Source organism: Camellia sinensis, chromosome 13, assembly GCF_055761805.1.
Source record: "Camellia sinensis isolate YWXY chromosome 13, ASM5576180v1, whole genome shotgun sequence".
NCBI lineage: Eukaryota > Viridiplantae > Streptophyta > Magnoliopsida > Ericales > Theaceae > Camellia > Camellia sinensis.
Window position 1 is genome coordinate 141,106,211 of NC_138973.1, and position 115,708 is coordinate 141,221,918.

General features: G+C 43.2%; 2 protein-coding genes across 8 annotated transcripts; one reads left to right on the forward strand and one right to left on the reverse strand.

Annotated features, from left to right (window-relative positions):
- Positions 1-3,483: 3,483 nt before the first annotated feature.
- On the reverse strand, positions 3,484-89,419 carry LOC114306957 (MOB kinase activator-like 1A). Of its 7 annotated transcripts, none has more exons than XM_082903688.1 (11): positions 88,887-89,357; positions 86,951-87,029; positions 86,116-86,281; positions 81,346-81,493; positions 81,045-81,151; positions 7,988-8,036; positions 7,707-7,815; positions 6,569-6,662; positions 5,696-5,829; positions 5,436-5,599; positions 3,484-3,756 (listed from the first exon to the last, which is right to left on the reverse strand). In XM_082903688.1, the coding sequence occupies exons 8-11, from the start codon at positions 6,583-6,585 to the stop codon at positions 3,616-3,618; spliced, it is 456 nt and encodes a 151-aa protein (XP_082759814.1). In that variant the 5' UTR covers positions 6,586-6,662; positions 7,707-7,815; positions 7,988-8,036; positions 81,045-81,151; positions 81,346-81,493; positions 86,116-86,281; positions 86,951-87,029; positions 88,887-89,357; the 3' UTR covers positions 3,484-3,615. The 7 variants fall into 7 exon arrangements, with proteins under 7 accessions (XP_082759814.1, XP_082759811.1, XP_082759816.1 ...); XM_082903685.1 differs by lacking the exon at positions 81,045-81,151 and adding an exon at positions 82,043-82,146 and having other exon boundaries at positions 88,887-89,316; XM_082903690.1 differs by lacking the exon at positions 86,951-87,029 and having other exon boundaries at positions 88,887-89,419.
- Positions 89,420-108,241: 18,822 nt separating this feature from the next.
- Positions 108,242-109,686, forward strand: LOC114306953 (uncharacterized). Its single transcript, XM_082900936.1, has 4 exons — positions 108,242-108,710; positions 108,925-109,154; positions 109,271-109,459; positions 109,540-109,686. The coding sequence occupies exons 1-4, from the start codon at positions 108,242-108,244 to the stop codon at positions 109,684-109,686; spliced, it is 1,035 nt and encodes a 344-aa protein (XP_082757062.1).
- Positions 109,687-115,708: the final 6,022 nt, after the last annotated feature.

Sequence of the window (115,708 nt, forward strand, 5' to 3'; positions counted from 1 at the left end):
TACACCTTGTGCATACAATCCTACCATCTGATATACAAAACCCTAATGTTATTTATTTATTTATTTTAATTATTTAGCATAATTTTAGTTTTATAATTGTTGTTGCCAAGACAAAATGCTTGTTTGATGGGAGTTTTATGTTTGCGACATGTTAAACAATATGTTTATTTACTAAATATTATGTTTGTTTAAGTTATGTTTCAAAAAATCATGGGCAGATTAATGTTAAACAATTTATGATAGGTTTAATTTTTTTGAATACGTTATATGATTTTTTTTGTGTGGATATGTTATGTAAAAACCGTTGTTCCAAACCAAGTCGAACTGTCTTTAAATGATTTGATTGGAATTGGTTCCATGATTTAAATACATTGGTTTGGTTCTAATTTTTATGGAATTGTAAATAACAGATTAGTCCTAGTTTTATCTCCCACCAAACTAATCCGAATTATGCTCACCCAAAAAAAAAAAAAAAAGGCCAATTACTTGTACTATGAGAGAAAATGAGGGTGATTAATGAAACTGCATTTCCATTCAAACCGAGCAAAAACAAAGAAAACATTTGGTTTACTTTTTAAAATTAATATTTGGATAAAAAAAAATCAAAAAACATGTTTGGTTAATAAGATTTTAAAATTCTTTTCTCTCTCCTTTCTCTTCTTTCTTTATTTATTTATTAATAAATCGATCAATCATTTTATCTCTTCTATCTCATTCTCTCACATTTTACATTAAGGATGGAAGAAAAATTTAAAAAAAAAACGACCAAACCGGTTATACTTAATTTATTTTTTAACAAGAATTAGTTTGTGTGATTTTTAAATTTGATTTTTTTCAATTTTCGATTTGGTATCGGTTCAAGTATCTTGTACACCAAATTAGACCGAAATCAACTGCTTCAACATATATTATATTTATATAATATATATATATATAATCTAATAATATAATAATATTAATAAGTATAATAAATTAATAACCTTAATTAATTAACTTTATCATTTTTATAACCTAAAATTGTTGTTATATACAATCTAAAACAAATATTCTTGACACCTTAGTATTTTTAATTTTATTTATTTATTTATTTTTTAATGTAGGAATTGAAAAGTATTTATTAAATGGATGAATTAGATATGTTTGAAATGGTGGACAAAAACTAATGGGGAACTTACCAATAAGTTCCATATACAAAGTTCACAGAATCCGGATCCTCGGCCGCCCTACCTGGCAGCCCCCCAAAACGACGTCGTTTTGGGTTTTTTTTTTTTTTTTTTTTTTTTTTCTTCGTTCTTTTCTTCTTCTTCGTTTTTTGCAACGAGCTGCCATAACCAGAGGGGAGGGGCCGGAGGCGGAGGCGACAGCGGTGCAGCTGCTGCGGCAGCTGTCCGATCGTCGCCCGATCCAGCTCGTCGCAGCAGCTGCACCGCCGTCGCCTCCGCCTCCGGCCCCGCCTCCTTTCCTCCTCCTCCTCCCCCACTGGTTAGGGCCCCCTCCAGTCCGGCCCTTCCCTTCCTCATCCTCCTCCTTCCTTTCTCCCTCTTCCTCTCCTTCCTCCCTCTCTTCCTCTGCGTTTTTTTTTTTTTGAAAATTTGCCCCCAAAACGGCGTCGTTTTGGGGGCTGCCGAGTAGGGCGGCCGAGAATCCGGACTCAAGTTCAAAACCCATCTAACCCCAAAACAAAACATTTGCACTAATTAGTCCTATATATTTTTAATTATTACCAAAAAATCTTATTATTTTTTTATTTTTTAATTTACAGACGCTGTTCCATCCCACTACCGTCGAATTTTTGTCAGACGGTCATCGGAGACTCGTCGGAATGTTCAACATCACCGGAAAGTCGCCGAAGTATTGCTGGAAGTTCACCGGAGTGTTTTGAACGTCAATGAAAGTCGCCGGAATGTCCAGAACGTTCGCTGGACGTTAAGAATATCATTGGAGACTCACTGGAATGTCCAAAATATTGCTGAAAAAGAAAAATGAATAAATGAAGAAATTAGAGCGAAAAAACGTAACAAAATGTGCTAAATATTGATAAACCAAAAAGGGAAAAAAAATGTAACAACAAAAAATAGCAACAATAGGAAAAAAAAAACATATGTTATTTTTCAATTTTTGTAACGATTAAGCAAATAATCTTCAATATTAATCAAATGGAAAAGCAAACTTTGAAACTATAAAATGTTCCAATTTCAAAGTAAAAATTTATTAGGCATTTATCCTTATTAACCAAATTGAAAAATATATTATGAAACTGCAAAATTTTGCAGTTTTAAACCATGATTCATTCCAGCACCAAAACAAATTGAAACTGTAAAATTTTATAATTTTCACCACCTGTAATTAAAACTCAAAAACAACTTGTTCAAAACTTGAATTTTTTTTCCATTAAAATAGAAAAATAGAAGTGTATAACAGATAAAATGTAGAAAAATTAAGAGATCGAATGAGAGTATAGAGAGGATTGTATTCCGACAACTATTTATTTATTTAGATCTACTCAAATCTGATGTAGATCTACATCAGATCTAAGTAAATCTACTTATCTTCTTCGTCAAAAACATATCTTCTTCACTATCGGTGAGGGTGAAGTAAAGAGTTGGTAGTCAATGGTTGTCGGTGAACCCCAATCGATGGTAATTGTCGGTGACTATATATCAGAAAGAGAAAGAGTAGAAGAAGATGTGGTTGCCCGTCAACGATTGCTAGAAATCACAAAGAGCAAAAGAGGTAGAAAAGAAGAAAGGCAGAGAAAAAGAAAAACGTTACAGGACTTTTGAATATAAACAAAAGATTATGGGACTAAATAGGCTACATGTTTTTCAAAGAAGACTTCTTGGTAATTTGCCAGAACTAATTTAATGTTTTTATATAGATCAGTAATTATATTTAAAAATGACTCAAGTTTAAAAGATCTTAGATCGATTAAACCACACTAAATCAAACTGAATCGCTTTAATCGGTTCAACTTAGTACGATTTGATGAAAGAAGTGATCTGTATTGGTGTTCAAAATAATAAAATCGACATTATTAGTTCGATAATTTTTTTTACATAAATACCAACTGTACTAAACCGATTATATCTCTATTCTATATATCAATCAATCAAATTGTCTCACACCCATCTATTCAACTACTAAAAAAAAAAAATTAATAATAATAAAAATAAAAATATCCCAAAATCATTTTCAAAACTCTTTTTATCAACTTATCTTTCAAAATATAATTCAAAACTCAAAAATCGGTTCAATTCAGTACGGTTTGATAAAAGAAGTGATTTGTATTGGTGTTCAAATAAAATCGAAATTATCAGTTTGGTGAATTTTTTTACCTAAATACCAGCTGTACCGAATCGATTACATCCCTATTCTACCTATCAATCAATCAAATTGTCTCACACCCATATATTCAATTACAAAATAGAATAATAATAATAATAATAATAATAATAATAATAATAATAATAATAAAATCCCAAATTTATTTTCAAAACTCTTTACTGACTTATCTTTCAAAATATAATTCAAAACTCAAAACTCTTTATACAAACTAAACCAAACGGAAGCTCAGGAGACTGCATCCATTACAAAAATATAAAAATAGAGAAGAATTCAAAAGGCTGCATGAGATGTGAAACAAAAGCTCACAATGCGTTTCCCCAATACAAAATAAATTTTAAAAAAGAACTGTAAGATAGACTCAACAAGCTCGTACAGGGGTGCAAGCTCCCCCTTATCAATCAACTGGAATTCCTGCACCACCCATCACACAGTCAATAAGACATAACTGGAGCAACAATGTAATAGAATAGGAACAAATCACACCCAAAGAAATAAAATAAACTCTAATTCTCAATATTAAAGAACTCTCAATTCAATTCATATTCCAAGCAAAATAACCCTTAATACATAGAAAACCTTGATTTAAAAGTTTCCAAAATAAAACAAGACATAGTTAAATCCTATAATAAAATCCTAAATAATATTCTAATATTGCAATAATTCCTATACTTCTAAATTAAAAATAAAATAAAATAAAAGCAACCCTTCAAATCTTCCTCAACCAATACTTTTTATGTCCTTGTCAATGTGTGTTGTTTGTGTTTAATAGAGATAAGAGTGCTAACAACAAACCTTGTCATTCAGCCAAGCCACTCTTTTAAGTTCACAATCTATTTTGTATCCAATTTTGTTAAATATTTTTCTTTCACTTTTTATGCATTGTGTAGATTGCAAAGTGTTGTATTATAAAACTCTTCTTCGTCACCTTCTTTTTTGATGAAATGCAAAACTTTTCCCTATCGAGTTTTCTATTGTATACTATTAGATTTACACTTTACATAATATTATATTTTTCACAATATCTACACTTCCTTTTAGTATAATTTAGGCTTATTTTGTGTAGACTTTTTAAGAAATGTTTATTTAAATTAAATTAATACGTAATTTTTCTTTTACGGTAGGATCTTACGATCTTCAATCTGGGTTTAGGATCCAATCATGTGAACTCCTCCAACAATCTAATGTAGGATCCCGATGTTAACAACCTTCCGGTAGGTATGGTGGTAGAGGTGAGGAAGGTTGGGTAGGGAGGTGAAGAGGGGTGGCAGGGGAGGTTGGGAAGTAAGGACGCTCTGCAAGGTCCAAAAAGAGGAAGGCGGTGGTGGGGAGGTTGCGGGTTCAAAGGTAGAAAATGAAGATAAGAGTAATTTGGTCTTAACAAATTAAAAATTGACTTCAACTAATATTTTTTTCTTCTTTTTTTCTTTTTTTCTTTTTTTCTCACTCTAAATAGGTGCATGCCACAATTTTCATCCATTTGACGGGAAATGTAATAGCAACATTGTAGTTCAAAACCATGAAGAAGGTATGTGGCTAATTTTAAAAGATAGGAGGTTAAATACTATTAGCCCATACCACAAGGGTATAAAAAAAAAACAAAAAAGATTTGATTTTGCCATTGCAATCAACATCCTAGTAAAATATACCAAAAACAAGTGTGGGTAAAAGAGGATATAGGCCTCGTTTGGAAACTTGGCTATTTTAGTTGGCTTTTAGCTATTTTATAAGATGAAAAAAAGTTGTGTTTGGGATGATTTTTTTTTATAGTTGAATAGATGGTTGTGAGAAAAAAAGTGAATGATCGATGTGTAGGATGTGACATTTTGTCTTATTGACTATTTTAGCCTTTTTTTTATTTATTTTAGCCAAAATCCTTCATGCCAAACTCTCCCTTCCCACTATCTAACAATTTTTACCAAATCTAGAAATTAAATTACTCGATAGACAAACCAATTGTGGTACAAAATTATGTAAGCATATAAATGGAAGACAATGTAATGAATTTCGGCCATTTTACAATTATAATTGAATGTGGAAAAGGAACTGTGAGATTGAACAATCTAAAACTTGGATGAAGTTGGATAACTTACCCATGTAAAAAGAACAAAATGCTTGAAACAAGTATTAAGATGAGCTTCTTCCTTTAGACTCACAATCTTCTCAAAATGTGTGTGATAGATGTGCGCATACACATGGAACAATCGCTTGAATATTGTCTTAACAACATCCTGAAAATTCGGTGGAAATGATGCCCCTGCAGGATATACAGAAGATTAAAAAAAAGTACGGCCTTTTTTGATTAAAACAAGAACAAACCATATGTTTACTGTATTAAGCAAACAACACGTACCCAACTTTTGAGGAAAAATTGATTTATCATCGAGCTGAGCCTCAATCCAGTCCATCAAATACTCTACATATTTAGAAGCAGACACCTCTATGGGTTTCTTTATACTAACTCCATCAGCCCATCTATACTCGTATCTATGAGGAGGCAAAATTGAAGATTTGCAATTTGAATGCATCATAATTCAGATAAACAAATGTACATGCTTAAAGCAGATCTGAAATTGTATCATCCTGACAATCAACTTAACTAGCATGTTTCAATAAGTAACAATTAACTAAACTTTGTTGATTAGTTCCACATAATGATCTCTGACTACTTTCTTGGCCTTTTCCTTGCCCTTTCTTGGCCCTTTCTTTTCCCTATCATGATATCTGATTCATTAGACATGTTGGCATGGTTTTAAACCTCATTAATTAAATTTGATTTGCACCGGCAGATACCTTCATATAAACTTGTACCAACTAATTCCATACCATCTTTGGTTACAATATCCTATATATTCCCATCCCTTAATACAAGTGACTTTCCAAAACATTTTTACCATTTAGACTTAATATCCCTCTAGTGGTAAATGCAGAATATTATATGCAATTCCAAATACAATAAAATATGTAATGTTACAATCAGAGAGCACTTGGAACTTTCAAAGAAACCAAAATTTCTATCCCAACAGTTTTAAAGTTATTTTCCATGTCTTTGTAGTCCAAGAGAGAGAGAGAGTCGCACTAATTAACGAAAAGAGTGTCGCAAGAACATTTCTTTTTTTTCCCCACAAGTATATCACCTGTAGAGCTTAACATCAAGCAAAGCTACACCAAACATTCCGTCAATAAAACAAGAAAGACAATTCTTAGGAGGACTGAAGAAAGATACTTTGGTCCTGCTGTCATTAATGGACAGCTTGATGCAGTGCAGAATTCTGTAAGAGTGCCATACAGAATGTTCACTTGATTGAAGAAGTCAACAGCTGCAGCCACAAAAAATCAAATTAAAAATATGCTAACAATAATTGCAATTGATAAAAAAATGTATGACCATGGATATGAACGCACACCAATGTACAAAAATATGCATATATTGTATAAAAAAATTGTATTCCTGAAACAAATGGTTTACTTTCAAGAGAGTTAAAAAAGTTGAGGCAAATTAGGTATTAGATTCTTCATTCAATTAAATTCTAGGCAGTTTAGGCCTTTTTTTTTTTTCTGAGGGATAATAAACTAGGAGAATTTAACAATGAATGCAAGGGGGGAATACAAGCAAGAAGGATTGAGCTATCCTTCTGAAGACAAACAAGAAAAAGAAAAAAGAATCTCAACAACGCAACTAGAGATAGAATCCAAAAGAATAAACAAACCATTCCCAACACTGACCAAGCATAATCGGAGGTCAGTATCAAACATAATTCTAAACCTTTAAGTCATCCTGAATTTTACTCAGAATCAATTAGACAACAATGGCTTTAAGTTGCAGTATGAAGTATCAAGCATGTTACAGAGTCCAAAAAAATATGCATAATGTAACAGGAAATGGGACTTTTTGAGTCATGATTTGTTGTTTAAATGTGTAAACCTAAATGACACCTACTAACGTTTGAAACAACTCTTTAGAGAAATTTATACGACTTATTATTAATAATGGTTCGTGAGTTTATGTTTTTTAAAGCTGTTTTGTGGAACTTCTAGTTAAGATTTAGCAAATGATGAACACAAAATAATATGTACACACAAGCACCAAATCAAGTTGTACTAGCTATTACCCCATCAGTTCACCAACATCATATTATATTATTTTTTCTTTTAAGAAAATTTAATAAAAGCCAGAAGCATTAGTAATTGATATTTAGTTAACAGTAATATGCAATGGAGACTTACATGCTGAAGTTCCAAAAAATATAACAGCAGATAGATGAGAAATCAGAACAAATTTAAAGACAGGACAGAATCTTAGACATGGCACTGCAGAAAATCATATAGTTATGGAAGTCATAGGTTTAAGTTAATTTTCTTACTATTTACAGCCAACCACTCATTAGGATGTTCACCAGGAGGCAGTCGAACAGCTTCCCTTAAGTTTCCACTACCTAAGGTAGCATCAATATGATTTTGAAGCTGTGCAGCCTGTGTGAGAATAAAACACAAATGGAGAAAAAGCATCAACAACAAAACGGCTAGCTCCAAAGAGCTGGGATTCATACTTTCTTGAGTTGAATCTCAGTAGCACAAAAATAAATAAATAGAAGGGCAAAGGAGACAACTTGAAAACCCATTGCCTTTAAGTTAGAACACCAACCTTACTTCCTGATGGAGCACTCTTCTTAGGCTGAAATGTCTTCTGGTTTCTGCACATTTCAAGGGTAGGAGATATAATTAGCAATGGAAAAATAACCAAGGAAAACAATAACCCATCTTCTAGGCTTGTATTTAATAGAAAAAATGAGCAATCAAAACCACTTTATATACCAAAAGAAAAAAGAAATCCTTTTTCCCGATTCCCAAGAAGACACTGATATCTTAATCCATAATTTTCATGTACTTCAATGTAAAAATAGAATAAAACATACTCTTAAGTCAAATTTAGGATTCTCGAGGATGCAGTAAGATGAACGAAACTATGAATTAATAATGGCATTAGAATAGAAAGAAAATACACACTTAAATTTTTTTGAATACACTGTCTATACAGTTAAAGAAGAAAACAAAAACAAAAAAACCACCTTTCATTTCCATAACAACTTACAAAATCCATATTTGACCAAAAAGTCATCCCAGATGACCGCAAAATAAAGCTATCGCACTCAATCTTCACAAAAAGTACAACTAAAGGCGGCTCACGCTTATTCGAGGCCCAAAGAAAAAAATGTAAATGGGGCCTCTTATAATTTCTTACACTGTAATTTTATTTTTTATATTATAATTTTTATTTAAAATTCATATCAATATCCCTAAACTTCACAATCAAAATAATTTTTTTAAAAAGACCTTAATTTTCTATCTTGACTAAAAGAATGAAAGACGTGTCATGTAAATGTAATGATGAGGCCCTTTTGTTATCTAATGTGTGACACCCTAGATTTTCAAAGGTTCATCAAGCGAAAACTAATTAATCTAAGCGTGAGGTTTTAGAAAGAAATCTCGTTCTTGTTCATTTAATTGTTGAAAATCCTCTTTTCTTAACAATATTCTTTACTTTTTCAAAATATAATATAATTGAAAGTGAAAGTGACAATACCAATGGGAACCACAAACCCACTCTCTGTATTTTACCTTCCTTACATGCTTTCCATAATATACATTATATAACACAAAAAAATTAAATACATGCCGCTTTTCAAATACAATGCCCCACGGACTTGCAACCATGAAATGGATATTGCCCATTTTTAAAGAAAAAGGCACTCAGCCAAATCAAAAAATACGGTTCAAAACTGAATAAAAGGAAATAAGAGCACTACAGGCTACAGCTCATCATCACATAATCCCTACATCTTGATACAACCAGTTGCTAATCCTCAAGTCTGAAAACATTTCCTGTACACATTTATAGGCAGGGGGTGAGCAAACAACTAGCTCACCAAGCAATCTCATATAATTACTTTACAATACATGCGGATACGGTGATACAACATATATCCACAAAAATGACATGAAATGCCCAACTTTTAGATTTACTTGTTCAATCACTTTAAGACCCATTTATTTAACTAAGTCCCGCAAGTTAACTTAAATAATTAATAATTTATCCAAAAGATAATAACCACATATACATCTTTTATCAATGGGATCACAAGTCCGATTATTTAAATTAGTCACTCTAGTTAACTTAAATAAATGAATAGATTCCAACACTTTAAATCAAAATAATTTAAGTAACTCACTGTTGTTAACTTAAATAAATAATCAACTTTAACACTTGCTAACCTAGTGTTAGAATTTCCCATCTTTACCTTCACCTACTCCACTACACACTCCACTTCACCTACCTCCACTTCACCACACACTCCACTTCACCTAACCCACTATCACCTCCACTACACCTACTACCACATTTTCTTCTATATATAGATTGTATAGGAATTGTAATATATCAATCAGAAACCAATCAATCAATAATACTTGAATTTTAACATGGTATCAGAGCAAGGTTAAAGATCTTGGTGTTCTCGGTGTTCTCCGCCTTCCGGCGGGCGGCAACCTTGCCTTGACCGTCCGCCGGATCTCAACCATTTGAGACCTCCATCAACTCGCAAGACCTCTCTCACACCAATTTGATGTTAGCTTCAACCACCTCCAGTTTTTCGCTATACAACCCCCGTATTCCTTCCTCGTGTGAAATCCTTCTTAACGCAGAAAAAATGCCTTTGTAAGGAACCACACCTGGTCTCATTCCCTGTGTTTGGAGTCTGGTCTTAACAACCCACAGTGGATTTGGTGCCAATATGATAGCTGCTTCAGGCGCTGGGATCTGCTTCACCGCCGCAAGATCGCCCCGCTGCGCCGCCAAATGCAGCTCGGTGTCGTTGTGCAGACCAGTCACTTGCTTCACGTACTTCTTCTTCTTCTTCCCAGCTCGCGCTTCCACTTCCGCTTCCGCTACCGCTTCCACTTCCGGTGCCGCTGCTGCTCTCTCCTCCGCCACTCCGATTCGACGATGAAGCAGAGGAAGAAGACGCCGCAGAAGATGAGGACGAAGCTGAAGAAGATCGGTGTTGTTCTTCCTCTTCGTTGTTATTGGCCTCGTCCCTGACTTGATGTTGTTCTTGTTGATCGTCGTCGTCGTTGTCTTCATCGTCTCCGAACAAGTCTATGTCATGCTCTGAGAAGTCCATTCCAATCTCTCTCTCTTCGATTGATTTCGATCCTTTCTTTTATTTTTTATTTCCACCACCTCCTTTTCTTTTTTTAAAACCCATCTTCTCCACTGCCTATATATATATATATATATTTTTTTTTATTATTATTATAATATATTACTCACATGGACGTGTTCCCTCTCCTAAAAAAAAAAAAAAAATTGGGCACTTAAACATATAAAATCTACACACCCAGCTGCGATTTTTTTCTTTAAAAAATTGGGCACTTGATGGACTACACACCTCACCCTGTTCTTTTCTTTAAACATATAAAATCTACACACCCAGCTGCGATTCTCCACCCCATAACCCACTCCTGTTCCCCACTCACCATTCTTTTCCTTTTATTATTATTATTATTATTATTTTTCGGACCACATTCAGAACCCATTTTACTTTTCTTCTTTTATTTCTTTATTTTTTTTTTCTTTTCATCCCTTTTATATATATTACTATTATTGTTATTATTCAAAACACAAAAAAAAAAAAAACAAAAAAACAAAAAAAAAAAAAAAAAAAAAAAAAAAACAAAAAAAAAAAAAAACAAAAAGGAGGAAGAAGACGAACTGCACACCAACTTATTTTATTCATGACGGGGCTCCCCCCATTCACCATTTTACATCAAAAAAAAAAAAAAAAAAAAAAAAACCAAACAAACAGAACAACCACACCCACAGTGGGATTTTTCTTCTCTACTCTGCCGCCAGTCTCTTCTTCTTACCTCCGTCCTGGACGGCCCTTGCCGGTGTTACCTCCGTGTTTCCCACTCCACTGGGCATGATCACTACTCCTTGCTCCTCCACTGCAGCATATGGTGGCCCTCCAAATCGGAACATCACGGTGGCCTTCCGCTTCAGCTCCTTGTTTTCTGCCCTTAGCACGCTTATCTCTGCTCGCGCATCCTTATACATGCGTTGGAGCAGAGCCAGCTGGGAGTTTAAATGCTGCACCTCATTTGTCCTACTCTGCAGCCGGTTCGACAAATTTGTGACCGCCGTCATGCTTTCCACACATACCTTCAAAGTATACTGATTGGCCTCCACATCCGACAGCACTGCCATTCTTTGCTCCACAGACCGCATCGGAAAGTTCAACGGAGTATACTCCGGGGCGCTTGGTTGAGTTTCCAGTGCCACCGCACCAGTTCTCTCTCTTGTTGACTCGTTGAGGTCGGGAAAGAGGGTGAGCAGCCCGCGGGAAGACGATGAAGCCATTTTCTAGGCAACAGAGTGTTACAGACTCTCTCTCTCAGAGTGTTACAGACTCTCTCTCTCAGCACAACGAAGAGTTTTTCAGACTCTCTCTCTCAGCACAACGAAGTTTTTTTCAGAGGGTTTTCGCAGCTTTTCTCTGCCTCAGCCTCAGCATCAACCTTGGTTAAATAGCCAAGGCAGCCACGCGCATCGCGCGCCTCTTGCCACCAGCCGACAAACGGGCACGCAAGCCAAGACGCCCACGTGCCTCGCCATCATGTCCGGCACACCTTTTTATGGATTGGGCACGCCTTTTGATGGCACGCCTTTTGAAAAATTAAGCGCACCTTTTGAGGATGCGATTTTTTAAGGGTCCGACAAGACTCTGTAAACTGTCCCGACATTGATTCCGGTTAGTTTCTACAAGGGTCCGACAAGACTCTGTAAACTGTCCCGACATTGATTCCGGTTAGTTTCTACAAGGGTCCAGCAAGACTCCGTAAACTGTCACAACATTGTCTTCTACAACGGTCCGACATGACCCCATAAACTGTCTTCTACAACGGTCCGACATGACCCCATAAACTGTCTTCTACAAACGGTCCGACATGACCCCATAAACTGTCTTCTACAACGGTCCGACATGACCCCATAAACTGTCTTCTACAACGGTCCGACATGACCCCATAAACTGTCTTCTACATCGGTCTGACACCACCATACAGTGTCCTCTACAACGTTATGACACCCGATACAGTGTCTTCACCAACGGTCTGACACGACCATACAGTGTCTCCTATCCTTTTTTTTTTATTTTTATGTATTTTCTTGTTTTGTTACTCTCTCCAAACTCAAGTTGGTTAGTTTCTCTCCTCCTTGAGTTTGCGGGGGGCTGTTAGAATTTCCCATCTTTACCTTCACCTACTCCACTACACACTCCACTTCACCTACCTCCACTTCACCACACACTCCACTTCACCTAACCCACTATCACCTCCACTACACCTACTACCACATTTTCTTCTATATATAGATTGTATAGGAATTGTAATATATCAATCAGAAACCAATCAATCAATAATACTTGAATTTTAACACCTAGCCTCAATTCCACTTTATTTAATTAACTCTATCTAACCTGGCCTCAATTCCACTTTATTTAATTAACTCTATCTAGTTAAATAAATAAATAGCTTTAAAATATAATAACCACCAACAAGGCGTACAATACTTGTCTTCAAGGCTATGACCCACCTCATCACAAATACCGTGTCCGAGCGGAAAATTAATAATAGGTCCTACCTACCCACACTTAGGGCTCACCCTTAGGGCTCGGCGGGCCGAAATCGTGTAACAATCACTAGAAGGCCCGGGAAACACCTCGAACATCTCAGGAGGGACCAATTTGAGTTGTGAAAACTTAAAGAACAGGTGCGGGACGATCGGTTTGAAAACTAGGTCAGAAAATACACTTTTCTAACGCTTAAGCTTGGAAGTAGGCCATCGGGGGGCCAAAATCATGTAACAGTCGCAAGCAGGGCCGGGAACACCTCAAACACCTCGGGTGTGACCAACGCGAGCTGTGAAAACTTAAGGAACTAGCACGGGACTCCCGGTTTGAAAACTAAGTTGGAAAGAGACACATTTTCCAAACTTAAGATTGGAAATAGGACACCGGGGCGGCTAAAACCGTGTAACAGTCACGAGAAGGACCGGGAAATGCCCCAAACATCTCGGGAGGGTCCGAGATAAGTTGCGGAGACTTACGGGACTAGCACGGGACTCTCGGTCTGAGAACTAAATCAAAAAATGCACTTTTTTCAAACTTAAGCTCGAAAATAAGCCGTCGGGGGCCAAAATCGTGTAACAGTCACGACAAGGCCCGGAGAACATGTCAAACACCCCGAGAGGGACCAATGTAAGTTGTGAAAACTTACGGAACTAGCACGGGACTCCCGGTTTGAAAACTAAGTCCGAAACGGCACTTTTCTCGTACATAAGCTTGAAAATAGTCCATCGGGAGGCAAAAATCGTGTGACAGTCAAGAGAAGGTCCGGGGAACACCTCGATCACCTAGGGAATGACCAACGTGACCTGTGGAAACTTACGGAACTCGCATGGCACTCCCGGTCTGAAAACTAAGTCAAGAGATGCACTTCCTAAACACTTAAGTTTGAAAACAGGCCACCGAGGGCCCCCCAAAATACTGTAACAGTCCCGAAAAGGCCCGTGGAACACCTCCAACACCTCGGGAGACACCAATGCAAGTTGTGGAAACTTACGGAACTAGCGTGGGACTTCCGGTTTGAAAACTAGGTCGGAAAATACACTTTTCTAACGCTTAAGCTTGGAAGTAGGCCATCGGGGGGCCCAAATCATGTAACAGTCGCAAGGAGGGCCGGGAACACCTCAAACACCTCGGGTGTGACCAACGCGAGCTGTGAAAACTTAAGGAACAAGCACGGGACTCCCGGTTTGAAAACTAAGTTGGAAAGAGACACTTTTTCCAAAACTTAAGCTTGGAAATTGGACATCGGGGCGGCTAAAATCGTGTAACAGTCACGAGAAGGACCGGGAAATGCCCCAAACACCTCGGGGAGGGTCCGAGGTAAGTTGCGGAGACTTACGGAACTAGCACGGGACTCTCGGTCTGAGAACTAAATCAAAAAATGCACTTCTTTCACACATAAGCTCGAAAATAAGCCGTCGGGGGCTAAAATCGGGTAATAGTCACGAGAAGGCCCGGGGAACACCTCAAACAACCCGGGAGGGACCAATGTAAGTTGTGAAAACTTACGGAACTAGCACGGGACTCCCGGTTTGAAAACTAAGTCCGAAACGGCACTTTTCTCGCACCTAAACTTGAAAATAGTCCATCGGGAGGCAAAAATCGTGTGACAGTCAAGAGAAGGTCCGGGGAACACCTCGAACACCTAGGGAATGACCAACGTGACCTGTGGAAACATACGGAACTCGCATGGGACTCCCGGTCTGAAAACTAAGTCAAGAGATGCACTTCCTAAACACTTAAGTTTGAAAACAGGCCATCGGAGGCCCCCCAAAATCCTGTAACAGTGCCGAGAAGGCCCGTGGAACACCTCCAACACCTCGGGAGACACCAATGCAAGTTGTGGAAACTTACGGAACTAGCGCGGGACTTCCGGTTTGAAAACTAGGTCGGAAAAGATACTTTTTTCACACTTAAGCTTGAGAATAGGGCTCGGCGGGCCGAAATCGTGTAACAATCACGAGAAGGCCCGGGAAACACCTCGAACATCTCAGGAGGGACCAATTTGAGTTGTGAAAACTTAAAGAATAGGTACGGGACTCTCGATTTGAAAACTAGGTCAGAAAATACACTTTTCTAATGCTTAAGCTTCGAAGTAGGTCATCGGGGGGCCAAAATCATGTAACAGTCGCAAGGAGGGCCAGGAACACCTCAAACACCTCGGGTGTGACCAACGCGAGCTGTGAAAACTTAAGGAACTAGCACGGGACTCCTGGTTTGAAAACTAAGTTGGAAAGAGACACTTTTTCCAAACTTAAGCTTGGAAATAGGACACCGGCGCGGCTAAAACCGTGTAATAGTCATGAGAAGGACCGGGAAATGCCCCAAACATCTCGGGAGGTCCGAGATACGTTGCAGAGACTTACGGGACTAGCACGGGACTCTCGGTCTGAGAACTAATTCAAAAAATGCACTTTTTTCAAACTTAAGCTCAAAAATAAGCCGTCGGGTGCCAAAATCGTATAACAGTCACGAGAAGGCCCGGGGAACACGTCAAACACCCCGGGAGGGACCAATGTAAGTTGTGAAAACTTACGGAATTAGCACGGGACTCCCGGTTTGAAAACTAAGTCCGAAACGGCACTTTTCTCGTACATAAGCTTGAAAATAGTCCATCGGGAGGCAAAAATCGTGTGACAGTCAAGAGAAGGTCCGGGGAACACTTCGAACACCTAGGGAATGACCAACGTGAGCTGTGGAAACTTACGGAACTCGCATGGGACTCCCGGTCTGAAAACTAAGTCAAGAGATGCACTTCCTAAACACTTAAATTTGAAAACAGGCCATCGGGGGCCCCTCAAAATCCGGTAAAAGTCCCGAGAAGGCCCGTGGAACACCTCCAACACCTTGGGAGACACCAATGCAAGTTGTGGAAACTTACGGAACTAGCGTGGGACTTCCGGTTTGAAAATTAGGTCGGAAAAGGTACTTTTTTCACACTTAAGCTTGAGAATAGGGCTCGGCGGGCCGAAATCGTGTAACAGTCACTAGAAGGCCCGGGAAACACCTCGAACATCTCAGGAGGGACCAATTTGAGTTGTGAAAACTTAAAGAACAGGCGCGGGACTCTCGATTTGAAAACTAGGTCAGAAAATACGCTTTTCTAACGTTTAAGCTTGGAAGTAGGCCACCGGGGGGCCAAATTCATGTAACAGTCGCAAGGAGGGCCGCAAGGAGGGCCGGGAACACCTCAAACACCTCAGAAGTGACCAACGCGAGCTTTGAAAACTTACGGAACTAGCACGGGACTCCCAGTTTGAAAATAAGTTGGAAAGAGACACTTTTTCCAAACTTAAGCTTGGAAATAGGACACCGGGGCGGCTAAAACCGTGTAACAGTCACAAGAAGGACCGGGAAATGCCCCAAACACCTCGGGGAGGGTCCGAGGTAAGTTGCGGAGACTTACGGAACTAGCACGGGACTCTCGGTCTGAGAACTAAATCAAAAAATGCACTTTTTTCAAACTTAAGCTCGAAAATAAGCCGTCGGGGGCCAAAATCGTGTAACAGTAACGAGAAGGCCCGCGGAACACGTCAAACACCCCGGGAGAGACCAATGTAAGTTGTGAAAACTTACGGAACTAGCACGGGACTCCCGGTTTGAAAACTAAGTCCGAAACGGAGCTTTTCTCGTACCTAAGCTTGAAAATAGTCCGTCGGGGGGAAAAAATCGTGTGACAGTCAAGAGAAGGTCCGGGGAACACCACGAACACCTAGGGAATGACCAACGTGAGCTGTGGAAACTTACGGAACTCGCATGGGACTCCCGGTCTGAAAACTAAGTCAAGAGATGCACTTCCTAAACACTTAAGTTTGAAAACAGGCCATCGAGGGCACCCAAAATCCTGTAACAGTCCCGAGAGGGCCCGTGAAACACCTCCAACCCCTCGGGAGACACCAATGCAAGTTATGGAAACTTACGACACTAGCGCGGGACTTCTGGTTTGAAAACTAGGTCGGAAAAGGAACTTTTTTCACACTTAAGCTTGAGAATAGGGCTCAGCGGGCCGAAATCGTGTAACAATCACAAGAAGGCCCGGGAAAAACCTCGAACATATTAGGAGGGACCAATTTGAGTTGTGAAAACTTAAAGAACAGGTGCGGGACTCTCGATTTGAAAACTAGGTCAGAAAATACACTTTTCTAACGCTTAAGCTTGGAAGTAAGCCATCGGGGGGCCAAAATCATGTAACAGTCGCAAGGAGTGCCGGGAACACCTCAAACACCTCAGGTGTGACCAACGCAAGCTGTGAAAACTTAAGGAACTAGCACGGGACTCCCGGTTTGAAAACTAAGTTGGAAAGAGACAGTTTTTCCAAACTTAAGCTTGGAAATAGGACACCGGGGCGGCTAAAACCGTGTAACAGTCACGACAAGGACCGGGAAATGCCCCAAACACCTCGGGGAGGGTCTGAGGTAAGTTGCGCAGACTTACGGAACTAGCACGGGACTCTCGGTCTGAGAACTAAATCAAAAAATGCACTTTTTTCAAACTTAAGTTCGAAAATAAGCCGTCGGGTGCCAAAATTGTGTAAAAGTCACGAGAAGGTCCGGGGAACACGTCAAACACCCCGGGAGGGGCCAATGTAAGTTGTGAAAACTTACGGAACTAGCACGGGACTCCCGGTTTGAAAACTAGGTCCGAAACGGCACTTTTCTCGTACCTAAACTTGAAAATAGTCCATCGGGAGGCAAAAATCATATGACAGTCAAGAGATGGTCCGGTGAACACCTCAACCACCTAGGAAATGACCAACATGAGTTGTGAAATCTTACGGAACTCGCATGGGACTCTCGGTCTGAAAACTAAGTCAAGAGATGCACTTCCTAAACACTTAAGTTTGAAAACAGGCCACCGGGGGCCCCCCAAAATCCTGTAACATTGCCGAGAAGGCCCGTGGAAAACCTCCAACACCTCGGGAGACACCAATGCAAGTTGTGGAAACTTACGGAACTAGAGCGGGACTTCCGGTTTGAAAATTAGGTCGGAAAAGGTACTTTTTTCACACTTAAGCTTGAGAATAGGGCTCGGCGGGTCCAAATCATGTAACAATCACGAGAAGGCCCGGGAAACACCTCGAACATCTCAGGAGGGACCAATTTGAGTTGTGAAAACGTAAAGAACAGGTGCGGGACTCTCGATTTGAAAACTAGGTCAGAAAATACACTTTTCTAACGCTTAAGCTTGGAAGTAGGCCATCGGGTGGCCAAAATCATGTAACAGTCGCAAGGAGGGCCGAGAACACCTCAAACACCTCAGAAGTGACCAACGCGAGCTGTGAAAACTTACGAAACTAGCACGGGACTCCCGGTTTGAAAACTAAGTTGGAAAGAGACACTTTTTCCAAACTTAAGCTTGAAAATAGGACACCGGTGCGGCTAAAACCTTGTAACAGTCACGAGAAGGACCGGGAAATGCCCCAAACACCTCGGCGAGGGTCCGAGGTAAGTTGCGGAGACTTACGGAACTAGCACGGGACTCTCGATCTGAGAACTAAATCAAAAAATGCACTTTTTTCAAACTTAAGCTCGAAAATAAGCCGTCGGGGGCCAAAATCATGTAACAGTCACGAGAAGGCTCGGGGAACACCTCAAACACCCCGGGAGGGACCAATGTAAGTTGTGAAAACTTACGGAACTAGCACGGGACTCCCGGTTTGAAAACTAAGTCCGAAACGGCACTTTTCTCGTACCTAAACTTGAAAATAGTCCATCGGGAGGCAAAAATCGTGTGACAGTCAAGAGAAGGTCCGGGGAACACCTCAAACACCTAGGGAATGACCAACGTGAGTTGTGAAAACATACGGAACTCGCATGGGACTCCCGATCTGAAAACTAAGTCAAGAGATGCACTTCCTAAATACTTAAGTTTGAAAACAGGCCATCGGGGGCCCGCCAAAATCCTGTAACAGTCCCGAGAAGGCCCGTGGAACACCTCCAACACCTCGGGAGACACCAATGCAAGTTGTGGAAACTTACGGAACTAGCGCGGGACTTCCGGTTTGAAAACTAGGTCGGAAAAGGTACTTTTTTCACACTTAAGCTTGAGAATAGGGCTCGGCGGGCTGAAATCGTGTAACAATCACGAGAAGGCCCGGAAAACACCTTGAACATCTTAGGTGGGACCAATTTGAGTTGTGAAAACATGAAGAACAGGCGTGGGACTCTCGATTTGAAAACTAGGTCAGAAAATACACTTTTCTAACGCTTAAGCTTGGAAATAGGCCATCGGGGGGCCAAAATCATGTAACAGTCGCAAGGAGGGCCAGGAACACCTCAAACACCGTTGGTGTGACCAACACGAGCTGTGAAAACTTACGGAACTAGCACGGGACTCCCGGTTTGAAAACTAAGTTAGAAAGAGACAGTTTTTCCAAACTTAAGCTTGGAAATAGGACATCGGGGCGGCTAAAACCGTGTAACAGTCACGAGAAGGACCGGGAAATGCCCCAAACCCCTCGGGGAGGGTCCGAGGTAAGTTGCGCAGACTTACGGGACTAGCACGGGACTCTCGGTCTGAGAACTAAATCAAAAAATGCACTTTTGTCAAACTTAAGCTCGAAAATAAGCCGTCGGGGGCCAAAATCGTGTAACAGTCACGAGAAGGCCCGCGGAACACGTCAAACACCCCGGGAGGGACCAATGTAAGTTGTGAAAACTTACGGAACTAGCACGGGACTCCCGGTTTGAAAACTAAGTCCGAAACGGCACTTTTCTCGTACCTAAGCTTGAAAATAGTCCATCGGGAGGCAAAAATCGTGTGACAGTCAAGAGAAGGTCCAGGGAACACCACGAACACCTAGGGAATGACCAACGTGAGCCGTGAAAACTTACGGAACTCGCATGGGACTCCCGGTCTGAAAACTAAGTCAAAATATTCACTTCCTAAACACTTAACTTTGAAAATAAGCCATCGGGGGCCCCCCAAAATCCTGTAACAGTCCCCCGAGAAGGCCCGTGGAACAATTCCAACACCTCGGGAGACACCAATGCAAGCTGTGGGAACTTACGAAACTAGAGCGGGACTTCCGGTTTGAAAACTAGGTCGGAAAAGGTACTTTTTTTCACACTTAAGCCTGAGAATAGTCCTCGGCGGGCCGAAATCGTGTAACAATCACGAGAAGGCCCGGGGAACACGTCAAACACCCCGGGAGGGACCAATGTAAGTTGTGAAGACTAACGGAACGAGCACGGGACTCCCAGTTTGAAAACTAAGTCCGAAACGACACTTTTCTCGCACCTTAGCTTGAAAATAGTCCATCGGGGGGCCAAAATCGTGTGATAGTCAAGAGAAGGTCCGGGGAACACCTCAAACACCTAGGGAATGACCAACGTAAGCTGTGGAAGCTTACGGAACTCGCATAGGACTCCCGGTTCGAAAGCTAAGTCAAAATATTCACTTCCTAAACACTTAAGTTTGAAAATAGGCCATCGGGGGCCCTCCAAAATCCTGTAACAGTCCCCCGAGAAGGCCCGTGGAACAATTCCAACACCTCGGGAGACACCAATGCAAGCTGTGGGAACTTACGGAACTAGCGCGGGACTTCCGGTTTGAAAACTAGGTCGGAGAATGTACTTTTTTTCACACTTAAGCCTGAGAATAGTCCTCGGCGGGCCGAAATCGTGTAACAATCACGAGAAGGCCCGGGGAACACCTCGAACATCTCAGGAGAGACCAAATTGAGCTGTGAAAAGTTAACGAACAGGCGCGGGACTCCCAATTTGAAAACGAGGTCGGAAAATACACTGTTCTAACACTTAAGCTTGGAAGTAGGCCATCGGGGGGCCAATATCATGTAACAGTCGCAAGAAGGGCCGGGAACACCTCAAACACCTCAAGAGTGACCAACGCGAGCTGTGAAAACTTACGGAACTAGCACGGGACTCTCGGTTTCAAAACTAAGTTGGAAAGAGACACTTTTTCCACACTTAAGCTTGGAAATAGGACACCGGGGGGGCCGAAATCGTGTAACAGTCATGAGAAGGACCGGGAAATGTCCCAAATACCTCAGGGAGGAACCAAGGTAAGTTGCGGAGACTTACGGAACAAGCACGGGACTCTCGGTCTGAGAACTAAATCAAAAAATGCACTTTTTTTAAACTTAAGCTCGAAAATAAGCCGCCGGGTGCCAAAATTGTGTAACAGTCACGAGAAGCCCCAGCGAACACGTCAAACACCCCGGGAGGGACCAATGTAAGTTGTGAAAGCTTACGGAACTAGCACGGGACTCCCGGTTTGAAAACTAAGTCCGAAACGGCACTTTTCTCGTACCTAAGCTTGAAAATAGTCCATCGGGGGGCAAAAATCGTGTGATAGTCAAGAGAAGGTCCGGGGAACACCTCAAACACCTAGGGAATGACCAACGTGAACTGTGGAAACTTACGGAACTCGCATGGGACTCCCAGTCTGAAAATTAAGTCAAGAGATGCACTTCCTAAATACTTAAGTTTGAAAACAGGCCATCGGGGGCCCCCAAAATCCTGTAACAGTCGCGGGATTCTCGATTGAAAACTTGGTCAGAAAATACACCTTTCTAACACTTAAGCTAGGAAGTAGGCCATTGGGGGTCCAAAATCATGTAACAGTCGCAAGGAGGGCCGAGAAAACCTCAAACACCTCGAGTGTGACCAACGCGAGCTGTGAAAACTTACGAAACTAGCACGGGACTCCCGGTTTGAAAACTCAGTTGGAAAGAGACACTTTTTCCACACTTAAGCTTGGAAATAGGACACCGTGGGGGCCAAAACCGTGGAACAGTCACGAGAAGGATCGGAAAATGCCCCAAACACCTCGGGAGGGTCCAAGGTAAGTTACGGAGACTTACGGAACTAGCACGGGACTCCCGGTTTGAGAACTAAGTCCGAAACGACACTTTTCTCGCACCTAAGCTTGAAAATAGTCCATTGGGGAGCCAAAATCGTGTGACAGTCAAGAGAAGGTCCGGGGAACACACCTAGGGAGGGACCAACGTGAGCTGTGAAAACTTACGGAACTCGCATAGGACTGCTGGTTTGAAAACAAAGTCAAAAGATGCACTTCCTAAACACTTAAGTTTGAAAACAGGCCATCGGGGGCCCCCAAAAATCCTGTAACAGTCCCGAGAAGGCCCGTGGAACACCTCCAACACCTCGGGAGACTCCAATGCAAGTTGTGGAAACTTACGGAACTAGCGCGGGACTCCCCGTTTGAAAACTGGGTCGGAAAAGGTACTTTTTCCACACTCAAGCTTGAGAATAGGGCTCGGCGGGCCCAAATCGTGTAACAGTCACGAGAAGGCCCGGGAAACACCTCGAACATCTCAGGAGGGACCAATTTGAGTTGTGAAAACTTAAAGAACAGGCGCGGGACTCTCGATTTGAAAACTAGGTCAGAAAATACACTTTTCTAACGCTTAAGCTTGGAAGTAAGCCATCGGAGGGCCAAAATCATGTAACAGTCGCAAGGAGGGCCGGGAACACCTCAAACACCTCGGGTGTGACCAACCAACGCAAGTTGTGAAAACTTAAGGAACTAGCACGGGACTCCCGGTTTGAAAACTAAGTTGGAAAGAGACACTTTTTCCAAACTTAAGCTTGGAAATAGGACACCGGGGTGGCTAAAACTGTGTAACAGTCACGAGAAGGACCGGGAAATGCCCCAAACATCTCGGGAGGGTCCGAGATAAGTTGCGGAGACTTACGGGACTAGCACGGGACTCTCGGTCTGAGAACTAAATCAAAAAATGCACTTTTTTCAAACTTAAGCTCGAAAATAAGCCGTCGGGGGCCAAAATCGTGTAACAGTCACGACAAGGCCCGCGGAACACGTCAAACACCCCGGGAGGGACCAATGTAAGTTGTGAAAACTTACGGAACTAGCACGGGACTCCCGGTTTGAAAACTAAGTCCGAAACGGCACTTTTCTCGTACATAAGCTTGAAAATAGTCCATCGAGAGGCAAAAATCGTGTGACAGTCAAGAGAAGGTCCGGGGAACACCTCGAACACCTAGGGAATGACCAACAAAACCTGTGGAAACTTACGGAACTCGCATGGGACTCCCGGTCTGAAAACTAAGTCAAGAGATGCACTTCCTAAACACTTAAGTTTGAAAACTAGCCATCGGGGGCCCCCCAAAAACCTGTAACAGTCCCGAGAAGGCCCGTGGAACACCTCCAACACCTCGGGAGACACCAATGCAAGTTGTGGAAACTTACGGAACTAGCGCGGGACTCCCCGTTTGAAAACTGGGTCGGAAAAGGTACTTTTTCCACACTCAAGCTTGAGAATAGGGCTCGGCGGGCCCAAATCGTGTAACAGTCACGAGAAGGCCCGGGAAACACCTCGAACATCTCAGGAGGGACCAATTTGAGTTGTGAAAACTTAAAGAACAGGCGCGGGACTCTCGATTTGAAAACTAGGTCAGAAAATACACTTTTCTAACGCTTAAGCTTGGAAGTAAGCCATCGGGGGGCCAAAATCATGTAACAGTCGCAAGGAGGGCCGGGAACACCTCAAACACCTCGGGTGTGACCAACGCAAGCTGTGAAAACTTAAGGAACTAGCACAGGACTCCCGGTTTGAAAACTAAGTTGGAAAGAGACACTTTTTCCCAAACTTAAGCTTGGAAATAGGACACCGGGGCGGCTAAAACCGTGTAACAGTCACGAGAAGGACCGGGAAATGCCCCAAACACCTCGGGGAGGGTCCGAGGTAAGTTGCGCAGACTTACGGAACTAGCACGGGACTCTCGGTCTGAGAACTAAATATAAAAATGCACTTTTTTCAAACTTAAGCTCGAAAATAAGCCGTCGGGGGCCAACAGTAACGAGAAGACCCGGGGAACACGTCAAACACCTCGGGAGAGACCAATGTAAGTGGTGAAAACTTACGGAACTAGCACGGGTCTCCCGGTTTGAAAACTAAGTCCGAAACGGAGCTTTTCTCGCACCAAAGCTTGAAAATAGTCCGTCGGGGGGCAAAAATCGTGCGACAGTCAAGAGAATGTCCGGCGAACACCACGAACACCTAGGGAATGACCAACGTGAGCTGTGGAAACTTACGGAACTCGCATGGGCCTCCCGATCTGAAAACTAAGTCAAGAGATGCACTTCCTAAATACTTAAGTTTGAAAACAGGCCATCGGGGGCCCCCAAAATCCTGTAACAGTCCCGGGAAGGCCCGTGGAACACCTCCAACCCCTCGGGAGACACCAATGCAAGTTATGGAAACTTACGGAACTAGCGCGGGATTTCTGGTTTGAAAACTAGGTCGGAAAAGGTACTTTTTTCACACTTAAGCTTGAGAATAGGGCTCGGCGGGCCGAAATCATCGTGTAACAATCACGAGAAGGCCCGGGAAACACCTCGAACATCTCAGGAGGGACCAATTTGAGTTGTGAAAACTTAAAGACCAGGTGCGGGACTCTCGATTTGAAAACTAGGTCAGAAAATACACTTTTCTAACGCTTAAGCTTGGAAGTAAGCCATCGGGGGGCCAAAATCATGTAACAGTCGCAAGGAGGGCCGGGAACACCTCAAACACCTCGGGTGTGACCAACCAACGCAAGCTGTGAAAACTTAAGGAACTAGCACGGGACTCCCGGTTTGAAAACTAAGCTGGAAAGAGAGACTTTTTCCAAACTTAAGCTTGGAAATAGGACACCGGGGCGGCTAAAACCGTGTAACAGTCACGAGAAGGACCGGGAAATGCCCCAAACATCTCGGGAGGGTCCGAGATAAGTTGCGGAGACTTACGGGACTAGCACGGGACTCTCGGTCTGAGAACTAAATCAAAAAATGCACTTTTTTCAAACTTAAGCTCGAAAATAAGCCGTCGGGGGCCAAAATCGTGTAACAGTCACGAGAAGGCCCGCGGAACACGTCAAACACCCCGGGAGGGACCAATGTAAGTTGTGAAAACTTACGGAACTAGCACGGGACTCCCGGTTTGAAAACTAAGTCCGAAACGGCACTTTTCTCGTACATAAGCTTGAAAATAGTCCATCGAGAGGCAAAAATCGTGTGACAGTCAAGAGAAGGTCCGGGGAACACCTCGAACACCTAGGGAATGACCAACAAAACCTGTGGAAACTTACGGAACTCGCATGGGACTCCCGGTCTGAAAACTAAGTCAAGAGATGCACTTCCTAAACACTTAAGTTTGAAAACTAGCCATCGGGGGCCGCCCAAAAACCTGTAACAGTCCCGAGAAGGCCCGTGGAACACCTCCAACACCTCGGGAGACACCAATGCAAGTTGTGGAAACTTACGGAACTAGCGCGGGACTCCCCGTTTGAAAACTAGGTCGGAAAAGGTACTTTTTCCACACTCAAGCTTGAGAATAGGGCTCGGCGGGCCCAAATCGTGTAACAGTCACGAGAAGGCCCGCGAAACACCTCGAACATCTCAGGAGGGACCAATTTGAGTTGTGAAAACTTAAAGAACAGGCGCGGCACTCTCGATTTGAAAACTAGGTCAGAAAATACACTTTTCTAACGCTTAAGCTTGGAAGTAAGCCATCGGGGGGCCAAAATCATGTAACAGTCGCAAGGAGGGCCGGGAACACCTCAAACACCTCGGGTGTGACCAACGCAAGCTGTGAAAACTTAAGGAACTAGCACGGGACTCCCGGTTTGAAAACTAAGTTGGAAAGAGACACTTTTTCCAAACTTAAGCTTGGAAATAGGACACCGGGGCGGCTAAAACCGTGTAACAGTCACGAGAAGGACCGGGAAATGCCCCAAACACCTCGGGGAGGGTCCGAGGTAAGTTGCGCAGACTTACGGAACTAGCACGGGACTCTCGGTCTGAGAACTAAATCAAAAAATGCACTTTTTTCAAACTTAAGCTCGAAAATAAGCCGTCGGGGGCCAACAGTAACGAGAAGACCCGGGGAACACGTCAAACACCTCGGGAGAGACCAATGTAAGTTGTGAAAACTTACGGAACTAGCACGGGTCTCCCGGTTTGAAAACTAAGTCCGAAACGGAGCTTTTCTCGCACCTAAGCTTGAAAATAGTCCGTCGGGGGGCAAAAATCGTGCGACAGTCAAGAGAATGTCCGGCGAACACCACGAACACCTAGGGAATGACCAACGTGAGCTGTGGAAACTTACGGAACTCGCATGGGTCTCCCGATCTGAAAACTAAGTCAAGAGATGCACTTCCTAAATACTTAAGTTTGAAAACAGGCCATCGGGGGCCCCCAAAATCCTGTAACAGTCCCGGGAAGGCCCGTGGAACACCTCCAACCCCTCGGGAGACACCAATGCAAGTTATGGAAACTTACGGAACTAGCGCGGGACTTCTGGTTTGAAAACTAGGTCGGAAAAGGTACTTTTCTCACACTTAAGCTTGAGAATAGGGCTCGGCGGGCCGAAATCGTGTAACAATCACGAGAAGGCCCGGGAAACACCTCGAACATCTCAGGAGGGACCAATTTGAGTTGTGAAAACTTAAAGACCAGGTGCGGGACTCTCGATTTGAAAACTAGGTCAGAAAATACACTTTTCTAACGCTTAAGCTTGGAAGTAAGCCATCGGGGGGCCAAAATCATGTAACAGTCGCAAGGAGGGCCGGGAACACCTCAAACACCTCGGGTGTGACCAACCAACGCAAGCTGTGAAAACTTAAGGAACTAGCACGGGACTCCCGGTTTGAAAACTAAGCTGGAAAGAGAGACTTTTTCCACACTTAAGCTTGGAAATAGGACACCGGGGCGGCTAAAACCGTGTAACAGTCACGAGAAGGACCGGGAAATGCCCCAAACATCTCGGGAGGGTCCGAGATAAGTTGCGGAGACTTACGGGACTAGCACGGGACTCTCGGTCTGAGAACTAAATCAAAAAATGCACTTTTTTCAAACTTAAGCTCGAAAATAAGCCGTCGGGGGCCAAAATCGTGTAACAGTCACGAGAAGGCCCGCGGAACACGTCAAACACCCCGGGAGGGACCAATGTAAGTTGTGAAAACTTACGGAACTAGCACGGGACTCCCGGTTTGAAAACTAAGTCCGAAACGGCACTTTTCTCGTACATAAGCTTGAAAATAGTCCATCGAGAGGCAAAAATCGTGTGACAGTCAAGAGAAGGTCCGGGGAACACCTCGAACACCTAGGGAATGACCAACAAAACCTGTGGAAACTTACGGAACTCGCATGGGACTCCCGGTCTGAAAACTAAGTCAAGAGATGCGCTTCTTAAACACTTAAGTTTGAAAACTAGCCATCGGGGGCCCCCCAAAAACCTGTAACAGTCCCGAGAAGGCCCGTGGAACACCTCCAACACCTCGGGAGACACCAATGCAAGTTGTGGAAACTTACGGAACTAGCGCGGGACTCCCCGTTTGAAAACTAGGTCGGAAAAGGTACTTTTTCCACACTCAAGCTTGAGAATAGGGCTCGGCGGGCCCAAATCGTGTAACAGTCACGAGAAGGCCCGGGAAACACCTCGAACATCTCAGGAGGGACCAATTTGAGTTGTGAAAACTTAAAGAACAGGCGCGGGACTCTCGATTTGAAAACTAGGTCAGAAAATACACTTTTCTAACGCTTAAGCTTGGAAGTAAGCCATCGGGGGGCCAAAATCATGTAACAGTCGCAAGGAGGGCCGGGAACACCTCAAACACCTCGGGTGTGACCAACGCAAGCTGTGAAAACTTAAGGAACTAGCACGGGACTCCCGGTTTGAAAACTAAGTTGGAAAGAGACACTTTTTCCAAACTTAAGCTTGGAAATAGGACACCGGGGCGGCTAAAACCGTGTAACAGTCACGAGAAGGACCGGGAAATGCCCCAAACACCTCGGGGAGGGTCCGAGGTAAGTTGCGCAGACTTACGGAACTAGCACGGGACTCTCGGTCTGAGAACTAAATCAAAAAATGCACTTTTTTCAAACTTAAGCTCGAAAATAAGCCGTCGGGGGCTAACAGTAACGAGAAGACCCGGGGAACACGTCAAACACCTCGGGAGAGACCAATGTAAGTTGTGAAAACTTACGGAACTAGCACGGGTCTCCCGGTTTGAAAACTAAGTCCGAAACGGAGCTTTTCTCGCACCTAAGCTTGAAAATAGTCCGTCGGGGGGCAAAAATCGTGCGACAGTCAAGAGAATGTCCGGCGAACACCACGAACACCTAGGGAATGACCAACGTGAGCTGTGGAAACTTACGGAACTCGCATGGGTCTCCCGATCTGAAAACTAAGTCAAGAGATGCACTTCCTAAATACTTAAGTTTGAAAACAGGCCATCGGGGGCCCCCAAAATCCTGTAACAGTCCCGGGAAGGCCCGTGGAACACCTCCAACCCCTCGGGAGACACCAATGCAAGTTATGGAAACTTACGGAACTAGCGCGGGACTTCTGGTTTGAAAACTAGGTCGGAAAAGGTACTTTTCTCACACTTAAGCTTGAGAATAGGGCTCGGCGGGCCGAAATCGTGTAACAATCACGAGAAGGCCCGGGAAACACCTCGAACATCTCAGGAGGGACCAATTTGAGTTGTGAAAACTTAAAGACCAGGTGCGGGACTCTCGATTTGAAAACTAGGTCAGAAAATACACTTTTCTAACGCTTAAGCTTGGAAGTAAGCCATCGGGGGGCCAAAATCATGTAACAGTCGCAAGGAGGGCCGGGAACACCTCAAACACCTCGGGTGTGACCAACCAACGCAAGCTGTGAAAACTTAAGGAACTAGCACGGGACTCCCGGTTTGAAAACTAAGCTGGAAAGAGAGACTTTTTCCACACTTAAGCTTGGAAATAGGACACCGGGGCGGCTAAAACCGTGTAACAGTCACGAGAAGGACCGGGAAATGCCCCAAACATCTCGGGAGGGTCCGAGATAAGTTGCGGAGACTTACGGGACTAGCACGGGACTCTCGGTCTGAGAACTAAATCAAAAAATGCACTTTTTTCAAACTTAAGCTCGAAAATAAGCCGTCGGGGGCCAAAATTGTGTAACAGTCACGAGAAGGCCCGCGGAACACGTCAAACACCCCGGGAGGGACCAATGTAAGTTGTGAAAACTTACGGAACTAGCACGGGACTCCCGGTTTGAAAACTAAGTCCGAAACGGCACTTTTCTCGTACATAAGCTTGAAAATAGTCCATCGAGAGGCAAAAATCGTGTGACAGTCAAGAGAAGGTCCGGGGAACACCTCGAACACCTAGGGAATGACCAACAAAACCTGTGGAAACTTACGGAACTCGCATGGGACTCCCGGTCTGAAAACTAAGTCAAGAGATGCGCTTCTTAAACACTTAAGTTTGAAAACTAGCCATCGGGGGCCCCCCAAAAACCTGTAACAGTCCCGAGAAGGCCCGTGGAACACCTCCAACACCTCGGGAGACACCAATGCAAGTTGTGGAAACTTACGGAACTAGCGCGGGACTCCCCGTTTGAAAACTAGGTCGGAAAAGGTACTTTTTCCACACTCAAGCTTGAGAATAGGGCTCGGCGGGCCCAAATCGTGTAACAGTCACGAGAAGGCCCGGGAAACACCTCGAACATCTCAGGAGGGACCAATTTGAGTTGTGAAAACTTAAAGAACAGGCGCGGGACTCTCGATTTGAAAACTAGGTCAGAAAATACACTTTTCTAACGCTTAAGCTTGGAAGTAAGCCATCGGGGGGCCAAAATCATGTAACAGTCGCAAGGAGGGCCGGGAACACCTCAAACACCTCGGGTGTGACCAACGCAAGCTGTGAAAACTTAAGGAACTAGCACGGGACTCCCGGTTTGAAAACTAAGTTGGAAAGAGACACTTTTTCCAAACTTAAGCTTGGAAATAGGACACCGGGGCGGCTAAAACCGTGTAACAGTCACGAGAAGGACCGGGAAATGCCCCAAACACCTCGGGGAGGGTCCGAGGTAAGTTGCGCAGACTTACGGAACTAGCACGGGACTCTCGGTCTGAGAACTAAATCAAAAAATGCACTTTTTTCAAACTTAAGCTCGAAAATAAGCCGTCGGGGGCCAACAGTAACGAGAAGACCCGGGGAACACGTCAAACACCTCGGGAGAGACCAATGTAAGTTGTGAAAACTTACGGAACTAGCACGGGTCTCCCGGTTTGAAAACTAAGTCCGAAACGGAGCTTTTCTCGCACCTAAGCTTGAAAATAGTCCGTCGGGGGGCAAAAATCGTGCGACAGTCAAGAGAATGTCCGGCGAACACCACGAACACCTAGGGAATGACCAACGTGAGCTGTGGAAACTTACGGAACTCGCATGGGTCTCCCGATCTGAAAACTAAGTCAAGAGATGCACTTCCTAAATACTTAAGTTTGAAAACAGGCCATCGGGGGCCCCCAAAATCCTGTAACAGTCCCGGGAAGGCCCGTGGAACACCTCCAACCCCTCGGGAGACACCAATGCAAGTTATGGAAACTTACGGAACTAGCGCGGGACTTCTGGTTTGAAAACTAGGTCGGAAAAGGTACTTTTCTCACACTTAAGCTTGAGAATAGGGCTCGGCGGGCCGAAATCGTGTAACAATCACGAGAAGGCCCGGGAAACACCTCGAACATCTCAGGAGGGACCAATTTGAGTTGTGAAAACTTAAAGACCAGGTGCGGGACTCTCGATTTGAAAACTAGGTCAGAAAATACACTTTTCTAACGCTTAAGCTTGGAAGTAAGCCATCGGGGGGCCAAAATCATGTAACAGTCGCAAGGAGGGCCGGGAACACCTCAAACACCTCGGGTGTGACCAACCAACGCAAGCTGTGAAAACTTAAGGAACTAGCACGGGACTCCCGGTTTGAAAACTAAGTTGGAAAGAGACACTTTTTCCAAACTTAAGCTTGGAAATAGGACACCGGGGTGGCTAAAACCGTGTAACAGTCACGAGAAGGACCGGGAAATGCCCCAAACATCTGGGGAGGGTCCGAGATAAGTTGCGGAGACTTACGGGACTAGCACGGGACTCTCGGTCTGAGAACTAAATCAAAAAATGCACTTTTTTCAAACTTAAGCTCGAAAATAAGCCGTCGGGGGCCAAAATCGTGTAACAGTCACGAGAAGGCCCGCGGAACACGTCAAACACCCCGGGAGGGACCAATGTAAGTTGTGAAAACTTACGGAACTAGCACGGGACTCCCGGTTTGAAAACTAAGTCCGAAACGGCACTTTTCTCGTACATAAGCTTGAAAATAGTCCATCGAGAGGCAAAAATCGTGTGACAGTCAAGAGAAGGTCCGGGGAACACCTCGAACACCTAGGGAATGACCAACAAAACCTGTGGAAACTTACGGAACTCGCATGGGACTCCCGGTCTGAAAACTAAGTCAAGAGATGCGCTTCCTAAACACTTAAGTTTGAAAACTAGCCATCGGGGGCCCCCCAAAAACCTGTAACAGTCCCGAGAAGGCCCGTGGAACACCTCCAACACCTCGGGAGACACCAATGCAAGTTGTGGAAACTTACGGAACTAGCGCGGGACTCCCCGTTTGAAAACTAGGTCGGAAAAGGTACTTTTTCCACACTCAAGCTTGAGAATAGGGCTCGGCGGGCCCAAATCGTGTAACAGTCACGAGAAGGCCCGGGAAACACCTCGAACATCTCAGGAGGGACCAATTTGAGTTGTGAAAACTTAAAGAACAGGCGCGGGACTCTCGATTTGAAAACTAGGTCAGAAAATACACTTTTCTAACGCTTAAGCTTGGAAGTAAGCCATCGGGGGGCCAAAATCATGTAACAGTCGCAAGGAGGGCCGGGAACACCTCAAAAACCTCGGGTGTGACCAACGCAAGCTGTGAAAACTTAAGGAACTAGCACGGGACTCCCGGTTTGAAAACTAAGTTGGAAAGAGACACTTTTTCCAAACTTAAGCTTGGAAATAGGACACCGGGGCGGCTAAAACCGTGTAACAGTCACGAGAAGGACCGGGAAATGCCCCAAACACCTCGGGGAGGGTCCGAGGTAAGTTGCGCTGACTTACGGAACTAGCACGGGACTCTCGGTCTGAGAACGAAATCAAAAAATGCACTTTTTTCAAACTTAAGCTCGAAAATAAGCCGTCGGGGGCTAACAGTAACGAGAAGACCCGGGGAACACGTCAAACACCTCGGGAGAGACCAATGTAAGTTGTGAAAACTTACGGAACTAGCACGGGTCTCCCGGTTTGAAAACTAAGTCCGAAACGGAGCTTTTCTCGCACCTAAGCTTGAAAATAGTCCGTCGGGGGGCAAAAATCGTGCGACAGTCAAGAGAATGTCCGGCGAACACCACGAACACCTAGGGAATGACCAACGTGAGCTGTGGAAACTTACGGAACTCGCATGGGCCTCCCGATCTGAAAACTAAGTCAAGAGATGCACTTCCTAAATACTTAAGTTTGAAAACAGGCCATCGGGGGCCCCCAAAATCCTGTAACAGTCCCGGGAAGGCCCGTGGAACACCTCCAACCCCTCGGGAGACACCAATGCAAGTTATGGAAACTTACGGAACTAGCGCGGGACTTCTGGTTTGAAAACTAGGTCGGAAAAGGTACTTTTTTCACACTTAAGCTTGAGAATAGGGCTCGGCGGGCCGAAATCGTGTAACAATCACGAGAAGGCCCGGGAAACACCTCGAACATCTCAGGAGGGACCAATTTGAGTTGTGAAAACTTAAAGACCAGGTGCGGGACTCTCGATTTGAAAACTAGGTCAGAAAATACACTTTTCTAACGCTTAAGCTTGGAAGTAAGCCATCGGGGGCCCAAAATCATGTAACAGTCGCAAGGAGGGCCGGGAACACCTCAAACACCTCGGGTGTGACCAACCAACGCAAGCTGTGAAAACTTAAGGAACTAGCACGGGACTCCCGGTTTGAAAACTAAGTTGGAAAGAGACACTTTTTCCAAACTTAAGCTTGGAAATAGGACACCGGGGTGGCTAAAACCGTGTAACAGTCACGAGAAGGACCGGGAAATGCCCCAAACATCTCGGGAGGGTCCGAGATAAGTTGCGGAGACTTACGGGACTAGCACGGGACTCTCGGTCTGAGAACTAAATCAAAAAATGCACTTTTTTCAAACTTAAGCTCGAAAATAAGCCGTCGGGGGCCAAAATCGTGTAACAGTCACGAGAAGGCCCGCGGAACACGTCAAACACCCCGGGAGGGACCAATGTAAGTTGTGAAAACTTACGGAACTAGCACGGGACTCCCGGTTTGAAAACTAAGTCCGAAACGGCACTTTTCTCGTACATAAGCTTGAAAATAGTCCATCGAGAGGCAAAAATCGTGTGACAGTCAAGAGAAGGTCCGGGGAACACCTCGAACACCTAGGGAATGACCAACAAAACCTGTGGAAACTTACGGAACTCGCATGGGACTCCCGGTCTGAAAACTAAGTCAAGAGATGCGCTTCCTAAACACTTAAGTTTGAAAACTAGCCATCGGGGGCCCCCCAAAAACCTGTAACAGTCCCGAGAAGGCCCGTGGAACACCTCCAACACCTCGGGAGACACCAATGCAAGTTGTGGAAACTTACGGAACTAGCGCGGGACTCCCCGTTTGAAAACTAGGTCGGAAAAGGTACTTTTTCCACACTCAAGCTTGAGAATAGGGCTCGGCGGGCCCAAATCGTGTAACAGTCACGAGAAGGGCCGCGAAACACCTCGAACATCTCAGGAGGGACCAATTTGAGTTGTGAAAACTTAAAGAACAGGCGCGGCACTCTCGATTTGAAAACTAGGTCAGAAAATACACTTTTCTAACGCTTAAGCTTGGAAGTAAGCCATCGGGGGGCCAAAATCATGTAACAGTCGGAAGGAGGGCCGGGAACACCTCAAACACCTCGGGTGTGACCAACGCAAGCTGTGAAAACTTAAGGAACTAGCACGGGACTCCCGGTTTGAAAACTAAGTTGGAAAGAGACACTTTTTCCAAACTTAAGCTTGGAAATAGGACACCGGGGCGGCTAAAACCGTGTAACAGTCACGAGAAGGACCGGGAAATGCCCCAAACACCTCGGGGAGGGTCCGAGGTAAGTTGCGCAGACTTACGGAACTAGCACGGGACTCTCGGTCTGAGAACTAAATCAAAAAATGCACTTTTTTCAAACTTAAGCTCGAAAATAAGCCGTCGGGGGCCAACAGTAACGAGAAGACCCGGGGAACACGTCAAACACCTCGGGAGAGACCAATGTAAGTTGTGAAAACTTACGGAACTAGCACGGGTCTCCCGGTTTGAAAACTAAGTCCGAAACGGAGCTTTTCTCGCACCTAAGCTTGAAAATAGTCCGTCGGGGGGCAAAAATCGTGCGACAGTCAAGAGAATGTCCGGCGAACACCACGAACACCTAGGGAATGACCAACGTGAGCTGTGGAAACTTACGGAACTCGCATGGGCCTCCCGATCTGAAAACTAAGTCAAGAGATGCACTTCCTAAATACTTAAGTTTGAAAACAGGCCATCGGGGGCCCCCAAAATCCTGTAACAGTCCCGGGAAGGCCCGTGGAACACCTCCAACCCCTCGGGAGACACCAATGCAAGTTATGGAAACTTACGGAACTAGCGCGGGACTTCTGGTTTGAAAACTAGGTCGGAAAAGGTACTTTTTTCACACTTAAGCTTGAGAATAGGGCTCGGCGGGCCGAAATCGTGTAACAATCACGAGAAGGCCCGGGAAACACCTCGAACATCTCAGGAGGGACCAATTTGAGTTGTGAAAACTTAAAGACCAGGTGCGGGACTCTCGATTTGAAAACTAGGTCAGAAAATACACTTTTCTAACGCTTAAGCTTGGAAGTAAGCCATCGGGGGGCCAAAATCATGTAACAGTCGCAAGGAGGGCCGGGAACACCTCAAACACCTCGGGTGTGACCAACCAACGCAAGCTGTGAAAACTTAAGGAACTAGCACGGGACTCCCGGTTTGAAAACTAAGTTGGAAAGAGACACTTTTTCCAAACTTAAGCTTGGAAATAGGACACCGGGGTGGCTCAAACCGTGTAACAGTCACGAGAAGGACCGGGAAATGCCCCAAACATCTCGGGAGGGTCCGAGATAAGTTGCGGAGACTTACGGGACTAGCACGGGACTCTCGGTCTGAGAACTAAATCAAAAAATGCACTTTTTTCAAACTTAAGCTCGAAAATAAGCCGTCGGGGGCCAAAATCGTGTAACAGTCACGAGAAGGCCCGCGGAACACGTCAAACACCCCGGGAGGGACCAATGTAAGTTGTGAAAACTTACGGAACTAGCACGGGACTCCCGGTTTTAAAACTAAGTCCGAAACGGCACTTTTCTCGTACATAAGCTTGAAAATAGTCCATCGAGAGGCAAAAATCGTGTGACAGTCAAGAGAAGGTCCGGGGAACACCTCGAACACCTAGGGAATGACCAACAAAACCTGTGGAAACTTACGGAACTCGCATGGGACTCCCGGTCTGAAAACTAAGTCAAGAGATGCGCTTCCTAAACACTTAAGTTTGAAAACTAGCCATCGGTGGCCCCCCAAAAACCTGTAACAGTCCCGAGAAGGCCCGTGGAACACCTCCAACACCTCGGGAGACACCAATGCAAGTTGTGAAAACTTACGGAACTAGCGCGGGACTCCCCGTTTGAAAACTAGGTCGGAAAAGGTACTTTTTCCACACTCAAGCTTGAGAATAGGGCTCGGCGGGCCCAAATCGTGTAACAGTCACGAGAAGGCCCGGGAAACACCTCGAACATCTCAGGAGGGACCAATTTGAGTTGTGAAAACTTAAAGAACAGGCGCGGGACTCTCGATTTGAAAACTAGGTCAGAAAATACACTTTTCTAACGCTTAAGCTTGGAAGTAAGCCATCGGGGGGCCAAAATCATGTAACAGTCGCAAGGAGGGCCGGGAACACCTCAAACACCTCGGGTGTGACCAACGCAAGCTCTGAAAACTTAAGGAACTAGCACGGGACTCCCGGTTTGAAAACTAAGTTGGAAAGAGACACTTTTTCCAAACTTAAGCTTGGAAATAGGACACCGGGGCGGCTAAAACCGTGTAACAGTCACGAGAAGGACCGGGAAATGCCCCAAACACCTCGGGGAGGGTCCGAGGTAAGTTGCGCAGACTTACGGAACTAGCACGGGACTCTCGGTCTGAGAACTAAATCAAAAAATGCACTTTTTTCAAACTTAAGCTCGAAAATAAGCCGTCGGGGGCCAAAATCGTGTAACAGTCACGAGAAGGCCCGCGGAACACGTCAAACACCCCGGGAGGGACCAATGTAAGTTGTGAAAACTTACGGAACTAGCACGGGACTCCCGGTTTGAAAACTAAGTCCGAAACGGCACTTTTCTCGTACATATGCTTGAAAATAGTCCATCGAGAGGCAAAAATCGTGTGACAGTCAAGAGAATGTCCGGGGAACACCTCGAACACCTAGGGAATGACCAACAAAACCTGTGGAAACTTACGGAACTCGCATGGGACTCCCGGTCTGAAAACTAAGTCAAGAGATGCACTTCCTAAACACTTAAGTTTGAAAACTAGCCATCGGGGGCCCCCCAAAAACTTGTAACAGTCCCGAGAAGGCTCGTGGAACACCTCCAACACCTCGGGAGACACCAATGCAAGTTGTGGAAACTTACGGAACTAGCGCGGGACTCCCCGTTTGAAAACTAGGTCGGAAAAGGTACTTTTTCCACACTCAAGCTCGAGAATAGGGCTCGGCGGGCCCAAATCGTGTAACAGTCACGAGAAGGCCCGCGAAACACCTCGAACATCCAGGAGGGACCAATTTGAGTTGTGAAAACTTAAAGAACAGGCGCGGGACTCTCGATTTGAAAACTAGGTCAGAAAATACACTTTTCTAACGCTTAAGCTTGGAAGTAAGCCATCGGGGGGCCAAAATCATGTAACAGTCGCAAGGAGGGCCGGGAACACCTCAAACACCTCGGGTGTGACCAACGCAAGCTGTGAAAACTTAAGGAACTAGCACGGGACTCCCGGTTTGAAAACTAAGTTGGAAAGAGACACTTTTTCCAAACTTAAGCTTGGAAATAGGACACCGGGGCGGCTAAAACCGTGTAACAGTCACGAGAAGGACCGGGAAATGCCCCAAACACCTCGGGGAGGGTCCGAGGTAAGTTGCGCAGACTTACGGAACTAGCACGGGACTCTCGGTCAGAGAACGAAATCAAAAAATGCACTTTTTTCAAACTTAAGCTCGAAAATAAGCCGTCGGGGGCTAACAGTAACGAGAAGACCCGGGGAACACGTCAAACACCTCGGGAGAGACCAATGTAAGTTGTGAAAACTTACGGAACTAGCACGGGTCTCCCGGTTTGAAAACTAAGTCCGAAACGGAGCTTTTCTCGCACCTAAGCTTGAAAATAGTCCGTCGGGGGGCAAAAATCGTGCGACAGTCAAGAGAATGTCCGGCGAACACCACGAACACCTAGGGAATGACCAACGTGAGCTGTGGAAACTTACGGAACTCGCATGGGCCTCCCGATCTGAAAACTAAGTCAAGAGATGCACTTCCTAAATACTTAAGTTTGAAAACAGGCCATCGGGGGCCCCCAAAATCCTGTAACAGTCCCGGGAAGGCCCGTGGAACACCTCCAACCCCTCGGGAGACACCAATGCAAGTTATGGAAACTTACGGAACTAGCGCGGGACTTCTGGTTTGAAAACTAGGTCGGAAAAGGTACTTTTTTCACACTTAAGCTTGAGAATAGGGCTCGGCGGGCCGAAATCGTGTAACAATCACGAGAAGGCCCGGGAAACACCTCGAACATCTCAGGAGGGACCAATTTGAGTTGTGAAAACTTAAAGACCAGGTGCGGGACTCTCGATTTGAAAACTAGGTCAGAAAATACACTTTTCTAACGCTTAAGCTTGGAAGTAAGCCATCGGGGGGCCAAAATCATGTAACAGTCGCAAGGAGGGCCGGAAACACCTCAAACACCTCGGGTGTGACCAACCAACGCAAGCTGTGAAAACTTAAGGAACTAGCACGGGACTCCCGGTTTGAAAACTAAGTTGGAAAGAGACACTTTTTCCAAACTTAAGCTTGGAAATAGGACACCGGGGTGGCTAAAACCGTGTAACAGTAACGAGAAGGACCGGGAAATGCCCCAAACATCTCGGGAGGGTCCGAGATAAGTTGCGGAGACTTACGGGACTAGCACGGGACTCTCGGTCTGAGAACTAAATCAAAAAATGCACTTTTTTCAAACTTAAGCTCGAAAATAAGCCGTCCGGGGCCAAAATCGTGTAACAGTCACGAGAAGGCCCGCGGAACACGTCAAACACCCCGGGAGGGACCAATGTAAGTTGTGAAAACTTACGGAACTAGCACGGGACTCCCGGTTTTAAAACTAAGTCCGAAACGGCACTTTTCTCGTACATAAGCTTGAAAATAGTCCATCGAGAGGCAAAAATCGTGTGACAGTCAAGAGAAGGTCCGGGGAACACCTCGAACACCTAGGGAACGACCAACAAAACCTGTGGAAACTTACGGAACTCGCATGGGACTCCCGGTCTGAAAACTAAGTCAAGAGATGCGCTTCCTAAACACTTAAGTTTGAAAACTAGCCATCGGTGGCCCCCCAAAAACCTGTAACAGTCCCGAGAAGGCCCGTGGAACACCTCCAACACCTCGGGAGACACCAATGCAAGTTGTGGAAACTTACGGAACTAGCGCGGGACTCCCCGTTTGAAAACTAGGTCGGAAAAGGTACTTTTTCCACACTCAAGCTTGAGAATAGGGCTCGGCGGGCCCAAATCGTGTAACAGTCACGAGAAGGCCCGGGAAACACCTCGAACATCTCAGGAGGGACCAATTTGAGTTGTGAAAACTTAAAGACCAGGTGCGGGACTCTCGATTTGAAAACTAGGTCAGAAAATACACTTTTCTAACGCTTAAGCTTGGAAGTAAGCCATCGGGGGGCCAAAATCATGTAACAGTCGCAAGGAGGGCCGGGAACACCTCAAACACCTCGGGTGTGACCAACGCAAGCTCTGAAAACTTAAGGAACTAGCACGGGACTCCCGGTTTGAAAACTAAGTTGGAAAGAGACACTTTTTCCAAACTTAAGCTTGGAAATAGGACACCGGGGCGGCTAAAACCGTGTAACAGTCACGAGAAGGACCGGGAAATGCCCCAAACACCTCGGGGAGCGTCCGAGGTAAGTTGCGCAGACTTACGGAACTAGCACGGGACTCTCGGTCTGAGAACTAAATCAAAAAATGCACTTTTTTCAAACTTAAGCTCGAAAATAAGCCGTCGGGGGCCAAAATCGTGTAACAGTCACGAGAAGGCCCGCGGAACACGTCAAACACCCCGGGAGGGACCAATGTAAGTTGTGAAAACTTACGGAACTAGCACGGGACTCCCGGTTTGAAAACTAAGTCCGAAACGGCACTTTTCTCGTACATATGCTTGAAAATAGTCCATCGAGAGGCAAAAATCGTGTGACAGTCAAGAGAATGTACGGGGAACACCTCGAACACCTAGGGAATGACCAACAAAACCTGTGGAAACTTACGGAACTCGCATGGGACTCCCGGTCTGAAAACTAAGTCAAGAGATGCACTTCCTAAACACTTAAGTTTGAAAACTAGCCATCGGGGGCCCCCCAAAAACTTGTAACAGTCCCGAGAAGGCTCGTGGAACACCTCCAACACCTCGGGAGACACCAATGCAAGTTGTGGAAACTTACGGAACTAGCGCGGGACTCCCCGTTTGAAAACTAGGTCGGAAAAGGTACTTTTTCCACACTCAAGCTCGAGAATAGGGCTCGGCGGGCCCAAATCGTGTAACAGTCACGAGAAGGCCCGCGAAACACCTCGAACATCCAGGAGGGACCAATTTGAGTTGTGAAAACTTAAAGAACAGGCGCGGGACTCTCGATTTGAAAACTAGGTCAGAAAATACACTTTTCTAACGCTTAAGCTTGGAAGTAAGCCATCGGGGGGCCAAAATCATGTAACAGTCGCAAGGAGGGCCGGGAACACCTCAAACACCTCGGGTGTGACCAACGCAAGCTGTGAAAACTTAAGGAACTAGCACGGGACTCCCGGTTTGAAAACTAAGTTGGAAAGAGACACTTTTTCCAAACTTAAGCTTGGAAATAGGACACCGGGGCGGCTAAAACCGTGTAACAGTCACGAGAAGGACCGGGAAATGCCCCAAACACCTCGGGGAGGGTCCGAGGTAAGTTGCGCAGACTTACGGAACTAGCACGGGACTCTCGGTCTGAGAACTAAATCAAAAAATGCACTTTTTTCAAACTTAAGCTCGAAAATAAGCCGTCGGGGGCTAACAGTAACGAGAAGACCCGGGGAACACGTCAAACACCTCGAGAGAGACCAATGTAAGTTGTGAAAACTTACAGAACTAGCACGGGTCTCCCGGTTTGAAAACTAAGTCCGAAACGGAGCTTTTCTCGCACCTAAGTTTGAAAATAGTCCGTCGGGGGGCAAAAATCGTGCGACAGTCAAGAGAATGTCCGGCGAACACCACGAACACCTAGGGAATGACCAACGTGAGCTGTGGAAACTTACGGAACTCGCATGGGCCTCCCGATCTGAAAACTAAGTCAAGAGATGCACTTCCTAAATACTTAAGTTTGAAAACAGGCCATCGGGGGCCCCCAAAATCCTGTAACAGTCCCGGGAAGGCCCGTGGAACACCTCCAACCCCTCGGGAGACACCAATGCAAGTTATGGAAACTTACGGAACTAGCGCGGGACTTCTGGTTTGAAAACTAGGTCGGAAAAGGTACTTTTTTCACACTTAAGCTTGAGAATAGGGCTCGGCGGGCCGAAATCGTGTAACAATCACGAGAAGGCCCGGGAAACACCTCGAACATCTCAGGAGGGACGAATTTGAGTTGTGAAAACTTAAAGACCAGGTGCGGGACTCTCGATTTGAAAACTAGGTCAGAAAATACACTTTTCTAACGCTTAAGCTTGGAAGTAAGCCATCGGGGGGCCAAAATCATGTAACAGTCGCAAGGAGGGCCGGGAACACCTCAAACACCTCGGGTGTGACCAACCAACGCAAGCTGTGAAAACTTAAGGAACTAGCACGGGACTCCCGGTTTGAAAACTAAGTTGGAAAGAGACACTTTTTCCAAACTTAAGCTTGGAAATAGGACACCGGGGTGGCTAAAACCGTGTAACAGTAACGAGAAGGACCGGGAAATGCCCCAAACATCTCGGGAGGGTCCGAGATAAGTTGCGGAGACTTACGGGACTAGCACGGGACTCTCGGTCTGAGAACTAAATCAAAAAATGCACTTTTTTCAAACTTAAGCTCGAAAATAAGCCGTCGGGGGCCAAAATCGTGTAACAGTCACGAGAAGGCCCGCGGAACACGTCAAACACCCCGAGAGGGACCAATGTAAGTTGTGAAAACTTACGGAACTAGCACGGGAATCCCGGTTTTAAAACTAAGTCCGAAACGGCACTTTTCTCGTACATAAGCTTGAAAATAGTCCATCGAGAGGCAAAAATCGTGTGACAGTCAAGAGAAGGTCCGAGGAACACCTCGAACACCTATGGAATGACCAACAAAACCTGTGGAAACTTACGGAACTCGCATGGGACTCCCGGTCTGAAAACTAAGTCAAGAGATGCACTTCCTAAACACTTAAGTTTGAAAACTAGCCATCGGGGGCCCCCCAAAAACCTGTAACAGTCCCGAGAAGGCCCGTGGAACACCTCCAACACCTCGGGAGACACCAATGCAAGTTGTGGAAACTTACGGAACTAGCGCGGGACTCCCCGTTTGAAAACTAAGTCGGAAAAGGTACTTTTTCCACACTCAAGCTTGAGAATAGGGCTCGGCGGGCCCAAATCGTGTAACAGTCACGAGAAGGCCCGGGAAACACCTCGAACATCTCAGGAGGGACCAATTTGAGTTGTGAAAACTTAAAGAACAGGCGCGGGACTCTCGATTTGAAAACTAGGTCAGAAAATACACTTTTCTAACGCTTAAGCTTGGAAGTAAGCCATCGGGGGGCCAAAATCATGTAACAGTCGCAAGGAGGGCCGGGAACAACTCAAACACCTCGGGTTTGACCAACGCAAGCTGTGAAAACTTAAAGAACTAGCACGGGACTCCCGGTTTGAAAAATAAGTTGGAAAGAGACACTTTTTCCAAACTTAAGCTTCGAAATAGGACACCGGGGCGGCTAAAACCGTGTAACAGTCACGAGAAGGACCGGGAAATGCCCCAAACACCTCGGGGAGGGTCCGAGGTAAGTTGCGCAGACTTACGGAACTAGCACGGGACTCTCGGTCTGAGAACTAAATCAAAAAATGCACTTTTTTCAAACTTAAGCTCGAAAATAAGCCGTCGGGGGCTAACAGTAACGAGAAGACCCGGGGAACACGTCAAACACCTCGGGAGAGACCAATGTAAGTTGTGAAAACTTACGGAACTAGCACGGGTCTCCCGGTTTGAAAACTAAGTCCGAAACGGAGCATTTCTCGCACCTAAGCTTGAAAATAGTCCGTCGGGGGGCAAAAATCGTGCGACAGTCAAGAGAATGTCCGGCGAACACCACGAACACCTAGGGAATGACCAACATGAGCTGTGGAAACTTACGGAACTCGCATGGGCCTCCCGATCTGAAAACTAAGTCAAGAGATGCACTTCCTAAATACTTAAGTTTGAAAACAGGCCATCGGGGGCCCCCAAAATCCTGTAACAGTCCCGGGAAGGCCCGTGGAACACCTCCAACCCCTCGGGAGACACCAATGCAAGTTATGGAAACTTACGGAACTAGCGCGGGACTTCTGGTTTGAAAACTAGGTCGGAAAAGGTACTTTTTTCACACTTAAGCTTGAGAATAGGGCTCGGCGGGCCCAAATCGTGTAACAATCACGAGAAGGCCCGGGAAACACCTCGAACATCTCAGGAGGGACCAATTTGAGTTGTGAAAACTTAAAGACCAGGTGCGGGACTCTCGATTTGAAAACTAGGTCAGAAAATACACTTTTCTAACGCTTAAGCTTGGAAGTAAGCCATCGGGGGGCCAAAATCATGTAACAGTCGCAAGGAGGGCCGGGAACACCTCAAACACCTCGGGTGTGACCAACCAACGCAAGCTGTGAAAACTTAAGGAACTAGCACGGGACTCCCGGTTTGAAAACTAAGTTGGAAAGAGACACTTTTTCCAAACTTAAGCTTGGAAATAGGACACCGGGGTGGCTAAAACCGTGTAACAGTCACGAGAAGGACCGGGAAATGCCCCAAACATCTCGGGAGGGTCCGAGATAAGTTGCGGAGACTTACGGGACTAGCACGGGACTCTCGGTCTGAGAACTAAATCAAAAAATGCACTTTTTTCAAACTTAAGCTCGAAAATAAGCCGTCGGGGGCCAAAATCGTGTAACAGTCACGAGAAGGCCCGCGGAACACGTCAAACACCCCGGGAGGGACCAATGTAAGTTGTGAAAACTTACGGAACTAGCACGGGACTCCCGGTTTTAAAACTAAGTCCGAAACGGCACTTTTCTCGTACATAAGCTTGAAAATAGTCCATCGAGAGGCAAAAATCGTGTGACAGTCAAGAGAAGGTCCGGGGAACACCTCGAACACCTAGAGAACGACCAACAAAACCTGTGGAAACTTACGGAACTCGCATGGGACTCCCGGTCTGAAAACTAAGTCAAGAGATGCGCTTCCTAAACACTTAAGTTTGAAAACTAGCCATCGGTGGCCCCCCAAAAACCTGTAACAGTCCCGAGAAGGCCCGTGGAACACCTCCAACACCTCGGGAGACACCAATGCAAGTTGTGGAAACTTACGGAACTAGCGCGGGACTCCCCGTTTGAAAACTAGGTCGGAAAAGGTACTTTTTCCACACTCAAGCTTGAGAATAGGGCTCGGCGGGCCCAAATCGTGTAACAGTCACGAGAAGGCCCGGGAAACACCTCGAACATCTCAGGAGGGACCAATTTGAGTTGTGAAAACTTAAAGACCAGGCGCGGGACTCTCGATTTGAAAACTAGGTCAGAAAATACACTTTTCTAACGCTTAAGCTTGGAAGTAAGCCATCGGGGGGCCAAAATCATGTAACAGTCGCAAGGAGGGCCGGGAACACCTCAAACACCTCGGGTGTGACCAACGCAAGCTGTGAAAACTTAAGGAACTAGCACGGGACTCCCGGTTTGAAAACTAAGTTGGAAAGAGACACTTTTTCCAAACTTAAGCTTGGAAATAGGACACCGGGGCGGCTAAAACCGTGTAACAGTCACGAGAAGGACCGGGAAATGCCCCAAACACCTCGGGGAGGGTCCGAGGTAAGTTGCGCAGACTTACGGAACTAGCACGGGACTCTCGGTCTGAGAACTAAATCAAAAAATGCACTTTTTTCAAACTTAAGCTCGAAAATAAGCCGTCGGGGGCCAACAGTAACGAGAAGACCCGGGGAACACGTCAAACACCTCGGGAGAGACCAATGTAAGTTGTGAAAACTTACGGAACTAGCACGGGTCTCCCGGTTTGAAAACTAAGTCCGAAACGGAGCTTTTCTCGCACCTAAGCTTGAAAATAGTCCGTCGGGGGGCAAAAATCGTGCGACAGTCAAGAGAATGTCCGGCGAACACCACGAACACCTAGGGAATGACCAACGTGAGCTGTGGAAACTTACGGAACTCGCATGGGCCTCCCGATCTGAAAACTAAGTCAAGAGATGCACTTCCTAAATACTTAATTTTGAAAACAGGCCATCGGGGGCCCCCAAAATCCTGTAACAGTCCCGGGAAGGCCCGTGGAACACCTCCAACCCCTCGGGAGACACCAATGCAAGTTATGGAAACTTACGGAACTAGCGCGGGACTTCTGGTTTGAAAACTAGGTCGGAAAAGGTACTTTTTTCACACTTAAGCTTGAGAATAGAGCTCGGCGGGCCGAAATCGTGTAACAATCACGAGAAGGCCCGGGAAACACCTCGAACATCTCAGGAGGGACCAATTTGAGTTGTGAAAACTTAAAGACCAGGTGCGGGACTCTCGATTTGAAAACTAGGTCAGAAAATACACTTTTCTAACGCTTAAGCTTGGAAGTAAGCCATCGGGGGGCCAAAATCATGTAACAGTCGCAAGGAGGGCCGGGAACACCTCAAACACCTCGGGTGTGACCAACCAACGCAAGCTGTGAAAACTTAAGGAACTAGCACGGGACTCCCGGTTTGAAAACTAAGTTGGAAAGAGACACTTTTTCCAAACTTAAGCTTGGAAATAGGACACCGGGGTGGCTAAAACCGTGTAACAGTCACGAGAAGGACCGGGAAATGCCCCAAACATCTCCGGAGGGTCCGAGATAAGTTGCGGAGACTTACGGGACTAGCACGGGACTCTCGGTCTGAGAACTAAATCAAAAAATGCACTTTTTTCAAACTTAAGCTCGAAAATAAGCCGTCGGGGGCCAAAATCGTGTAACAGTCACGAGAAGGCCCGCGGAACACGTCAAACACCCCGGGAGGGACCAATGTAAGTTGTGAAAACTTACGGAACTAGCACGGGACTCCCGGTTTGAAAACTAAGTCCGAAACGGCACTTTTCTCGTACATAAGCTTGAAAATAGTCCATCGAGAGGCAAAAATCGTGTGACAGTCAAGAGAAGGTCCGGGGAACACCTCGAACACCTAGGGAACGACCAACAAAACCTGTGGAAACTTACGGAACTCGCATGGGACTCCCGGTCTGAAAACTAAGTCAAGAGATGCGCTTCCTAAACACTTAAGTTTGAAAACTAGACATCGGGGGCCCCCCAAAAACCTGTAACAGTCCCGAGAAGGCCCGTGGAACACCTCCAACACCTCGGGAGACACCAATGCAAGTTGTGGAAACTTACGGAACTAGCGCGGGACTCCCCGTTTGAAAACTAGGTCGGAAAAGGTACTTTTTCCACACTCAAGCTTGAGAATAGGGCTCGGCGGGCCCAAATCGTGTAACAGTCACGAGAAGGCCCGCGAAACACCTCGAACATCTCAGGAGGGACCAATTTGAGTTGTGAAAACTTAAAGAACAGGCGCGGGACTCTCGATTTGAAAACTAGGTCAGAAAATACACTTTTCTAACGCTTAAGCTTGGAAGTAAGCCATCGGGGGGCCAAAATCATGTAACAGTCGCAAGGAGGGCCGGGAACACCTCAAACACCTCGGGTGTGACCAACGCAAGCTGTGAAAACTTAAGGAACTAGCACGGGACTCCCGGTTTGAAAACTAAGTTGGAAAGAGACACTTTTTCCAAACTTAAGCTTGGAAATAGGACACCGGGGCGGCTAAAACCGTGTAACAGTCACGAGAAGGACCGGTAAATGCCCAAACACCTCGGGGAGGGTCCGAGGTAAGTTGCGCAGACTTACGGAACTAGCACGGGACTCTCGGTCTGAGAACTAAATCAAAAAATGCACTTTTTTCAAACTTAAGCTCGAAAATAAGCCGTCGGGGGCCAAAATCGTGTAACAGTCACGAGAAGGCCCGCGGAACACGTCAAACACCCCGGGAGGGACCAATGTAAGTTGTGAAAACTTACGGAACTAGCACGGGACTCCCGGTTTGAAAACTAAGTCCGAAACGGCACTTTTCTCGTACATAAGCTTGAAAATAGTCCATCGAGAGGCAAAAATCGTGTGACAGTCAAGAGAAGGTCCGGGGAACACCTCGAACACCTAGGGAATGACCAACAAAACCTGTGGAAACTTACGGAACTCGCATGGGACTCCCGGTCTGAAAACTAAGTCAAGAGATACACTTCCTAAACACTTAAGTTTGAAAACTAGCCATCGGGGGCCCCCCAAAAACCTGTAACAGTCCCGAGAAGGCCCGTGGAACACCTCCAACCCCTCGGGAGACACCAATGCAAGTTGTGGAAACTTACGGAACTAGCGCGGGACTCCCCGTTTGAAAACTAGGTCGGAAAAGGTACTTTTTCCACACTCAAGCTTGAGAATAGGGCTCGGCGGGCCCAAATCGTGTAACAGTCACGAGAAGGCCCGGGAAACACCTCGAACATCTCAGGAGGGACCAATTTGAGTTGTGAAAACTTAAAGAACAGGCGCGGGACTCTCGATTTGAAAACTAGGTCAGAAAATACACTTTTCTAACGCTTAAGCTTGGAAGTAAGCCATCGGGGGGCCAAAATCATGTAACAGTCGCAAGGAGGGCCGGGAACACCTCAAACACCTCGGGTGTGACCAACGCAAGCTGTGAAAACTTAAGGAACTAGCACGGGACTCCCGGTTTGAAAACTAAGTTGGAAAGAGACACTTTTTCCAAACTTAAGCTTGGAAATAGGACACCGGGGCGGCTAAAACCGTGTAACAGTCACGAGAAGGACCGGGAAATGCCCCAAACACCTCGGGGAGGGTCCGAGGTAAGTTGCGCAGACTTACGGAACTAGCACGGGACTCTCGGTCTGAGAACTAAATCAAAAAATGCACTTTTTTCAAACTTAAGCTCGAAAATAAGCCGTCGGGGGCCAACAGTAACGAGAAGACCCGGGGAACACGTCAAACACCTCGGGAGAGACCAATGTAAGTTGTGAAAACTTACGGAACTAGCACGGGTCTCCCGGTTTGAAAACTAAGTCCGAAACGGAGCTTTTCTCGCACCTAAGCTTGAAAATAGTCCGTCGGGGGGCAAAAATCGTGCGACAGTCAAGAGAATGTCCGGCGAACACCACGAACACCTAGGGAATGACCAACGTGAGCTGTGGAAACTTACGGAACTCGCATGGGCCTCCCGATCTGAAAACTAAGTCAAGAGATGCACTTCCTAAATACTTAAGTTTGAAAACAGGCCATCGGGGGCCCCCAAAATCCTGTAACAGTCCCGGGAAGGCCCGTGGAACACCTCCAACCCCTCGGGAGACACCAATGCAAGTTATGGAAACTTACGGAACTAGCGCGGGACTTCTGGTTTGAAAACTAGGTCGGAAAAGGTACTTTTTTCACACTTAAGCTTGAGAATAGGGCTCGGCGGGCCGAAATCGTGTAAAAATCACGAGAAGGCCCGGGAAACACCTCGAACATCTCAGGAGGGACCAATTTGAGTTGTGAAAACTTAAAGACCAGGTGCGGGACTCTCGATTTGAAAACTAGGTCAGAAAATACACTTTTCTAACGCTTAAGCTTGGAAGTAAGCCATCGGGGGGCCAAAATCATGTAACAGTCGCAAGGAGGGCCGGGAACACCTCAAACACCTCGGGTGTGACCAACCAACGCAAGCTGTGAAAACTTAAGGAACTAGCACGGGACTCCCGGTTTGAAAACTAAGTTGGAAAGAGACTTTTTCAAAACTTAAGCTTGGAAATAGGACACCGGGGTGGCTAAAACCGTGTAACAGTCACGAGAAGGACCGGGAAATGCCCCAAACATCTCGGGAGGGTCCGAGATAAGTTGCGGAGACTTACGGGACTAGCACGGGACTCTCGGTCTGAGAACTAAATCAAAAAATGCACTTTTTTCAAACTTAAGCTCGAAAATAAGCCGTCGGGGGCCAAAATCGTGTAACAGTCACGAGAAGGCCCGCGGAACACGTCAAACACCCCGAGAGGGACCAATGTAAGTTGTGAAAACTTACGGAACTAGCACGGGACTCCCGGTTTGAAAACTATGTCCGAAACAGCACTTTTCTCGTACATAAGCTTGAAAATAGTCCATCGAGAGGCAAAAATCGTGTGACAGTCAAGAGAAGGTCCGGGGAACACCTCGAACACCTAGGGAATGACCAACAAAACCTGTGGAAACTTACGGAACTCGCATGGGACTCCCGGTCTGAAAACTAAGTCAAGAGATGCACTTCCTAAACACTTAAGTTTGAAAACTAGCCATCGGGGGCCCCCCAAAAACCTGTAACAGTCCCGAGAAGGCCCGTAGAACACCTCCAACACCTCGGGAGACACCAATGCAAGTTGTGGAAACTTACGGAACTAGCGCGGGACTCCCCGTTTGAAAACTAGGTCGGAAAAGGTACTTTTTCCACACTCAAGCTTGAGAATAGGGCTCGGCGGGCCCAAATCGTGTAACAGTAACGAGAAGGCCCGGGAAACACCTCGAACATCTCAGGAGGGACCAATTTGAGTTGTGAAAACTTAAAGAACAGGCGCGGGACTCTCGATTTGAAAACTAGGTCAGAAAATACACTTTTCTAACGCTTAAGCTTGGAAGTAAGCCATCGGGGGGCCAAAATCATGTAACAGTCGCAAGGAGGGCCGGGAACACCTCAAACACCTCGAGTTTGACCAACGCAAGCTGTGAAAACTTAAAGAACTAGCACGGGACTCCCGATTTGAAAACTAAGTTGGAAAGAGACACTTTTTCCAAACTTAAGCTTGGAAATAGGACACCGGGGCGGCTACAACCGTGTAACAGTCACGAGAAGGACCGGGAAATGCCCCAAACACCTCGGGGAGGGTCCGAGGTAAGTTGCGCAGACTTACGGAACTAGCACGGGACTCTCGGTCTGAGAACTAAATCAAAAAATGCACTTTTTTCAAACTTAAGCTCGAAAATAAGCCGTCGGGGGCCAAAATCGTGTAACAGTCACGAGAAGGCCCGCGGAACACGTCAAACACCCCGGGAGGGACCAATGTAAGTTTTGAAAACTTACGGAACTAGCACGGGACTCCCGGTTTGAAAACTAAGTCCGAAACGGCACTTTTCTCGTACATAAGCTTGAAAATAGTCCATCGAGAGGCAAAAATCGTGTGACAGTCAAGAGAAGGTCCGGGGAACACCTCGAACACCTAGGGAATGACCAACAAAACCTGTGGAAACTTACGGAACTCGCATGGGACTCCCGGTCTGAAAACTAAGTCAAGAGATGCACTTCCTAAACACTTAAGTTTGAAAACTAGCCATCGGGGGCCCCCCAAAAACCTGTAACAGTCCCGAGAAGGCCCGTGGAACACCTCCAACACCTCGGGAGACACCAATGCAAGTTGTGGAAACTTACGGAACTAGCGCGGGACTCCTCGTTTGAAAACTAGGTCGGAAAAGGTACTTTTTCCACACTCAAGCTTGAGAATAGGGCTCGGCGGGCCCAAATCGTGTAACAGTCACGAGAAGGCCCGGGAAACACCTCGAACATCTCAGGAGGGACCAATTTGAGTTGTGAAAACTTAAAGAACAGGCGCGGGACTCTCGATTTGAAAACTAGGTCAGAAAATACACTTTTCTAACGCTTAAGCTTGGAAGTAAGCCATCGGGGGGCCAAAATCATGTAACAGTCGCAAGGAGGGCCGGGAACACCTCAAACACCTCGGGTGTGACCAACGCAAGCTGTGAAAACTCAAGGAACTAGCACGGGACTCCCGGTTTGAAAACTAAGTTGGAAAGAGACACTTTTTCCAAACTTAAGCTTGGAAATAGGACACCGGGGCGGCTAAAACCGTGTAACAGTCACGAGAAGGACCGGGAAATGCCCCAAACACCTCGGGGAGGGTCCGAGGTAAGTTGCGCAGACTTACGGAACTAGCACGGGACTCTCGGTCTGAGAACTAAATCAAAAAATGCACTTTTTTCAAACTTAAGCTCGAAAATAAGCCGTCGGGGGCCAAAATCGTGTAACAGTCACGAGAAGGCCCGCGGAACACGTCAAACACCCCGGGAGGGACCAATGTAAGTTGTGAAAACTTACGGAACTAGCACGGGACTCCCGGTTTGAAAACTAAGTCCGAAACGGCACTTTTCTCGTACATAAGCTTGAAAATAGTCCATCGAGAGGCAAAAATCGTGTGACAGTCAAGAGAAGGTCCGGGGAACACCTCGAACACCTCGAACACCTAGGGAATGACCAACAAAACCTGTGGAAACTTACGGAACTCGCATGGGACTCCCGGTCTGAAAACTAAGTCAAGAGATGCGCTTCCTAAACACTTAAGTTTGAAAACTAGCCATCGGGGGCCCCCCAAAAACCTGTAACAGTCCCGAGAAGGCCCGAGGAACACCTCCAACACCTCGGGAGACACCAATGCAAGTTGTGGAAACTTACGGAACTAGCGCGGGACTCCCCGTTTGAAAACTAGGTCGGAAAAGGTACTTTTTCCACACTCAAGCTTGAGAATAGGGCTCGGCGGGCCCAAATCGTGTAACAGTCACGAGAAGGCCCGCGAAACACCTCGAACATCTCAGGAGGGACCAATTTGAGTTGTGAAAACTTAAAGAACAGGCGCGGGACTCTCGATTTGAAAACTAGGTCAGAAAATACACTTTTCTAACGCTTAAGCTTGGAAGTAAGCCATCGGGGGGCCAAAATCATGTAACAGTCGCAAGGAGGGCCGGGAACACCTCAAACACCTCGGGTGTGACCAACGCAAGCTGTGAAAACTTAAGGAACTAGCACGGGACTCCCGGTTTGAAAACTAAGTTGGAAAGAGACACTTTTTCCAAACTTAAGCTTGGAAATAGGACACCGGGGCGGCTAAAACCGTGTAACAGTCACGAGAAGGACCGGGAAATGCCCCAAACACCTCGGGGAGGGTCCGAGGTAAGTTGCGCAGACTTACGGAACTAGCACGGGACTCTCGGTCTGAGAACTAAATCAAAAAATGCACTTTTTTCAAACTTAAGCTCGAAAATAAGCCGTCGGGGGCTAACAGTAACGAGAAGACCCGGGGAACACGTCAAACACCTCGGGAGAGACCAATGTAAGTTGTGAAAACTTACGGAACTAGCACGGGTCTCCCGGTTTGAAAACTAAGTCCGAAACGGAGCTTTTCTCGCACCTAAGCTTGAAAATAGTCCGTCGGGGGGCAAAAATCGTGCGACAGTCAAGAGAATGTCCGGCGAACACCACGAACACCTAGGGAATGACCAACGTGAGCTGTGGAAACTTACGGAACTCGCATGGGCCTCCCGATCTGAAAACTAAGTCAAGAGATGCACTTCCTAAATACTTAAGTTTGAAAACAGGCCATCGGGGGCCCCCAAAATCCTGTAACAGTCCCGGGAAGGCCCGTGGAACACCTCCAACCCCTCGGGAGACACCAATGCAAGTTATGGAAACTTACGGAACTAGCGCGGGACTTCTGGTTTGAAAACTAGGTCGGAAAAGGTACTTTTTTCACACTTAAGCTTGAGAATAGGGCTCGGCGGGCCCAAATCGTGTAACAATCACGAGAAGGCCCGGGAAACACCTCGAACATCTCAGGAGGGACCAATTTGAGTTGTGAAAACTTAAAGACCAGGTGCGGGACTCTCGATTTGAAAACTAGGTCAGAAAATACACTTTTCTAACGCTTAAGCTTTGAAGTAAGCCATCGGGGGGCCAAAATCATGTAACAGTCGCAAGGAGGGCCGGGAACACCTCAAACACCTCAGGTGTGACCAACCAACGCAAGCTGTGAAAACTTAAGGAACTAGCACGGGACTCCCGGTTTGAAAACTAAGTTGGAAAGAGACACTTTTTCCAAACTTAAGCTTGGAAATAGGACACCGGGGCGGCTACAACCGTGTAACAGTCACGAGAAGGACCGGGAAATGCCCCAAACACCTCGGGGAGGGTCCGAGATAAGTTGCGGAGACTTACGGGACTAGCACGGGACTCTCGGTCTGAGAACTAAATCAAAAAATGCACTTTTTTCAAACTTAAGCTCGAAAATAAGCCGTCGGGGGCCAAAATCGTGTAACAGTCACGAGAAGGCCCGCGGAACACGTCAAACACCCCAGGAGGGACCAATGTAAGTTGTGAAAACTTACGGAACTAGCACGGGACTCCCGGTTTGAAAACTAAGTCCGAAACGGCACTTTTCTCGTACATAAGCTTGAAAATAGTCCATCGAGAGGCAAAAATCATGTGACAGTCAAGAGAAGGTCCGGGGAACACCTCGAACACCTAGGGAATGACCAACAAAACCTGTGGAAACTTACGGAACTCGCATGGGACTCCCGGTCTGAAAACTAAGTCAAGAGATGCACTTCCTAAACACTTAAGTTTGAAAACTAGCCATCGGGGGCCCCCCAAAAACCTGTAACAGTCCCGAGAAGGCCCGTGGAACACCTCCAACACCTCGGGAGACACCAATGCAAGTTGTGGAAACTTACGGAACTAGCGCGGGACTCCCCGTTTGAAAACTAGGTCGGAAAAGGTACTTTTTCCACACTCAAGCTTGAGAATAGGGCTCGGCGGGCCCAAATCGTGTAACAGTCACGAGAAGGCCCGGGAAACACCTCGAACATCTCAGGAGGGACCAATTTGAGTTGTGAAAACTTAAAGAACAGGCGCGGGACTCTCGATTTGAAAACTAGGTCAGAAAATACACTTTTCTAACGCTTAAGCTTGGAAGTAAGCCATCGGGGGGCCAAAATCATGTAACAGTCGCAAGGAGGGCCGGGAACACCTCAAACACCTCGGGTGTGACCAACGCAAGCTGTGAAAACTCAAGGAACTAGCACGGGACTCCCGGTTTGAAAACTAAGTTGGAAAGAGACACTTTTTCCAAACTTAAGCTTGGAAATAGGACACCGGGGCGGCTAAAACCGTGTAACAGTCACGAGAAGGACCGGGAAATGCCCCAAACACCTCGGGGAGGGTCCGAGGTAAGTTGCGCAGACTTACGGAACTAGCACGGGACTCTCGGTCTGAGAACTAAATCAAAAAATGCACTTTTTTCAAACTTAAGCTCGAAAATAAGCCGTCGGGGGCTAACAGTAACGAGAAGACCCGGGGAACACGTCAAACACCTCGGGAGAGACCAATGTAAGTTGTGAAAACTTACGGAACTAGCACGGGTCTCCCGGTTTGAAAACTAAGTCCGAAACGGAGCTTTTCTCGCACCTAAGCTTGAAAATAGTCCGTCGGGGGGCAAAAATCGTGCGACAGTCAAGAGAATGTCCGGCGAACACCACGAACACCTAGGGAATGACCAACGTGAGCTGTGGAAACTTACGGAACTCGCATGGGCCTCCCGATCTGAAAACTAAGTCAAGAGATGCACTTCCTAAATACTTAAGTTTGAAAACAGGCCATCGGGGGCCCCCAAAATCCTGTAACAGTCCCGGGAAGGCCCGTGGAACACCTCCAACCCCTCGGGAGACACCAATGCAAGTTATGGAAACTTACGGAACTAGCGCGGGACTTCTGGTTTGAAAACTAGGTCGGAAAAGGTACTTTTTTCACACTTAAGCTTGAGAATAGGGCTCGGCGGGCCGAAATCGTGTAACAATCACGAGAAGGCCCGGGAAACACCTCGAACATCTCAGGAGGGACCAATTTGAGTTGTGAAAACTTAAAGACCAGGTGCGGGACTCTCGATTTGAAAACTAGGTCAGAAAATACACTTTTCTAACGCTTAAGCTTGGAAGTAAGCCATCGGGGGCCCAAAATCATGTAACAGTCGCAAGGAGGGCCGGGAACACCTCAAACACCTCGGGTGTGACCAACCAACGCAAGCTGTGAAAACTTAAGGAACTAGCACGGGACTCCCGGTTTGAAAACTAAGTTGGAAAGAGACACTTTTTCCAAACTTAAGCTTGGAAATAGGACACCGGGGTGGCTAAAACCGTGTAACAGTCACGAGAAGGACCGGGAAATGCCCCAAACATCTCGGGAGGGTCCGAGATAAGTTGCGGAGACTTACGGGACTAGCACGGGACTCTCGGTCTGAGAACTAAATCAAAAAATGCACTTTTTTCAAACTTAAGCTCGAAAATAAGCCGTCGGGGGCCAAAATCGTGTAACAGTCACGAGAAGGCCCGCGGAACACGTCAAACACCCCGGGAGGGACCAATGTAAGTTGTGAAAACTTACGGAACTAGCACGGGACTCCCGGTTTGAAAACTAAGTCCGAAACGGCACTTTTCTCGTACATAAGCTTGAAAATAGTCCATCGAGAGGCAAAAATCGTGTGACAGTCAAGAGAAGGTCCGGGGAACACCTCGAACACCTAGGGAATGACCAACAAAACCTGTGGAAACTTACGGAACTCGCATGGGACTCCCGGTCTGAAAACTAAGTCAAGAGATGCGCTTCCTAAACACTTAAGTTTGAAAACTAGCCATCGGGGGCCCCCCAAAAACCTGTAACAGTCCCGAGAAGGCCCGTGGAACACCTCCAACACCTCGGGAGACACCAATGCAAGTTGTGGAAACTTACGGAACTAGCGCGGGACTCCCCGTTTGAAAACTAGGTCGGAAAAGGTACTTTTTCCACACTCAAGCTTGAGAATAGGGCTCGGCGGGCCCAAATCGTGTAACAGTCACGAGAAGGGCCGCGAAACACCTCGAACATCTCAGGAGGGACCAATTTGAGTTGTGAAAACTTAAAGAACAGGCGCGGCACTCTCGATTTGAAAACTAGGTCAGAAAATACACTTTTCTAACGCTTAAGCTTGGAAGTAAGCCATCGGGGGGCCAAAATCATGTAACAGTCGGAAGGAGGGCCGGGAACACCTCAAACACCTCGGGTGTGACCAACGCAAGCTGTGAAAACTTAAGGAACTAGCACGGGACTCCCGGTTTGAAAACTAAGTTGGAAAGAGACACTTTTTCCAAACTTAAGCTTGGAAATAGGACACCGGGGCGGCTAAAACCGTGTAACAGTCACGAGAAGGACCGGGAAATGCCCCAAACACCTCGGGGAGGGTCCGAGGTAAGTTGCGCAGACTTACGGAACTAGCACGGGACTCTCGGTCTGAGAACTAAATCAAAAAATGCACTTTTTTCAAACTTAAGCTCGAAAATAAGCCGTCGGGGGCCAACAGTAACGAGAAGACCCGGGGAACACGTCAAACACCTCGGGAGAGACCAATGTAAGTTGTGAAAACTTACGGAACTAGCACGGGTCTCCCGGTTTGAAAACTAAGTCCGAAACGGAGCTTTTCTCGCACCTAAGCTTGAAAATAGTCCGTCGGGGGGCAAAAATCGTGCGACAGTCAAGAGAATGTCCGGCGAACACCACGAACACCTAGGGAATGACCAACGTGAGCTGTGGAAACTTACGGAACTCGCATGGGCCTCCCGATCTGAAAACTAAGTCAAGAGATGCACTTCCTAAATACTTAAGTTTGAAAACAGGCCATCGGGGGCCCCCAAAATCCTGTAACAGTCCCGGGAAGGCCCGTGGAACACCTCCAACCCCTCGGGAGACACCAATGCAAGTTATGGAAACTTACGGAACTAGCGCGGGACTTCTGGTTTGAAAACTAGGTCGGAAAAGGTACTTTTTTCACACTTAAGCTTGAGAATAGGGCTCGGCGGGCCGAAATCGTGTAACAATCACGAGAAGGCCCGGGAAACACCTCGAACATCTCAGGAGGGACCAATTTGAGTTGTGAAAACTTAAAGACCAGGTGCGGGACTCTCGATTTGAAAACTAGGTCAGAAAATACACTTTTCTAACGCTTAAGCTTGGAAGTAAGCCATCGGGGGGCCAAAATCATGTAACAGTCGCAAGGAGGGCCGGGAACACCTCAAACACCTCGGGTGTGACCAACCAACGCAAGCTGTGAAAACTTAAGGAACTAGCACGGGACTCCCGGTTTGAAAACTAAGTTGGAAAGAGACACTTTTTCCAAACTTAAGCTTGGAAATAGGACACCGGGGTGGCTAAAACCGTGTAACAGTCACGAGAAGGACCGGGAAATGCCCCAAACATCTCGGGAGGGTCCGAGATAAGTTGCGGAGACTTACGGGACTAGCACGGGACTCTCGGTCTGAGAACTAAATCAAAAAATGCACTTTTTTCAAACTTAAGCTCGAAAATAAGCCGTCGGGGGCCAAAATCGTGTAACAGTCACGAGAAGGCCCGCGGAACACGTCAAACACCCCGGGAGGGACCAATGTAAGTTGTGAAAACTTACGGAACTAGCACGGGACTCCCGGTTTTAAAACTAAGTCCGAAACGGCACTTTTCTCGTACATAAGCTTGAAAATAGTCCATCGAGAGGCAAAAATCGTGTGACAGTCAAGAGAAGGTCCGGGGAACACCTCGAACACCTAGGGAATGACCAACAAAACCTGTGGAAACTTACGGAACTCGCATGGGACTCCCGGTCTGAAAACTAAGTCAAGAGATGCGCTTCCTAAACACTTAAGTTTGAAAACTAGCCATCGGTGGCCCCCCAAAAACCTGTAACAGTCCCGAGAAGGCCCGTGGAACACCTCCAACACCTCGGGAGACACCAATGCAAGTTGTGAAAACTTACGGAACTAGCGCGGGACTCCCCGTTTGAAAACTAGGTCGGAAATGGTACTTTTTCCACACTCAAGCTTGAGAATAGGGCTCGGCGGGCCCAAATCGTGTAACAGTCACGAGAAGGCCCGGGAAACACCTCGAACATCTCAGGAGGGACCAATTTGAGTTGTGAAAACTTAAAGAACAGGCGCGGGACTCTCGATTTGAAAACTAGGTCAGAAAATACACTTTTCTAACGCTTAAGCTTGGAAGTAAGCCATCGGGGGGCCAAAATCATGTAACAGTCGCAAGGAGGGCCGGGAACACCTCAAACACCTCGGGTGTGACCAACGCAAGCTCTGAAAACTTAAGGAACTAGCACGGGACTCCCGGTTTGAAAACTAAGTTGGAAAGAGACACTTTTTCCAAACTTAAGCTTGGAAATAGGACACCGGGGCGGCTAAAACCGTGTAACAGTCACGAGAAGGACCGGGAAATGCCCCAAACACCTCGGGGAGGGTCCGAGGTAAGTTGCGCAGACTTACGGAACTAGCACGGGACTCTCGGTCTGAGAACTAAATCAAAAAATGCACTTTTTTCAAACTTAAGCTCGAAAATAAGCCGTCGGGGGCCAAAATCGTGTAACAGTCACGAGAAGGCCCGCGGAACACGTCAAACACCCCGGGAGGGACCAATGTAAGTTGTGAAAACTTACGGAACTAGCACGGGACTCCCGGTTTGAAAACTAAGTCCGAAACGGCACTTTTCTCGTACATATGCTTGAAAATAGTCCATCGAGAGGCAAAAATCGTGTGACAGTCAAGAGAATGTCCGGGGAACACCTCGAACACCTAGGGAATGACCAACAAAACCTGTGGAAACTTACGGAACTCGCATGGGACTCCCGGTCTGAAAACTAAGTCAAGAGATGCACTTCCTAAACACTTAAGTTTGAAAACTAGCCATCGGGGGCCCCCCAAAAACTTGTAACAGTCCCGAGAAGGCTCGTGGAACACCTCCAACACCTCGGGAGACACCAATGCAAGTTGTGGAAACTTACGGAACTAGCGCGGGACTCCCCGTTTGAAAACTAGGTCGGAAAAGGTACTTTTTCCACACTCAAGCTCGAGAATAGGGCTCGGCGGGCCCAAATCGTGTAACAGTCACGAGAAGGCCCGCGAAACACCTCGAACATCCAGGAGGGACCAATTTGAGTTGTGAAAACTTAAAGAACAGGCGCGGGACTCTCGATTTGAAAACTAGGTCAGAAAATACACTTTTCTAACGCTTAAGCTTGGAAGTAAGCCATCGGGGGGCCAAAATCATGTAACAGTCGCAAGGAGGGCCGGGAACACCTCAAACACCTCGGGTGTGACCAACGCAAGCTGTGAAAACTTAAGGAACTAGCACGGGACTCCCGGTTTGAAAACTAAGTTGGAAAGAGACACTTTTTCCAAACTTAAGCTTGGAAATAGGACACCGGGGCGGCTAAAACCGTGTAACAGTCACGAGAAGGACCGGGAAATGCCCCAAACACCTCGGGGAGGGTCCGAGGTAAGTTGCGCAGACTTACGGAACTAGCACGGGACTCTCGGTCAGAGAACGAAATCAAAAAATGCACTTTTTTCAAACTTAAGCTCGAAAATAAGCCGTCGGGGGCTAACAGTAACGAGAAGACCCGGGGAACACGTCAAACACCTCGGGAGAGACCAATGTAAGTTGTGAAAACTTACGGAACTAGCACGGGTCTCCCGGTTTGAAAACTAAGTCCGAAACGGAGCTTTTCTCGCACCTAAGCTTGAAAATAGTCCGTCGGGGGGCAAAAATCGTGCGACAGTCAAGAGAATGTCCGGCGAACACCACGAACACCTAGGGAATGACCAACGTGAGCTGTGGAAACTTACGGAACTCGCATGGGCCTCCCGATCTGAAAACTAAGTCAAGAGATGCACTTCCTAAATACTTAAGTTTGAAAACAGGCCATCGGGGGCCCCCAAAATCCTGTAACAGTCCCGGGAAGGCCCGTGGAACACCTCCAACCCCTCGGGAGACACCAATGCAAGTTATGGAAACTTACGGAACTAGCGCGGGACTTCTGGTTTGAAAACTAGGTCGGAAAAGGTACTTTTTTCACACTTAAGCTTGAGAATAGGGCTCGGCGGGCCGAAATCGTGTAACAATCACGAGAAGGCCCGGGAAACACCTCGAACATCTCAGGAGGGACCAATTTGAGTTGTGAAAACTTAAAGACCAGGTGCGGGACTCTCGATTTGAAAACTAGGTCAGAAAATACACTTTTCTAACGCTTAAGCTTGGAAGTAAGCCATCGGGGGGCCAAAATCATGTAACAGTCGCAAGGAGGGCCGGAAACACCTCAAACACCTCGGGTGTGACCAACCAACGCAAGCTGTGAAAACTTAAGGAACTAGCACGGGACTCCCGGTTTGAAAACTAAGTTGGAAAGAGACACTTTTTCCAAACTTAAGCTTGGAAATAGGACACCGGGGTGGCTAAAACCGTGTAACAGTAACGAGAAGGACCGGGAAATGCCCCAAACATCTCGGGAGGGTCCGAGATAAGTTGCGGAGACTTACGGGACTAGCACGGGACTCTCGGTCTGAGAACTAAATCAAAAAATGCACTTTTTTCAAACTTAAGCTCGAAAATAAGCCGTCCGGGGCCAAAATCGTGTAACAGTCACGAGAAGGCCCGCGGAACACGTCAAACACCCCGGGAGGGACCAATGTAAGTTGTGAAAACTTACGGAACTAGCACGGGACTCCCGGTTTTAAAACTAAGTCCGAAACGGCACTTTTCTCGTACATAAGCTTGAAAATAGTCCATCGAGAGGCAAAAATCGTGTGACAGTCAAGAGAAGGTCCGGGGAACACCTCGAACACCTAGGGAACGACCAACAAAACCTGTGGAAACTTACGGAACTCGCATGGGACTCCCGGTCTGAAAACTAAGTCAAGAGATGCGCTTCCTAAACACTTAAGTTTGAAAACTAGCCATCGGTGGCCCCCCAAAAACCTGTAACAGTCCCGAGAAGGCCCGTGGAACACCTCCAACACCTCGGGAGACACCAATGCAAGTTGTGGAAACTTACGGAACTAGCGCGGGACTCCCCGTTTGAAAACTAGGTCGGAAAAGGTACTTTTTCCACACTCAAGCTTGAGAATAGGGCTCGGCGGGCCCAAATCGTGTAACAGTCACGAGAAGGCCCGGGAAACACCTCGAACATCTCAGGAGGGACCAATTTGAGTTGTGAAAACTTAAAGACCAGGTGCGGGACTCTCGATTTGAAAACTAGGTCAGAAAATACACTTTTCTAACGCTTAAGCTTGGAAGTAAGCCATCGGGGGGCCAAAATCATGTAACAGTCGCAAGGAGGGCCGGGAACACCTCAAACACCTCGGGTGTGACCAACGCAAGCTCTGAAAACTTAAGGAACTAGCACGGGACTCCCGGTTTGAAAACTAAGTTGGAAAGAGACACTTTTTCCAAACTTAAGCTTGGAAATAGGACACCGGGGCGGCTAAAACCGTGTAACAGTCACGAGAAGGACCGGGAAATGCCCCAAACACCTCGGGGAGCGTCCGAGGTAAGTTGCGCAGACTTACGGAACTAGCACGGGACTCTCGGTCTGAGAACTAAATCAAAAAATGCACTTTTTTCAAACTTAAGCTCGAAAATAAGCCGTCGGGGGCCAAAATCGTGTAACAGTCACGAGAAGGCCCGCGGAACACGTCAAACACCCCGGGAGGGACCAATGTAAGTTGTGAAAACTTACGGAACTAGCACGGGACTCCCGGTTTGAAAACTAAGTCCGAAACGGCACTTTTCTCGTACATATGCTTGAAAATAGTCCATCGAGAGGCAAAAATCGTGTGACAGTCAAGAGAATGTACGGGGAACACCTCGAACACCTAGGGAATGACCAACAAAACCTGTGGAAACTTACGGAACTCGCATGGGACTCCCGGTCTGAAAACTAAGTCAAGAGATGCACTTCCTAAACACTTAAGTTTGAAAACTAGCCATCGGGGGCCCCCCAAAAACTTGTAACAGTCCCGAGAAGGCTCGTGGAACACCTCCAACACCTCGGGAGACACCAATGCAAGTTGTGGAAACTTACGGAACTAGCGCGGGACTCCCCGTTTGAAAACTAGGTCGGAAAAGGTACTTTTTCCACACTCAAGCTCGAGAATAGGGCTCGGCGGGCCCAAATCGTGTAACAGTCACGAGAAGGCCCGCGAAACACCTCGAACATCCAGGAGGGACCAATTTGAGTTGTGAAAACTTAAAGAACAGGCGCGGGACTCTCGATTTGAAAACTAGGTCAGAAAATACACTTTTCTAACGCTTAAGCTTGGAAGTAAGCCATCGGGGGGCCAAAATCATGTAACAGTCGCAAGGAGGGCCGGGAACACCTCAAACACCTCGGGTGTGACCAACGCAAGCTGTGAAAACTTAAGGAACTAGCACGGGACTCCCGGTTTGAAAACTAAGTTGGAAAGAGACACTTTTTCCAAACTTAAGCTTGGAAATAGGACACCGGGGCGGCTAAAACCGTGTAACAGTCACGAGAAGGACCGGGAAATGCCCCAAACACCTCGGGGAGGGTCCGAGGTAAGTTGCGCAGACTTACGGAACTAGCACGGGACTCTCGGTCTGAGAACTAAATCAAAAAATGCACTTTTTTCAAACTTAAGCTCGAAAATAAGCCGTCGGGGGCTAACAGTAACGAGAAGACCCGGGGAACACGTCAAACACCTCGAGAGAGACCAATGTAAGTTGTGAAAACTTACAGAACTAGCACGGGTCTCCCGGTTTGAAAACTAAGTCCGAAACGGAGCTTTTCTCGCACCTAAGTTTGAAAATAGTCCGTCGGGGGGCAAAAATCGTGCGACAGTCAAGAGAATGTCCGGCGAACACCACGAACACCTAGGGAATGACCAACGTGAGCTGTGGAAACTTACGGAACTCGCATGGGCCTCCCGATCTGAAAACTAAGTCAAGAGATGCACTTCCTAAATACTTAAGTTTGAAAACAGGCCATCGGGGGCCCCCAAAATCCTGTAACAGTCCCGGGAAGGCCCGTGGAACACCTCCAACCCCTCGGGAGACACCAATGCAAGTTATGGAAACTTACGGAACTAGCGCGGGACTTCTGGTTTGAAAACTAGGTCGGAAAAGGTACTTTTTTCACACTTAAGCTTGAGAATAGGGCTCGGCGGGCCGAAATCGTGTAACAATCACGAGAAGGCCCGGGAAACACCTCGAACATCTCAGGAGGGACCAATTTGAGTTGTGAAAACTTAAAGACCAGGTGCGGGACTCTCGATTTGAAAACTAGGTCAGAAAATACACTTTTCTAACGCTTAAGCTTGGAAGTAAGCCATCGGGGGGCCAAAATCATGTAACAGTCGCAAGGAGGGCCGGGAACACCTCAAACACCTCGGGTGTGACCAACCAACGCAAGCTGTGAAAACTTAAGGAACTAGCACGGGACTCCCGGTTTGAAAACTAAGTTGGAAAGAGACACTTTTTCCAAACTTAAGCTTGGAAATAGGACACCGGGGTGGCTAAAACCGTGTAACAGTAACGAGAAGGACCGGGAAATGCCCCAAACATCTCGGGAGGGTCCGAGATAAGTTGCGGAGACTTACGGGACTAGCACGGGACTCTCGGTCTGAGAACTAAATCAAAAAATGCACTTTTTTCAAACTTAAGCTCGAAAATAAGCCGTCGGGGGCCAAAATCGTGTAACAGTCACGAGAAGGCCCGCGGAACACGTCAAACACCCCGAGAGGGACCAATGTAAGTTGTGAAAACTTACGGAACTAGCACGGGAATCCCGGTTTTAAAACTAAGTCCGAAACGGCACTTTTCTCGTACATAAGCTTGAAAATAGTCCATCGAGAGGCAAAAATCGTGTGACAGTCAAGAGAAGGTCCGAGGAACACCTCGAACACCTATGGAATGACCAACAAAACCTGTGGAAACTTACGGAACTCGCATGGGACTCCCGGTCTGAAAACTAAGTCAAGAGATGCACTTCCTAAACACTTAAGTTTGAAAACTAGCCATCGGGGGCCCCCCAAAAACCTGTAACAGTCCCGAGAAGGCCCGTGGAACACCTCCAACACCTCGGGAGACACCAATGCAAGTTGTGGAAACTTACGGAACTAGCGCGGGACTCCCCGTTTGAAAACTAAGTCGGAAAAGGTACTTTTTCCACACTCAAGCTTGAGAATAGGGCTCGGCGGGCCCAAATCGTGTAACAGTCACGAGAAGGCCCGGGAAACACCTCGAACATCTCAGGAGGGACCAATTTGAGTTGTGAAAACTTAAAGAACAGGCGCGGGACTCTCGATTTGAAAACTAGGTCAGAAAATACACTTTTCTAACGCTTAAGCTTGGAAGTAAGCCATCGGGGGGCCAAAATCATGTAACAGTCGCAAGGAGGGCCGGGAACACCTCAAACACCTCGGGTGTGACCAACGCAAGCTGTGAAAACTTAAGGAACTAGCACGGGACTCCCGGTTTGAAAACTAAGTTGGAAAGAGACACTTTTTCCAAACTTAAGCTTCGAAATAGGACACCGGGGCGGCTAAAACCGTGTAACAGTCACGAGAAGGACCGGGAAATGCCCCAAACACCTCGGGGAGGGTCCGAGGTAAGTTGCGCAGACTTACGGAACTAGCACGGGACTCTCGGTCTGAGAACTAAATCAAAAAATGCACTTTTTTCAAACTTAAGCTCGAAAATAAGCCGTCGGGGGCTAACAGTAACGAGAAGACCCGGGGAACACGTCAAACACCTCGGGAGAGACCAATGTAAGTTGTGAAAACTTACGGAACTAGCACGGGTCTCCCGGTTTGAAAACTAAGTCCGAAACGGAGCATTTCTCGCACCTAAGCTTGAAAATAGTCCGTCGGGGGGCAAAAATCGTGCGACAGTCAAGAGAATGTCCGGCGAACACCACGAACACCTAGGGAATGACCAACATGAGCTGTGGAAACTTACGGAACTCGCATGGGCCTCCCGATCTGAAAACTAAGTCAAGAGATGCACTTCCTAAATACTTAAGTTTGAAAACAGGCCATCGGGGGCCCCCAAAATCCTGTAACAGTCCCGGGAAGGCCCGTGGAACACCTCCAACCCCTCGGGAGACACCAATGCAAGTTATGGAAACTTACGGAACTAGCGCGGGACTTCTGGTTTGAAAACTAGGTCGGAAAAGGTACTTTTTTCACACTTAAGCTTGAGAATAGGGCTCGGCGGGCCCAAATCGTGTAACAATCACGAGAAGGCCCGGGAAACACCTCGAACATCTCAGGAGGGACCAATTTGAGTTGTGAAAACTTAAAGACCAGGTGCGGGACTCTCGATTTGAAAACTAGGTCAGAAAATACACTTTTCTAACGCTTAAGCTTGGAAGTAAGCCATCGGGGGGCCAAAATCATGTAACAGTCGCAAGGAGGGCCGGGAACACCTCAAACACCTCGGGTGTGACCAACCAACGCAAGCTGTGAAAACTTAAGGAACTAGCACGGGACTCCCGGTTTGAAAACTAAGTTGGAAAGAGACACTTTTTCCAAACTTAAGCTTGGAAATAGGACACCGGGGTGGCTAAAACCGTGTAACAGTCACGAGAAGGACCGGGAAATGCCCCAAACATCTCGGGAGGGTCCGAGATAAGTTGCGGAGACTTACGGGACTAGCACGGGACTCTCGGTCTGAGAACTAAATCAAAAAATGCACTTTTTTCAAACTTAAGCTCGAAAATAAGCCGTCGGGGGCCAAAATCGTGTAACAGTCACGAGAAGGCCCGCGGAACACGTCAAACACCCCGGGAGGGACCAATGTAAGTTGTGAAAACTTACGGAACTAGCACGGGACTCCCGGTTTTAAAACTAAGTCCGAAACGGCACTTTTCTCGTACATAAGCTTGAAAATAGTCCATCGAGAGGCAAAAATCGTGTGACAGTCAAGAGAAGGTCCGGGGAACACCTCGAACACCTAGAGAACGACCAACAAAACCTGTGGAAACTTACGGAACTCGCATGGGACTCCCGGTCTGAAAACTAAGTCAAGAGATGCGCTTCCTAAACACTTAAGTTTGAAAACTAGCCATCGGTGGCCCCCCAAAAACCTGTAACAGTCCCGAGAAGGCCCGTGGAACACCTCCAACACCTCGGGAGACACCAATGCAAGTTGTGGAAACTTACGGAACTAGCGCGGGACTCCCCGTTTGAAAACTAGGTCGGAAAAGGTACTTTTTCCACACTCAAGCTTGAGAATAGGGCTCGGCGGGCCCAAATCGTGTAACAGTCACGAGAAGGCCCGGGAAACACCTCGAACATCTCAGGAGGGACCAATTTGAGTTGTGAAAACTTAAAGACCAGGCGCGGGACTCTCGATTTGAAAACTAGGTCAGAAAATACACTTTTCTAACGCTTAAGCTTGGAAGTAAGCCATCGGGGGGCCAAAATCATGTAACAGTCGCAAGGAGGGCCGGGAACACCTCAAACACCTCGGGTGTGACCAACGCAAGCTGTGAAAACTTAAGGAACTAGCACGGGACTCCCGGTTTGAAAACTAAGTTGGAAAGAGACACTTTTTCCAAACTTAAGCTTGGAAATAGGACACCGGGGCGGCTAAAACCGTGTAACAGTCACGAGAAGGACCGGGAAATGCCCCAAACACCTCGGGGAGGGTCCGAGGTAAGTTGCGCAGACTTACGGAACTAGCACGGGACTCTCGGTCTGAGAACTAAATCAAAAAATGCACTTTTTTCAAACTTAAGCTCGAAAATAAGCCGTCGGGGGCCAACAGTAACGAGAAGACCCGGGGAACACGTCAAACACCTCGGGAGAGACCAATGTAAGTTGTGAAAACTTAGGGAACTAGCACGGGTCTCCCGGTTTGAAAACTAAGTCCGAAACGGAGCTTTTCTCGCACCTAAGCTTGAAAATAGTCCGTCGGGGGGCAAAAATCGTGCGACAGTCAAGAGAATGTCCGGCGAACACCACGAACACCTAGGGAATGACCAACGTGAGCTGTGGAAACTTACGGAACTCGCATGGGCCTCCCGATCTGAAAACTAAGTCAAGAGATGCACTTCCTAAATACTTAATTTTGAAAACAGGCCATCGGGGGCCCCCAAAATCCTGTAACAGTCCCGGGAAGGCCCGTGGAACACCTCCAACCCCTCGGGAGACACCAATGCAAGTTATGGAAACTTACGGAACTAGCGCGGGACTTCTGGTTTGAAAACTAGGTCGGAAAAGGTACTTTTTTCACACTTAAGCTTGAGAATAGAGCTCGGCGGGCCGAAATCGTGTAACAATCACGAGAAGGCCCGGGAAACACCTCGAACATCTCAGGAGGGACCAATTTGAGTTGTGAAAACTTAAAGACCAGGTGCGGGACTCTCGATTTGAAAACTAGGTCAGAAAATACACTTTTCTAACGCTTAAGCTTGGAAGTAAGCCATCGGGGGGCCAAAATCATGTAACAGTCGCAAGGAGGGCCGGGAACACCTCAAACACCTCGGGTGTGACCAACCAACGCAAGCTGTGAAAACTTAAGGAACTAGCACGGGACTCCCGGTTTGAAAACTAAGTTGGAAAGAGACACTTTTTCCAAACTTAAGCTTGGAAATAGGACACCGGGGTGGCTAAAACCGTGTAACAGTCACGAGAAGGACCGGGAAATGCCCCAAACATCTCCGGAGGGTCCGAGATAAGTTGCGGAGACTTACGGGACTAGCACGGGACTCTCGGTCTGAGAACTAAATCAAAAAATGCACTTTTTTCAAACTTAAGCTCGAAAATAAGCCGTCGGGGGCCAAAATCGTGTAACAGTCACGAGAAGGCCCGCGGAACACGTCAAACACCCCGGGAGGGACCAATGTAAGTTGTGAAAACTTACGGAACTAGCACGGGACTCCCGGTTTGAAAACTAAGTCCGAAACGGCACTTTTCTCGTACATAAGCTTGAAAATAGTCCATCGAGAGGCAAAAATCGTGTGACAGTCAAGAGAAGGTCCGGGGAACACCTCGAACACCTAGGGAATGACCAACAAAACCTGTGGAAACTTACGGAACTCGCATGGGACTCCCGGTCTGAAAACTAAGTCAAGAGATGCGCTTCCTAAACACTTAAGTTTGAAAACTAGCCATCGGGGCCCCCCAAAAACATGTAACAGTCCCGAGAAGGCCCGTGGAACACCTCCAACACCTCGGGAGACACCAATGCAAGTTGTGGAAACTTACGGAACTAGCGCGGGACTCCCCGTTTGAAAACTAGGTCGGAAAAGGTACTTTTTCCACACTCAAGCTTGAGAATAGGGCTCGGCGGGCCCAAATCGTGTAACAGTCACGAGAAGGCCCGGGAAACACCTCGAACATCTCAGGAGGGACCAATTTGAGTTGTGAAAACTTAAAGAACAGGCGCGGGACTCTCGATTTGAAAACTAGGTCAGAAAATACACTTTTCTAACGCTTAAGCTTGGAAGTAAGCCATCGGGGGGCCAAAATCATGTAACAGTCGCAAGGAGGGCCGGGAACACCTCAAACACCTCGGGTGTGACCAACGCAAGCTGTGAAAACTTAAAGAACTAGCACGGGACTCCCGGTTTGAAAACTAAGTTGGAAAGAGACACTTTTTCCAAACTTAAGCTTGGAAATAGGACACCGGGGCGGCTAAAACCGTGTAACAGTCACGAGAAGGACCGGGAAATGCCCCAAACACCTCGGGGAGGGTCCGAGGTAAGTTGCGCAGACTTACGGAACTAGCACGGGACTCTCGGTCTGAGAACTAAATCAAAAAATGCACTTTTTTCAAACTTAAGCTCGAAAATAAGCCGTCGGGGGCTAACAGTAACGAGAAGACCCGGGGAACACGTCAAACACCTCGGGAGAGACCAATGTAAGTTGTGAAAACTTACGAAACTAGCACGGGTCTCCCGGTTTGAAAACTAAGTCCGAAACGGAGCTTTTCTCGCACCTAAGCTTGAAAATAGTCCGTCGGGGGGCAAAAATCGTGCGACAGTCAAGAGAATGTCCGGCGAACACCACGAACACCTAGGGAATGACCAACGTGAGCTGTGGAAACTTACGGAACTCGCATGGGCCTCCCGATCTGAAAACTAAGTCAAGAGATGCACTTCCTAAATACTTAAGTTTGAAAACAGGCCATCGGGGGCCCCCAAAATCCTGTAACAGTCCCGGGAAGGCCCGTGGAACACCTCCAACCCCTCGGGAGACACCAATGCAAGTTATGGAAACTTACGGAACTAGCGCGGGACTTCTGGTTTGAAAACTAGGTCGGAAAAGGTACTTTTTTCACACTTAAGCTTGAGAATAGGGCTCGGCGGGCCGAAATCGTGTAAAAATCACGAGAAGGCCCGGGAAACACCTCGAACATCTCAGGAGGGACCAATTTGAGTTGTGAAAACTTAAAGACCAGGTGCGGGACTCTCGATTTGAAAACTAGGTCAGAAAATACACTTTTCTAACGCTTAAGCTTGGAAGTAAGCCATCGGGGGGCCAAAATCATGTAACAGTCGCAAGGAGGGCCGGGAACACCTCAAACACCTCGGGTGTGACCAACCAACGCAAGCTGTGAAAACTTAAGGAACTAGCACGGGACTCCCGGTTTGAAAACTAAGTTGGAAAGAGACACTTTTTCCAAACTTAAGCTTGGAAATAGGACACCGGGGTGGCTAAAACCGTGTAACAGTCACGAGAAGGACCGGGAAATGCCCCAAACATCTCCGGAGGGTCCGAGATAAGTTGCGGAGACTTACGGGACTAGCACGGGACTCTCGGTCTGAGAACTAAATCAAAAAATGCACTTTTTTCAAACTTAAGCTCGAAAATAAGCCGTCGGGGGCCAAAATCGTGTAACAGTCACGAGAAGGCCCGCGGAACACGTCAAACACCCCGGGAGGGACCAATGTAAGTTGTGAAAACTTACGGAACTAGCACGGGACTCCCGGTTTGAAAACTAAGTCCGAAACGGCACTTTTCTCGTACATAAGCTTGAAAATAGTCCATCGAGAGGCAAAAATCGTGTGACAGTCAAGAGAAGGTCCGGGGAACACCTCGAACACCTAGGGAACGACCAACAAAACCTGTGGAAACTTACGGAACTCGCATGGGACTCCCGGTCTGAAAACTAAGTCAAGAGATGCGCTTCCTAAACACTTAAGTTTGAAAACTAGACATCGGGGGCCCCCCAAAAACCTGTAACAGTCCCGAGAAGGCCCGTGGAACACCTCCAACACCTCGGGAGACACCAATGCAAGTTGTGGAAACTTACGGAACTAGCGCGGGACTCCCCGTTTGAAAACTAGGTCGGAAAAGGTACTTTTTCCACACTCAAGCTTGAGAATAGGGCTCGGCGGGCCCAAATCGTGTAACAGTCACGAGAAGGCCCGCGAAACACCTCGAACATCTCAGGAGGGACCAATTTGAGTTGTGAAAACTTAAAGAACAGGCGCGGGACTCTCGATTTGAAAACTAGGTCAGAAAATACACTTTTCTAACGCTTAAGCTTGGAAGTAAGCCATCGGGGGGCCAAAATCATGTAACAGTCGCAAGGAGGGCCGGGAACACCTCAAACACCTCGGGTGTGACCAACGCAAGCTGTGAAAACTTAAGGAACTAGCACGGGACTCCCGGTTTGAAAACTAAGTTGGAAAGAGACACTTTTTCCAAACTTAAGCTTGGAAATAGGACACCGGGGCGGCTAAAACCGTGTAACAGTCACGAGAAGGACCGGTAAATGCCCCAAACACCTCGGGGAGGGTCCGAGGTAAGTTGCGCAGACTTACGGAACTAGCACGGGACTCTCGGTCTGAGAACTAAATCAAAAAATGCACTTTTTTCAAACTTAAGCTCGAAAATAAGCCGTCGGGGGCCAAAATCGTGTAACAGTCACGAGAAGGCCCGCGGAACACGTCAAACACCCCGGGAGGGACCAATGTAAGTTGTGAAAACTTACGGAACTAGCACGGGACTCCCGGTTTGAAAACTAAGTCCGAAACGGCACTTTTCTCGTACATAAGCTTGAAAATAGTCCATCGAGAGGCAAAAATCGTGTGACAGTCAAGAGAAGGTCCGGGGAACACCTCGAACACCTAGGGAATGACCAACAAAACCTGTGGAAACTTACGGAACTCGCATGGGACTCCCGGTCTGAAAACTAAGTCAAGAGATACACTTCCTAAACACTTAAGTTTGAAAACTAGCCATCGGGGGCCCCCCAAAAACCTGTAACAGTCCCGAGAAGGCCCGTGGAACACCTCCAACCCCTCGGGAGACACCAATGCAAGTTGTGGAAACTTACGGAACTAGCGCGGGACTCCCCGTTTGAAAACTAGGTCGGAAAAGGTACTTTTTCCACACTCAAGCTTGAGAATAGGGCTCGGCGGGCCCAAATCGTGTAACAGTCACGAGAAGGCCCGGGAAACACCTCGAACATCTCAGGAGGGACCAATTTGAGTTGTGAAAACTTAAAGAACAGGCGCGGGACTCTCGATTTGAAAACTAGGTCAGAAAATACACTTTTCTAACGCTTAAGCTTGGAAGTAAGCCATCGGGGGGCCAAAATCATGTAACAGTCGCAAGGAGGGCCGGGAACACCTCAAACACCTCGGGTGTGACCAACGCAAGCTGTGAAAACTTAAGGAACTAGCACGGGACTCCCGGTTTGAAAACTAAGTTGGAAAGAGACACTTTTTCCAAACTTAAGCTTGGAAATAGGACACCGGGGCGGCTAAAACCGTGTAACAGTCACGAGAAGGACCGGGAAATGCCCCAAACACCTCGGGGAGGGTCCGAGGTAAGTTGCGCAGACTTACGGAACTAGCACGGGACTCTCGGTCTGAGAACTAAATCAAAAAATGCACTTTTTTCAAACTTAAGCTCGAAAATAAGCCGTCGGGGGCCAACAGTAACGAGAAGACCCGGGGAACACGTCAAACACCTCGGGAGAGACCAATGTAAGTTGTGAAAACTTACGGAACTAGCACGGGTCTCCCGGTTTGAAAACTAAGTCCGAAACGGAGCTTTTCTCGCACCTAAGCTTGAAAATAGTCCGTCGGGGGGCAAAAATCGTGCGACAGTCAAGAGAATGTCCGGCGAACACCACGAACACCTAGGGAATGACCAACGTGAGCTGTGGAAACTTACGGAACTCGCATGGGCCTCCCGATCTGAAAACTAAGTCAAGAGATGCACTTCCTAAATACTTAAGTTTGAAAACAGGCCATCGGGGGCCCCCAAAATCCTGTAACAGTCCCGGGAAGGCCCGTGGAACACCTCCAACCCCTCGGGAGACACCAATGCAAGTTATGGAAACTTACGGAACTAGCGCGGGACTTCTGGTTTGAAAACTAGGTCGGAAAAGGTACTTTTTTCACACTTAAGCTTGAGAATAGGGCTCGGCGGGCCGAAATCGTGTAAAAATCACGAGAAGGCCCGGGAAACACCTCGAACATCTCAGGAGGGACCAATTTGAGTTGTGAAAACTTAAAGACCAGGTGCGGGACTCTCGATTTGAAAACTAGGTCAGAAAATACACTTTTCTAACGCTTAAGCTTGGAAGTAAGCCATCGGGGGGCCAAAATCATGTAACAGTCGCAAGGAGGGCCGGGAACACCTCAAACACCTCGGGTGTGACCAACCAACGCAAGCTGTGAAAACTTAAGGAACTAGCACGGGACTCCCGGTTTGAAAACTAAGTTGGAAAGAGACTTTTTCAAAACTTAAGCTTGGAAATAGGACACCGGGGTGGCTAAAACCGTGTAACAGTCACGAGAAGGACCGGGAAATGCCCCAAACATCTCGGGAGGGTCCGAGATAAGTTGCGGAGACTTACGGGACTAGCACGGGACTCTCGGTCTGAGAACTAAATCAAAAAATGCACTTTTTTCAAACTTAAGCTCGAAAATAAGCCGTCGGGGGCCAAAATCGTGTAACAGTCACGAGAAGGCCCGCGGAACACGTCAAACACCCCGAGAGGGACCAATGTAAGTTGTGAAAACTTACGGAACTAGCACGGGACTCCCGGTTTGAAAACTAAGTCCGAAACGGCACTTTTCTCGTACATAAGCTTGAAAATAGTCCATCGAGAGGCAAAAATCGTGTGACAGTCAAGAGAAGGTCCGGGGAACACCTCGAACACCTAGGGAATGACCAACAAAACCTGTGGAAACTTACGGAACTCGCATGGGACTCCCGGTCTGAAAACTAAGTCAAGAGATGCACTTCCTAAACACTTAAGTTTGAAAACTAGCCATCGGGGGCCCCCCAAAAACCTGTAACAGTCCCGAGAAGGCCCGTGGAACACCTCCAACACCTCGGGAGACACCAATGCTAGTTGTGGAAACTTACGGAACTAGCGCGGGACTCCTCGTTTGAAAACTAGGTCGGAAAAGGTACTTTTTCCACACTCAAGCTTGAGAATAGGGCTCGGCGGGCCCAAATCGTGTAACAGTCACGAGAAGGCCCGGGAAACACCTCGAACATCTCAGGAGGGACCAATTTGAGTTGTGAAAACTTAAAGAACAGGCGCGGGACTCTCGATTTGAAAACTAGGTCAGAAAATACACTTTTCTAACGCTTAAGCTTGGAAGTAAGCCATCGGGGGGCCAAAATCATGTAACAGTCGCAAGGAGGGCCGGGAACACCTCAAACACCTCGGGTGTGACCAACGCAAGCTGTGAAAACTCAAGGAACTAGCACGGGACTCCCGGTTTGAAAACTAAGTTGGAAAGAGACACTTTTTCCAAACTTAAGCTTGGAAATAGGACACCGGGGCGGCTAAAACCGTGTAACAGTCACGAGAAGGACCGGGAAATGCCCCAAACACCTCGGGGAGGGTCCGAGGTAAGTTGCGCAGACTTACGGAACTAGCACGGGACTCTCGGTCTGAGAACTAAATCAAAAAATGCACTTTTTTCAAACTTAAGCTCGAAAATAAGCCGTCGGGGGCCAAAATCGTGTAACAGTCACGAGAAGGCCCGCGGAACACGTCAAACACCCCGGGAGGGACCAATGTAAGTTGTGAAAACTTACGGAACTAGCACGGGACTCCCGGTTTGAAAACTAAGTCCGAAACGGCACTTTTCTCGTACATAAGCTTGAAAATAGTCCATCGAGAGGCAAAAATCGTGTGACAGTCAAGAGAAGGTCCGGGGAACACCTCGAACACCTCGAACACCTAGGGAATGACCAACAAAACCTGTGGAAACTTACGGAACTCGCATGGGACTCCCGGTCTGAAAACTAAGTCAAGAGATGCGCTTCCTAAACACTTAAGTTTGAAAACTAGCCATCGGGGGCCCCCCAAAAACCTGTAACAGTCCCGAGAAGGCCCGAGGAACACCTCCAACACCTCGGGAGACACCAATGCAAGTTGTGGAAACTTACGGAACTAGCGCGGGACTCCCCGTTTGAAAACTAGGTCGGAAAAGGTACTTTTTCCACACTCAAGCTTGAGAATAGGGCTCGGCGGGCCCAAATCGTGTAACAGTCACGAGAAGGCCCGCGAAACACCTCGAACATCTCAGGAGGGACCAATTTGAGTTGTGAAAACTTAAAGAACAGGCGCGGGACTCTCGATTTGAAAACTAGGTCAGAAAATACACTTTTCTAACGCTTAAGCTTGGAAGTAAGCCATCGGGGGGCCAAAATCATGTAACAGTCGCAAGGAGGGCCGGGAACACCTCAAACACCTCGGGTGTGACCAACGCAAGCTGTGAAAACTTAAGGAACTAGCACGGGACTCCCGGTTTGAAAACTAAGTTGGAAAGAGACACTTTTTCCAAACTTAAGCTTGGAAATAGGACACCGGGGCGGCTAAAACCGTGTAACAGTCACGAGAAGGACCGGGAAATGCCCCAAACACCTCGGGGAGGGTCCGAGGTAAGTTGCGCAGACTTACGGAACTAGCACGGGACTCTCGGTCTGAGAACTAAATCAAAAAATGCACTTTTTTCAAACTTAAGCTCGAAAATAAGCCGTCGGGGGCTAACAGTAACGAGAAGACCCGGGGAACACGTCAAACACCTCGGGAGAGACCAATGTAAGTTGTGAAAACTTACGGAACTAGCACGGGTCTCCCGGTTTGAAAACTAAGTCCGAAACGGAGCTTTTCTCGCACCTAAGCTTGAAAATAGTCCGTCGGGGGGCAAAAATCGTGCGACAGTCAAGAGAATGTCCGGCGAACACCACGAACACCTAGGGAATGACCAACGTGAGCTGTGGAAACTTACGGAACTCGCATGGGCCTCCCGATCTGAAAACTAAGTCAAGAGATGCACTTCCTAAATACTTAAGTTTGAAAACAGGCCATCGGGGGCCCCCAAAATCCTGTAACAGTCCCGGGAAGGCCCGTGGAACACCTCCAACCCCTCGGGAGACACCAATGCAAGTTATGGAAACTTACGGAACTAGCGCGGGACTTCTGGTTTGAAAACTAGGTCGGAAAAGGTACTTTTTTCACACTTAAGCTTGAGAATAGGGCTCGGCGGGCCCAAATCGTGTAACAATCACGAGAAGGCCCGGGAAACACCTCGAACATCTCAGGAGGGACCAATTTGAGTTGTGAAAACTTAAAGACCAGGTGCGGGACTCTCGATTTGAAAACTAGGTCAGAAAATACACTTTTCTAACGCTTAAGCTTTGAAGTAAGCCATCGGGGGGCCAAAATCATGTAACAGTCGCAAGGAGGGCCGGGAACACCTCAAACACCTCAGGTGTGACCAACCAACGCAAGCTGTGAAAACTTAAGGAACTAGCACGGGACTCCCGGTTTGAAAACTAAGTTGGAAAGAGACACTTTTTCCAAACTTAAGCTTGGAAATAGGACACCGGGGCGGCTACAACCGTGTAACAGTCACGAGAAGGACCGGGAAATGCCCCAAACACCTCGGGGAGGGTCCGAGATAAGTTGCGGAGACTTACGGGACTAGCACGGGACTCTCGGTCTGAGAACTAAATCAAAAAATGCACTTTTTTCAAACTTAAGCTCGAAAATAAGCCGTCGGGGGCCAAAATCGTGTAACAGTCACGAGAAGGCCCGCGGAACACGTCAAACACCCCAGGAGGGACCAATGTAAGTTGTGAAAACTTACGGAACTAGCACGGGACTCCCGGTTTGAAAACTAAGTCCGAAACGGCACTTTTCTCGTACATAAGCTTGAAAATAGTCCATCGAGAGGCAAAAATCATGTGACAGTCAAGAGAAGGTCCGGGGAACACCTCGAACACCTAGGGAATGACCAACAAAACCTGTGGAAACTTACGGAACTCGCATGGGACTCCCGGTCTGAAAACTAAGTCAAGAGATGCACTTCCTAAACACTTAAGTTTGAAAACTAGCCATCGGGGGCCCCCCAAAAACCTGTAACAGTCCCGAGAAGGCCCGTGGAACACCTCCAACACCTCGGGAGACACCAATGCAAGTTGTGGAAACTTACGGAACTAGCGCGGGACTCCCCGTTTGAAAACTAGGTCGGAAAAGGTACTTTTTCCACACTCAAGCTTGAGAATAGGGCTCGGCGGGCCCAAATCGTGTAACAGTCACGAGAAGGCCCGCGAAACACCTCGAACATCTCAGGAGGGACCAATTTGAGTTGTGAAAACTTAAAGAACAGGCGCGGGACTCTCGATTTGAAAACTAGGTCAGAAAATACACTTTTCTAACGCTTAAGCTTGGAAGTAAGCCATCGGGGGGCCAAAATCATGTAACAGTCGCAAGGAGGGCCGGGAACACCTCAAACACCTCGGGTGTGACCAACGCAAGCTGTGAAAACTCAAGGAACTAGCACGGGACTCCCGGTTTGAAAACTAAGTTGGAAAGAGACACTTTTTCCAAACTTAAGCTTGGAAATAGGACACCGGGGCGGCTAAAACCGTGTAACAGTCACGAGAAGGACCGGGAAATGCCCCAAACACCTCGGGGAGGGTCCGAGGTAAGTTGCGCAGACTTACGGAACTAGCACGGGACTCTCGGTCTGAGAACTAAATCAAAAAATGCACTTTTTTCAAACTTAAGCTCGAAAATAAGCCGTCGGGGGCCAAAATCGTGTAACAGTCACGAGAAGGCCCGCGGAACACGTCAAACACCCCGGGAGGGACCAATGTAAGTTGTGAAAACTTACGGAACTAGCACGGGACTCCCGGTTTGAAAACTAAGTCCGAAACGGCACTTTTCTCGTACATAAGCTTGAAAATAGTCCATCGAGAGGCAAAAATCGTGTGACAGTCAAGAGAAGGTCCGGGGAACACCTCGAACACCTAGGGAATGACCAACAAAACCTGTGGAAACTTACGGAACTCGCATGGGACTCCCGGTCTGAAAACTAAGTCAAGAGATGCGCTTCCTAAACACTTAAGTTTGAAAACTAGCCATCGGGGGCCCCCCAAAAACCTGTAACAGTCCCGAGAAGGCCCGAGGAACACCTCCAACACCTCGGGAGACACCAATGCAAGTTGTGGAAACTTACGGAACTAGCGCGGGACTCCCCGTTTGAAAACTAGGTCGGAAAAGGTACTTTTTCCACACTCAAGCTTGAGAATAGGGCTCGGCGGGCCCAAATCGTGTAACAGTCACGAGAAGGCCCGCGAAACACCTCGAACATCTCAGGAGGGACCAATTTGAGTTGTGAAAACTTAAAGAACAGGCGCGGGACTCTCGATTTGAAAACTAGGTCAGAAAATACACTTTTCTAACGCTTAAGCTTGGAAGTAAGCCATCGGGGGGCCAAAATCATGTAACAGTCGCAAGGAGGGCCGGGAACACGTCAAACACCTCGGGTGTGACCAACGCAAGCTGTGAAAACTTAAGGAACTAGCACGGGACTCCCGGTTTGAAAACTAAGTTGGAAAGAGACACTTTTTCCAAACTTAAGCTTGGAAATAGGACACCGGGGCGGCTAAAACCGTGTAACAGTCACGAGAAGGACCGGGAAATGCCCCAAACACCTCGGGGAGGGTCCGAGGTAAGTTGCGCAGACTTACGGAACTAGCACGGGACTCTCGGTCTGAGAACTAAATCAAAAAATGCACTTTTTTCAAACTTAAGCTCGAAAATAAGCCGTCGGGGGCTAACAGTAACGAGAAGACCCGGGGAACACGTCAAACACCTCGGGAGAGACCAATGTAAGTTGTGAAAACTTACGGAACTAGCACGGGTCTCCCGGTTTGAAAACTAAGTCCGAAACGGAGCTTTTCTCGCACCTAAGCTTGAAAATAGTCCGTCGGGGGGCAAAAATCGTGCGACAGTCAAGAGAATGTCCGACGAACACCACGAACACCTAGGGAATGACCAACGTGAGCTGTGGAAACTTACGGAACTCGCATGGGCCTCCCGATCTGAAAACTAAGTCAAGAGATGCACTTCCTAAATACTTAAGTTTGAAAACAGGCCATCGGGGGCCCCCAAAATCCTGTAACAGTCCCGGGAAGGCCCGTGGAACACCTCCAACCCCTCGGGAGACACCAATGCAAGTTATGGAAACTTACGGAACTAGCGCGGGACTTCTGGTTTGAAAACTAGGTCGGAAAAGGTACTTTTTTCACACTTAAGCTTGAGAATAGGGCTCGGCGGGCCCAAATCGTGTAACAATCACGAGAAGGCCCGGGAAACACCTCGAACATCTCAGGAGGGACCAATTTGAGTTGTGAAAACTTAAAGACCAGGTGCGGGACTCTCGATTTGAAAACTAGGTCAGAAAATACACTTTTCTAACGCTTAAGCTTTGAAGTAAGCCATCGGGGGGCCAAAATCATGTAACAGTCGCAAGGAGGGCCGGGAACACCTCAAACACCTCAGGTGTGACCAACCAACGCAAGCTGTGAAAACTTAAGGAACTAGCACGGGACTCCCGGTTTGAAAACTAAGTTGGAAAGAGACACTTTTTCCAAACTTAAGCTTGGAAATAGGACACCGGGGTGGCTAAAACCGTGTAACAGTCACGAGAAGGACCGGGAAATGCCCCAAACATCTCCGGAGGGTCCGAGATAAGTTGCGGAGACTTACGGGACTAGCACGGGACTCTCGGTCTGAGAACTAAATCAAAAAATGCACTTTTTTCAAACTTAAGCTCGAAAATAAGCCGTCGGGGGCCAAAATCGTGTAACAGTCACGAGAAGGCCCGCGGAACACGTCAAACACCCCGGGAGGGACCAATGTAAGTTGTGAAAACTTACGGAACTAGCACGGGACTCCCGGTTTGAAAACTAAGTCCGAAACGGCACTTTTCTCGTACATAAGCTTGAAAATAGTCCATCGAGAGGCAAAAATCGTGTGACAGTCAAGAGAAGGTCCGGGGAACACCTCGAACACCTAGGGAATGACCAACAAAACCTGTGGAAACTTACGGAACTCGCATGGGACTCCCGGTCTGAAAACTAAGTCAAGAGATGCACTTCCTAAACACTTAAGTTTGAAAACTAGCCATCGGGGGCCCCCCAAAAACCTGTAACAGTCCCGAGAAGGCCCGTAACACCTCGGGAGACACCAATGCAAGTTGTGGAAACTTATGGAACTAGCGCGGGACTCCCCGTTTGAAAACTAGGTCGGAAAAGGTACTTTTTCCACACTCAAGCTTGAGAATAGGGCTCGGCGGGCCCAAATCGTGTAACAGTCACGAGAAGGCCCGGGAAACACCTCGAACATCTCAGGAGGGACCAATTTGAGTTGTGAAAACTTAAAGAACAGGCGCGGGACTCTCGATTTGAAAACTAGGTCAGAAAATACACTTTTCTAACGCTTAAGCTTGGAAGTAAGCCATCGGGGGGCCAAAATCATGTAACAGTCGCAAGGAGGGCCGGGAACACCTCAAACACCTCGAGTGTGACCAACGCAAGCTGTGAAAACTTAAGGAACTAGCACGGGACTCCCGATTTGAAAACTAAGTTGGAAAGAGACACTTTTTCCAAACTTAAGCTTGGAAATAGGACACCGGGGCGGCTAAAACCGTGTAGCAGTCACGAGAAGGACCGGGAAATGCCCTAAACACCTCGGGGAGGTTCCGAGGTAAGTTGCGGAGACTTACGGAACTAGCACGGGACTCTCAGTCTGAGAACTAAATCAAAAAATGCACTTTTTTCAAACTTAAGTTCGAAAATAAGCCGTCGGGTGCCAAAATTGTGTAAAAGTCACGAGAAGGTCCGGGGAACACGTCAAACACCCCGGGAGGGGCCAATGTAAGTTGTGAAAACTTACGGAACTAGCACGGGGCTCCCGGTTTGAAAACTAGGTCCGAAACGGCACTTTTCTCGTACCTAAACTTGAAAATAGTCCATCGGGAGGCAAAAATCATATGACAGTCAAGAGATGGTCCGGTGAACACCTCAACCACCTAGGAAATGACCAACATGAGTTGTGAAATCTTACGGAACTCGCATGGGACTCTCGGTCTGAAAACTAAGTCAAGAGATGCACTTCCTAAACACTTAAGTTTGAAAACCGACCATCGGGGGCCCCCCAAAATCCTGTAACAGTCCCGAGAAGGCCCGTGGAACACCTTCAACACCTCGGGAGACACCAATGCAAGTTGTGGAAACTTACGGAACTAGCGCGGGACTTCCGGTTTGAAAATTGGGTCGGAAAAGGTACTTTTTTCACACTTAAGCTTGAGAATAGGCCTCGGCGGCCGAAATCGTGTAACAATCACGAGAAGGCGCGGGAAACACCTCGAACATCTCAGGAGGGACCAATTTGAGTTGTGAAAACTTAAAAAGCAGGCGCGGGACTCTCGATTTGAAAACTAGGTCAGAAAATACACTTTCTAACACTTAAACTTGGAAGTAGGCCATCGGGGGGCCAAAAACATGTAACAGTCGCAAGGAGGGGCGGGAACACCTCAAACACCTCGGGTGTGACCAACGCGAGCTGTGAAAACTTACAGAACTAGCACGGGACTCCCGATTTGAAAACTAAGTTGGAAAGAGACACTTTTTCCACACTTAAGCTTGGAAATAGGACACCGGGGGGGGTAAAACCGTGTAACAGTCACGAGAAGGACCGGGAAATGCCCCAAACACCTCGGGAGGGTCCAAGGCAAGTTGCGGAGACTTACGGAGCTAGCACGGGACTCGTTTCAAGTTTAAGTGATTGAAAAGTGCATTTTTTGACATAGTTTTCAAACCGGAAGTCCCTAGCTAGTTCCGTAAGTTTTCACAACTTACATTGGTACCCCTGAAGTGTTTGAGGTGTTCCCCGGGACTTCTCATGACCGTTACACGATTTTGGCCCCCGATGGACTATTTTAAAGCTTAAGTGTGAAAAAAGTACATTTTTCGACTTCAGTTCATGAATTCGAAATTAAACACATACCTAAAGTCTTCAAGAACACTAATTCTAGCAATTTCTTAAGTTGTCTTCCTCAATTCTTCAAGTCTCAAGCAAAATTCCAAGCTTCCAAGCTCTTCTCTCTAAAATTGAGTTTCCTCTCTCTCTAAACTTAATTGTCAGCAGATTTTGTGTCGAAATGAGATTAATTAATATTTCTCATAGATTAGTTTAGGGCCTTAATTAGGGATCAAATTAGTTAAATAGAGCTTAAGACTAATTAATCAAGGCTTAATTTCATTGATTTAATCTGAATCAAATTTTAATCAAACTTCTGACGTCATTAAGGCCTTCAATTTCAGATTATAACCGAAATCACAACAGATATTCCTATGGTTAACAGATATGAACCTAAAAATCATATTAAACACATAATAAGCATTCAAATTCACACAAAGTACTTAAATAACATTCAAAACCAATAATTAACAGGGTTGTCACAAGATCAATATTGCTTACCAACAACAAAATGTTTACTGGATTTTATAATTCAGAATGGGAAAAGTGGATAATCAAATTAAAGTCACACACAGCTCCATAAAAGACAACTTTGAGGGCAGAACTTAATTTATATGACACAAAATACAACAATTATTTCGTTGTGGTGATACAAATACCTATACAAGAATAGTAAATATAAGTTGGATGCTAGAAGCGCACAAGGACCAAGCTTTCCTTCCACCACACGCCAGGTCAAATAAAAATTTCCACAGCAAAATGTTTACTGGATTTTATAAATCATAATGGGAAAATTGGATTACCAATTTAAATCACACAGCTCCATAAAAGACAACTTTGAGGGCAAAAAACTTAATTTGTATGACACAAAATATAACAATTATTTTGTTGTGGTGATAAAATACATATACAAGAATAAGTAAATATAAGTTAGACGCTAGTAGTGCACAAGGGCCAAACCTTCCTTCCCAACAACACCCCAGGTCTGATAAAAATTTCCAGTGTGAAATAGCATGGTCTAAGCAATATCATTTGTCAAGCGCTTGTGCCAGTTGTAATGCATCTCCAAGAAGACCTTTGAAGCCCTGTCAACTGTTTTACGCCATGTCTACATGAAAAGAAAAAATCAAAAAAAAAAACTAATAATAGTAATCAATAAAATGAAGAAATAAATAGAGGCAATTCACAGTTAAACATTAAGTTGACATTGAACTGCTATAGTTCACAATAATTTAATGAATCTCAAGGTGTAAATAGAAACTATTCCAATAGTTGATGAAATCATGATGGTGATGGAGTGGCGGCAGTGATGGCGTACCACAGCCAATCCTGCTATCTAATGTAATGCTGGTGCAATCATCATGACAACGATAATGATACAAATCAAAAGAAAACCTGTACTTTCAAAATTTCAATCTCTTTTAACTATAAGTAAAATGAATTTTACCTAACCAAAAAAGTAAAATGAATTTTCTTTCTGATTTCTAATCTCACCCTTCCCAAAACACTTGATGTAGTAGGAATGTGCTTTAGGTCTTATCGATTTTGATACTTTAGGATTAAAGTCTTGTGATATACAGCCTTCCGTTTGCATGCTGACCAACACCTAGGTTTAGTTTTTCCTAAAGGAAGTCTTTATTATTAACTCCATTCTTACATTGTGCTAATCTAACATGTATCGCCCTTAATACCAGCCATGCTTCGCCGTGGAAAAAATCATCGCAACCACTCTTTGGGAACATTTACTCTGGTGAAAGTTTCCTGCAGTTGAAATGCAAAATGTCATGCTTTTTGGTAACTATACAGTGCCATTCCTAGGGAACAAAATCTACGTATATCCCATGATCTACGTATATCCCAAATTTTAGTTGACTTGTATAAATCTTTTTTAGCCAGGCTTAAAATATAACCCTAATAAGCTCTTATCTATAAACAGGGTTTTATTTCACATCTTTTGGTCAAACGACTATTGCAGTAACATTTCAAATAAAAAATTAATTTGACAATGGTAAAGATCTAGTGATTCAGATAAAGTGCTAATGCTTCACACTTAAAATGTTGTTTGGCACTTGAATAAGGTCTAGAGGAGATTTAACCCTCAAAATGGAAAAGAATTTGCTTAGGATTGATAACATAACATGACAGAGATTATGAATTGTTCATTTTATTCAATTAAACCAGTACAAATTTGCTTTATGCCAATCAATTCTGCAATCAATATAATAATCAATTAGACACACAAAAGGATTCCCTTTTTTTTTTTTTTTCCTTCTTCCTCTTGAAAATCAAAACGGACAAAAACCACAGGATCCCGTAGCCAACCAATTCACAATGTAAGGGGAAAAAAAAATAGAAACCACCCCCAACCCTAACCCAGTTCATGTGCCTTAGGTGTTGAATCCTAAAACTTGTTAGCGTGTTTCTTATACCACTGGAAATCGGTGATGTTTGTTCCTGAATGGTTGGTAGAGTATCAAGCATCCATGATACTCTATGAATTCACCACAAATTAAACGCGATCCACCATTGACTAGGAAATCACCAAAACAAACTTGAAATGTATTAAAGTGATGTAAAACGCATATTAATCAATTGATAGTGCAAGCGAATATGGATGCTTCTCTTATTTGACAAATTTATTTTGGTTACAACTAGTTTAATTCTCCTCCCGTACGAAATTGCTGGTCCATTTTAACTATTCCAAACATCCCAAAAAAATAATCTATGTTTTTTTATTTATTCTTTCTTTCAATTTGTAGGGAAAAAAATACATTATTTATTGACCCTACTAAAAGGCATGAATGCTGACAATTGACAAACAGTTGGGGATGGAACGAGTATTTATAAATGACATGACTTGAAGACCAATCCCATCCAAAATCCAAGTTAAAACCACCTTAGACTTTGCAAAATCGTTGGCCACTGCTCGAGCCATGAAAATCCCTAGAGATTGGGTGTCTGCTTCCACTTGAGATCTCAGTTTTTTAACAGATGGAAACAAAGTTGATTGAAAACTCACAATTTTCATACAATGGAAGATTTTTTCTTTCAATTTAGCTATCCTTCAAGTCAAAAGTTATCCTATAAAAAATTGGATATGTTGTGGCTAAGATTTTTCTTTATACTTTGTTTGGATTTGACTTGCTTTCATATGTATTTTTTCTTCTATGATTTTGCTAAGCAGTCAGTCAAGTCACACAAGGAGGGTTCTTTCCATTCTAGTTGCTCCCAATATGTATTATTATTTCTTCTATGATTTTGCTAAGCAGACACAAAGGAGGAATAAAATGATTGATATTTGCTCCCAATAGGTATTGTTTCTTCAATTGTGATTTTGAAGGTTGGAGCTAGTCCTCCTAGGCATTTGTACATCAACTTCTCAGCACACCAAAATCCCATCCAATCAATTTCCATTTGATTCAAATTCTTGTTAGCCAATATACTGATTGGTGTTGGCCCTCCAGTACGTACTACTAAATCAATGACAACCTTAGTTTTCTAATCCAAGATTAAATAGTCTGAGAATTCAACATGACCAGCCTTAAGACAACCAACTTTATTTTGTTCATGTTGTATCTCAAGGGGGAATAATGAAGGAGAATTTTCCTCTTCCTTGTAGATAAAATCCAGAACGAGACATAAGGAGAAATCCCGGGCAAAAATTACATAAGAGGAAAAAGGCCAAACTATATATCAACCCATAAGCTAAATTCTTCCGGCAAATCAATCAAGAAACAAAAGAAAGAGATTCCGAATAGTATTTATCAAAAGAGAGAGAGAGAGATAGAGAGAGAGAGAGAGAGAGAGAGATTCCTAATAGTAATCCCAAAAAGGGCTCAATATCAAATGTTTCGACTCCAAAATAAAAACTACACCTCCATTAAGGATTCTCCTGTTGTGCTCCTAGATGCATCACCCAAAATAAATCACTGCAGACTCCAGCCCATTTCTTTCTTCCTCTTTCTTCTTCTCTTTTTTTTTTTTGACAAGTAAATGTATTAGAAAGGTGCCAAAAAAAGGAGCACAGTCACCACTTTACACCGGCTATGTTTGATTTCGGTTTGGATTAGGCAAATAAATACCCCCGAATGTGTAAGCCAGGCAAAGGCATTTTAGTCATTCACATGCAAAAGAGTTATCCCTCATATGTAGGTGGTAAAAGGGTCACGTGGGATTAGCTATTCTGAGCAACTTTTGCAATGCCAAATGTGGGATTATTTACGAAACAACACAAGGATGAGGAGTCACAAGTCACTACATCTTAGTTGCCAACTTCATATGCAAATGGAAATACAGCATAAGTTACATCAGACAAATCAGTAACAAAGGCACATGCAGTCCACCATTAACAGTTGGCCTCTGAAAACTCCCACTAATAAAAGCCAACATAACTTGATCATTCATTTAAGAATGGAAGTCAATGGCTTTCATGGATGAAATAAATAGACTTCGTTATCAAAAAGAGGACAAAGCATGTTGTTCTTCTCATGCAATATATATCTCGAGCTTTTTTTCTCTTGCTAAAAAAATAAAAGAACAGAATTCGATGTACATCATGTACTAAACAAGCTCTTAAATACTTAACACTGATAATTAAACAGCCAAGACATAGATAAAAGATATTTGCAAACTGCCTTCAGACACAAAGAAAGAAAAAATTACTTTTCACACAAATTCTACAGATACAAGTTGAGAATTCAACAAATCGTAAAGGGCTTGTTTGGTTTGTATCTCAAGATACAATTTTTGAGAAAAAATTTCAAAATTTTGTTTGTCACTCTCCTACACATCAATCAATCACTTTTTCTCTCTCCTCTCTCCTTAATCACTTTTTTCTCTCACACACATCTACTCAACTACAACAAAATATCAAATCATCCCAAACTCTATAACTATTTTCAAAATACACAACCAAACAAGCCAAAAAAAATTCTAAACTCTCTCCCCAAATTTTTTTTGAAAATTTATCACAAAACACAAACCAAACACACCCAAAACTTCTCACAAACCATCAATAAGAAAAATGCTTTGAAAATTCTCGTAAGTGAAACTTGCCTGCAGTTAAAATGAAAGCAATGCAAACTATAGTTTCATAGAATATGTTGAAGCATAAGTTCACTTTCAAAAGCAATCATAAGGTAAATAATCTTTTTGTACCTGCCTAAACAAACAAAAATATTTCTACTTTAACACATGCATCATAAACTGTGCTAAAAAACTGGTGCCGAGGATGAGTATGATATAAATGCTTCACTGGCAATCCCCTATATATTTAAATTAACCAGGGACTTCTATTATCTTATCACCAATCTGAATTAAAATAGCAGTACCCCTATTACTGATAATGGTAATTAAGGATAGTGGAGATTAAAGAGCCATAAAATTATGTAATTATGAACCATATTGATGAAAATCAAATAAGAACAAGAAGCCTTTCAGGCTGACAAAGTTTGTACACAGAAACCTAAACCCTAATATTGTGTTAAACATAAATTACATTCCCTTCCCGCGAAGTATGTTATTTTATAACACTTTTTTTCCCCCATATCGCAGCAATAGCATTTGTAAAATAAAATAGAATTGACATAAATAAAGGAGTGGAATTATTGGTATAAAATGAGTAATTATTGAAACAAAAACCAAATCAGATAATAAACAAATCTAAAACTGGCAAATCAAAACCCTTTTATTTCACAGTTGTAAATGACATAGTGAAATCAGTAACCATACCTGCACATCCTTCATCAAATAGAGACGTGAAAGATTCAGTGCAATCACAAGCAGCTACAGAAAACTCATCCCCTCTATTTAAAGCTTTATGAAATGCGTCTTTGAATCTATCCAGAGTTCCCGACCTTATGTGTCCTAACATGGATTGGTAGGCCGGATGAACAAGCTGAAAAATCAGGAGACAAGCAATGAGGAAAGGGAATATAAATTGATAAATAACAGCTTCCATGTATCAAAATATTATACAAGGAAACAATCAGAATTTACCAGTGACCTTGTGACCTGGTAGTATCAAGAGCCTCTACAGATGAGAAGCTCAAGTAATCAAGTCCTCTCCCTCTATGAGCTTAATAGGAGAGGGAGTCTTAAATTAAATTACCAAAAACAATATTTTCAAAAAGAAATGTTGTATAGGAACGGCATCGAGCATGGGCCACGAGGACAAACAACAGCCTCTTTTTGTAAAATCCCTATCTAATCAGACCACTTAAGGTGCAGTTTTTCTTCTTTATGCACTGTTCAAAAATCTGGGTGTCATGTTATGAGACGATGTCTCTACACAAACAAGTGATGATAAATGTTGTACATATAAATGTTTTATTTAAGTTAATGTCAAAAAGTGGTAGGCCAATTCCAGCAGTGAACTCAGATACCAAGATTACAAATCTCAATCAGATCATTCATTAACCTCAGTTTTCTATATCCTCTAAATGCATATTGGACACAGATTCCAGCCATCTTCCAGCTATACATGATTGTGATACTTCCCTCATCGTTAGAACAATAAATGGTATAAAAATTCAAAATTTTACACACAGCCATAAGGAGGCATTACTTGCAGCAATTTCTCTTCCAACTACTTTCGTTTTGCTGATCTAACACCTTCATCAAAATACGTAGCCTCCATATCATGCCTAAAAAAATAAAAGAATTTCAATAACTCAACTTTGTGATAGACATCTCAACATTATTCTTGAAGAGATATAGCAAACATCTCTAGACTGTCAAAACAAAATTTCAAATGATTATACATCAGATTACAACAAACTCCAAAATAAATGTAAAGGTGGCTCATACTATCTCATAAACAAAGAAAACTACAAGGTCAAATTGAAATGAACCAAACATTACTGAAAAGACAAGGACGAAAAACGTGAGATATATTGATAGATATATAGAGAAATATAGAGAAATACAAAGCTGAACTAAACCATTCAAATTTACACAGAGAAAATCAACTATTCCTCCCACCAGCATCAACTCTACACCACCATAGGCCATCAATACTCCTCTCATTTTACAAATGACCAAAAATCAGAAGATATTCCAGAGGTGCCAGTACGTCATATCAGCAACTGCTTAAGGTGCTTAACAAAAAGCCAATTTAATGTTTCTTCCCCAATTCTTCGTCTCCCTGAATTCTTCAAAATTTGTTCTCTCTAAGTAAATCCCAACCATATAACAATAAAACAAACCACTCTTCAATTGAAGTTTCCATTTCATTCTAATGGGGTCTTTTACAAATAAGAATGCTACAAGTATTGGAGAGCTAAAATACTGCTCTTTTGTCCCCTCACATTTATTAACCACATTCATACAGTTTCGCGCATCGGGCATTGATGGAGAGTACAAGAAGCTCAAGAAAGAATAAATTTAAAGCAGAGGCGATAAAACCATGCTTCTATCCATGCCAATTTAAAGAATAAATTGGCATGTTTTCAAAGATAAACCGATAAAAACCAATTACCTGAAAAATTAAACCATGCTTCTATACAAATTACTTGAAAAGGATACTTTCACACAAATTCTACAGATACAAGTTGAGAATTCAAACAACTTAATTTGGCACAATTAATATGTACATATGTAATTGAAAAAACAAATGGAGATTCTCATGGAGGTTAAAAGTGCACTGAAGAAACAGCATGGGAAAGTCTCTTCCTCCTTGGACTCAAAGGAGGATGACTCCATTTCAGGCACCATTTCCTGCGGTATAGCCCATTTCCCGCGTTTCAAATATTAAAATAAAATGAACTTCAAATTAATTAATTTTTGGGTTTTTTTTATTTATTTTTATTTTTTATTATTATTTTGATCAATCACATTATGTTGTCACACATACATACATGCATCTATTTAGGCAATAAGTTTCAAATTTGATGTAATTGCCTAATGAAAGTAAGTTATACTAATACCTTGCAAAACAACAATAACAATGGCATCAGAATCAATCTTCTTTAGATGGAAGTTAATATTATTTTTATCAGAAGAATAAAAAATTTGGTAGTATTCAAAGTAGATGATTTTTTTTATGCATCCTTGGAATATATATCTTCTTCTGTTGAACTTTTTCAGGTGCAGATGAAGAGTGCATCAGAGACAAAACAGAGCAAGAACAGGGGCAGGACAGTGCGACCGAAGAGTTCGAAAAAAATGATGCCCAATTCTCTGACTCGGCAAAGTTAGAGGAGATAGGAAAATCATTGGGCATGAAAAGGGAGGAAGGGAAAATTAGGGCACTCTCGGGACGTGTATTAAATTTCCAAGGCAAAAACTTAAGAATTCACATTCCTCTGACTAACCCATCTCCAACATTCTCATCCTTGGAATAGTCTAATTTAGAAGCCAAATTGAACACAAAAATGAATATATAACACAGAGAGAATCAAATTCTACAGATATAAGTTGAGAATTCAAACAACTAAATTTGGCACAATTAATATGTATATATGTAAATATATAGCACGTATGATGTATGTAAAATTACTAACCTTGTCAATTGTGGCGAAAATGGACATGTTCTTGAAATCCCTCGACCTAAGCCGTGACCTCCCAATCCCAATCCCCAGCCGCTGAATCAGCGCAGACGACATCTGGGTGGGGTGGATGCCGCCACAGCAGGAAGAAGCGATTTCCTCTCAACCAAACTGGCCCGGCGGCTTAAGGAGGAGGTGGAGGGGCTCTCACAGTACCGCTCATTCTAGAGAGAGAGAGAAAGAGAGAGAAACCCTAACCAAAACTTTTCAGAGAGCGATAGGAAATCGTAATGAGGAGAGAGGAGAGAGGAGAATAGAAAGATGTAAGAGGAACTTTGTCTCCGTTGCAATTTTGTGAGAGAAATGTACCGTTGGACGGGGGCGGGGGCGGTGGTGAATGTAGCCGTTGTTGGGTTGGGAGGATACAAAACAATAACAATTTAGGGCGTCAGGGTTAGGGGCGTTGCGTTAGGGTTAGGTTCCTCCAGAGTGATCCCTAGAGTGAATGAGATAGATGGATCTGATACGTGAGATGGATCTGATAGAATGAAAGGTTGAGATTAATTCTTGTCGTTTTGATGGGAGAAAATTATAAAAAAATAAGAATAATGAAGAAAAAAGAAAAAAGAAAAAACATGAACGAAATGAGAAATATGTTTCAAACTGTATCATCATCATGGATTTTAATTTATGAGATCTAAATAAATAAAAAAGAAGATTAAATCAATTCAATAATAAGATTGTTTCAGATCTGTATCATCATCATCAAAAGATTGAAGAAAAAATGTGAATGGAATGAGAAAGAGGTTTCAAACTGTATCATTATCATGGATTTTGATTTGTGAAATCTAAATAAATAAAAAATAAGATTAAATTGATTCAATAATAAAATTGATTCAGATATGTATCATCATCATCATCAAAAGACTGAAGAAAACCCGTGAAAAAAATAAGAAAGAGGCTTCAAAAGATTAAATCGATTCATCGATAATAAGATTGATTCAGATTTGTATCATCATCATCAAAAGATTGATCTAGATATGTATTTCTATATGCATATATATATCTATATATATATTTACAGACCCTGCGAAGAAGATTAAATCGATTCGATAATAAAATTGATTCAGATCTTTATCATCATCATCAAAAGATTGATTTAGATATGTGTTTCTATATGCATATATGTATATTTACAGATCCCATAGTGCGAGCACCAAAGATTGATTCAGATCTGTATCATCATCATCATCAAAATCAAAGTGAGCAACAAAATTAGCAGATCCGATCAACGGACATGGGGATCGGCGGAGGAAATCAGTGACAGAAGGTCTTCCATGGCTGACTTGAACAAGGAATGTTCATCATCATCATCAAGGGCTGATTTGTGAAGCACTACTGTATAGATGAAGAACAATAACCACTCACTATCCACTTGAATCAAAAGATTTCTAAAATTAAGTAGAGTCTCAACTCAAAATCAAAGCTCTGTCCCTTCTCTTGCTCCAGTCCCTCTCTCTCTCTCCAACTCTCCCACGAACTAGTGAAAGCGAACCCAGAAAGTTGATTTCTATTTGTTGTTGTTTTTTTTTTTTTTTTTTTTTTTTGAAATTACTAACCAAAACGACGCCGTTTTAGTTAGTTTTATTTTGAACCGTTGGATCACTCACTTCAGAGAATCCCACTCTAGAGGATCCTAATAGACAATTAGGCGCTTCCCACATGTTCATACTCACTGGCAACAATGCTGACTACAACCCAATAAAATAAGGGAGAATTACTTAATCGTGGACTTTGAGAAAAGTTATTAACAGTCACTGATTTTTTTTTAACAACAGTAAAGAGTACAAAAATTATACAAGAAAATGACATTTTTTGTATTGATTTCGGTTGCATGTGGTTTATTTTTGGAATTGTGATTCTAATAAATAAGATTAATATTATACGTATTAATTAATGTACCAATTGATGATGTGACATAATTTAAGATATTTTTAGTATTTGTAATGTTATTAATGAGTGGGGGGTCAATAATAATATCATAATTAGTGTTGGTATACTAGTTAGTATACTAATTGGTACATATAACACTACCGAATGAAAAAAAATTCAAAATTCTTTTCCAATGTGTAACCAAACATACAAATCAAAATTTAATTCAAAATTCTTTTCAAAACTCACAACCAAACTCTTTTCAAAAATTTATTTAAAGAAAAATTTTAAAACATATTTTTTTATTTTATTTTTTAAAATCATGATTTGAGTGTAGAGTTGTATTTTCAGTTATGAATTTTGAGTTGAGTTTTGAAAAGAAAAAAATTTGTTTGGTTATGAATTTTGAAAAGAGTTTTGAGTTGTATGTTTTTAATATGCACTGTATTTCATACAATCGTGCACTGTATTTTTTTAAATATATATATAATTTTTATTTTTTTTATTTCAAATATTTTATTTTATTTAAAAAATATTTTTTTAATATTTTAATATTTTAAATATTTTTAAGGGAAAATCGGTTTAAGGTCCCTATCCAACTTTTAGTAATAGATTAGGTCCACAATGTGTTCTTTTGTAGCCTAAGGTCCCTCAATGTTATTTTAGAGTGTAAAATACCTGTCTTACCCTTGTTTATAATATACGTTTTGAATTTGGCAGCTAAAGATCATATTGATATTTTGTGGGAGATTACGTGAGGATGAACTTGACGATTCAGATTTTTGTGGAGATTTTCTAGGGTTTTTGTAGGTGTTGAAATCCTGTTCGTTGTTTGTAGGTGTTGAAATCCTATACGAGTTGAAATCATGTTCGTTGTTTGTAAGTGTTGATCGATCGTGTAGGAGTTGAAATCTGGTTCATTGTGTTTGATTTGATTTCATGTGGAGTTGAATTAGATAAGTTTTCAATTTTTGATTTGATTTGATCGTGTAGGTGTTGAATTAGGTTTTTGTTTTTAGTTTTGATCAATGTGAGAGAGACGAACTCAGTGTTGTTGTTTTTGATTTTTGAAGTTAATTTTTCATTATCTGTTATTGATGAATTTTCGATGGAGTTGATTTTGATTTTTGGAGTTGCTTTTTCGTTCTCTGTCAACATGGTTATGAGTTACTTTTTGGTGCTCTGTTTTTTTCTGCATTTTTGTGCTTTGTTTTTTGTTCACTTTGCATTTTTTGTGTAGTGCAGAGAAAATTGCAGGTTTGTTACTATAATTGAACTCAAATCATAAAGAAAATTATAAGCTTGTAGTGCAGTGAAAATCATAGAGAAATTTGTAAGTAGGCAGAGAAATTTACAGACGTAGCAATAGAGTAGTAAGTGTTTTGTTTTTTTTTAAATTTTTTTTGAATTGAATGTTTTGTGAACATAACAAATATTCTCTGTGATTTTTTTATGTGCTTGTGTTTAATATATTTTTGTCTCTTGATGTTAATGTGTTTTTGTTTTTGTTATATTGAAAGTGAATATAAGTTCACAAATTTCTCTGGACTTTTCTTTGTAGTCCAGAGAAAATCATATGATTGTATTACAAATGAAAAGTATTACAAATTTCTCTGGACTTATATGTTGTGTTTTTATGTGTTTTTATATGTTTGCACTTTTCAAAGTTTTCTGATATGTTTTCTTTGCACTTTTCAATTTTTTTTTTTTTTTTTTTTTTGCACTATTCATGTTTCTGGACTTTTCTTTGTAGTATAGAGAAAATCGTAGGTTTGTTATTATAATCCAATGAAAATGACAGAGAAAATGTTAAGCTTGTAGTTGAGTGAAAATCACCCTTGAAGTTGGTGTCTTGATCTTGACGCTTATTGCTTCTTCAACTTAGACTTGTTTTTTTTGTGGTGTTCTGGTGCTGCTACTGCATTTTGATCTAAGATCATAAGACGCAAACACAGAGACTTTTGGTTTCTTTTTCGGGGTTTCTGGGGTTGTGCTGCTTCTGCGCTTTGCCATTTCTATAGAATGAAAACATAAACATTAAATCCCAGAAAAAATTACAAGGTAGCAATGATTACACAACAGAGAAAATTACAAGGTAGCAACATAAACATGACAGAGAAAATTACACAACAGAGAAATTTTGAGGAAATGGAGCATTGAACAAAATAAATATGCCAGAGAAAATTAGACACAAGACATAAACATAATGTGGCCAGAGAAAATTATAAATGCTGCCGGAGAAAATTAGACAGACAAGTAAGAAAAGTAATTTGGCCAGAGAAAATTAGCCACACCAATAGAGTAGTAAGCCACAGATAATTTGCTTGAGAAAATAATGAAGAAACATAAACATGTCAGATAAAATTACACAATAGAGAAACACAAATGTAGCAAGCCAGAGAAATTTACAAAAACAAAAATACAAGAAGCTTCAATAAGAAGCCCCAAATGCACAGAAAGGAGTTCAATTTTGACAGTTGGAAGGAAAGCAACCCATCATCAGTTGGAAGCAAAGAAATTCTGGACTTCCAAAGAATTTCTCTCGATTCAACCCAGAGAAAATTCAAATTTCTCTGGAACGATAAAACTCTGATTTGATCAATTTGTCATTGGTTTTGCTGCTGTTGATTCAATCACAATTTCTTGCACAAACAAATTAATAGTTCTTCTATGAGTTTGTGATAGATTTTCTCTAAACTTAATGGTATGAATTTATCTGGGTTAAATCCAGAGAAAATTCAAATTTCTCTGGATCACTTTAAGCCTTCCTCTACTGCTGCCTCTTCCTCAAGCTTCTTTTTCCAATATTCTTCAAGTAGGGGTCCAAATATTGCTTTTCCAGAAACAACTCCAATTCTACTAAACCCAAAAAATCAAAAGACGTTATATTCAACACTCAGAGAAATTTTGAACCTGAAGATGTTATATTCAACACTGGATATATATATATATATATGTGCTGACAGTGTATATATATATATATGTATGTATCATATATATATATATATATGTTTGTAACCATAGATAAGATAACTAAGAGTGACTGTTTGATTATGGTTGCAAATGGTCTTAATTGATTAATTATCATATATATACTAGTCAAGACAATAAGCAATAGATTGTATATATATATATATATATGTATGTATCATATATATATATACATCTATCAACTCCACTCCACTCTGTTTGTTTACCCAGAAAATCAAATTTGCCAAACTTAGTGCTTTTGTTTTGCTGAATTTGTTTTCGTACTCGCCGAAAAATACCCAACACCAGTACTAGCATCACAAAGGAGAATATCCAGTAGACAGGTCAAAAAAATTAACTCATCTGAAGATGAACAGACGTAGGGTATTTTGGTCCAAGAAATTGATAAAATGCGCGGGTATTTTGGTTAGGGACTTGAGGCAATATTACATTTTTTAATGTCTTTTATGCAGAAAATTGTTATTATTAGGGAGCTTAAAAAAAACCCCCTATTTTTAAACTTTTTAAAATATTTAATTTTTTTTTTTAATTTCAAAAAAAATTGGATCGCCATATATATCTAAACCATAACAAATTATTTGGCCAATACTTAAAAAAAATAACAAAAATTATTTTTCAAAAAAAATAAATAAATAAAAACAATATTTTTGATTAAAAAGTTTTTTAATTGAATTTTGAATTATGTGTTTGGTTATGAGTTTTAAAAATAGTTTTTGAATTATGTGTTTGCTTCTGATTTGAGTGTGGAGTTATGTTTTGAATTTAAAATATTTACAAAAATGAAATAAAATATTTAAAATAAAAAATAAAATTTTCTTAAACGTTTTTAAATATTTAAAAGAAATAAATCCGAAAATTTTCAAAATACAACTCAAAATTCAAAAACTTAAAACTCAAAATACAACTTAAAACTCTTTTCAAAACTCAAAATTCTTTTCAAAATTTAAAATTCAAAAACTCAAAAATATTTTCAAAACTTATAACTAAACAAATTTTTATTTTTTCAAAACTCAACTCATAACTCCACACTTAAAATCACAATTTCACATTTAAATCATAATTATAAAATTAAACTAAACGGATTTTACCTTTAACTCTTACACTCACTAATACACCTTGCACATACTCACACCTTCTCTCTTTCTCTCTCATACAGAGATGAAATTAAAATTTTATTACTGCAAGGGTTAAAAGATAAAAAATATTTTTTTACCGTATAGACAAATACACATATATGTATAGTATGATATATAAATTATATATATACACATAAAAAAAATTTAAATATCATATAAATAATTTCTAATAAAATGAATAAATTTTTTTCTAGAAAAATAACAGAGAATAAAAGATGAGAAAATAATGGGGTATATATCTTTTATACTAAGATACTATTTTATTTATAAAATAATATATATATATATATATATATTTTGCCGATCAAAAAAAAATATATATTTAGAAGTACTATGGCAAATAAAATTTTCACAGTGACAGAGAGGTCATGACGCCTCATAATCTTCTCCTAATTCTATCCATCACACACTCACCTCATTATTTTAATAAAAAAAAAAACAAAAATAAAATAAAATTAGACTTGCACCCCACACCCTACACAGATTAAACTTGTGTCCCACATATATTAGACTTGCATCCCTACATAAATTAAACTTGTACCCCTCACAAATTAAACTTGCACTCTACACTGACTAAACTTTCACCTCCACACAGATTCAACATACACACCAACACAGACTAGACTTGCACACCATACAGAATAGATGTACACCCTGCACATACTAAACATGCACCCCTACACAGACTAAATATGCGTTCCACACAGATTAGATTTGCACCCTTACACAAATTCAACTTACACCCTTTATAGATTTAATTGCACCCCACACAGACTAAACTTGCACTCCCACACAGATTTGACTTGCACGTCAACACAGACGAGACTTGCACAACTACAAAGATTTGACTTGCACACCACATAGACTAAACTTGCACCCTTACACAGATTCGAGTTGCATGCTAACACAGACTAGACTTGCACCACTACATAGATTTGACTTGTACATCACACATTCTAAACTTGCACCTACACATAATGAACATGTACCCCCACACATAATAGACTTGCACCCTACAAAGTACTTTAAATATATATATATATATATCTGAGTTATTTATAAATGAAAAAGATATTACAAAAGTATTTCTAACATTTTATATTATTTTTTAAAATTTAATTTTTAAATAAAAATATTATTTTATTTGTTAAGAAAAAATGTAGAGACTAGTAAAAATATTAAATCAAATTATACAATCAATATAAAAATAATATTCAATCATACAAATATTATTTTCCTTGAAAACAAAAATAGAATCATATGAAAATGAAAATGAAAATGAAAATTAAATTTTTTTATCAAGCTATTTTTAATTTTTTTTTTTAAAATAAAAGACAAAATTTAAAAATTCAACCAAATAGTTTATGTTTCAAACTTAAAAATAGTTACAAAAATTAGTTTAAAAAAATTAATCGCACAATATATTTCAATTTTATAAATAGTTATAAAAATAGTAAAAATTAGTCACAGGAAAAAAGAAAAAAAGAAAAAAGAATTCACATAATATTGTAGACACCCCATTTTGACTGGGCCTAAGGCTTGGGCATTTTTGATTATCCGATGATGACAATCAAAATGTGTTTCCCACAAAATTATCATTAAGAAAGCTTGGAATTTGAGCTTTATTCCTAACCCTAAGCTTATATCAGCCAAGTGTTTAAGCGCCGTCCCTCGGAGTGAAGTGAGACCAAACCAGAGCGAAACAAGACCGAACTGGAGCAAAAACGAACAAAATCCACCCTAGTCGGTCGACCGGTAGCACCATCGCGGGCACAAAGAGTGTGACCACGGGCGCAACTTACCTTACCACGATCGCGACCTATTCACATTGGGAGAGATTTTTTTACTGTGTGGGGCACTTCGTGATGTTATTTCTTATCTATTTTTGCACCAAATGCATGCCTACTCATCCTCCATTGACTAGTGCTTTAGCCAATGAGGATAATGCTCCATTTTAGTGCCTCATTAGCTCCATTATCTTTCCTAAATGATCCACTTTGTATTCCACCATTGCTCCACTAGCATTGCCTATATAATGAGAGCTCTAGCCTTGAGTTTGAGGAGATGAATTAGAAGAGAAGTGTAGAGAGAATACTAAATTTGAGTTAGAATTTGAGAGGAAAAAAAAAGAAGCCTTGCAAGCAAGAGAATTGTCTTTCCAAATTAGTGAAGTTATAAAGCCTCTATACATCTCATATTTCTTTGCAAACACCACTTAAGAACCAAGTCCTAAAGCTTTGATCAAAGTGAGAGTAGTCTTGCTAAGTTAAAGAAGATTAAACAGTGATCATACACTTGTCCAAAACATTATTCTAAGCTCAAATTCGAAGCTCTTGAATTGAAGATTGAGATCAAAATTCACAATATTGAGGGTGATCAAGATGAAGTTTGGAAATCGAGAAGTTCAATCTTTTTTTGGAAGGTGAATTTCAAGTCTTTCATTTTCTTATATTTTCTATTTCATAATTATTTTCTTAATTTTTATTTCATAGTGTTTTGTTGTAATATAATTAGAAGTGGTTAGTTTAGTTTATATTTATTTTCTTACTTCATATTTTAAAGTGTTTTGTTGTAATCCAAATGGTTAGTTTAGCTCAATTTATTTTCTTGTTTTTTATTTCATAGTGTTTTGTTGTAATCCAAGCGGTTAGTTTAGTTCATATTTATTTTCTTACTCTTGTTTCATATTGTTTTATTGTAATCTAACTGAAAGCAGTTAGTTTTCAATTCTTTCATTTTCTTGCACTTTCAATCTTATAGTCATTTTCTTGTTTTAAGATGTATATTAGTTGTGTTGTAAGCTAATCGGAAGTGGTTAGTTCAGCTGCCTACATATTTCTTGTTTGTTCTTTTCTCGGTGTTGCAACAAGACAGGTTTTGCTAGACCTAGGCCGGATGGTTAGCTTCTTTTTGGTAAAACGGCATAATCTTCCGATGTTGACCAATTCTCGGTGGTTTCCAAGGTGCATGAAGCTTCTATTTTGTTTTTTTATTTATTTATTTTTTTTATTTGAGTGTTTTGTGAGGTTTTTATTTTGTTCTAATATTTTCCTCCTCCCTCTCTAATTTGGTTTGTAATTATTCTTTCAAGTATTGTAATAATTCCCCGCTTCGCTTCTTTCTATCCTATTCTTTACTTGCTTTCCTTAGCATAAGCATCATATTTTGTTTTTAATCATATTCATGATTTGCATCCATCTTTTATACACCTTGATTCGGCTAAGTATGCATTTTTTATTTTAATCAATTCCTATGTGATTATGTGCGCTACCTCATATTCTTGAGATGATTCACACGTCATATCTTAGAATTCAAATCTTTAGTTGCATTTCATGAGTGAATTGCATTAGAATTGTGTATATAAGATCATGCATAGTTTTCTAACGTTGTTTTGTAGCTGTTTGCGGGACGTCGGTAAATATGTAAGTTTTCATGCTTTAGCATCTCATTTGTATGTGTTTTTTTTACTATGTTTAAGCATATTAACATATGGCTACTTTCTTACTTGATATAATTGTATGAATGCCGGTAGATGAGATTATGTCGCTTAATTTGGAGTGATGTTGATTTTCATGATTGTAAACTCAATTTCTTTTAGTTGTACATCTTCAAAACTCTTTCAAAACATATGAAATCACATTGTTCCAAAATGAATGGCATAGTCTATACTTGTATGCTTCACATAATAACTTTTAGGATTTATTTAATAATCAGAATATGAACATATAAAGTTAATAAAACTCATATCATAGTTTAGTAGAGGTCGATCTTTAATCAGGTGAGCGGGGGTGCTTAATTAATAACCTTTCCCTCTCATACCTAAGGTTCTGAGCGAAGCATCTTTGGTTACGAGGAACAGTGGCCTTGGCACAAGTCACTGTTTTCTAATTTTCCTTAAATGACTCTAAGATCTGGTGATGCAGTCCATTTCTGGTAATGGTTTTGCAATAAAATGGATTTTCTATAAAAGTTGCCAAATCTGGACTCTCATCTATGTTTCACATTGCACTCGTGAAACTAGATCGAATAAATCGAGGGCCCGAACTGTTTAACACGCACAGGTATCCCCGGGCATGTGACAGTTTTTGGCGACTCCGTTGGGGATATTAAGAAATCTTGACTCGATCTCCATGATATGAATTTTATTTTCAATTATATATTCATTGCATTGCATGTTTTCGGTTGACGCATGTTTTCGATTCTAGGGTTAAAATTGAAATTAATTAAGAAATTGAGGAACTACAAAGAAATAATTTAAAAGTAAGGGTTAAAGAAAATATTGCAAAGATCAGGGGCCTCCCTACCTTTATCAAATGGACTGCCTTGTCCCTAAGGTTTTTCTCTTATCTGTCTTGAATTGCTACCAGCCCCCCTTTAAAAGTAGCATCTTTATGAAGGTTAATTTCCTCTCAATTGATGATGTGCGATGGATCTGCAAAGTACTTCCGCAACATAGATATGTGAAAAACATTGTGTATTTTGGCTAACTGCGGAGGTAAAGCCAGTCTATTTGTAATTTCTCCAATTCGTTGTAATACTTTAAAGGGTCCGATATATCCAGGCGAGAGCTTCTTTTTTTTTTTTCAAAACATATGATTCTACGTCGAGGTTAAACTTTTAAAAACACTTGATTACCGACTTAAACTAGTAGAGGCCTTCTTTTTCTATTTGCATAACTTTTTTGGCAGTCCTAAGCTATCTTCAATCGTTGACAGATATGTTTAACTTTCGTAGTGATTTCTAGAACAAGTTCAGGTCCTACTAGACCTGCTTCACCCACTTCGCCAATCTTCACCTACTTCAGCCCAACAGATTAGCGATCTGCAGGTCGCCCATTTAATGCTTCAAAAGGTGCCATCCTAATACAGGCTTGGAAACTACTATTATAGGAGAATTCAATTAAAGGTAAGTGTCGCTCCAAACTTCCTTAAAAATCCATCACACGAGCTCTTAGTATATCTTCGACGGTTTCGATGGTGGGCTCAGATTGCCCATTTGTCTGAGGATGAAAAGTCGTACAAAAACACAACTCGATGCCTAGGGCTTCTTGTAGACTTCCCTAGAACCGGGAGGTAAAACTTGGGTTGTGGTCTGATATAATGGTCACCGGGTTGCACAAGAACTCCAAGGTGTCAGTTATCTTGCAGGGTAGAAAATTTACGATTTTCGTCAGACGGTCCACTATAACCCAAATAGCATCACGGCCCCTTGGGGTTTTGGGTAATCCAATCACAAAATCCATCATTACATGTTCCCACTTTCATTTGGATACTAGTAGAGGCTGTAACATTCCTCCTGGTTTCTGATGTTCTGCTTTCATTAATTGGCATATAAGGCATCTTGCCACAAACTTAGCCACATTTTTCTTCATACCACTCCACCAATACTGTCATTTCAAATCGTGGTACATTTTACTCCCTCCTGGATGTACCACAAGGGCCGAGTAATGAAATTCCTTAAGTATTCTTTCTCTAAGTGTCTCGCTACTTAGTACAAATACCCTGCCTTGGTATCTTAATTTTCCATCCGAGTAAATTGACCAGTTGGGCACTGTTTTCCTTGATCTTGATCGTGATCTTGAGCTTCCATAACTTCATTTACTAACTTAGGCATCACATTTTTGTGCACCAAGGTATGCCTTCCCATCTTGAATGTTCACTTGAAGTCCAAATTCATTAAGAATTTTAACCATATCCCATTCTTTTACCATCAATTTGGCTATCTTTTCCCTACTCTTGCGACTCAACGCATCTGCAACTACGTTAGCCTCATTGGGATGATATGAGAGAGTAAACTGATAGTCTTTGAGATACTCCATCCATTGTCTCTGCCTCAAGTTTAGGTTCTTCTGCGTAAACAGATACTTTAAACTCTTGTGATCTATGAAAATCTCAAACTATTTTCCATACAAGTAATGTCGCCATTGTTTTAGGTCAAAAACCACAACTACCAATCCAAGTCATGCGTTGGATAACTTTGCTTATGCGACTTTAATTGCTTGGAACCATAGGCTAACCCTTTCTTGGATTCATCACAATACACGGTGTACTCTACATCTTGTTTTAGAATGATTAATATTGGTGTGTTAGTTAATCCGAAGAGCATTACTATAACTCGTAGTGACCGTACCTAGTTCAAAACACAGTCTTCGGTATATCCTCGTCCTTGACTTGTAGTTGATGGTAACCTGACTTGAGATCAATTTTTTGAATAAAATTTTGAACATCTAAATTGATCAAAAAGTTCTTCAATTCTTGGAAGTGAATACCAGTGTTGAGAGGAGGTACTCTGAGAGTTCCACCATTCATGCCTTGTAGTACATCTGGAAGGTACAAAAATGTACTATGACCTTAGCCGCCAGTTCTAGTGGAAGGGAATGAAGAAGGATATAGCCACGTTTATGTCGAGGTGCCTTACTTATCAATAAGTGAAAGCCGAGCATCAGAGACCAGCGGGGTTGTTACAACCTTTGCCTATAGTAGAGTGCAAATGGGAGCATGTTATGATGGATTTTGTTGTGGGTCCTTTGAGGACCCAACGGGGTAACGATGCCATTTGGGTGGTAGTTGATCAGTTAACTAAGTCAGCGCACTTTGTACCTATGCAAACGAATGACTCGGTAGATTATCTTGCCGACCTTTATAATAGGGACATTGTTCGACGTCATGGAGTCCCTGTGACTATTGTTTCAGATAGAGATTCGTGTTTTATGGCTCGATTGTGGCAGAGCCTACAGAACGCCGTGGGCACAAAGTTGACTTAGTACTGCTTATCATCCTCCGACTGACAAGCAATTAGAGCGTACCATCCATATCCTTGACGATATGCTTTGGAGTTGTGTTCTTGACTTTAAGGGGTTGTGGGAGTGGCACCTTCCTTTAGTGGAGTTTGCCTATAACAATAGCTTCTAGGCAAGCATTGGCATGGCATCCTTTGAGGCCTTGTATGGCCGACCATGTAGATCTCTTGTATGTTGGGCCGAGATGGGTGATACATCGATGATAGGTCCTGAGTTAGTTCAGGAAACGACGGAGAAGGTTGCGCTTATTCGCAGGTCACGGCTTAGAGTCATCAAAAGAGCTATGCTGACCATAAGAGGATACCGTTATTCTTTAAGGTAGGAGATCATGTTTTCTTGAAGATATCACCAAGTCTTGGGTGGCAAGACAATTCCTTTAGTAAAGGTGTTGTGGAAACATCACAGGATTGAGGAAGCAACTTGGGAACGTAAGGCGGAAGTCCGTAAGAAATATCCGGACCTATTTGTCGATATTTGAACTTGTATTGAAAATCTTGTCATGTTAATGTAATATGAACATTGTATATGTTTGGAAATATGAATTGTATTTTCATTATCGAAAATTTTGTTATCCGTGTCATGGGAATGATTGATTGATGAATGGTCATGGTGACGAATTTGATCTACAGTTATGATTGTAATTGGTTTAGACTTGGTTTTAATGTCAATTTAAAATTTTGGAGATGAAATTCCTTGAGGGGGAAAGGTTATAGAGATCCTGATTTGGACCCGACCCATTTATTACTTTTGAATCCGGGAAACCATATCCGTGACTGTTGTTCTTTCCTCTTTATATTTGGTTTTGGCTTCATGGGGTCGACACTATCCTTGTTGGTGTCGACCTACTTTCTTTTCTTCGTCTTGTTCTACTCCAAGGGTCAACACTAGCCCTGGAAGGGCCGTCACCTTCGTCCTGTTGCGTTCCTGGATAGTTATTGAAATTTAGGATCGACACTAGACTTTGTTGGTGTCAACACTTGCCTTTTATTGTTGGCCTTTGGGGTCAACACCAGTCTAGGAGATGTCGGCCCTTATCTTCTACTGAAACGGGAATTTGCTACTGAAATTTGGTGTCGACACCTCTGGTCCGAGGGTCGACACCCTGTTTGCTGCCAACATTGATGTTTTGTCATCTCTTCTTGAGGGTCGACACCTCTAGTCCTAGGGTCAACCCCTGTGTTCTTTTTCCTAGATTTCAGTCTGGTTTTTTGGGCCCTACTTTTTAGGGGGTTTTTGACTTATTCTTTTGGGTTGACTTTAGGACTTTATTTCACTTTAGTCTAGTACTATAAATAGGGTCCTCAGTTACCTTTTTCTTTACTCTATCTTCTCTCGTCTCCTCTAAAATCGTGAATCACTCACTCACTCTCTCTCTCTCTCTCTAAAACTCACTTTTTCGCAAAGATGTTCAAATCTACTCACGTAGAAGCATCTCCATACCTTGCTCCTTTGAGATTAAGTGTAGAGCTTGTCGAAGGCTTCATTTTGATTGGAACAAATCATTGTTTCGTCTTCGTCGACTTTTGGATTTTTCTTCCTTCTTCCTCTTCTAAGCTTAAGGTACAAATTCTTCGCACCTTCTTATGAGTTTCAACTTAGTTATAAGTTAAAACAATATATGTGATTTCAGGATTTGAACAAAATTCTAAGGTTTTGATTTTGAAATCAAAATATGGATTTCTTTAAATGGAATGATGGGAAGGGTTGTGGGAATGAGATGATGATTGTTATGTGTGGAAAATAGTGGACTTCTTCGCTCAGAAGTGATTTTGGAAAGAAAATGAGATTTTGCTCCAAAACTATGCGTTTTGGCTAGTGTTGGAAAACGTTGAAAGATGATGTTGGTTTTTTGTAAAATTTTGGCACAAAAATATTGATATTAATGGGAATCGTGGAGTTGGATATGTACTATCACTCAAATTTTGAAATTTGGAAAGTCCATCTTATGGAATTTATCTATCTGTTTAGAGATATCTGTTTGGGCTATCGGTGAAGGAAAGTTATGATTGTTGTAAACATTGCATGAGAACTAAAAGAATTGAAACCGTTTTCTCATCCATTTGCATTAAGCATTGTTGCATATTATCACATTGATAATGTATATTGTTTTGAGAAAAAGGTAAATACTTGGTAAATCTAAGTAGCGGTGTGGTTACAAATATTAAGTTGGCTTGTGTGTCCTTGGTAAAAGACTAGAAAACCATGCAAATATGTGTCGAGTCTTCTGGTTAATACTAGTAAAAATGACAAAGAGTAGTCCATGTATAGCCTGCTAGTAGAGATGTACTTAGAGATTCACAGTGCTGTATACACAATATTGTTTATAGTGAAAAGAGAAAGGATGTTATGAATTGTTTTGTAACCTGACATTGCATGGTTTTAAAAGAAGTGTAAAACGTTTTGGCACGAGTATGGCATATGCATTCATCCTATAACTTTGTTGAGATTCATATATTGTGCTGAATCGTTTCTTCTGGGCTTTGGCTCACCCTATGTGGGAAAAATATTTCAGGTACTGATGATATGGCTCCACCAAGACAATAGCTTGGGAGGACTTAAAGTAAAAGCTTCATTTTGTTCATTTGTATATTTATTTTTTTACAAGCCTAGGGCTTTATTTGTATTGAGTTTAAACTCACTTTTGTTGTAACCAAGCATTGTCTTGAGAAGCTGTAAACCTATAGAACATTTCTTAATTGCTTAACTTATTTTTGTATATTTAACAATGCAACACATGCTATAGATTCAAGATTAGGGCTTATAAACGAATAACTGCATGTGCTATCCTTTGTAATATGAGATCATATGCAATGGAAGAGACTGTATAATCAAAATGATGTGTTTAATTATGAGTGTTCATGGATGGTTTTATTGTAATTATTTCGGGGCATTACAGAAAACGTAGACACTATTACAACACATCTGAAAATATGATTTTAAATCTCTATAATAACATGTATTTGAAAAAGGAAATAGAATGAGAGATGGTGATATGACTTACTTGTTTACTAGATTGCTATGGCTTGGTTAAAGTCTTCTCTCTGTTTCTTTCTCCCTTCAAGGTTACTATTCGCTCTCCTTCTCTCTATCTCAATCGTATGTAGTGTGGGTGTGTGTTTGAGTATGCAAATGCTAAGGGGGTGGTGATGTATTTATAGGAAATTTGGTGTGAAAAGTCCAAAATGCCCTTGGTTCCAAAGGAATTGAATAGTCTTTGGATCTTTGGATTTAGTTGGAATGTAATGGCATAAGGGGTGATTAGGGTCCTAATTATGTACTTAAACAAGTTATAGTTAGGGTTATCTTGAATTAGAACTAAGCTAGTAACAAGCACAAGAAAAGTTCCCTAGATTTTAGGATCCTAGTCAAAAGTCTTCCCTAAATTCATGAAATTTGTTTTAAAAAGGACACTATAATGTTTATTTATAGGGTGGCCGGTCATGTAGTATAGATTTGAGGAACTTTTTCTCATTTATTTGTGTACAAACTCTTATATATATATATATACATTGTAGATATTTTGAAAAAATATTATAATATTAGAGGTGTACTTTTATATGTATAAAGAATGATTTGGGCTCAAAATGTAATTAAAATAAAATGTGTGGGGGTTGGAATTAATTAGAATATCTATTTCATAATTAAAATAATGTTAGGAAAAATAATTTGGTTCAAATAATCTTGCTTTGAATTAAAAGACACATAACCAAATGAAAATGATAAAAATCGAAAATTAAGATTTTAAGCTACTAATATAAAATTTGAGAGTTAAATAATTAATACTAGAGTGTTAGAAATGATTTCAATGTTACCGCGATCCATTAGAGTTTGTATAGGTTCATCCGTGATATATTTTCAGTTCTAGGGTTAATTTATTGAATAAACGGGGATCTAAGGGGTTTTATTGTAATAATTCAAAAGTCAGCGTCTTACTAAGATTTACAAAATTTAGGAATCTCACATTATATCGTTGAAAAAATGATGACGTCATCTTTTTTACATAAAAGTATATATTTTACATTATTTATTTTTGTATTTTTACATAATCGGTATTAATGTCGGTTCATTAACTATACTAAAACGAAATCAATATAATTATCTTAAAATTGTGATATTCACCAAAAAAAAAAAATGTTAAAGTTGTGGGAGTTAATATTATTTTTAAACTTAAGGAAAGATGTGCAAGTGATTCTTAAATCTACATTTTACAACTTATTTTTAAGTAAAATTTGAAAATAATTATGTTATGAGTCATTACATATTTCAAAAGAGAATAATGGATTGGACTATAAGCAAAACCTATGGAGATGATTGATTGGTCACACTATTTGATAGATAGAACCTCTAAGCATGACACGCATTGCAACTCCCGTCATTGTTTGCCACATAGCCTACGAAAGGGAGCTTCTATCTACACACACCAAATCCCCTCTATACACACACTTAATGATATTTATTTTTATTACAATTTTATCCCTAAGTGAAATTACTATTTTAGACATCATACCCAATTCAAAACGTCTCAATGCACATCCATCCAAACTTCACATCTGTTGAAGCTCCAAGTTCATAGCTACTTCCATTGAAGCTGTTGAATTCTTCCTCATTCATCATACATTAAGCTAGAAAGGAAAGCATCAACCTTCCTCATTCGTAGCTTCTTCCTCATTCATCATTGTTATGGAGGATTTGTCTTATGAAAATCAGCAAATAAATGTTTATGAGAAACATAGTGAAGGAAATGTGAGTTTCTCTTCTTCTTTTTTCCAGCGTCGTTCAGATAACCAGAGTCGAATTATATTATTTTGTTCGGAAATCTACTACCGAAATAAGTATTTAATTTCGGAAGTTTTTGTCCGAAATAAGTTAACTTTTACAACATTCAACTTCCGAAATTTTAAAATTAATTTGGACAACTACTTTAGAAAATTAGCATTTTGTTCAACACTGTACTTCCGAATAAAGTAAATTTTTTTTTCCCATTTTATATTCCAAATTTGCAAACTGCATACCAAATTTATAGTTTCGAATTGTAAATTAATCTTTATAATGCCATTAAAAATTTGTAATGTTATACAAAACATGTAGGAATATGTGTCAACTCAAGGAAGTCAGGTTTGCACGGATTTTGTGTTAGACTACACTACTCAATTCACAACTGAACAGGTTCACTCTACGAAATTATAATGATTATGTTTCGAATTGCTCAACAAATGTAAATGTTTGATAATATTTATTTGACTTTGTAGGTATTCAAAAGTAAGGATGAATTGCTCAACTGGGTATGTGAAGTTGGAAAGAGAAATGGTTTCGTCATTATAATCAAAACATCAGACTATGGTGGAGGGAAAAAAAGACCCAGGATGTATCTTGCTTGTGAGAGGAGTGACCAATATAGAGCGACAAAGAAGTTAAAACATGATGGCAACAATGCATCAAGAATAACTGGTACGAAGAAGTGTGGTTGTCCTTTTGATATGAGGGCTCACAGGATTACCACACATGATGAATGAATATTGACCGTAGTATGCAGATTGCATAACCATCCATTTGCGGAGCACCTTGAGGGACATTCATATATGGGGAGGCTATCAAAGGATGAGAAAGCATTGTTAATAGATATGTCAGAGAGCATGGTTCGGCCAAAAGAAATCCTAGTAACCTTAAAATAGCGAGATGCCCTCAATATAAGCACACTTAAACCATTTACAATGTACGCCATCGAAATAGGGTGGTACAGAGAGCTGGAAGATCACAGATGCAACACTTATTGGGTGAATTGGCCAAGTATAATTACATTGAGCGCCATCGGTCTGAAGAGTCCACGATGACTGTGACAGACTTGTTTTGGGCACATTCTACCAGTTTGGACTTATTTCGGTCTTTCCCACATATATGAATTATGGATTGCACATATAAAACCAACAGATATCGTCTTCCTCTTCTTGAAATTGTGGGAGTGACATCAACTAAAATGACTTTCTCTGTAGCTTTCGCATACTTACAGTATGAGAGGGCCGATAACTATGCGTAGGTGTTAGCTACATTGTGTGATGTCATGGATGGTTTTGTTGTGCTAGCAATTATTATTACTAACAAAGAGCTAGCCTTGATGAATGCCATACATAAGATATTCCCGAGTGGCAGACATTTATTATGTCGTTGGCATATCAGTAAGAATGTACTGACCAAATGCAAGAAAATGTTTGAGACACAGCAAAAATGGGAGAAGTTCAACCATGAGTGGAACTCTTTAGTGTATTCATCTTCTGAAATTCAATATGATGAGCGTTTTAAATCATTACTTAAGGAATTCAGTAGTTATCCTGATGCAGTCAAATACGTCATGGATACTTGGTTGGTTCCTTACAAGGAGAAATTTGTGGCGGCATGAACAAACACGTGTATGCATTGTGGCAATGTTATAACGAACCGGTAAGATTACTTTTGTTCAATATGTTATTAATAAGTGCCATGTACTTGATTTTAATTTGACTTACATTAAATTGAACATGGCTGAGAGTGCACATGCAAAACTTAAAAGACAATTGGGTTCCTGTCAAGTCTCATTTCAGGCATCATTTGAGAAAATACACAGTCTGCTTGAGTTGCAACACACTGATATCAAGGCTTCATTTGAGAAAAGTCTAACTGCTGTGCAATATCAATTTAAACCTTCTCAGTTTAGGGAGCTACGGGGTAATGTGTCTATCTCTGCATTAGAGTATTTGCTTGTAGAGAGTAAGAGAGCCAATTCCATTGGTATTGATGTTGAAGCTTGTGGATGCGTCATTCGCCACACTCATGGTTTACCTTGTGTCCATGAGATTGCTGACTACATCAGACAAAGTCGTCCTATACCACTTGCTACCATACATTCACAGTGGAGGCAACTTCATATCTCCATATGCAAGAAAGAAGAGGAAACGGAGATGAGTTGTCATGCAGAAGTAGAGTTGTTTGTGAACAAGTTTAATGAAAGTGATAGAACCATGCGGTTGGAGCTTTTGAAGAAGTTAAAAAATATTGTATATTCGGGAAGCACTTTTTTTGTTGAGCCGGAGGTGAAGCCCAAAACACGTCATCGGGATCATAAGAAGATCAATGTTTCTACCCGTCATGACCCGTGTGCATTTGAGTTCGTGCAATCTGGACATGATTCCTTCTCACCTAGACACTCAAATCACTACATTAGCTTCTACTCTGGAAACCAAGAAGAAGCGACCTGTTAACGGAAAGAAGAAGGTGAATGTGAAAGGGAAGGTATACATTACTAGAGCAGTGAAACCTGGTGCATATGTTGATGCTTTCCCTTCTGGGTTGAAACCATACATTAAGTTTGTCAAGGATGTAGCTGCATATGGGAATTGTGGTTTCAGGGCTATAACTGCTTCAATTGGTCATTCAGAAAATGATTGGGCTCAGGTTAGGCATGATCTGTTAGGTGAGCTGCATGCACACAAAGAGGAATACATTACACTTTATGGGTCCTACGAAAGGTTTGAAGAATTGACAAGCATATTGTCATACTTTGAAGACAGTCCTGGATACTCACATTGGATGACTATGCTAGACATGGGGCATCTTGTTGCATCGTGCTACAATCTTGTGTTATACCACTTGTCATTACAGCAATGTCTCACATTTTTACTCTTAGAACAGTGCCAGTACCTCAACTTGATAGACGTGAGATTGCCATTGGGTTTGTCAACGGAAATCATTTCGTCCAGGTATAACAGAAACTTATCAATTTGTGTATGTACAAGAAGTTATGAGGTATGACCACTAACTCAATTGACATTTGGTGCAGGTTTTGTTGCAGCCAGGCCATCTAGTTCCTTCTATAGCCACTAATTGGAGAAAATACCATCACCCTTGCGCTGTCGACTGGGATGATACATATATGCGCCGAATTCAACATTTTAAGGACATTATTCATGATACTGTAGCTGCTTGAGAGACATTTGATGTTGTTGATGTCACATGACACATGTATGCATTTGACAATGTTAGAAATATGGAAGAAATTAATGAATGTGTTTTTGATGTTGATGTGTTCTGTGGCATGGATTGAATGTTATCGACCATTGTTACCATTCCATTGTAATAAGAAAATATCATTTACAAAATCAACGACCATTGTTACCATTCCACTCTAATAATAAAATGTCATTTTCAATGGTATCAACCATTGTTGCCATTTCATTCTGATAAGAAAATATTGACCACTGTTACCATTACAACAATATCATCTTACAAAAAACACCACAAAAAATTCATCAACTAACAAATAACATGTCACGAATCAGCTGTATGTCTACGCCTAGGCCAACGACTGTATGTCAATGTCGGAGATGAAAAGCGACCTCTAGTATAACTAGGTCCAGCAGAACTAGGTCCAGCTTCGTCAATGTGCTGACCTTCAAGGACATGGGTCATAGTCTCGATAGCCTGGTAAAGTCGATGAGGATATCGAATCCCCTCCTCATAACCAGCCTCAATAATAGGATGTGAAATCTGTTGTGCATGTGTAATACGCTGCATTTGAAAAGAATATCATATTTTAGGTTTTTATATCAGAAAATAAAAAGTAAGTTACAAATGCATAAAAGAGGATAATATATTACATCGGCATGTTGGCTGAAATCCTGATGGTCATGGACACGCGGTTCATCAGTGTGCTCAACATATAGGTGCGTGATATTCTTATATCAATCCATGTAACTCGGTACACATTCCCAAGGCTAACGAACTGGTATGCTCCTCCGCTGCTCAGATAACACGTGGTTATCCCAAGCCTCCCAGATCCTATCCAAGTATCTATACATGATTGTATATTGTGCATATATGTTGCCTCAAGCACCATGACTGGGAGCTAGCGGTGCATCTGGGATGGTTTGAACCCTGCCAAACTGCCTCAGAACTCTATTTGGATGATAGGGTTCGACCACATCTAAGCACTTTAAGCATCCATGGTAGAATGTAATCAGGTTACATGGATGCCGGTCTCTGCAACTGTGGTATGGATCCCAAATAACCTGTAAACGTAAAGTGTTTTTGAATTAAAGTATATAAAGGGTAAGATAAATGGAAAGTGTTAAAATTATCTGAAGACGAGTAAACTTACATCAGTCGCTACCAAACTGTCAAGCTCTGCTCGTAAAGATTTCAAATGATCAATGGAGAAACCCGCCTCTCTCCTAGATGCCCAATGGTACATGTGTGGCATGTTTTCATTATAGTCCATGTTCTGGTGAGGTCGGAATGCTCGGAAGTGTTCATAAATCCATGCCTCCAAAAGAGTCATATAACTACCCATCTGTTTAACACCGGACCGACTAGCATACCCCAACTGTCTATATAAAAATGCTAATGCAGCAGCACCCCAGGCGTAAGTATGAATGGATCCCAAATCCATCAATAAGCCAAGGTAAACAACAGGAACGCTACCGCCACTCTTGTCATTGAAGAGCGTACATCCCAACAGAAACAACAAATAAGCTCTAGTAGCGCACTGTATAGCCTCCTCTGGATCTGAATCTGTGACACCAGCGAACTGACTTCGCAACCACTCAAGCCTGACTGAATTCCCACCAGAAGTAGAAACCTTTTCATGTACTATACGTTCAGTAATCCCTAAGCCATAAACCAGTAGTGTAACTCCATGATGATCTATCACATCTGATACGCTGACTGATTTGCCTACAATGGGAAGGCCAAGAATAGTGCCAACATCATCCAGGGTCAAGGTCATTTCACCAACTGTCATGTGAAATGTGTTCGTCTCAAGTTGCCATCTCTCAACAAAACTGGAGATTAGAAGCTTGTTGATGAACCGATAAGTGCAACGAGCTAACTGTGACAGCCTAGACTGCTCAATAATGGCTTTGAATCTGGTGTTGTTGTCTACTGACCACCATGGCCATGCAAGGATCTTCGAAGAGTGATTATGACACTTTAGGGGCCCTTGTTCCTATAACACAAATAATATCTCATTAGAAACTACCATACAACACACACAGAAAAAAAAAATCATATACAAATGAATTTCACTTCTACAAGGTGCAAGCTAGTTAGTTCGTAGAAAAATGGGTTAGAGTGAGAACCTCCTCCTTCTCTCTAGAAACCTTTGTTTTTAGGGTTTCTGCATTCAATATTTCATTGAGCGGCGCTGATCTTAATGGTAGTTAATAACCCAAATATAGTGATGACCATTAAAGATGTGAGAGAAACCAATGTTGTAATCAAGGTTAGTAGTGTGAAAGTCAAAAATACCCAAATCGTTGAGTCACGATTAGGGTTAGATAATCAAGTTTGCACAAATCTGAGTGTGTTAACGATGAGCGATTTTGGGAACATTGGTCAGAGCTCGAACCCTAACCCTTCAAAGGGTAATACCGCGGATGGCTTATCAAAATCAAACAACCAATCTTTGGATCTTCAAAGGATAGCAGATCGTCTTCAACAGCTTAGAGACCCTGAGTCGATTGGTATAGTCCCCAAATCACCGATCGAGTCTCATCTAAACCCTAGGTGGGCTGTAGAGATGGAGAAGGAAGATTTGTCTTTCAGAAATATCCCAGATAGCTTGGAGGTCGCGAGAATAAGGACCGATGGGAAGAAGCGTGATGCACTTACCCTTCTTTCTGACCCTACGATTAATCCAGATGATCAGGATCCTAATAGTGATCCTGAAACCCTTGATGAGAACGATAGCATTGAATCTCATAGTTGAAGGGGGGAAGCAGTTACAGAGGCGGCCGAGGGGGTAGGGGGCAAGGTGGAGGTAGAGGTCAAAATAGGGTTTCTGAAGCTAAGAAATCGTGGGCCGAGGTTGCTGCAACTGCGAATCGTCCGTGTTTACCTTTAAGGTATGTTCCTCCTTCAGTTAATGATGAGTTTGTCAGTGTTAACCTTCCTCCTAGACTAGATCCATTGGAAAAATGGGATTCTTGCTTAGTGGGGTACTTCATTGACAAGGGCGTTGCTTTTAACTATATGAGGAATAGTGCTTTCAGTATGTGGAAAAATAAAGGGCTAAAGGAAGTGCTTGCCAAGGGGGAGGGTTTCATTTTTTTCATCTTTGAAAGCCCTAGCTGCTGTAGTGAAGTCCTTGAGGGAGGGCCATGGTATATAGGGGAATTTCTTCTTATCCTCAAGAAATGGACCTGTATGATGAGATTAACTAAAGATAAAATCCAAAAAGTTCCAGTGTGGGTAAAATTCTTCAATGTCCCGATGGAATATTGGGATACTGATGGATTGAGTAGGATAGCGAGTGCGGTTGGAGTTCCTTTATTTACGGACCATCTGACAGATAAGGGGACTAGAGTGGCATTTGCTAGGATTTGTGTGGAAGTGGATGCTAATGCCAAACAACCACCTTTTTTCCCTGTCTACTGTGGGGAAAGACAGGTGATTGTTAAGGTTGAATATCAGGGGCTCCCGGCTAAATGCGAACATTGTTTGGTCTTTGGGCACGACACAACAAAGTGTGTTGCTACACAAGTAGCAAAGTTAGTTAACCTTCAAAAAGAAACTGAGAATAATCCAGATCTTGGATGGAGCACAGTCAAGGCAAAGGGTAAGAGGAAAATGGGTGATCCAGAGCCTATCGAGGAAGAGATGGTTGAGAATCTAGCTACAAATAATTTAGATATGGCAGTTTAGACTCAAGCTCCAGAGCTCAATAGCCAGGTTCCATCAGAGGCTATCAATGCCATGGTTACTGACACAATTCTGGGCAATCAGAGTGTTAATATTGCAGATGCCGTTAACTTTGATACTGCTATTCCTCACTGGATAGATGGCCTAGCAGAGATACAAAAGGAGCTGTTAGACATTGCTATGATAGCTCTTCCTGGGGACTCCGAAATTTTGGAAAAAGTGAAGAATCTGGTCACCACCGAGGACAGCTTACAAGCTACTCCTGACAACTGTCCTACAAGTTCTACCACCAAAAAATCCTCTGGCAAGGGTAAGAGCCAGAGGAAGAAAAAGAGGTAACTCCTGTTCCTTGGGTTGAGAATTTAGTTTTTGTTTCCCATGTCTTTTAAAATTGCTTCTTGGAATATTAGAGGGTTCAATGACCCTTCTAGACAAAAAGAATTGAGGAAAATTTTGATTAAGGAAGAAATTAAGGTTATGGGTGTTTTGGAGACCAAAATAAAAGACCAAAATAAAAGCTATTAATGAAGATAAAATTTTCTCATCTTGTATGAGCAAATGGTCTTTTTTGACTAATTCTCAACCAAATAAAACTAGTAGGATTTGTGTATATTGGGATCCTGATTTTTGTAATGTCACAATGCTTAACTTTTCTGATCAGTATATTCTTTGTGAAATTACTAATTTATCTCGGGCCAAGGTTTTCATAACCTGTTTTGTTTATGCTGAGAATAGCCCTGTTTTGAGGAAAGATTTTTTGATAATATGCTGAGGCTATCTCTCTTTAACTCTGCCACCCCTTTATCTTTTCTAGGGGATTTTAATGCTATTAGGTATAGTTTTGAAAAAATTGGGGGCTCTCTTCAGTGGAATTGTGAGAAAGAGGTTTTTAACTCTTATATTCTAAATGCTGAGCTTGTTGATTTATCCTATAGGGGGTGCCAATTTACTTAGGCTAACAAAAGGACTAGGGATGACTACATAGCCACTAAAATTATTAGAGTTTTGGTCAATGAGTCTTGGGTTGATCAATTTTCTGCGTCTAATGCTATGTTTCTCCCCTCTAGTATATCTGACCACTCTCTAGTTGTTGTTACTGTTTCTGGCAAGGCCCCCTCTTTCAAAAAACCGTTTAAATATTTTGACTTTTGGGCCAAACATGAGGAGTTCCTTCCTTTAGTTTTGCAGGACTGGAACTAATACATTATTGGTGTTCCCATGTTGAGAGTTTGCCAGAAACTCTGTAGTCTGAAACCTATCCTTAAATCCTTGAACAAGAAGGATTTTAGTGATATTTCTACTAGAGTCCTGGCTACTAAAGCTGAGTTGGATTCCATTCAATGGAATGTAGATAAGGATCCTAGTAATAGCTCTTTTCAAATCCTTGAAAGGAGTCTTCTTAAAAAGTATGTGGATCTTAGTGCTGCCGAGGAGAGCCTGGCCCATTAGAAATCTAGGGTCCAGTGGCTTGGCTTGGGAGACAAGAATAGCATATTTTTCTTTAGATCTGTTAAGAGTAACACAAATAGAGGTAAAATTCTTAATGTTGAGCTTGAGGGTGGTAGGTTTCGTCTAAACCTGAGGATGTTCATAATGCATTTATAGATTATTTTTCTAAGCTTTTTGGCACTCCTCCTCAAGATCAGTATAGGGGCTCTAGTAGAGTTCAAAATCTTATCCATTCTAGAGTCACTACTGATCAAGCTATTAAAATGGCTAGCCCTGTTTCTGACAAGGAGATTAAGGATGTTTTCTGGTCATTAAAAGCTAATAAGGCCCCGGGCCCTGACGGGTTTCAGCGGGTTTCTTTAAAAGTGCTTGGAGTGTTGTTGGTAAAGATGTGACCCAGGCTATAAGAGCTTTTTTTGAATCTGGAAAGCTCATTTCTGAAATCAATAATACTACCATTGCTCTCATTCCTAAAATTCCTAACTTGGTGAAAGTTGGGGATTACAGACCTATCTCCAGCTGTAATACAATCTATAAGTGCATTGCTAAGATTATTGCTAACAGAATTAAAGCTGTCCTCCATGATCTTATTGATCCTGTTCAATTTGCTTTTGTTCATGTGAGGAGAATCTTTGATAATTTTTTCCTGTCTCAAGAGATCATGAGAGGTTATCATAAGGAATCTCCTGTTCCTAAGTGTGCTATGAAAGTGGATATTATGAAAGCTTATGACACTGTTAGATGAGAGTTCATCATTGATATTCTTACTGCTATGGGGTTTCCCCAAGTTATGATCTCATGGATTAAAGCTTGTATGACTAGTCCCTCATTTTCTATCTATATTAATGGTAGCCTTCACGGCT

Coding starts and splice junctions, on each gene's coding strand:
- LOC114306957 (XM_082903684.1), bottom strand. Junction 5,600..5,695: donor AATTTTTCCTCAAAAGTTGG/GTACGTGTTGTT, acceptor TATATCCTGCAG/GGGCATCATTTCCACCGAAT. Junction 3,757..5,435: donor ATTTTGTTCTTTTTACATGG/GTAAGTTATCCA, acceptor TGGGTGGTGCAG/GAATTCCAGTTGATTGATAA.
- LOC114306953 (XM_082900936.1), top strand. CDS start 108,242: ATGGCTGAGAGTGCACATGCAAAACTTAAAAGACAATTGGGTTCCTGT. Junction 109,155..109,270: donor CAGAAAATGATTGGGCTCAG/GTTAGGCATGAT, acceptor CTTTGAAGACAG/TCCTGGATACTCACATTGGA. Junction 109,460..109,539: donor ACGGAAATCATTTCGTCCAG/GTATAACAGAAA, acceptor CATTTGGTGCAG/GTTTTGTTGCAGCCAGGCCA.